General features: G+C 42.1%; 2 protein-coding genes and 1 pseudogene across 4 annotated transcripts; 2 read left to right on the forward strand and 1 right to left on the reverse strand.

Annotated features, from left to right (window-relative positions):
* Positions 1-5,651: 5,651 nt before the first annotated feature.
* On the reverse strand, positions 5,652-102,104 carry BORCS5 (BLOC-1 related complex subunit 5). Of its 2 annotated transcripts, XM_065887471.1 has the most exons (4): positions 101,690-102,104; positions 98,964-99,107; positions 37,851-38,008; positions 5,652-6,330 (listed from the first exon to the last, which is right to left on the reverse strand). In XM_065887471.1, the coding sequence occupies exons 1-4, from the start codon at positions 101,745-101,747 to the stop codon at positions 6,100-6,102; spliced, it is 591 nt and encodes a 196-aa protein (XP_065743543.1). In that variant the 5' UTR covers positions 101,748-102,104; the 3' UTR covers positions 5,652-6,099. The 2 variants fall into 2 exon arrangements, with proteins under 2 accessions (XP_065743543.1, XP_065743544.1); XM_065887472.1 differs by lacking the exon at positions 98,964-99,107 and having other exon boundaries at positions 6,100-6,330; positions 101,690-101,747.
* Positions 102,105-111,270: 9,166 nt separating this feature from the next.
* Positions 111,271-111,859, forward strand: LOC136131076 (large ribosomal subunit protein uL5 pseudogene; annotated as a pseudogene). Its single transcript, XR_010656350.1, has one exon. The product of XR_010656350.1 is annotated as a large ribosomal subunit protein uL5 pseudogene (transcript).
* Positions 111,860-119,617: 7,758 nt separating this feature from the next.
* MANSC1 (MANSC domain containing 1) lies at positions 119,618-132,157 on the forward strand. Its single transcript, XM_065888028.1, has 3 exons — positions 119,618-119,840; positions 122,771-122,911; positions 131,286-132,157. The coding sequence occupies exons 1-3, from the start codon at positions 119,618-119,620 to the stop codon at positions 132,155-132,157; spliced, it is 1,236 nt and encodes a 411-aa protein (XP_065744100.1).
* The last annotated feature ends 12,022 nt before the right edge of the window (positions 132,158-144,179 follow it).

The following is a 144,179-nucleotide window of genomic DNA, read 5'->3' on the forward strand; positions in this document are numbered from 1 at the left end:
TTCAGTGCAAGCAGGTGGGATAGTGGCGATAAGAAGAATCACAGGTGACATCATTTAAGTTGGTTGCGAAAGGCTTCTGAGTTGAAGTCAGATGTAAGGAAATTTAAAAACGAGAAGGATTGGACTGGCTGAGTGAAGACCAGAAGAGCTGTCTTGACTAGGACCTTACCAAAAAATGGAGGTGGGCGTGGGATAAAGGAAGAGAGGGCATATGGCATAAATCTGCCTCGAGCTGGGAGGTGGCAGGAGGGAGCAGGTGTCTCAGTGAGAGGCTTTGGGTGGGAAGCTGTGGATGTTGGAAGGCCCGAAAGTCAAGCCAGTTACTACTTAAACGCAGACAGATCTGAGGGCCTCCTGGGGACCACCAGCCGCAGCAGGCTGGTGTCAAAGGACTAGTTTGGGTCTGACATGATCAGACCAGGGCTCAGGCTAAGGGGAGACGGGGAAGGTACAGACACTGGGACAAGTGAACAAGACCTTGTTATCCTCAGAACCTTCTCTGTCATTTTGTCTTAGATACTCCCGTCTGGTGGTTTTCGCTTTCTGACACTAAGCAGATATGTTTTAGGTCTAGTAAACAAAATTTAGGTCTAGGTGCTTTTCTCTGAATATAACTCTTCCGCCTCTATCAGTGAAAGAGGGAAGCAAGGTATTTCTTGCATTCTGTGGGGCCCATTCATCCTTGTACAGCAAAATTATACTTGGTTATATCTTTACAATGTTGCAAAATCAACTGGAGAATGACACCACCATCTTGGAAGATGTTTACGAGTCAATCATATTGTTGCAGTTTATGTGCATATAGATGTCAAACTGGGTTTATGTAAAAACAAATTTCATTCCTTTGGTTCTAGCTAACACACCAGAGTCAGTTGGAAATGCTTTCCCATAGGACATGCAGAATGTTACCTTGTTAGGAGGGTGTCATAGGCAAACAGGATAACTGGGAGAGGGTGGCCTGGGTTCTCTGGTCAGGGGAAGTATGACAGTTTCAAAGACTGAATTAAAAATACTTGGTTCACAGAAGCTTTTAGCATAAATCATGCTTCACTATATAGAACAGGTAGCAGTAGGAATATGCCTTGATTGGTGAAGAAAATTAATCAAATCGTCAGTAAATTCTATCATGTCCTATGTTGACACTGATGACCCTGAACAAATTCCTAAGAGCAATGGACACATACACGCAGCTCACATGAGATACCGCTCGTACTAATAAGCAACTAGATTTAGTTGCCAAAAAAGTTTTAATGTTATGGTTTGAAGCATGTGGGTAAGTTATCTGGTTACCCTTTCCCTCTGTAGCCACAACATTTGAATGGAAGGTACATGCCTCGTGTGTATGCAAGAAATTCAGTGTTACTTATTATAAACCAACAAACAACAATGACATCTCTGAGGCACTGTGTAGCTCTTAACAAAGGAATGAAAGTCAGGGTAGGGGAAAGAGAAGCAAAATTACTTCTCTCACAATTCAGAAAAAACATACACCTAAAAATTCCACAAGAAGAAAACATTTCCCTTCCCTCCATGCTGCCGTTCAATCTTTAGTATCAACATGTTAAGTAACTTCCGACTGAACACTACATATCTGGGTTTAGCTGAGGTGTAAACAAAACAGGAAGACAAAATTTTCAATTACTCTAGGATTTTAATACATGTTTGTTCACAGCTCTCATTACTGAAGATTCCTTGTTTTCCTCGGGATTTGCTAGGGGAAATGCCAAAGCTAAATAAGTACTACAAATAAACCCGAAAGAGTAAGTGGCACATGTAGTTCCCCAGGGCCATTAGTTTACGTAGCCTTGGAAACAGCATGTCTATAATACCTATAATGTACCTTTTTCACACGTTGGAGGAGAAAGCAAAGAAATCAGCCAGAGAATACTTTACCAAAGACAAACCAACCAAACCAATTTCTTGAGTGCACTTAGAATGTGGAGTCCTTAAAAACTCATTCCATCGAATATTCACTCTGGCAGAGAACGTAAGTTACTAAGAATGATAAAACTTTGAGGGAAATAAAGATGTGAAATCTATAAACTCATTATAAAGCTGCCCATGAAATCTATCACTTGCTCTTAACCCCACAATTTATTTATTGTAAACTTATATGCACATAATACAAGGGGTGAAGGCCTTTCTACTGATCTTCCACTTCAACTAGTGAAACAAGGAGGCTGCAGTAGAGCGGCCTGTTGGAGGGGGTTCATAACTAGAGGTGAACAGACTGACAAAACAGGTCCTTAAAGGAAGTGAGCCACTTGACACCTGTCTAATTCATAGTTAAGAAAAAGAAAGAAAGAAGCTCTCCCTTGGCAACTCAGAAATTAAAGTCACTACAAGACCCAGGGCCACTGCTCAGACACAACAGGCCAAGACGCTCCTCACTGCTTCTTGAGGGTGATGTATCAGAACCGCAGATGTGGGATCTAAGAGCTGGAAGGGGCATGAGACCCCACCCAGACCACCTCGTGCTCTAGCGGGGGTGGAAACTTCCAGCCAGGGCTCTCTGACAACCCCAGGCAGCCTCCCCATCCCTGAAACATCCGAGAGCGTCCAGCTAGGTCACTGGTCATTAACCAACAGAGATCCAGCATCACTGTCTCCTGAAACAGTAAACCCCTCAGATTCCCAGAATCCATTGGAAAAAGTAAAATATTGAGGAGGGAAAAGTAAAATGTTACCAGTCAGGGTTCAATCAGAGAAGAACCACCAGGAATGATGTAGAATAAGGAGGCTGTTCAAGAGACTCACCTTAAGCAGTTAATTAAGGGAGCTGCTAAGAGTCCCCGCTGTGCTGTTTCTTCTTCACCAGGAGTCGCTGGGCAGGTGGTCCAGAAAACAGCTGGATGTGCAGTGGGGGATGGATGGGCAGTGGCGGAGAGCCAAGACACCTGAAGCCTGCAAGCAACAAGCTGGAACCACATCTGTCTCCCACCAGAACCCACGCTGGCTCTTCCCTTCTCTAAGCCCTCATCCTCCCTGCTGCAGAAGACCTAAGGAGAAGTTAGTACTCATACCTGGCCCAGGATCTGGAAAAGCTGAAGGCAGAGTTCTGTGGGGCCGAACGGAGGAGCTGCTGCCCACACACCAAAAGTGCAACAGGGCCTGACTGACAGCGACGCCATCAAATACACGTGGATGTTGCTTCACTTCCACTGACAAGTCTCATGCAAATCTCTCTTGTGGCCAACCCTAACCAAAAAGGAACAGGGAAGGGAATTCCAGGAAACGTAACTCGACTTAGCCAAAGTTGATAACGTTGCAAAACCACCACATACCACAAATATTAAATTAACTAGAATTATTTCAAAACACATCAGATTTGCCTATTGTTCTTCTCTGCTTCTACCCAGGAATAAGCAGTCTATCTACTTTGGACCCAAATCTAAGTTAATATACCATGTGTTGTCTAGTGTCTTTGTAAGAAGGAAAAGAACTGGATGGAGCGCTGGCTGGCAGAGGAGTTCTGCGCGCTGTGCGAGGCCACCTTTCTGCCACGTCCAGACCATCAGCTGCTGCAACACAGTTGAGAAAGCTCTGTCCTCGCAGGCTCAGTCTGCATGTCACTTTGTTAAGTGCTTTTATTTGTAAATTGTATTAAGTGCAGTAAGGATAATGCAACGTGATCTCTGAGCTATTTTGACAGCTTGTAGACAACCGGCCTTTCCTTCTTTGAAAGCTACAAGCATGTCTCTGTGTTCAGAGCCAGGTTCTGTATACTCCAGGAACTCAAAAAAAGACAATGATGATTGAGAGCTGAAAAATGCCACTTTCTGTCAGTCTAGGGGAAGGGACTATGAGAATGCCTTTTATTATTCAACTTTTCTGCCAGTTTGAAGTTAAAAAAAAAAAAGTGAAGTTAGGAAAAAATAGTAATTAGAGTAGGTGGGTACCTAGTCTAGCCACATCAGATATTAAAATGTATTGTGAAATTATAATATTAAAACAGTGTGTGGGCTTCTCTGGTGGCGCAGTGGTTGAGAGTCCGCCTGCCGATGCAGGGGACACGGGTTCGTGCCCCGGTCCGGGAAGATCCCACATGCCGTGGAGCGGCTGGGCCCGTGAGCCATGGCCGCTGAGCCTGCGCGTCCGGAGCCTGTGCTCCACAATGGGAGAGGCCACAACAGTGAGAGGCCCGCATACCGCAAAAAACAAACAAACAAAAAAACAGTGTGAAAAAACGAACAAAACCCAGCATGAAACAGTATGGACAGAAAGATCAATGGATCTGAATACAGTCCAGAACCAGATCCTCGATTACATGGAAATTTAATACATGAAAGGAGCACTGAACACGGTGGGGTGGGGGTGGGGGAATGCATTATTCAATAAATGTGGCTGCCTTCCCCTCCGTGACATTTCCTAGAATAACCTTAGCTATTTGACAGGTTTTAAAATTACAGAACATCTTTCTTGATTGTACTCTAATGAAATGCTCTAGGAATGGTTTAAAGCCCCACTAAAATCCTGACCACCAAAGGCATTATAAAGATGAGCTTCTTTCACCAGAGTGGCCCAACAAACTCTAAAGGTCTAGCTCCCCACTCCCAGGCTCAGTGCTTCCAATCCCTCCCTGGCTCCCTCAGACGCCTTTATCTCCTCTGGCTGGATGTCTCTACCCGCCTTCCTTCCTGATGGGTAAAGAAGCAGTTCCAGAAGGTTGCCCTCTGAAGGAGGCAGATGCTGCCTTGGCCTCTTCCCCTGGCTCTGGTTTCCAGGTTGTCTTTCCAGTTCACAGGGAATGAGCCATCTTGATACTTTTTGGTCCTTAGAAAATGCTAGAAGCTATTGATTTTTTCCCTGTGTCTAAACTTTTTAAATTATTTTTTCCATTTAGCTTGGAATGTTCATATTTCTGCTGTCATCCAGCTGTTTTATGCCCTACATTTTATCCCGGGTTCTAAGAACCTTACAAGAGAGTGTTCAATCAAAATTCGAGGTTAGAATCAGATGAAGTTTAACTGAGAGATGCTAAACTAAGTGGGATCGATTTTAACCTTACAAATATACCTAAGGCTGTTTGGACACAAAAAACACCCTCTGAGGCTTGGAGGAATCTAGGGAGCCCCGTGGGCCTCAGTGACCTCCCTATATCCCCGGCTCCTGGTCTCCGTTTGCCGGCCTGGATCTGTTCGTACGTTCCACTTCTTTGCTTCTGCGATCTCTTCTTCCATTAGAACGTTTATGATGTGCAACAAGTACTGCACCGAGTACTTTTGTGGTTACTCAAATTGCTTCATTTCCTAATCTCCCATAGAAATTCAGCAGCACTTGGAGTTTTTCCTCTTCAGCCTTTTTTGTATCCCCGGCACAATGCCTGGCCCATCCAGTGGGCTCCGTGGACGCCTGCTGGGTGAGCGCTCTCCGCTCTGCTCCACGAGTCTGCAAAGCTAGTAAAAGCAAATGTGGACTAAAACCTGCCTCAAAAACTGGAGTCCTGCCAGCGCTGATGTAATAAGAAGAAACCTAAACTGTATCTGCATCAAGGAAACCAGCTATCAGTGGGAGATGAACCCGACCAGGCTGTGGAAAGGGAGTCTTCAGTTTCCGATGACGACACAGGAGGGGCACCCTTAGCCGACACAGCAGCAGTGCCAGGCCAGATAAAGACTTGCTACGATGGAAACACAACGCACACACCTGGATTAAATTAGTTCTTTATGTTTACAACCCACAAGACAGCCTACTGAGAAAAATTTCACGGAGGCGTCAAGGACACAGAGCTTCTTAAAATATTTCTCCCCTTCTCTTCATATTTTCAGTCTGCAAGCTAGACTAGATAATATACACTGTCAATTAAAAAAAAACTACGCAAAATAAAAATAAGTCCCAAGGCAGAGTTCTGTAAAGAATCCCTAATGTTGAAACATTGCAACTTCGGTGACCACTGAGAGTAGGTTTGCTGGCTTTGCAGAGGGAGAGCGCGTCAAGGGAAGGGCTGGGGCATCGCAGTCTCCAGGGCGGCTGGACTGCTTCCCGTGCCCTCAGGGAGCGTCAACACCCCCAGTGGCCTTCGGTCACCTCCGACGCCTTTGGTTCCAGGCGTCCCGGGGCCCTGGCGGTCCCCCGACCGCAGCTGGTAGGGGGAGGCAGCTACAGCCTGAGCTCGCGGTCGGGCTTCATGCTGAAGGGCTCCAGGCGCTCGGCCTCGGGCAGCAGGCTGTTAAGCCGCTCCAGCAGCGGCACTGTCTGGTCGATGCCCATCTGGATACGGCGCAGGATGGCCGACATCTCGTTGACCTTCTGGATCTGCTCGGCGTATTTGGCGTATCTTTTCTGGCGCTCCTGCATGAAGCTAAAGAGGGTTTCTACAGACAGATCCATCTGCAGGAGGGAGAGAAGTGAGACACATTCAACCCACAGGAAACAAGTCCCGTCACAAGGCTGGGGGATGGGCACGAGGTGCGGAGCCCACGGGCCACGTGGGGGGGCGACCAGCTTTGCAGGAAGCGGAATCGCTGGGCATAAAAACCTTCCAGGACACGGCCTGACCGGCTGCTGCCCCAGAACCCTCTGCAGAGGGAGACTGGGATGACGGCCTCCAGCTCTGCCTTCTGGGAACGTGAGCCATCTAGTCCTTGTTGAGACCCTAGGATTTCTAGCTCTTTCTCTCTATAGGAAAGAATCCTGGGCTCAGAAATCAGGCAGACCAAGGTTTGACTCCGGCTCTGCCACTTGAGCTGCTAATATGTATGCTTTCTGTCTCAGGTCTTTCATCTGCAAAAATCAGGGAACGGATGGCAGACTTGCAAGGTTGCTGTGAGGACGAAATGAGATGACGACGTGCTCAGGACTCGGCTTTGTCCTCCCTCCTCCCTGGAGGCTGCAGACCGCAGTCACTCCGGGAGAGCTGCCTGGAGGGGGTGGCACTCCCCGCCAGGACCACAGATGCCAACCAAGTCAAGTCTATATACCATGCGGGGCAGACGGAGGACTGCTTCGGGCACCCTCCCCCGAGTCAAGCAAACTGGAGGCTCTGGGCTCCCCTTCTGTGGCCTCTTTTCCTCCCCTGGCGAGGTTCTTTGGTACCTATCATCTGGATGAGAACCGGAGGAGGAGGGAACCACCAGCGTGTCGGATGCCCACACCCCTCCTCTGCATGGACCCGCATCCACTCCCTCCCCAGTTGTTTCCTTCCGCAACCAGGGAGGAGACAGTCACACCCCAAGACTCATGCTTCTGTCCCAAAGCTCAAATGGCACCTCAACCCTTCCTTCTTGTACTCCCAGGAGCACGGCCCTTCCCAACCCCGGCACCCAGCCAAGCACTGGCCCTCAACGCGAGTTACCGCAGAGGCTCCGAAAACGGCGTGATAAAGACAAAAACAAAACAAACACTCTAACATATAAGAGACCCAAGCCAGGGCACCCCCCGAAAACAAAATAACCAATTCTATTTTGACGTTGTGCGTGTGGGGAGAGAGGGACGGTGCTGAGGAGCAGGGCGTTTGTTACAGGAACTCAGGGCTTATTTTTGTCCGTTGGTTCTCCCGTCACTTGTTTTGAAATGCCGAGGGGACAACGAAAGACAGCTGGTGAAGGGCTGGGGTGCGCAGGGAGGAAAATAATCCATCTGAATGGGAAGCTCCAGACAAGGTGGAAACAGTTTCTACCTTCAGAGGGCTCTCTGCAAGCCTGTTCAGGCACTCAGCACTTTGGAGGTGGTGAGGCAGGAAACGATCGTCTTCCTCACAGTCGGCGCCAGCCTTCTCAGGATGGCAATTCAGTCCAGCACCTAGGAACACTCCGCCCTCTGCGAGACTGTGGGAGCCAGCTGGGACCCACTCGTGGGCCAGCACAGCCCATGGAACAGCCTGCACCAGAATTCAGAACCTTCTCGCGTCATCACGTTTCGCTTGGCGGCGGCACTCCCGGCCCCCAGCCCCGGACTCTACCAGACTAGACAGACTCCCGAGTCAGAGTTTATCTGAAATGGCCTCCAAGGCTCTACCTTATCGTGCCTAAGGCCCTTGACAATCAACCCATCCCCTCCCCTACGGCCGGACTGACACCTGATTAGACAGCTTTTACAACCATCTTAGCAAGGTTCTTGTTCAATGGCATACACTTCCTTACACACTTCCACATCCAGCTGAGGCCACGTTTAATGTGTCCAGAGCTTCTGTCCGAAGCCATGTCATGCTGAATGCTTAGGTGAGCACACTGAATTCAAGCACGCTGTTCAAACATGTTTAGAGCATGTCTTCCAAGAGTCAATTCCATGACAGTCCCAGAGGGAAAAAACCACAGAAGAGGAAACTCAGGGTTGAGCGACCTCCAAGATCTCACAGTGACAGAACCAAGACTAAAACCCAGATTTCCTCAGTCCAGCATCTTCCTTTTACTGTATTTAATTGAGAGAGTGTACCATTAGGGGCACACGAGATTTTAGTTGGTACATGGCATGGCATTAAAGAGCATCAAATCACGTGATGGAAAAGTTATTGCCTTTTAAATCTTTTCCCATTCTTTCTGATTGCTGCAAGTAAAGTCTCAACTTGATGCAGCTAAGACTTTAATACCTGGAAGAGTGTAATAAAACGGGCAACGCCTGCTTCTCATGCCCCGCCCTTTGCTCAGACAATACCGCTCCTGACCCCTACCCCTACCTAAGGATGTGCCCGTGAACCCCAGGTACGCACTTACTCCAGCATTTCTGACGTGACTTTAGGCAATGTCAGCATCTAATGCAATTCTGAATCTTACCGTTTTGACAATCGGGAACATATTCACCTTCCCTGTTTCTATTTTGGCATGCAGACTCTAACAAGGAAGCATAAATACAACATACAGAGTCAACAGACATTTATCGAGTACTACCGTGTGCCATGCAAAGTCCTAGCGATATAGACATTAAGAACCAAAACTATTTACACCCACGGCTTACCGTGTACATTAACATGACTTTTCTTTTCCACTCTCTTTGTTAACATGACTTTACTATTCCAGGAAACTCAGGCCCAGAAGGAGGAATGTTGCAAATAACTTTGTTTCAGGAACTTCCAGAGGAGCCATTTAAATGAAAAAACTATTAGATTTTCCAATAGACAGAGAATGACTATTTATTCCCCGTGACTCTTGCCTCAAAACCCTGGCCTTGCTGTGACCACATGTCTAAGTACTAGTCAGCGGCATGTATAGGAGGAAGTCTCTCACGGAGCTTCCGGGCGCCTTCCTAAAGGTTAGCTGGCATGCTCCTTCTCTCCTCCTTTGGCCCTTCCCTCCCTCTGCTGCTGCTGAAATGCAGGTGCAGCCCCCATGGACCACGAGAATAACTAAGCTCATAATCTGTGCGTCGGCAGAGCAGTGAACTAGAAGAAGTCTGGGTCCATGAGGCTTTTTCCCCATGAGAGTCGTACCAGGTGTAGGAGAGAACAACAAATTTCCATTTTGACTGTATGGCCCAGGAAACTCTGTTCAATACTCTGTAATGACCTATATGGAAAAAGAACCTAAAAAAGAGTGAATATATGTATATGTATAACTGATTCACTTTGCTGTACAGCAGAAACACAACACTGTAAATCAACTAGACTCCAATAAAAATTAATTTAAAAGAAACAAACAAGGTAGAGACTTCCCCTGGTGGAGCAGTGGTTAAGACTCCACACTCCCAATGCAGGGAGCCTGGGTTCAATCCCTGGTCAGGGAACTAGATCCCACATTCATGCTGCAACTAAGAGTTCGCATGCCTCAACTAAGGAGCCCGTGAGCCTCAATTAAGAAGCCTGCCTGCCAGAACTAAGACCTGGTGCAACCAACTAACTAAATAAATAAATAAATATTTTTTTTAAAAAAAGGTAAAAAAAAAATTTCCATTCTGTATAAGCCACCATAATTCTGGGTCTCTGTAACACCAGTTCGATTTAATCTTACACTGATAGAATGAATGTGATAAAGTCCCTGCCCTAAGGAACTCACTGTTGACTCTTAAACTCATACTTCAAACCTTGCTCCACATATTCATATACTGTCTCTGGTGGCAGTACCTTTCAAAGGGCAGGTGAAAAAGGAGGTGAGATTATTTGTGGGTGTAAGTGCAGGCTTTACTATGACATTAGACATCTATAGAAGGGGCTCAAAGTCGTTCTAAATACCTTATGTGTATGGGGCATCCTATTTGCCCACCTGGTCGGTCAAGTGCCAGCAATGGATCCAAAATATTAGCAAATCAAATCCAGAAATATACAAAAAGGATAGTATATCATTACCAAGTGGGGTTTATCTCAAGGATGTAAGCTTTTTCAGCATCTGAAAACCAAAGTAATTTGTCACTTCAATATAATAAATGTTAAAAATCATATAATCATTTCAACCGACACAGAAAAAGCATTCGACAAATTATGAAAATTTCAGCAAATTAGGAACAGAAGGAAACTTCTTCAGTCTGATAAAGGGCATCTGTGAAAACCCAACAGCTAACATCACAGCTAGTGGTGAAAGACACTTTTCTCCCTAAGATCAGGAATAAGGCAGGATGCCCATTCTCGCCACTTCTATTCAAAGTTGTACTAGAGGTCCTAGCCACTGCAATAAGTCAACCAAAGGAAATAAAAGGCACAGGAACTGGAGAGGAATAAATAAAAGGGTCTTAATCTGCAGATGACATGGTGTACCTAGAAAATCTTAAGGAAGCTTAGAACCAAAAACTAATAAAACCATCAAGTGAATTTAGCAGGGTTGCAAGATACATGGTCAACATATAAATATCAATTGTATTTCTATACATTTGCAATGAACTGGACAGTGGAATAAAAAATACAAAATTTACAACTGCATCAACATAAAAAACTTAGAGAAAATGTCACAAAATATGTATAAGACCTACACACTGATATTACAAAACCCTGCAATGAAAAATTAAAGGAGATCTCGAAAATGGAGAGGTATACCATGTTCATGGATTGGAAGATTCAACATCATTAAGATGTCAGTTCTTGCCAAATCGATTTATAGATTCATTTGCAATCTGAATCAAAATTCTAGATGGCTTTTTTTGGTAGGGATTTGACGAGCTGATTCTAAGTAAACAGAATTGTCAAAAGAATTTTGAAAAAGAACAAAGTCTGAAGACTTATAGTAATTCTTTCAAGACTTAATTTAAAGCTACAGGGTGGAGTCAAGATGGTGGTGTGGGAAGATGCAGAGTTAGCATCTCCCCACAACTAGGGCGCCTGTCAGCTGCTGGTGAGGGACTCTGAGGCCCAGGGGATAGGAGGAACCTCAAAGTGAACCGGTAGGATATAGAGGGACTGAGGAGGGAGGAGAAGTGGAGGCCAGATAGGATCAGTGACCCTGAGACCAGGGAGATCAGGAGAGGCAGGCAGGAGAGGCCCTCCTAGACTGCAGGAGCAGGAGAAGAGAGCAGGGCATTTGCCTCACTCACTCAAGCCCAGGAAGCCTTCTAGGCTCCCAGGTGAGATGTCCTGCCTTCTGAGACCAGGGGTGGGGGGGCACGCCTGGGCCCCTTCTGTTCCTTGAGCCTAAGCACCACCCCCCACAGCCCCCAGGGCCTTTTCCAGCCCTGTGGGTCCTGAGCACTGGCCCCACCCACCACCCAAACCTCACCCTTGCTTAGACCCCACCCTCCAGAGCCAAGTTCTTCCCTGCTCCCTTTTTTTTCCCCTCCTCCTCTTTTGTTTTACTATTGTGGTACTGATGTACCTTCTGGTTGTTGATTCCTCTATATTTTTATTTTTATTTTCTTCCTAATATATCTGTTTGTTTCCTAGTCTGATTTTATTTTTCACTTTGTTATTGTTCTTTTTTTCTTTTCTGCCACCCCAGGCATCACGAGCCCAGGGTCGGGGGGAAGCTCCTGCGGTGGGAGCTCCGAGTCCGAACCACTGGACTGACAGAGAACCTCAGAGCCCAGGGAATACTCATCAGAGTGAGGTCTCACAGAGTTCCTCATCTCAGCACCAAGACCCAGCTCTACCCAAGAGCCAATAAACTCCAGTGTTGGAAGCCTCAGGCCAAACAACCAATAAGACAGGAACACAATCCCACTCTCACAGATGAAGGAGCAAGGTAAAAAACCTACAGGACCAAATAAATGAAGAGGAAATAGGCAATCTACCTGAAAAAGAATTCAGAGTAATGATAGTAAAGGTGATCCAGAATCTTGGAAATAGAATGGAGGCACAGACTGAGAAAATATAAGAAATGTTTACCAAAGATCTAGAAGAACTAAAGAACAAACAAACAGAGATGAACAACATGATAGCTGAAATGAAAAATACACTAGAAGGAATCAATAACAGAATAACTGAGGCAGAAGAATAAGTAAGTGAGCTGGAAGACAGAATGGTGGAAGTAACTGCCGAGGAGCAGAATAAAGAAAAAGAATGAAAAGAATTGAAGACAATCTCAGAGACCTCTGGGACAACACTAAATGCACCAACATTCTAATTATAGGGGTCCCAGAAGAAGGAGAGCAAAAGAAAGGGTCTGAGAAAATACTTGAAGAGATTAGAGTTGAAAACTTCCCTAACACGGGAAAGGAAATAGTCACCCAAGTCCAGGAAACACAGAGAGTCCCATACAGGATAAACCCTAGGAAAAACACACCAAGACACATATTAATCCAACAAAGAAAAATTAAATTCAAAGAAAAATTATTAAAAGCAGCAAGGGAAAAACAAAAAATAACATACAAAGGAATCCCCATAAGGTTATCAGCTGATTTTTCAGTGGAAACTCTGCAGGCCAGAAGGGAGTGGCAGGATATACTTAAAGTGATGAAAGAGAAAAACCTACAACCAAGACTACTCTACCCAGCAAGGATCTCATTCAGATTTGATGGAGAAGTCAAAAGCTTTTCAGACAAACAAAAGCTAAGAGAATTCAGCACCACCAAACCTGCTTTACAACAAATGCTAAAGAAACTTCTCTAAGCGGGAAACACAAGAGAAGAAAAAGACCCACAAAAACAAACCCAAAACAATTAAGTAAATGGTAATAGGAACATACATATCAATAATAACCTTGAATGCAAATGGATTAAATGCTCCAACCAAAAGACACAGACTGACTGAATGGATACAAAAACAAGACCCATATATATGCTGTCTACAAGAGACCCACTTCAGACCTAGGGACACATACAGACTGAAAGTGAAGGGTTGGAAAAAGATATTCCATGCAAATGGAAATCAGAAGAAAGTTGAAGTAGCAATAATCATATCAGATAAAATAGACTTTAAAATAAAGACTGTTAGAAGAGATAAGGAGGGACACTACATAATGATCAAAGGATCAATCCAAGAAGAAAATATAACAATTATAAATGTTTATGCACCCAACATAGGAGCACCTCAATACATAAGGCAAATGCTAACAGCCATGAAAGGAGAAATCGACAGTAACACAGTAACAGTATGGGACTTTAACACACCACTTACACCAATGGACAGATCATCCAAACAGAAAATAATAAGGAAACACAAGCTTTAAATGACACAATAGACCAGATAGATCTAAGTGATATTTACAGAACATTCCACCCAAAAGTGGCAGAATACATTCTTCTCAAGTGCACATGGAACATTCTCCAGGATAGATCACATCTTGGGTCAAAAATCAAGCCTCGGAAAATTTAAGAAAATTGAAATCGTATCAAGCATCTTTTCTGACCACAATTACAGGAAAAAAAACTAAAAAGCACAAATACATGGAGCCTAAACAGTGTGCTACGAAATAGCCAAGAGATCACTGAAGAAATCAAAGAAGAAATTAAAAAATACAGAGAAACAAATGACAATGAAAACACGACGACCCAAAACCTATGGGATGCAGCAAAAGCAGTTCTAACAGGGAAGTTTAGAGCAATACAATCTCACCTCAAGAAACAAGAAAAATCTCAAATACACAATCTAACCCTACACTTAAAACAAGTAGAGAAAGAAGAACAAAGAAAACCCAAAGTCAGTAGAAGGAAAGAAATAATAAATATCAAAGCAGAAATAAATGAAATAGAAATGAAAAACACAATAGCAAAGATCTATAAAATTAAAACCTGGTTCTTTGAGAAAATAAACAAAATTGATAAACCCTTAGCCAGACTCAGCAAGAAAAAAACGGGAAAGGACACAAATCAATAAATTTAGATATGAAAAAGGAGAAATCACGACTGACACTGCAGAAATACAAAGGATTATAAGAGACTACTACAAACAGCTATATGCCAATAAAATGGACAACCATGAAGAAATGGACAAATTCTTGGAAAGGTACAATTTTCCAAGAGTGAACCAGGAAGAATTAGAAAATATAAACAGACCTATCACAAACAATGAAATTGAAACCATAATTAAAAATCTTCCAACAAACAAAAGCCCAGGACCAGATGGCTTCACAGGCGAATTCTATCAAACATATAGAGAAGAGCTAATACCAATCCTTCTCAAACTCTTCCAAAAACTTGCAGAGGGAGAAACATGCCCAAATTCATTCTATGAAGCCACCATCACCCTGATACCCAAACCACAAAAAGATACCACAAAAAAAGAAAATTATAGACCAATAAATATCACTGATGAACATATATGCAAAAATCCTGAACAAGATATGCAAACAGAATCCAACAGCACATTAAAAGGATCATACACCATGATCAAGTGGGATTTATCTCAGGGATGCCAGGATTCTTCCATATATGCAAATCAATCAATATGATGCACCACATTAAGAAATCAAGGAATAAAAACCATATGATCATCTCAATAGATGCGGGAAAAGCTTTTGACAAAATTCAACACCGATTTATGATAAAAATCTCCAGAAAATGGGCATAGAGGGAACCTACCTCAACATAATAAAGGCCATATATGACAAACCCACAGCAAGCATCATACTCAATGGTGAAAAACTGAAAGCATTTCCACTAAGATCAGGAAGAAGACAAGGTTGTCCACTCCAGCTGCTCTAATTCAACACAGTTTTGGAAGACCCAGCCACAGCAATCAGAGAAGAAAAGGAAATAAAGGAATACAAATTGGAAAAGAAGACGTAAAACTGTCACTGTTTGCCAATGACATGATTCTATACATAGAAAATCCTAAAGATGCCACCAGAAAACTACTAGAACTTATCAATGAATTTGGTAAGGTTGCAGGATACAAAATTAATGCACAGAAATCTCTGGCATTCCTATACACCAACAACAAAAAATCAGAAAAAGAAATTAAGGAAACACTCCCATTTACCATTGCAACAAAAAGAATAAAATGCCTAGGAATAAACCTGCCTAAAAAGGTGAAAGACTTGTACTCAGAAAACTATAAAACACTGATGAAAGAAATCAAAGATGACATAAACAGATGGAGAAATATACCATGTTCTTGGATTGGAAGAATCAATATTGTGAAAATGACTATACTACCCAAAGCAATCTACAGATTCAATGCAATCCCTAATAAACTACCAATGGCATTCTTCACAGAATTAAAACAATAAAATTTACAATTCATATGGAAACACAAAAGACCCCAAATAGCCAAAGCAATCTTGAGAAAGAAAAGTTGAGTTGGAGGAATCAAGGCTCCCGGACTTCAAACTATACCAGAAAGCTACAGTAATCAAGAACAGTACGGTACTGGCACAAAAACAGGAATATAGATCAATGGTACAGCACAGAAAGCCCAGCGATAAACCCGCACACATATGGGCACCTAATTTAGGACAAAGGAGGCAAGAACATACAATGGAGAAAAGACAGCCTCTTCAATAAGTGGTGCTGGGAAAACTGGACAGCTACATGTAGAAGAATGAAATTAGAACACTCCCTAACACCATACACAAAAATAAACTCAAAATGGATTAAAGACTTAAGTGTAAGACCAGACACTATAAAACTCTTAGAGGAAAACATAGGAAAAACATTCTTTGACATAAACCACAGCAAGATCTTTTTTGACCCAGCTCCTACAGTAACGGAAATAAAAACAAAAATAAACAAATGGGACTTAATTAATCTTAAAATCTTTTGCATAGCAAAGGAAACCATAAACAAGACAGAAAGACAACCCTCAGAATGGGAGAAAATATTTGCAAATGATACAACAGACAAAGGATTAATCTCCAAAATATACAAAGAGCTCATGGAGCTCAATATCAAAAAAAACAATCCAGTTAAAAAATGGGCGGAAGATCTAAATAGACATTTCACCAAGGAAGACATACAGGTGGCCAAGAGGCATATGGAAAGATGCTCAACATCACTAATTATTAGAGAAATGCAAATCAAAACTACAATGAGGTATCACCTCACAGTGGTCAGAATGGCCATTATCAAAAAAGCTAGAAACAATAAATGCTAGAAAGGGTGTGGTGAAAGGGAACCCTCCCGCACTGTTGATGGGGATGTAAATTGATACAACCACTATGGAAAACAGTAAGGAGGTTCCTTAAAAAACTAAAAATAGAACTACCATACGACCCAGCAATCCCACTACTGGGCATATACCCTGAGAAAACCATAATTCAAAAAGAGGCATGTACCACAATGTTCACTGCAGTGCTATTTACAATAGCCAAGATGTGGAACCAACCTAAACGTCCATTGACAGAGGAATGGATAAAGAAGATGTGACACATATATACAATGTAATATCACTCATCCATAAAAAGAAGTGAAATTGAGTTACTTGTAGTGAGGTGGATGGACATAGAGTCTGTCATATAGAGTGAAGTAAGTCAGAAAGAGAAAAACAAATACTGTATGCTAACGCATATATATGGAATCTAAAAAAGAAAAAAATTGGTACTGATGAACCTAGTTGCAGGGTAGGAATAAAGAGGTAGACATAGAGAACGGACTTGATGACATGGGGTGGGAGGGCGAAGTGAGAGCAGCATCGACATGTATACACTACCGAATGTAAAATAGTTGGCTGGTGGGAAGCAGCAGCACAGCACAGGGAGATCGGCTCGGTGCTTTGCGCTGACTAGTGGGGTGGGATAGAGAAGATGGGAGGGAGGCTCAAGAAGGAGGGGATACGGGGACATGTGTGTGCATATGGCTGATTCGCTTTGTTGTGCTACAGAAACTAACACAATATTGTGAAGCAATTACACTCCAATAATTATACTCCAATTATATACTCCAATTATTAAACAATTATGAAACAACAAAGGATTAATCTCCTTAATCATACTCCAATTATATACTCCAATTATAAAACAATTATGAAACAACAAAGGATTAATCTCCTTAATTATACTCCAATTATGTACTCCAATTATATACTCCAATTATAAAACAATTATGAAACAACAAAGGATTAATTTCCTTAATTATACTCCAATTATATACTCCAATTATACTCCAAAAAAAGCTATAGTAATCAGGATTGGCACAGAGACATAAATAGATCAATGAAACTGAACAGAGTGTAGAAACAGATCTAAACATACATGGGTCAATTGATTTTTTTTTTTTACAAAGTTTTCAAGGTAATTTAATGGGGAAAAGAAAGTTTTTCAACAATTTTTGGAAGAACCCAATAAAACCTGAACCCCTACACCTCACCCCATACACAAAAATTAGCATGAAATGGATCACAGACCTAAACATAGAAGCTAAAACTATACAACTTTTAGAAGAAAAACCTTTGCTACCTTGCGGTAGGCAAAGATTTCTTAAACAGGTCCAAAAAACATTAACCATAAAACAAAAAATGGTTAAATTGATCTTCATCAAAATTTAAAACTTCTCCTTGAAAGATACCATTAAGAAAACGATAAGGCAAGCCACAGACTAAGAGAAGAAATATTATCTATTGATCAACATCTGATAATAGACATATTCAGAATATATAAAGACCTCTTACAACTCAATATTAAGAAAAAAATCCAAATTTGGGATCTTTTCAGGAGAACTGACCTGGGCCTCTGTCTCAAAACCTTCATTGAGTTTCTTTTAAAAATCTGCTTTTGGGCTTCCCTGGTGGCACAGTGGTTGAGAGTCTGCCTGCCGATGCAGGGGACATGGGTTCGTGCCCTGGTCCGGGAAGATCCCACATGCCGTGGAGCGGCTGGGCCCGTGAGCCATGGCCGTTGAGCCTGCGCATCCGGAGCCTGTGCTCCGCAAAGGGAGAGGCCACAACAGTGAGAGGACTGCGTACCGCAAAAAAAAAAAAAAAAAATCTGCTTTTGAGATCCTTAAAAGGAGGATTTAGATCCCTTCCAGGAAAGTGAGCCTCCAACTGATAAGCTGAATATCAACTAAATTTATTAAAAAGAAAAGGAGGGGAGAGGAGGCCAGTGAAGAGCCACTGGAAACGGGCTGGGAGCCTACAGAAAAGTCCTGCCAGAGATGAGCTTGAAGTGGGATCTGGTCCTCTTGGGACAAAAGGTCCAAGGAAGTAAAAGAGTAAAACTTGCTTGAAGATTGAACCCACGGGCACTGTTAAGTTGGACTACAGACCAGGAAAAAGGGAATAGCTAGATGTTAACCAGACAATAGTCTCCCCAGAACTCATTTGAGGAAGGCCCGACACGGTGGGGAAGGGAAGACATTCTGGTCAATTTTCACATCACTTTGAGGACTCTGGAGGCTTCAGGTCCATGACCAAGCTTATCCTGGATGCCATCCCTGTCTCTGGATAGTTACTGCTACCAGACGAGAAGTGGCTATTCATGACACCAACGTCCATGAGGTTGCGCACTTCACCTCAGGAGGGACCTGCTTCATGGACGCTCCCGTCCTGGCTGAGCTGCGGTGGCAGAAAAGGACTCAGTGGTTTTCAGACCCACTGGCTTAAATTCTCAATAGTTCACCTCCCAAGGTTTCACCAGAGCTTTCACCTCAGGTGTGAGGTGCCCATCCAGAGCCTGGGAATAATCTGTTTACACATTGGAGGCACCCTGAGCTGGAGGTGAGCGACTCAGGATCCCTCTGAGAGGGGAGGGCTTCTCTCAGAAGGGGAGGGGGCTTCGACAGAAACAACGAAATCAACCAAGAATTATTGTGAGGCTTGAGTCACCAAGCTTTACGGATGACTATACGCAGCTCGCAGGTGAAGACAGCAGTGTCTGTCAGACAGAACTGGGTCCAAGTCTTCGTTGTGCATATGATTACCTTTGTAACCTTGAACCAATTACTGAACCTCATTGAGCTTCAGTTTCTTCACCCTTCAACTGGGGATATTGATTGGTCTTATCTCACGGGATTAAATGTGAGGAATAAATGAGATAAAGAACAGCCCCAGATAAACAGAGCTCCAGGGAAGTCAAGTGGTTAGGACTCTGCCCTTCCATTGCAGGAGACACAGGTTCCATCCCTGGTTGAGGAACTAAGATCCTACAAGCTGCATAGCATGGCCAAAAAAAAAAAAAAAAACCACCAAAAAACAAAACCAAAAAAACCCCCAGAGCTCAATAAATTATAAAATATATGTGAACTGAAAGAGAAACTGTGTCTAGAAACCTCTTTTACATGAAAAATGGAAAGGAAGATTAAGTAAATAAGGGCAGAAAAAATGACATTTGAAGATACCCAAACAGGCACATGTATCTCTGTTGTAAAGGCAGGGAGCTATTGCTATGCCTCATCCCTGTTACACTATCTTCAAGGCTTATGCAATCACTCAGAGGACAATCTACCATTGTGTTTTTTGCTGACATGTTTTATTTTTGTTCTGAACTTCTGCTACTGAAAATCTTACAAAAGAGTCACATTACTCACCCCAAAGTTCCCTTACAGAAACATTTCACACTACTTAATAACTGAAATCATTATTTACCTACAAGTCCTTCCATGTGTTTTTGAGTTATATGTTCAGCCATGAGAATGAGTTACTATTACCACTGTTTGCTGCTACCCAACATAGTAAAATTTTAAAATACCCATGTACTTGCAGATATATATATTTTTTTCAAAAATACTTTGAAAACAAGCAGAAGAGCTTTAATAAATGATATCTTCTCCAACAAGAGTACACGGCTTCAAAAATTATTTTTAAAAATTCCCTGGGGACGTTCCTGGTGGCGCAGTGGATAAAACTCCATGCTCCCAATGCAGGGGGCCCGGGTTCGATCCGTCGGTAGGGAACTACATCCCACATGCGTGCTGCAACTAAGGGTTCGTATGCCACAACTAAGGAGCCCGCCTGCCGCAACTAAGACCCAGTGCAACCAAATAAATAAATAAATATTAAAAATACAAAATTCCTGATAGAATAAGCTTTGATGCTGGTTTGGGACAGGTGGGTTGTCCTATGAAAGACGTCTAAATGCTTGATGTAACTTCCTTTTCAAAGTAAAGGTAACCTTGTCAAAGTAGGGATACATACTACAAGGGCTTATAGTTTTAAGTTAGAAAAAAGATGTGTGAACAACAGTAAGAGCTTCAGAAAGAAGACTGTACATCTTCTAAATTCTAAAATCTTAAGTTGTAGATACGTTCAAGGTGGTCAAAAGCAAATTTAACTTTTTCACAGATCAAAAGAAAATGAATAGGTAAATTGTGTTTCATAGTTAACAAAACTCAAGTCTGTACGATCAACAGACTGTTGCTCTTCCTCTCCCTCAGTAACTTAAGGTTTTTAGAAATGTTAAAAACAAAAACCACTGCTTAAGGACTTAATTGAGACTACATTTTAAAAAGTTACTCATCTTTCCCACCCTTTAAATGTTCAGCTCTTAATGTTAACTTAAGCCTCAAGGTCAATTTTTATTTGGTCTCAAACAGTTCACTTTCTCTGCACTCATTCTACATTTAAATTACAGTTTCCCAAGGAGGTCAATTTAGGAACATGGGGGTTGGGAGGTGGAGGTCACGATGGGCTGAGGCCAGCAAACCAAGGGCTGCTATCTTCTCAAACTCCAAATGCAGGGCTTCCCTGGTGGTGCAGTGGTCTGTCAATGCAGGGGACACGGGTTCGAGCCCTGGTCTGGGAAGATCCCACATGCCAAGGAGCAACTAAGCCCACACGCCGCAACTACTGAGCCTGCGCTCTAGAGCCCGTGAGCCACGAGTACTGAAGCCTGTGTGTCTAGAGCCCATGCTCCACAACAAGAGAAGCCACCAAAATAAGAAGCCCGCGCATCGCAACAAAGAGTAGCCCCCGCTCGCCACAACTAGAGAAAGATCGAACGCAGTAATGAAGACCCAAGGCAGCCAAAAAAAAAACAAAAACAAAAACAAAAACAAAAACCCCTCCAAACCCAGCCCCAGCTTTGTACTTTCGATGGATATCCTTCTGTGCCCCCAAATGTAATGAATACACAGTGATGCACAATTCTGCTTTTATTGTAATTTTTTTCTAGCTAGAGGGGCTAAATGGAAAATTGAGAATTCATTCTGTTTTACAGCTCTCCAAAAATGAATTTTCAGGTCAATAACAATCTATGGGGACGTGGCCATGCCTCTAATGTCTTTTTGGAGATGGGTATATCACTGATTTTTAGCAATGTAGGCTCACCCCCCCCCATCCTTGACATGGCTAATAATTCACTAACATAAAAAGATAGAAGTCAGAAGGCTTGAATTTAAATCCTACTAGTTATGTGACCTTGGACACATCACAAACTGAGTCTGAGCTTCTACTTTTTAAAAATGGGAATAATAATACCCGTCCGTCTGTCCATCCATCCAATTTTACAGTAACGTTATAAAGATTACAAATGAGATGATATATATAAGAGTGATCTAAAAACAGATCAGAGGTATAAAAATGTAATGTTATGTGATTATAAAAAATTCCACTGAATGGCCAAATATGCTTGGAGATTTGTTTTTCATAGTACTGACATAAAACTAAGAAATTCTCCAATTACATGATCACATTCAAAAGAAACTGCTTCAATGTTTTATAAAGAGCTTCACCCTTTCATGTGTTCTGAGTCTCAGAACCACCAATTCTCCTGATTAGAGAGCAGTTAGCAGTTAGTACTCTATAAATTAGTACTGTCCCAAGGGCAAAATCTGGTGTTGCAAATAGAGCTTGAAATTCTCCAAAGAAGATGTAAAAATGGCCACTGGACACATGAAAAGGGATTCAACATCTTTAGTCATTAGGAAAATGAAAACCTAAACCACAAAGAGCTACTACTTTACGCTCACTAGTATGGCTGAAATAAAAAGCCAGGCAATAACAAGTGTTGCTGAAGATGTGGAGAAACTGGAAGCCTCGTGCACTGCTACTGGGAACATAAATGGTGCAGCACTTGGGAAAACAGTTTAGTTTTGCCAAAAATTAAACACAGAGTTACCATATGACCCAGCAATCTCACTCTTAGATATATACTCAAGAGAACAGAAACATATGTTCACACAAAAACTTGTAAGCAGAGACTTCCCTGGTGGTCCAGTGGGTGGGACTCCACGCTCCCAATGCAGGCAGCCCGGGTTCGATCCCTGGTCAGGGAACTAGAGCCTGCAGGCCGCAAGGAAAATCTGTGTTTTCTGGCTTTCTGACCTTCCTCCAGATGACCATCCCCGCAGAGGATTAGGAGCTCTCTGTGGGAACCTTCTCCCGGGTGCCTCTCTCTTGCACAATGGACAAACAATGGGCAGATGTTTTCAAAAATTATGCCATAGGCTAAATGACACCAATTACCACATACTGGACATTTTGAAGTGACTCTGTTTCTGAAGGCAACAGTTTACAATGACAGCTTATAAGAGTAAACGCTTGCCATTTATTCTCATATCACACCCTTGATCTGTAAGTCAGACAAGAAGAGAAATCCCTCTCTGGCAAACCTCAGTCTACACGGTCTACCAGAAACAAAAACTGAAATCCATACTAGTGGGACTGTTTCTTTTAGCAATCTATGTATATCATACTAGGATGACCAGGAAGGTAGAACACAGTATATAATACTTAGTAATTCCCTAGATATTTTAATTAATGTAATAAAATAATGTATAACAGTTACAACTACTATTCACTGAGTATCAATTAAATGTCAGGCATTATACTATGTACTACACATACATTATCTTTATTCCTCGCAATAGGCCTACAGGGAAAATTCCCTTCTCCTACTAGAGCTGCAGAATCAGGGAGTCAGAGATCATAAAAATGTGTCCAGGGTAACACAGCTTGTACTAGCAGTGAAGCCAGAATTCAAACCCATGCTTTTTATCCTAATCTTCGCCTATCTTTTCTACAGAGCTCATTAACTCAAATATCAATTCATTTCAATTAAATATACACCATGTTGGGCAATGTTTTCAGGACCTTTTTGAAATTCTTGACAGATGAATTTAAATGGCAAGTTTTAAAGTTTTCCAGTAGAATGAAAGAACACTTTTGTTTCTAATTTAACCACCATTTCTTTTTTTAATAACAAAAAGAACAAGTTTCCAGACATAATATGAACGTTCACAAAACAAAAACTAAGAGGAAACCAAAGGGAATAAACTACTTGTTAGCAGATAAACTTGAATGACATTTTCACTGGCAAAGTCTGTTTGTACACTTTGTACTCTGATTTTTCACTTGTATAAGCATTTCACAATCCTTGACTTCACAGAGGGGGCTCAGAACATGGAATTTTAGCGCTGCAGGGGTCCTTAGAGATCATTCAATCCCACCCCCCTCACTTTACAGAGGGAGGCCACCCCAGAGTGGGTCAGTCCACACAGCAGGTACTGCCAGAGCCAGAGGTGGACTCCAGATCTGCTGATTGAAGGGCCACCACACAACACTACTGCCAACTTTTCTATAGCTAGCTCTACCTCGTCAAATGAGTTCTAACTGTGTGTCACAACTGTGATCTAAAACAAAATTTCTCCAGACTTGCGGACGTAGAGAACAGACTTCCGTTGCCAAAGGGGTGGGGGAGGGATGGATTGGGAGTCTGGGGTTAGCAGATGCGAGCTAGTATACAGAGAATGGATAAACAACAAGGTCCTACTGTACAGCACAGGGAACTATATTCAATATCCTGTGATAAACCATAATGGAAAAGAATGTGAAAAAGAATGTAGGGACTTCCCTGGTGGCGCACTGGTTAAGAATCCACCTGCCAAGGCAGGGACATGGGTTCGAGCCCTGGTTGGGGAAGATCCCACATGCCGCAGAGCAACTAAGCCTGTACACCACAACTACTGAGCCTGCGCTCTACAGCCATGAGCCACAACTACTGAGCCCACGTGCCACAACTACTGAAGCCTGTGCGCCTAGAGCCCATGCTCCGCAACAAAGAGAAGCCCACGCACCGCAACGAAGAGGAGACCCTGGTCGCCACACTAGAGAAAGCCCACGCACAGCAATGAAGACCCAATGCAGCCAAAAAAAAAAAAAATATATATATATATATATATATATATGAATCACTTTGTTGTACAGCAGAAATTAACACAACACTGTAAACCAACTAAACTTCAATAAAAAAAGAAATAAATGAATAAAACAAAGTTTCTCAAGACACCATTTCTGGCCATAAGGAACACAAAAATCTATTGTGAATTGGTGTCAAAATCAAATGACAGGGACTTCCCTGGTGGCACAGTGGTTAAGAATCTGCCTGCCAATGCAGGGGACATGGGTTGTATCCCTGGTCCGGGAAGATCCCACATGCCACAGGGCAACTAAGCCCATGCGCCACAACTACTGAGCCTGTGCTCTAGAGCCCGTGCTCTAGAGCCCGTGAGCCAGATCTACTGAAGCCTGCGCGCCTAGAGCCTATGCTCCACAACAAGAGAAGCCTGCGCACTGCAATGAAGAGCAGCCCCAGCTTGCTGCAACTAGAGAAAGCCCATGCGCAGCAACGAAGACCCAATGCAGCCAAAAAATACATAAAATTAAAAATAAATTAAAAAAAAATTTTTTTTTTAAATCACATGACAGGGTCAAATCAAATGTCCCCATGTCCATCCGGAATAGGAACGTCTCAGGTGGGCCTAGACCTGCAGTTAGAAGGATGTCAGTCACAATTGTGCACAGTTTCTGTGTCCTTCTGGAATTACATAAGCCTTCTCCAGCTCCTTATTAGTCTGCCATTTCCTGTTGCGCAAGGGACAAACAATGGGCAGACTGTCGCCAGTGTTTTCATTAATTACACCACAGACTGAATGGCATTGATTACCACATAATGGACATTTTGCAGTGACCCTGTTTCCTTTGTTCAAACAATGTATCTAAATGTCTCAGTAAAGGAACACCTTCTATTTGGGCCTTCAAGAGAATGAAGAGATACTGGGATCTCAGGAGTTTGAATTGCATCACTGTGCCCCAATAATTATTTTACGACTTGTCCAACTTCCCCATGTGCCTTCTTACCCTCGGAGGCATTATGTCCAGGCAGGAAGGGAGGAAAGAAATCTCAAAACCTTTAAGCGGGTCCCAAAGCTCAAAACATAAAAGTCAGGCAGATCACACACACACACCGCCCATCCCCCCTCCCCCTGGAAAAGGGCTAGAGTGACACTGAGAGGCAGTAAAACAAGAGGAGAAAAAGATCTGGGTAAAAATCAAAACTCAAGGGCAGAAATTCCACTCCTCCCTCCCCTGGAAAACTTTCACTGCACTCTACGAAAGATATTGATACTAGTTCAGGGGCCACAGACACCCTAAAAGATCTGCCTAAAAGATCTGCTTCCCTGAGAAGTCCCTGTTCTGCTTTCTCTCTCATTAAAGCCCCCTCTCTGCAGCCCTCCCGAGTGGGAGGGGGCAGCACGAGACCACTGTCTGGCTTCCCTGATGGTGTCCCTCTGTCCACCTTCACTGCTACCATGGTCCTCCGAGATATTGGTAAAAATCCCTTTCTCGAAAAAGTGACCGATTGGGAGTGTGGGAAAGTTAGCCTCAAAGAGGCAGAGTTGGCATCTTCAAAATGTAAATGTGGGGTGATCAGGGTTATTTCCTTAAGTGTGACTGCTTCCCATTAAGGACTGCATTTGAAATATAAAAGTATGCTGTGAAACCACGGAGGGAATATTGTAAAGGAATATGGTGTTAGGGAAAGAGGACATTAGGTACAAACAAGGAGAGGAGCTGGGAAGTAAAAAGCCTTTGGATAAAGAAGTAAAGGAAAAAGAACAGTAGAAAAAGCATGGGCTCTGGAGTCTTACATGTGGGTTTCAGATCTGGATTTGAGTCTCAGGCTCTACCATTTAATAACCATGTGACCTTAAATGGTTTTCCTTTCAGGTCTCTGAACCTTGGTTTCTGTAACTGTCAGAAGTAGATGATAATGTATATGAAATGCCTATTCTAGACCTGGCCCATGGCAAACATGTAGAAAAATGACAGCAGTCTTACTGTTACCACTCTTACTTCTACATTAGGAGAGAAGCGGCAGGAACCATGGTAACAGACGGAGTGGGTGGATGTGAATAAAATCTGGGAGCCCCATCAGTAACCTGGATTCCCCTTCCCAATGTCCAGGATTAAAGGGAAATAAATCTAAGTTTGTATGACCTAAGCCACACATTCAAGATTTTAAAACCTGAGCTAAAGTGACTACTAAACAATGTAAAACTGGGTTAATGAGGCGTCCTATAATTCCCTCCTTTACGCACCCAAACTATCCATGAATATAACCCCTTTTTTGACTCAGAGTAGAGAACAGACTTCGGAGGTGGTGTGGAGGTAGGTATTTTACAGCTAGAATCCTGTACCCTATGCCTGAGGAAAGAATCAGAGATACCAGGAAGAGACGACAATGACGCTGATGACGGAGACAAGACTAACATAATCATCTGGTAGATCTCAGGGTACGCCAGAGGCCACGCTCTTCAACACTGTGCCGGGTGGCCTCTCCTGACATGTGTGCACCTGGCCTAGAGTCCTGAGGCCTGTGTCACTAACCCATGCAGACAGCTGAAGTGACAACTCCACTTCCCCACCCAGATTTACCAGGCGAACACGTCCTGGGCACGAGGAGAGGAATGAGGCAGGAGACCCCTCTGACCAGGTGAGAGCAAGAGTGCAATTGGACAGGCTGTTGGCATACCCAGATGGGAATGGAGATGCACCAGGCGGAGATGGAGGGTGGGCAGAGTCCAGCAGTAGGGAGCACACGGGGGGTGTGGGGCGGGAGACGCCTAAAGTGGGTGGATTCTGCGGAACACAACTATGACGATTACAAGATGACAAGGCAGGTACGTGCTGACAGAGAGTCTCGGTATCAGCAAGGGAGAAAGAGAAAATGGCTGATAAAAGAGAGTGAAATAAAGCCGTCTGCAGCAACATGAATGGACCTGGAGATCATCGTACTAAGTGAAGTAAGTCAGACAGAGAAAGACAGATATCATGTGCTATCACTTATATGTGGAATCTAAACAAACGATACAAATGAACTGACTGACAAATCAGAAACAGACTCACAGACACAGAAAACAAACTCACGGGTACCAAAGGGGAAAGGGGGGAGGGATAAATTAGGAGTTTGCAATTAACATACACACACTACTACATATAAAATAGATAACCAACAAGGACCTACTGTATAGCACAGGGAACTATACTGAATATTCTGCAATAACCTATAAGGGAAAAGAATCTGAAAAAGTGTGTGTGTGTGTGTGTGTGTGTGTGTGTGTGTGTGTATACCTGAATCACCCTGCTGTACTCCTAAAACTAACAAAACATTGTAAATCAACTATACTTTAATAAAAAGAAAATGGCTGAGGTGCGCTAGAATGCAGGAAGAAGTCACGTCTAAACTATACTGTCATTGTGCCACGAATGCTCACGCTTCTACAATAACATCTTGCAATCACTCCATTGTCGGTCTTGCTGCATTTGAAAGAAACGACTTCTACCCCCTAAAAGAACCCTTTATTACACAGCCCCTCAGAGTCCTGCAGAAGACTCACACCTTCACTGTCCCATTTGCTCTGGGCTGCAGGTTGGCTACCGCCTTGACTTTCTGCAAGAGCAGCTCTAGTAATTGTTTCACATGACCTTAGACAGACGACATGCTCTCTACTCATGTGCAGAACGAGCCCTGGGGAGTGAGGCCAGGACGGCATCTAAAATCTCACGATACCAGGACTTCCCTGGTGGTCCAGTGGGTAAGACTCCGTGCTCCCAGTGCAGAGGGCCCAGTTTTGATAGCTGGTCAGGGAACTAGATCCTACATGCATGCTGCAACTAAGAGTCTGCATGCCACAACTAAGAAGTCTGCATGCCGCAACTAAGAGGTCCGCATGCCACAACTAAAGATCCCTCATGCCTCAACGAAGATCCCGCATGCCACAACTAAGACCCAGCGCAGCCTAAATAAATAAATATTTAAAAAAATAAATAAATAAAATAAAATCTCACGATACCAAAGTACAGTCTGTCAACGTGGGTGGAAAAAAGTTAATTGTTGCCTCACGCTCTAAGGACACTTCCTAGAGAAATCCTTTGGGAATCCTTGAGGCCTGAAAGAATGAGAGATGTTTTTAAAAGGAGTATCGTGGCTCTGTAAGTGTCCTCCCAAGTAACAACAGAGAGAGCAAATGAGCCTCTGGTTCAGAACATCCAGATAAGTGTGACAAGGAACAGACTGTTAATAATGGATAGAATCTTGGGTGCTGTGATTGTTATTCGTCAAAAGATTTTTGATAAATTTTAGGTATAGACAGAGTTTTGAGGAAGAGTCTCCTGGCTTGCTCTGTACTTGTTTATTATCTGTCTATTTCCCCAGTGGAATTTAAGGCCTATGAGGAAGGGATTCTGTCTGTTTTGTTCAGTGATATATCCTTAGCACCTAGAGCAGAGCCTGGCCCACAGCTGAATGAGTTCATAAATGAAGTGGACATGTAGAGGCACATGTTCTGAAAGGCATATTCTTATCTCAGTGAGTCAAAAAGCTGCAGCCAAGGAGACAGAACCCTAATATGGCTCATATATTGTGAGAAAAAGAGAACAGAATTATTCCAAGTTGGAAAAAAATGCATGTCCAAGACAGAGGTTTGTAAAATACAGGAAAACAGAACGAACTAGTCTAAAAACAAATACCACTGGTCATCTCATCACTCAAGGGCAACCACAGCTAATTGTCATATTTCCTTCTAATCTTTTTAAAAGAGATACTTAACATATTTGAAATCATGTTAACTATATAATTTTGTGTACTAGCTTTTTCACTTAGTGTTAATGGCTTAAGTGTTTGCTTAATATCACTTGGTTTTTACTGACAGCAGGACCTAAATCAAGTGAAACCTACCATGGGACCTTGGGACCTTGCACCAACCCCTGTGAATCTCAAAGTTGACCTAAAGATGCATTTTAGGAACATAAGTTCACAGATGACACAGATGTTCAAAATGTAGCTCAAAATTTAGTACAACCCTGGGCACACCTATAGACAACATTTCCCAGCCTCCTCTGGAGTTAGCTGTGGCCACGTGACTGAGTTCTAGCCAAAGTGATGTGTGACATCTATAGGTTTGGTCCCGGAGAACCTCCCATCTATGCTACTCCATTCTCTTTCCCCTTCTGCCAACTGGATGCTATCAGCAATGTGGTCTCTGCATATGACAGAGCCACAAAATGGGAGAAGCCTTGAATCCCTAAACTCAGTGGAGGAATCACCCGCTAACCAGAAACATCCACCCTGAACATGAGCAAGAAATGAACTTTGCTCGCATTTGAGCTATTACACATTTTTTAGTCTATTTATAGCTGCAATCTAGCCCACTCGTAGCTAATAAAACTCTCACAACCTGTACTTTCTCTAGTGGAATGAGAAAGCTTATCAGTCACTATGACAAAGATATGGACAGAACTGAAGAATATATTAAGCTGTTCATTTAACGAGCATCTATTACATGTCTACTATGTGCCAGGCATTCTTCTAAGCATTACAGCAACATTCAAATGTGCTAAAATTCCTTGTTTTTCTTCACTGAAAGACACACAGGATAGGGAATCTCTTTTCCCGGCCCTACTTCTAGTTCTATAACCACGTGCCCTTAATACTGCTCACCTACTGGCTTACAGACTGCAGTTCGGCTGAAGGGGCCTCTAACATGGCCTACCCTCGCAGGCTGGAAAGGAGCCGGGGGAGGGAGTGGGACAGGGGCTCAAGTACCTGGCACATGCAGCCAGTACTGGGAAAGCTGGCAGAGCCAGCTGTCCAGGGGCATGTCTAGGGCAGGTGGGAAATGGGGCTGCTGTTCACACATGTTTCATGTCCGTATCCAGAACGTGAATGGAGGTAAATCTCAGGGCAGTCGAAAAATTGGGTTTTGCTTATGCCTCGCCAAAAAATACAAGCCTACGTTTCCAACAGGCAAGTAATAAACTCGACTGGGCCCTCCTCCAGGATTTCTGCCTTGTGGCAGGACAGCGCTGGTGCAAGTGTGGGCCCAGGTCCGAGGAAACGCTGTACAGCATAGCATACCTTACAGCCAGACAAACTAGAATGAGTCCAGTCCCCCATCTGGAGTTCCTGCCACTCAAGGGACCAGCTGTACTTCTTACCAAAAAGAAAGGCTGCCCAAAGGACAAGAAGGGGGGACAACTCTGTGTTCTAAGGGCTCAACTTGAAATTCACACCAGAGTAATTTGTAAGATAGAAAGGAAACCCCGAATGTTCCTGAAATGCCTTGCCCTCAGTATCTCGGCAAAAAGAAGCCCAACAGCTCAATGTTCTTGTTCAAACTTTGTAGTTTTAAACACTCCCAACCCATTTTACAATGTGAAGTCAAGCAAGCAGTGACCAATGCCAGGGTATGTTTAAAAGCAGTAACAGGAGTCTAACAACATTGTCATTTAAAGGAGATTCGGTTCAAGGTGGCAGGCGGGGTAACAGCCTCACCTGGCCAACGGCTCACGAACCTGGCTTTTCACTGAAGGGGCTCAGAGTGAATGCTAACGTCAGTTCAAACACTGACTCTCTGTGCAAACTGTGAGAAACTCATTTAACCTTGGTCAGCCTCTCCCCCAGCCCCATGGGAGGAAACACGGTACAGGAAGTCAGGTCAAATACTTGGAAAATGGCTCCAGCTGGGTCTTAAACATTACAGTTTTGTCCACTGAAAGAAATCCCTGCCCAGCTCTGTGTGCAGGCCCATGAACGGTAGCTCACTCCTTCCAACACTAGTTGAGAGCCTAACGCATGAAAAAGGAAGAAAAACGCAATGCTAAGACTCCACGAACGTAGAACATAAGTAGTATGGTAGAGTAGATAACAGGACAGCAATCAGGAAGATTCGTCTTCTATCGTCTTAGTCATTAACTAGGAGAAAAACCTTGGACAAATTCCAAATAAACTCAGGAACCCTTGTTTTCTTCATTTGTGCCATGAAAGGGCTGAATTAGAGAAACCTGAGGGTGTCTTTATATAATCCCAGGAAATCACGTGGCTTCCTAAGGACTGCAACTCTTATGTGTCCATCTGAACTTCCAATTCAATGTTTCACACTGGTTAATGCTACGACAGCATGCTATCAACACACCTAACAATGAAACACACAGGCTACCAGAATCACTCACGAATTTAGTCTCAAGGCCTTTAAGCAAGCAACTGTAATAAAATTAACCTAACGGCCTCATCTTAGTTAGGAAGGTATTCTAAACCATGACTATATTTACCCATTGATAGCAACCAGAGTAAGGATGAAACGAGACCCAGGTCAGCAACCAGAGCCAGTCCAGACGTATCAACGATGTCTTCCTCGGGCTGTGTGTTTGCCACCTGTCTCCTGCCCCCGCGCTGGTGAAAAGCCCGCACGTTTGAAAGATGCACGTTCTTTTCTCCTTTACCTTTCAGTTACCCAGATTTCAATGGCAGATGTGACCTAAAACTGAAAGTGTCTGCCTGCCAACTTGAATCCTTAACTAGAAATGACGAGCTATCACAGGAACGCTAAGAGGCAAGGCAGCCACAGCCCAGAAGCCGAGGACTCACCACGTGCTGCCGTCCAGTTCACATTTCTCACCATCCACGGTCCCCAGGCACCACTTTGCTCTTCACAAAGCAGAATAAACAGCTAAATTAACTACAAAAAAGCCAGAAAGCACATATCTGTGGCATGAAAGAAATCACGCAGGGCCTGCAACCTGGGCTATAAATGATGGGTCTTGCCTCCATTTAGTTCTTCGTGATACTCAGGTTGTTGAGAGTAGAGCTTAAAATGAGCCAATATTTAGGCTGCTACTGGTATCAAGAAACTTCACACGGGCCAATTCACAGCAATAAGGTTACGCTTTTCCCTATCAGTCATTATTTTTTGTTGTTGTTATTTTTTTCTATTAGTCATCATTTTTATTTAAAACAATAACGAGCGCTAACACCATAGCGTTTACTACATGGCAGACATGGTCCCGTACTTTACATAGAGTAACTCATTTAACCCTCACGAGAACCTTTCTGCAGTACACTAGTATTCTTATCTCCATGTGACAGAAGAGGAAGCTGAACCTTAGAAGAATCAAGTAACTTGCTCAAGGTCACACAGCTAGAGGCAGTGCCAGGGTCTGAACTCAGGCAGTGAGGCTCTGGCGCTCATACTCAGAACCACTATGCAGAACTGCCCACAAAATCAAGGTCCAAGTTCTCCCACCTCAGCTGAGCCTTCAATGGCTCTGGTACCGACAACTGTACTATTACCCAACACTCACGCTCAACAAATGGCCTCCCCTCTCCTTCAGAGAGAATACACAGGCTCCTCAGGCATGACTGGTCTGTGGCAGGCATCCTCTTAAAAACCTGCCTAGGGCTTCCCTGTTCTCTCAAAACAAATGCCCTCAGGGCTCTAAGTCCCCCCGCTCCTGCTGCCTCAGAGACCTCACTCTCAGAATCCCCTTTCTATCCTTCACCCTCTATCTCTTCTCTTCCATCTCTTCCCCTCAACCCGGAAGCACATTCAAATATACCACCTGCAAAAAACACCCCAAACCTCCTTTGATCTTCATCCACTTTTTTAAAAATTAATTAATTAATTTTTATTTTTGGCTGCCTTGGGTCTTTGTTGCTGTACACAGGCTTTCTCTAGGTGCAGAGAGTGGGAGCTACTCTTCGTTGCACTGAGAAGGCTTCTCATTGCGGTGGCTTCTCTTGTTGCGGAGCACAGGCTCTTGGCACATAGAATTCAGTAGCTGTGGCTCGCAGGCTCAGTAGTTGTGGCTCACAGGCTCAGTAGTTGTGGCTCATGGGCTCTAGAGCACAGGCTCAGTAGTTGTGGCGCACGGGCTTAGTTGCTCCACGGCATGTGGGATCTTCCTGGACCAGGGCCCAAACCCGTGTCCCCTGCACTGGCAGGCAGATTCCTAACCACTGTGCTACCAGGGAAGTCCCAATGTTCATCCACATTTTTTTTTTTTTTTTTTTTTTTTGCGTTACGAGGGCCTCTCACTGTTGTGGCCTCTCCTGTTGCGGAGCACAGGCTCTGGACGCGCAGGCTCAGCGGCCATGGCTCATGGGCCCAGCCGCTCCACGGCATGTGGGATCTTCCCAGACCGGGGCACGAACCCATGTCCCCGCATCCGCAGGCGGACTCTCAACCACTGCGCCACCAGGGAAGCCCTTCATCCACTTTTTAATTCTATAGTTTCAGCCTCTATCTTCCTCTGTGACCACGGATTAATTGCTTACTTTCTCTAACAGGCTTCGATTTCTGCATCTGTGTGTCATGAGGGTCCTGGACCAGAAGGTCTCTGAGGTCCTTCCAGCTCCGACATCTGTGGCTCTTAATGGAGAAATTTCTTGGAACGAACTTAGCTTCCACTGTCCCCGAAGCCCCAAACTTAATTTTCTTCCGAGACTCCCAGCTGTTCCTGCAGCCAGCAGCGCTCTCCGCTTTCTCTCCATTTGTTTTCCAAATCCCGGTTGTCCTTGTACGACGTGGCTTCAGCCTCACCCGCTATATCCCAGGATATCCTGATCTTTAACTCTCCTAGGACTTCAGCTGTGAACCACAACTGAGCACTCTCCATTGATGGCACTGTATCCTTCACCTTACTGTTCTGTGTACCTTCATGCCCTCGCCCAGACTAAGCTCTCAGCAAGCAGGGACCAGTCACGTTTCTGTGTAACCCTTAAAGGACCTCACACTAAGTTGGTCAGCAGTAGTTGCTCAGCCATGCTGGCTGGTTGGCCGGGGGTCATCCTGAAGCCACTGAGGAAACTAGTGGTCCGTGTACAAGACTCTGGTGTGAAGGAAGACCACCCCTACCTTCCACGCCTCTCTTACACAGAAATTTGTAAAACATCAACTTTTTATTCAAAAGCATCATCCAAATTTAGCAATAGGGAAGCTCAGCTAACTCCTTGATTTTCTTCTCTCCGAATCAGAAACTGTTACAGCCACGTTTCCCTTTGATCCAAATGTAAGTGATCGCAAGTGCTGCAGCTTTCTGCGCCTCTGTTTGACCCGGGTTCTACTTCCACTAACACACATTCTCCACGGTTATTAAGTTCCCTGACTTTTCAACACATACAGCATTATGTTACTTCCTCACACTTGCAACTCAACTTCCAGGAAACATCTGGAATAATATCAGAGAGTTGGTATTTGATCAAAACTACATCCTCTGCTTTATTCACTTGGAAGTGACTAATTTCAACCCTTAGGTTTGAAGTTGAGCGCACATGGCTGTGTATGTTTCAGGAGTTTGCACCAACAGAGAAGACAGGTCGTCAGTGAAGAATCTACAGCAGTGTTCACCTCCTCGGCCCTAAGAGAACTACCAAGGTACTGCTCATACCGGGAGTGCTGTTCTCTGTTTGGTAACAATCCTGGGTCACTACTGATGGCTCAAAGTGAATCCCAAGCTTCCTCAAGCAGAATTTTAAACTCAGTTTAAAATTTTGTTTTCAGGGCTTCCCTGGTGGTGCAGTGGTTGAGAGTCCGCCTGCCGATGCAGGGGACACGGGTTCGTGCCCCGGTTCGGGAAGATCCCACATGCCGCGGAGTGGCTGGGCCCGTGAGCCATGGCCGCTGAGCCTGCGCGTCCGGAGCCTGTGCTCCGCAACGGGAGAGGCCCGAGCGGTGAGAGGCCCGTGTACCGCAAAAAAAAAAAAAAAAAAACAACCATTTTGTTTTCAATGAATGTGCCACAGCACTGGTGCTCAACCCTGGTCACACGTGAGAATCCTCGAGAGCAGTGGTCCCCAACCTTTTTGGCACCAGGGACCGGTTTCGTGGAAGACAATTTTTCCATGGACCCGTGGTGGGGTGGTTATGTTTCAGGCCGTAATGCGAGCGATGGGGAGCGATGCGGAGTAGGCAGAGGAAGCTTCGCTCGCTTTCCTGCCGCTCATCTCCTGCTGTGAGGCCCCATTCCCAACAGGGGCCCGGGGGTCGGCGACCCCTGATCTAGAGCACGTTCATGAACACCAATCAATGCCCAGCTTCCTTCCCACCAACCCAGCCTTCCAAGATTTCCATTTAATTGCTATGGAGTGAGAGCTACACATCAGTATTTTCTTCAAGGCATCTCAGCTATACTGAATGAATTAAGGTAATCTTTTAGGTACGATAAGGGCACTCTGGCTGTGTTTTTGAAAAGGAGTCTGTCATTAGCGGAAAAACTGGTGAAATTCAAATAAGGTCTCTGCTTAGTTAATGGTATTGTACCAATGTTAATTTCCTGGTTTTGTCTTTGGGCTAAGGTTTTGTAAGAGGCTCACTTTAGAGGAAGCTGTGTGAGAAGCATACAGGAACTCTCTGAATTATGTTTGTGACTTTTCTCTAAGTCTAAGAGTAATTCAAATTAAAAAGGTTTTTAAAGGAGTCCTTTATTTTTAAAGATGCATACTTAAGTACTCATGAATGAAATGATATGCCTGAGATTTCCTCCAACACAAACCAGTTAGGAAGATGGCAGGGAGGGAGTCGGGGTGTGGATGAAACAGGAGTCTTCACAAGCTGATATCTGTAGTAGCTGGGCAATGAGGACAGGAAGGGTATCTGTCTACTTCAGTGTGTGTGTAAAATTTTCCATCATATATATTGGAGGAAAAAACTCCCAGGTGATTCTAACACTCATTCAGGGCCAAAAAAACACTGCTCTGGAGTCCTGAAAATGTGGTATAATGAGCTCTGTCTGGTACTTTCAGCTACAAAATACTTTACCCAGCTCCTTGGCAATGAATCAGTCACTTAATCTTTCTGTACCACACTTTCCTAACTATGAAATGACAGGAATGGAGTAGAGGACCTTTCAAAAAGAAGACAGGAAGCATTAAAAAGCTGATTTATTCTAAAATCTTATGAAAGTTAATATCGTAATTAATTTCTAGCACAGTCAAAAATGATAAGGTCTTACATCCACAAAAGCATTTTCCCAAAGGATGCTCTCAAAAACACTATTTCTATAAGATGTTAATAGATGTTACCTAAGATACGGGTTCTGAAATCAAATAAGTTTGAAAAGTGTTGATTTTCTTTACTGTAAGATTCCTAAATAAGATAACATGCATTGTGACTTTCCAAGGGTGGTTATGAAATATGCAAAAAGTCTGACCTTCTTTACATGGAACTAGTTTTATGGAACTTATTTTGGAAAACAATGCTCTAGACCAGTGGTTCCCAAATCCCAGGTAACGGAGAATGGCATTAGTATCATTTGGTAAGTTTATTAAAATAATGATTCCTAGACCTACTGGAGGAGAGGAGAATTCAGTATTCAAAGAAACAAAATCCAGTAATAATAATTCATATAATCCAATGCATAGTCACGTTTGGGACTTAAGCTCTTTAGATCATACCGTAGTAAAATAAATATAGTATCTGAAAGGCCACATAGACGCCAACCAAAATAAAAGGTCATATTTAATTGTTTTCCATATAAAAGTATTTAGTCCATGAGAGAAGCATACATGCATACAACGTTTTATGAAAGGTAAGTAGTAAAATACTGGAGGTGTTGACAAATTTAAATCTATCAGTATAACTAATGACTACTTAGTTATAGACATACTACATCCTTGAGATTACAAACTGATCATTAATTGCAGTGATTCTCCACCCTTTCCTTGTGTAGTTCCTCATGTCCACCTTCTCCTGCCAGAGTCAATGATCAGGACTATTTTGTTAAACTCCAGGCAGTGCCATTCACATAAGTCGTTTCTCCACGATGCAGCTCCTGACCTTTTCTTTTTATGACATTACTTCAAAGTAACAGAACAGAAATCCCTTCTTGACTGAAAACTTTGGAAAACGTATTTACTTATACCTTGGTGCTCCCAGAGCTGTGCCATGCAGTGGCCTAATCAGTGATATATTTAAATGCTTAAAAGGGTACCTACTTTCTGTTATTCATAATTACTCAACATGTGTACCACACTCTTTCATTTACTAAGTACTTTCACATGAATTATCTTGTGTCTTTCCTCACAAAAACCCTGTGGGTTAAGTAGGCATAATTGTTTCTATCCAACCAATAAGAATCACCGAGTTTTTCCTGCTAACACAGTGAAAAATATAATTGAGGGAGATGTCAGGGCTCCTGCTCTCAAAGAACTGATACCCGACTGGAAAACAAAATATAAATTACACGCAGGAAAAGGTTGAAATCAATTAATGTCAGCCAAAGCAAATCAGTATGGCAGGACTTCACATATACTAATAACAGTTAACACTTACTAGGCAATTTAATATTCACTCAACCCTGTGGGTCGATTACTACGGTTAGACCCATTTTTCAGATGAGGAAAACTGAGACCAAGAGAAGTGAAGTAACTTTCCCAAGCAAATAAGTGGTGAACCAGGATTCAAACTCCAGATTAGTCTACTCCATGGACCACTCTTTTCCACCATCACATTCCACTGCTGGGAAAGACAATTTTCTCAAAGCAATGGGGACAGATGTCAAGACATTTAGATAGAAAATGACTATTTCCCAGAAAGTTGGGATCATTGGCTCTACACCCCAGGAGAAAAGGACTCAGGAGTCACAGGGAGGCACAAGATTGAGTCAGCCATGATATTTTCTCACAATAAGTTACCTCTTTGATTCGTTTGACCAAAGCGTTCTGATCAAAAGCAACAGCCTCTGCACACTGACGGAGGTGATCCTGATAACGGAGGCAGAGCTGCAGCACCTGCTGAGAATCCAACTTCTCCAGTCTGGTGTTTGTTGGAGAAGTCTGGCCACTCAACAGCCCTTGGAAGCAAAAAAAGAATAAAACCAAATGAGATGGAAATTACTAATAAGCTTGTGAATAAAGTAGCTTAATAACAAGTTCACTGAAGGCAGGGTAAGAGGCTTAAATTTAATCTTGCATCTTTTGTCATATACCTGTGACAATCACAGCAGCTACCATTTATGGAGCATCTTATGTGCCAAGCACTTGGCACAGTGCCTCCTGTGCATCACTTTTCATATAATCGCTCAGGAAAGTAAATTATTATTAGCCCCGTTTTATAGGCGAGAAACCCAAGATGCCGCGAGTCACATAGTAAGTCACATGATAAGTGATTTCTCCAAGACAGAGCACCTGACCTTACGGCACCACTTTAAAGCATCAGGAGTATAAACCCCCTCTTGACTGAAAAATCTGGAAGATGTACCTACTTAATTCCTTTAACTAATTAAAATGGTTGTCTGAGAAACAGAAAGAATGTATATATATATATATATGGAAACTGTTAGAAGGAGATGCAAAAAGGAAAACATTTAAAAGGTGAACAGGATGTCCACTAACACACCATAAGCCTCAACCTTTACATTTTCTTTCAACATCAGTTTGGTTGTGTAACTATTAAATTCCCTTAAATTTGAACAGGACGTTATATTTTCAAAGCCTTTCACACAGAATTATCTTCCCTTCCTTTAAGGTGTGTAGAACCGGATGAAATACCGGTTCTTCAAAAGATGAAATACCAATGAAAGAGGCTAAATGACGTGCTCAGGGTCACACAGCAAAGTCCTGACTAGAACTCAAGCCTCCTGACTTCTGGTCAAGTGCTTACTGTCACCCTGAAGGTTCACAAACTTTCTGGTGTCAGGACCCCTTTACCCTCTCAGAAATTACTGAAGACCCCCAAAGAGCACTTGTGTATGTAGTTTAAATCAATATTCATCTGTTAAAAATTAAAACAGAAAATTCTTGAATATTTATTAAGTCGTTTTAAAAATTAATAATCCCATTACATGTTAACATAAATAACATATTTTAAAGAAAATAACTCTACTCCCCAAAACAAAAAAGTGAGAAGAGTGGCACTCGTTTACATTTTTGTAAGTCTTTTAAATGTCTTGGCTTCATAGAAAACAGCTGGATTCTCAGACTTGCTTCTGCATTTAATCTGTTGCTATTTCACATCATGTAGCCTCTGAAAAACTCCACTTTACACTTGTAGGAGAGTGAGAGTAATTAGTAAATGTCTAAGTATTACTGTGAAAATAGTTCTGACTTCAGAGAATCCCTAGCAGGGCCCTGGGGCTCTCAGGCACTCCCCACCCCGCTGAGAGCAGTACCCTCACACCAGAGCCAATGGCACAACACAGGTCCTCCGAAATAAACACGACAGCACATGCACTGCACACCATCAGGATGAACTCGCCCACATCAAAGTCTGTCTTGGGATGCCTTCCCCAATCCTCCACTAATCTGTTCACCATTTCTAAAATTTTGTCATTTCAGGGGCTTCCCTGGTGGCGCAGTGGTTAAGAATCCGCCTGCCAGTGCAGGGGACACGGGTTCGAGCCCTGGTCCAGGAAGATCCCACATGCCGCAGAGCAACTAAGCCTGTGCACCACAACTACTGAGCCTGTGCTCTGGAGCCCATGAGCCACAACTACTGAGCCCATGTGCCACAACTACTGAAGCCCACGCGCCTAGAGCCCGTGCTCCACAACAAGAGAAGCCACCGCAATGAGAAGCCCGCGTACCACAACGAAGAGTAGCCCCTGCTTGCCGCAAGTAGAGAAAGCCTGCGTGCAGCAACGAAGACCCAATGCAGCCAAAAATAAACAAATAAATTTATTAAAAATAAAAGAAAGGTATATAGAATATATTGTGTATGGAGTGTGCTACCACCGTGTAAAAATTGGGGAGGGGTACAAGTAAATAAAAACATATATTCATATTTACTTGCATTGTCATAAAGAAACTCTGGAATGACTCCAAGAACGAGACGGTTGGAGAACAAGGATAGGGAAGGAGAATTTCAGAGTATACTTTTAACATTTTTAAAACCATATGAATGTATTTCCCTTTCTAAAATGTTCACATAAATAAAGTCATTTTAACAAAAAGCAGCCCAGGTCCTTCTCATCTATCAGTGATGTCCTCTTGGGTGTTCTCTCCCCTTCCCCACCCCAAGTATCCCCAACTCTGTCCGTCAAAACCAGTTCCCTATCTTTCATGCTCACCAGGGCCTATATGGCTGGATGTACCTTCAAACAGTATCTTCTCCAAGGTGATTAAAAGCCTAACAACCTGTGAGCTGCTGGAGAACAGGGACCATGTTTTACTTTTTATCCTGTGCATTACAGCACCTGGTACATAAAAGGTTCTCCAACTAGGCTAAGAGGATGCAGTTCTGTTGCTGGAATTCCAAGGGAAGAGTGAGCTGAGGGAGACTTTGGGAGGAAAAAAGGCTTCTCGGGGTCCCTACTCTGTCTTCTCCACATATACTTCGGAGTGAGGCGTGGTCTCAGTCCGCATCTGCTCCTCCCAGGTGAGTGAGGAAGATTTCCAGAGGCTGCACTGAAGAGCGGCAAGGCGGAAAGCTCCAGGGCCAGCCCAGGTCACCAGAGGCCTGAAGCAGAGGGCCCCAAACCCAGCGTTAGCCCTCAAACCAAAACCCTGACTCTTCCTCTTAAAAAAAAAAAGGTGGGGGAAGTGGGGGGAAAGTTGCCAAGTCTAGAAGGCACACTACGGTGTTCAAATCAAGCTGCCCAGCCAACTCCAAAGTCAAAGAAATTACACTTCCAATCACCCTTTTAAAGCACAATTGCACCCTCCTCCAAATCACCTAAAAACAAAGCCCAGGTACGGGGGTCTATCATCAGAATGTGCTCCTTAGACTCACAGGAATCTCTGAAAATCTGCCACAAATCCTGCTCTAGAACACAGAAGGAGCAAGACAGAGAGAAAAAGACGGGCCACTTTTTCTACTCCTGAAGCTACAGAGCTATGGCAAGACAGGCCAATCCCACAGGCAACGAGTACAAAGTTTTCCCATCACTCTCAAGTGTCAGGAACCCGTCTCCCCCATTTTGATGACTGACCCACTCCTATATCTTCTGATTAAAGGAATAGGGAGGACAGAAAGCTGGGTAAATTTAGAGGTGGTAATTATTTTCACTTTCAGAAGACCACATGCTGCCAGGCCCCCGAATTGTTTTTATTCTGAATGCACATTAAATTTTTTTTTTTTTTAATTGTAGATGCTTTAAATGAGGCGTGTACTCTCCTGCTCTCTCAACCCCTATCTGAACATGGACAGCCAGCTTCACTCATTCCCATTCCCGGCCCGGCCTCTGAGGGCCTCTAGGCTTACATCTCGGTTTCAATTCTTACTTACCAACTCTACTAATAACCTAAACCCTTAGCTTAGGTAAGAGAATGAACCCTATATCCCCTTGAAATTATCTTTTGTATAGTTTTATAAATGGCCTTTATGGTTAAGTTTTTTTTTTCTTTTTTTACATTTTATTACATAAATTTTCAAACATACAGAAAAGAAAAAAATATATACCCAGATACCATCTAGAATCAGCAACTGACATTTTATCATATCTACTTCGTCTTTGTTTTTTTCTTTTTCTGAGCAATATGAAAAAAATTAGAGATCATGACACTTCATCCCTAATACTCCGTTCTTCTACATATCTATGGTTAGTTTTTCATGTTAAAGTTTCTAAATTACGTCTTCTTTATTGCGCTAGGGAACAGGGCCATTACCCTCCGTTTTCTAATTCTTCTTTAGCTTAAAACAGTGATGCATACAAGGTAGATGTTTATTGAGTTAAAAACATGATTTAATAGATTCCATATTTGCAAATGGTAAATACTGGAGACATTTCCTAAGACCTTGTTGAAACCACTTTGTTTATACAGGAATGGAGAGTGGGCTCTAGGGAATGGGTGAGGACCAAGCCTGAATATTACACAGACCCAGCAAATTGCCATCTGTACCTAGCTCTTTGTGTAAAGTGTTGAGTGGAAAAATCATCAGGTTAGAAATTTGGAAAATTTTTTGCTGAGCCATCTTTTTCTTTCTGAAATGTCAGGTAGGAAAAAAAAAAAGTTTTTCTCAAGTATTGTACAGAGCCATATGGGTATTAACCTCTGCTATTATCAAACTGAATTCCTCAACTTTCAGACGCTTAGCTGCTTCCAGGACTGGAAATGAGTACTGTGAGTAATGGGCTCACATCTGGATAACAGTGTAACAAGCTCCATTTCCTCCTACAGAATCCAGAAAGCAGAATGTATGTAACTTTGACAAAAGTTACTGTGAAGGTACTATTAGGCAACAGATAATTAAAAAAGAAATCTCCCCCCAAACTAATAAGGGATTTTTGACTCTGCTGGTCACGGTATATTTCAAAGTCAAAAGCACATAAACCATGTGTATTATTTACCTAATATGAACTCTAGTTCTCAAAGGCAGTCTCTCACCTTCCCTTAAAGAAAGGGAAAAGTCTAAAAACACCTGACCCACTTGGACAGGACCTTATGATGTGTGTTAGTGATCAATTCCTTTGGGGTATTCAGAAAAAGGGTGCCCTCCATGACTGGTTCCCTTAGGAACTTTTATCTCCATTCAGTCACCTCAGAGGCACACCAATCTCACCCAGGAGAAGCAGCCACCCAGAACGGCTACCATCATTGTTTTGGTTAATCTATGTGGCAGAAGAGACTGCAAGTATAGACAGCCCTAGAATAACAGCCAACCTATCACAATGTTTGGTGTGGAGAGAAACAATGCTCCCAGGATCTCCCTCCTAACGGTTTCCAATACTTACCAGAGGGCCAAGAAAGAAGACCTTTCTCACTGAGGTAGTGCTAAAGACTGAATGTCTGTGTCCTCCCCAGAATTCATATGCTGAAACCTAATGTGATAGTATAAGGAGGCAGGGCCTTTGCGAGGTGATCAGGTCATGAGGGTAGAGCCATCATGAATTGCATCAGTGTCCTTATAAAAGAAACCCCAGAGGGTTCAATTGGCCTGTCCACCATGTAGGACACAGCAAAAAGACTGCTGTCTGTGAATCAGGAAGTGGTCCCTCACCAGACACTGAATCTATCTGCCAGCGCCTTGATCTTGGACTTCCTAGCCTCCACAACTGTGAGAAATAAATTTCCGTTGTTTGAAGACATCCAATCTGTGGTATTTTGTTACAGAAGCCCAAATGGACTAAGACAGGGAACATGGGAAAATGTGATTTGAGCCCCATTATTATTTGAGCTGTGTGAATTTGGACAATTTACCTTATACCTCTGAGCCTCAGTTTTCTCGTGTAAAACTGGGATAATAATCACCTCCCTTTTAGGGCTTGCCTAGCATACAGGATCCTGATAAATATGTGTTCCCTTTCATCTTGCCTTTCTTAAGACTCAGGAGGTAAAGGAGCACTCAGGCTGGGAGGGAATCTACGGTAGGTTACAGAAAGCATTTCATCCCTCTAGGTTCAGGCACACATTGGCCCATGGTCAACGGCCCTGGTTTATGGTACCAAAGAAACAAGAACAGCGGATGTCAACAACCAAAAGTAGATACAGCTTTTACAAAAATGATCGGTAATCACAAATGAGACACCTCACTATCCTCAAGGAATCCTATCCACCGTTATGAACTTAGCTTTTTAAAATCTCCTCCCAAAGAGTTAAGCAAAAGGTTCAACTCATCATCTTCCTTCAGTAGTTCCCAGGTTCAAAGCCTTGCTTTCCTGTTGAACTTTCAGGCCAGGGAAGAGAGGCAGCATGACATAATGAAAAAAAGTACAAGCTCTGGAGTCAAATAGACCTGGGAATTTGAATCCAGGGATTGCCATTTACCACTTGTGTCATGTGAGGGTAGTCACTTAACTTCCCTGAACTCAAACCCTTCATCAATAAATTAAATACCATGCACGTTAAAGGAGTACTGTGAGAATTATATCAAGTTATGCCTGGCAGAGTATCTGGCACAGAGGAGGTACTCAATTCATGTTAATTTTCTCAATGTCCCCAGGTCCCCAACTACCAACTCTTGCCACGATCAAATAAGCGGGGTTTCAAATCTGGCTATATGACTGGCCAACCCTACCATATATGAATATTTGCTAGCACCTCCTTCTATATACCAGCACTGTAGAAAATAATAAAGAAGCGATCCTACACCTCAAGCAGATTACTAGAAGAAGCGGGAGTTAAATACAAAGAACGCAGATATAAATAGGGACTGAAATGAAATAGAACAACAGAAGCCCAATTCAAAAATGGGCAAAGGACTTAAGTAGACATTTCTCCAAAGATGCAAAGAAGTCAACAAACACCTTAAAGATGCTCAACATCACTAATCCTTAGGGGAATGCAAAAAAAAACACAAAAGAAACACACACCACGAGATACCACTTTTAACCAATAAAGTGGCTATTACCCAAATAGAAAATAATAAGTACTGGTGAAGATGTGGCAAAACTGAAACCTTTATGCATTGCTGGTGAGAATGTAAAGTGGCGCACCCACTGTGGAAGGCAATATGGTAGTTCCTTTAAAAACTAAACACAGAGAGCATTCAGGGAAAATGGTAGAATGGGAAGCGCCAGGAATCTGTCTCCTCACCTAAACAACAACTGCACAGGCAGAATCTGTCTGATGTTAGCTACTATACTTTGGAGCTCTGTAGTCTATAGAAGGCTTCAACTTCCAGGGGAAGGCCTGGATGGTAAACTGTGGTTAATTTCGTCACTTTCAGCTCTTAGCACTGCAGCACCTATCCGTCCCCCAACCCCTGTGGCAGGCAGCTGTGAGCAACTTACACACAGCTTTCAGGAGCCAGGGTGGGCAAAAAGGACCCTATCCTTCCAACATCAGGGGTCTGTATTCTGACCACTGACTGGTTCTTCTGATCACAATGGTACAGACACCGAGGCAGTGGCCACTGTTGTTGCACAGCCTCCATTATTGCAGGCCCCTCGCTCTCCAGCTGAAGTGACTTCCAGGGGACTTAAAGGACTGGTACTTTTTTTCTTCCCTTTCATTTTTCTCTTTTTCCCCTCTTGAAGCTAGACATTGAACATGAGAACGTTCAAAAGCAGCCACATATTTGGGGGAAATGAGAAAGTCACTGTGCATGCCCAGGAAAGGTACAGGCTCAGAAAAGATCTGGGAAGCCTTAATCCTCAGCAGAGAGATAGCCTACAACAATCAAACAAAAGCAGAAAACAAAAACAAAAGCCAGTAAACCCTGGAGAAGAAGAAGCTGATTTCTGGAGTTACCTCACTGTTAAATTCAATGTCCAGTTTTCAACAAAAAATCACAAAGCCCACAAGAAACAGAAAAGCATTCCAAGGTACTGTCCCAAACAACAGAAACAGAAAAGGATCTGATGGCAGATCTACTACACAAAGATTTTTAAACTGTCTTAAAGATGCTCAAAGTATTAAAGTCAAGAATAATGAGGTATAAACAAAATGGAGATATCTCAAGAGATAGAAAACCGAAAAAGAAAGAAACAAAAAATCTTGGAGCTGAAAACTATAACTGAAATGAAAATTTCACTAGAGGGATTCAAAGGCAGATTTGAGCAGGCAAAAGAATCAGTGAACTAGAAGTAGGACAATGGAAATTGCCAAGTCTGAGGAACGGAAAGAAATAAGATTGAAGAAAAGTAAAAAGAACCTAAGGGACCTGTGGGACACCATCAAGCAGAACAACAAACATACTGCAGGAGTCCCAAAACGACTTTTCTCTTGAAAAAGGCAGAGAAAATATTTGAAGAAATATTGGCTAAAAACTTCCCAAATTTGATGAAAGGCATGAATATATATATCCAAGAAGCCCAACGAACGCTAAGTAGGATGAACTTATAATGTGTCCATACCAGGACACATTATAGAAGGTCCACAACTTATGATGGTTCAACTTGATTTTTTGACTTTATGGTGGTGCAGAAGCAATACACATTCAGTAGAAACCATATTTTGAACTTTGATCTTTTCTCAGGCTAGTGATATTCAGTATGATACTCTCTCAAGATGCTGGGCACCAGCAGTGAGCCACAGCTCCAAGTCAGTCATGTGATCAAAATGGTATACTTACATCCATTCTGTACCCATACAGCCATTCTGTTTTTCACTTTCAGAAAAGTATTCAATAAATTACATGAAATATTCAACACTTTATTATAAAATAGGCTTTGGGTTAGACGACTTTGCCCAACTGTAGGCTAATGTAAGTGTTCTGAGCATGTTAAGGTATGCTAGGCTAAGCTATGGTATTTGGTAGGTTGGGTGTATTAAATGAATTTGTGATATTTTCAACTTACGCTAGGTTTATAGGAAAATAACCCCATTATAAATTGAGTAAGATCTGTATAATCAAACTGTCAAAAGTCAAAGACAAAGAGAGAATTTTGAAAGCAGCAAGGGAAAAGCAACTCATTCCATTCAAGGAATCCTCTATAAGATTAACAGCAGACTTCTGAACAGAAAGTTCACAGGCTAGAAGGCAGTGGGCTGATATATTTAAAGTGCTTTTATATTCAAAACTGTCAACCAAGAATCCTATTTGCAGCAAAGATATCTTTCAAAAGTGAGGGAGAAATTAAGATATTCCCAGATAAACAAAAGCTGAGGGAATTCATTACCACTAGACCTTCCCTGCAAGAAATGCTAAAAGAAGTCCTGCAGGTTGAAATGAAAGGATACTAAACAGTAACTTGGAACTATATGAATAAATAAATATCTCAGTAAAGGTAAATACACAGAAAATTATAAAAGCTAGCATTATTATAACAATGGTATGAAACTCCACTTTGTTTCCTACATGATTTAAGAGACATATTTTTTTTTTTAATTATTAGTTTATGTTTTGGGGAAATGTATAAAGATGTAATTTTGTGACATCTACAACTGAAAGGAGTGAAGATGGAGTTGTAAAGGAGCAGAGTTTTTATGGTACTGAAGTTAATCTGATATAAATTCAATATAGAGTGTTATTATTTTAGTATGTTAAATATAATCCCCATAGTAACAACAAATATAATAGTTACAGAATATACAAAAGAAAGTAAGAAAGGAATTTTAAGATTTCACTACAAAAAAGTCAACTAAACACAAAATAAGACAGTAATGCAGGAAATGAGGGACAAAAAGCTATTAGGCATAAAAGAAAACAGAGCAAAATGACAGAAGTCCCTCCTCATCACTAATTACTTTAAATGTAAATGGAATAAACTCTCAAATCTAGAGACAGAGATTGGCATTATGGATTTAAAAAACAAAGGATAATCCAACCATATGCTATCTACAAAAGACTCACTTTACATCAAAAGACACAAATAGGTTGAAAGAGAAAGGATGATAAAAGACATTCCAGGCATATAGTAACAAAAAGAGAGCAAGGGTAGTCATACTAATTCAGACAAAATATACTTTAAATCAAAAAAGTTTATAAGAGACAAAGAAGGACATTATATATTAATAAAAGGTTCAATACAGCAAAATACATAACAATTGTAAACATTTATGCACCTAATAACAGACCATCGAAATACATTAAGCAAAAACTGACAGAATTAAAGTGAGAAATAGACAGTTCTGCAATAATAGTTGGATATATCAATACCCCATTCTCAATAATGGATAGAACAATCAGACAAAAGATAAGAAAACAGAGGACCTGAACAACACAGTAAGTTACTTACATCTAATATATACAGAACACTCTACCCAACAACAATAGAACACACATTCTTTTCAAGTACACATGGGACATATCCCAGGACAGACTTACAAGTTACAGATATCATACCAAGTATTTTCTCTAATCACAGCAGGATGAAGTTAGAAATCAATAACAGAAGGAAAACTGAAAAATTCAAACTTGTGGAAATTAAACACTCTTAAACAACCAATGGATCAAAGAAGAAATCACAAGGGAAAATTTAAAATACTTAGAGACAAAGAAACCAAAAACATAGTATACCAAAATTTAAGGGACGCAGCAAAGCAGTGTTAAGGGGGACATTTATAGCTACAAAAGCTTACATTAAAAAGGAAAAAAGATATCAAGTCAACAACCTAACATTACAACTTAAGGAACTAGAATAATAAGAATATAGAAAACCTTAAAGATTAAAAAACAATTTTAGAACTAATATCTGAATTTAGTAAGGTAGAAGGATACAAACTCAACACACAAGGGCTTCCCTGGTGGTGCAGTGGTTAGGAATCCGCCTGCCAATTCAGGGGACACAGGTTCGAGCCCTGGTCCAGGAAGATCCCACATGCTGCAGAGCAACTAAGCCCGTGTGCCACAGCTACTGAGCCTTCACTCTAGAGCCCTCGAGCCACAATTACTGAGCCTACGTGCCACAACTACTTAAGTCCGTGCACCTAGAGCCTGTGCTCCTCAACAAGAGAAGCCACCTCAATGAGAAGCGTGTGCACCACAACGAAGAGCAGCCCCGCTCACTCCAACTAGAGAAAGCCAGTGCACAGCAACCAAGACCCAACACAGCCAAAAATAAGTAAAATAAATTTTAAAAACCCAAAATGTTAAAAAAAAGGTCAACACACAAAAATCAGTTGCATTTCTATACACTAACAATGAACAATCCAAAAAAGATATTAAGAAAACAATTACATTTACAGAAGTATCAAAAAGAATAAAATACTTAGGAATTAACCAAGGAGATGAAAGACTTGTACAATGAACACTCCAAAACACTGCTGAAAGAAGTTGAAGACATAACTAAATGGAAAGACAACTCATCTTTCATGAACTGAAAGACATAATATTATTAAGATATCAATACTACCCAAAGTGATCTACAGATTCAATGCAATGCCTACCAAAATTCCAACATTTTTTTTTTCTTGCAGTATGCGGGCCTCTCACTGTCTGGCCTCTCGCGCTGCAGAGCACAGGCTCTGGACGCACAGGCTCAGCAGCCATGGCTCACGGGCCCAGCCGCTCCGTGGCATGTGGGATCTTTCCGGACCGGGGCACGAACCCGTGCCCCCTGCATCGGCAGGCGGACTCTCAACCACTGCGCTACCAGGGAAGTCCCAACATTTTTTGCAGAAATAGAAAACCACATCCTAAAATTCATATGGAATCTCAAAGAAACCTCAGTAGTCAATCCTGAAAAAGGAGAGCACAGTTGGAAAACTCATACTTTGTCATTTCAAAACTTACTACAAAGCTACGGTAATCAAAACAATGTGCTACTGGCATAAACACAGACATACAGATCAACGGAACAGAAGAGAGAGCCCAGAAACAAACCCTCACATATATGGTCAAATGATTTCCTACAAGGGTGTCAAGACCATTCAATGGGGAAAGAACAGTTTTTTCAAGAAATGGTGTTGAGAAAATTGGATATCCACACACAAAAGAATGAAGTTGAACTCTTATCTAACATCACATACAAAAATTAACTCAAAATGGGTCAGAGACCTAAACTATAGAACTCTTTGAAGAAAACAAATGGCAGATGCTTCACGACATTTGATTTGACAATGATTTCTTGTATATGACACTAAAGATACAAGCAACAAGAGAAAAAAAAATAGACAAACTGGACTTCATGATAATTAAAAAATTTTATGCATCAAACGGCACTATCAACAGAGTAAAAAGACAGCCAAAGGGTTAATATTCAGAATACATTTTTAAAAATCCTAAAACTCAACATAAAAACCAAATAACTTGATTCAAAAATGGTCAAAAGACTTGAATAGATATTTCTCCAAAGAAGATACACAAATAGCCAATAAACACATGAAACAATGCTCAAAATCACTAATCATATGGGAAATGCAAATCACAACTGCAGTAAGATACTACCTCACACTCATTAGGACGGCTACTGTCAAAAAAGCAGAAAACAACAAGTGTTGGTGAGAATGTGGAGAAATTGGAACCCATGTGCACTGCTGATGGGAATGTAAAATGGTACGGTCACTGTAGAAAACAGCATGGTAGTTCCTCAAAAAATTAAACATAGAATTACCATACGATTACCAGCAATTCCACTTCCAGGTATATAACCAAAAGAAGTGAAAGCAGGGTCCCAAAGTGATATTTGTACACTCATGTTCATGGTAGCATTGTTCATGAGAGTTAAGAAGTGGAAGCAAACCAAGCATCCACCAGTGGATGAATGGATAAGCAGAATGTGGTATATACATACAATTATTACATTATTCAGCCTAAAAAGGAAGGAAATTCTGACATACGCTACAACATGGACGAAACCTGAGAACATTACGCTAAGTGAAATAAGCCAGACGCAAAAGGGAAAATATTGTATGATTCCACTTACATGAGGTACAAAGAACAGTCAAATTCATAGAGAAAGAAAGTAGAATAACGGTTGCCAGGGGCTGAGGGGAAGAGAAAATAAGAAGTTACTATTTAATGGGTACAGAATTTCAATTTCGGATGATGGAAAAGTTCTAGAGATGGACAGTGGTGATGTTGCACAAAAATGTGAACGGACTTAATGCCACTGAGTTTCAGGCTCAAAAAGGGTTAAGATGGTAAATTTTGTTATGTATGTTTTACACAACAAAAAAAAGTCAAGTAGATTGAGTTTAATTTTTGCTAAACAAAAATATTTCACAATACCCCTCTAATAAAGTGGTCAAAAAATGTGTGGCCAATAGGGAACAAAAGAAAAAATATAAACCAAGGATATAAAAAAGGATATACCAATATGTATATACCAATATTTACATTTATATATACCAATTTATATATACCAATATTTACATATACCAATATAAAAAAGGATAAACCAAGGGGAAAAAAATAAGTCTCATTTCCTTCTCTGAAAACTGAGTTGAACCATGTTTTCTTCCAAGTCTACACTTTGAAAATTCCATGTTTCTATGAGGAGAGAGACAAAGTAATATTCTAGACTGCTATACCATGTGTGCTTCTTTTATTCTTTTTCTTTTTTTTTTTTTTTACAAAGACTGATTTAGAATTATTTGCAGAAAGGAACATATTCAAGTTCAGAAGACCCTTACTCTGAGTATGCAAATAAAAGAAATGCAGTCTAGGGACTTCCCTGGCGGTCCAGTGGTTAAGAATTTGCACTTCCACTGCAGGGGGCACAGGTTCAATCCCTGGTTGGGGGACTAAGACCCTGCATGCCACATGGTGCGTCTCAAAAAAAAAAAAGCAGTCTACTACAAACATACGTAGTTTGGATGCCACAACCTTTCAGCACGTCTCACTGAATGAACGCAGAAAGCCCACTCTGTCTCACTTGTCTGGAAGAAGGACTGCCAGCCTGTAAAAATGAGGCACCTGGGTCCTCCCTGAAACTTGGTAGCTAGGATTCACCACGCCCAGGTGTTCTCCACTTGCTGAAACTTCAATACCCCAAAACTGCAGCTTTCCAGACAAAGTAAGGATGGTTGTTTGCATCACCAAAGGCTTCTTCCCCTGCTAAAAGAGTTTGCTTTAAGGAACGAAGTGGTCTTTTAAAAATTGGCATTTAACATATGATTCTACTTATAGTAGTTTGAAGACTGTGTACACAGCTTCTTAGAAATACAGGCTCTGCAAGGCACACTAAGACCGACTCTAAACGAGGAGAGGCTATCTTTTTAGAGCCAACAGCAAGCACATTGGAAACCTGAATTTTTTTTTTTTTAGGTTTTCAGAAAGATGAATCACAGATTCACTTTCCACAAAAACAAATGAAGTACTAAGGAAAGGATGCAACAAAAAAGCCATCTGAAATATTAATACCGGACTTCCTTGCTCAGAGGGGTTGCCCTTCTTGTAGGTGCTAACTCATGGCTTCCTTGAAGGATTACATACCCTGTCCCGTGGATAATGAGACACACAGGATTGTCTACAATGAAGAAAACACCCTGATCATATGGAAAGCTCTCATTTATTAGTAGCTTAAAATGCTGAGGCAATACTGTTCATTTATAACAGCTAATTTCTAAGCACAAGATGGATTTTTAGGAAAAAAAGCTGATTTTTCTACACGTGAAGTCTACTAATAAGGAAAACTATCTTGATTTCTACTCAGCTTATATACAATTAACAGGAAATAAAGAGTATTTTTTCTATAAACAGAGAGACTTAAGACCCAGGGAGCTGGCAATAAAGCAAAGTGTCACATACGAGAACCCAGTCACCTATTATACCAAAGCTGAAGAACCAAGAGCCTCTTTTTTCCCACCTGCCCTGCAGCCAGAACACAAGGTCGTAACAGAAGTTCCACCAATCTATACACATGCCCCAGCCTCTAAATAGGGAGCAAATGTTGCAAAATAGGGGCCTTCCAAGAGGTACATTCTCTGGTGACAGCAGTTTCTGGAGAACCAGTGCTTCTGAGGAAGCAACAGAAGCAGAACCAGTGGCAAAGTTCAGTCTTTACGGCCAGCTAGCACCGTTTGTGGCACAAGGCATGTCAACTGCTTGGTCATGACAGCAAGCAGTGACCTCAGTGGGTGAGTTCCGTGGCCTGATTTTGGCCATTATGCTTGGGTAGGTTGTCCAAAACCTGATTCTAGAGCTCTTCTGAAGATCCTGTAAACTAGCCATTGTCCTTTCAGTAAGTTCTTTCTTGGCTTAAATCAGCCAGAAAATCTGACTGATACACTTAACCTCGATTTCTCTATCAGGGGTAAAACTACATACCTTGAAGGTAGCTGAGAGGATTAAACAAGATATGTTAAAGCCCTTTGTAAACAATAAGCCATATATTATTATCATTTACTAAAATTTAACTACATGTCAGGTTCTAGATGAAGCATTAAATTTTGAGAAAAACTACAGCTAACATTAATGATGGCACTCTCTTAGCCAAGCACTGTGCTGAATATGTTATACGTTTTACCTTACTTGTCAGGACAACCTTAGGAGACAGATTTTAGTTTCGCCTATACTAAGTAAGTAAATAGTAATAATAATCATGACAACAAATCACAGTGATGGAATTAACGAAGAAATACTGTAAATTAATGATTTCTGGTGACAGAAATATTACTGTAATTTAAGGGAGATAATACAGTAGCCAAACCAAGAATTGGAGTTGCCAATTCTTGAAATTCTAGGGTCCAAAACTTGGCAACTTATTTAAAATAACATTTTCCTCTTAATTTATGCTTAAGACAGTTCTGCTTAGTTGAGACTTAAGTACACTTTGGAATCAAAATGTTTTCAGCAGCAACATAGCTCATTTATGACAATCTTACTCTTCAGGGCTGGATCTCTGGAATACGCTTGGTGGAAGGTTCATTTTTGGCAGTTACCATAGCATCCTTTTTGTGTATTATTATTGACCATCTTGCTTTCTCGCAGTTACCTGGTAAGGTCCTTGAGGAAGGAATCATGTATTTTTGTCTCTGAAATTCAGACCCAAGGCACATGCCTTACAGACGTATACAAAGTAGTTCTCCATATATGTCTGCTGTTTCATATACTGAATGCTCATATTTGGATGAGTTCTGCAAACACACAATTAGTGCCCCCTTGGGCCTTGGCTAAAGCTCCCTAATCCTGAAGGCTCGAGTGCTCAGCCACCCCATTCCATTTCCTTCAAGCAAAGTTCCGATTTAAATGTATTTCTCACCAGAGCAAGAGACACACATTCTGTTCATATCTCTCCAAAGAACTGAACTCATTCCTGTCTCTAAAGTAAACTTATGTCACCCGTATTGAAAGATATAGGCTCTTCTTGTGCAAGTAGTAAATGAGGCCTTAATCTATAAATCACTTGACTGCAGTCTTTTGAAAATTCGGCAAAGGCAGTGCTATGGAACTACTGCTAAAAGTGATACCAAAGGTCAACAAAACCAAGGATTAAACTTTGTTCTTTTCCCCTAGCAACTACCTAAACACACACACAGTATATCCCGTCATCACTAAGTCAAAGCTTGATTGATCTAGTGTAATTAAATCATATACTCAGCAAGTCCCCTCTTTGGTCCTCTGACCCTTGGTCTCAAGTTCACTGAGATAACGTATCTGGATCCCAATGTGACATAAACGCAAGATTCACAGGGCTGACAGATCGGGTTTCCACATTCCAAGCCCATCGAGCATGTGTGCCACTGCCTCTGTCGTAGAAGATACCCAAGTTATAAAAATTCAACCTTTCCCCACTATTGCTAAAGCACACAGCTGCGAAAACATCCTTCTTTATGGGACATATCAGTTGATAATATTCAGAAAGAAAAAATTATGTATTTGTTACTCTTTTCTCACCCTGTGCTTCAGTTTCCCCAGAGACAGGAAGGAGCCCCATAGGGTGCCAGGGAGAGATGGGAAGGAAATCCTTGGTGTGTCCAAACCAAGCAGAGAGGGGCTGGGATTACCAAAGAGAAGCAAGCAGAAGCAATATACTGCCAACCATCTTACCACACTACCAATATATTAACTGAGTAACCCAAACATATGCACATTTTTTAACAGAAGTACATTTGATTTTATGATTTTATATTATGAAATTAATATAAATAAGTGAGGAGAACAGACTTGCAAACTGGCTAAATATATAGGTTTTAGAATTAGACTGTGTTTAAACCCGGCTCTACCTTTAATAGCTGTGTGACAGGAAAAGTCTAATTTAAACTTCTCTGAGCCTCAGCATCCTCGCCTGCCAAATGAGGGAAATGCCTACCCTAAGAGGTTATTCAGGATTTAAAGAAGGTAATATATATAACACCTTTGGGGGGAAAAAAAAAAAGAGAGAGACACACACAGAAAGAAATAATGATAAAATGAGTAGTACCTATAGGCACTTTGGAACTTTTCTGTCTATCAAGTATAAAGATATGTGGAAGGTTTTTCTAGCCTACCTATGTTCACATCTATAATTTTCACTACAAAGACAAGATAAAACTAAATTATACCTTGGAAGGAAACAAAGACAAAAAGCAGGTCAAACATATGTTTGCTTTCATGTTAATTATAGTAGAAGCTAACAAATACATAAAGGTGAAGTATTTCCAGCATTATTTTTAGGGAGCTTTTCAATTAAAAAAATGGTAAGTGAAAGTTATAAAAACTCAAATTTGGGCTTAAGGGACAGAACCACACTCAACTAATCAAAGCTGTCCAATAAAGGAGCAGACTGCCTTTTATCACAATAACCTGTTTGGGATTAGATATTTAGCAAGTCAAGCCTGTAAGTCTACTTCAGTGAGTCTACAAAATACACTCAATTTGGGGACTCTGCACGAAGTAGAAGATTGGATGATAAAATTTTAAAAGTCCCTTCCAATTCTAAAGTTCTATAATCCTTTTTTTTTTTGCAGTACGCGGGCCTCTCACTGTTGTGGCCTCTCCCGTTGCGGAGCACAGGCTCGGGACGCGCAGGCTCAGCGGCCACGGCTCACGGGCCCAGCCGCTCCACGGCATGTGGGATCTTCCTGGACCGGGGCACGAACCCATGTCCCCTGCATCGACAGGCGGACTCTCAACCACTGCGCCACCAGGGAAGCCCTAAAATTCTATAATCCTTGAACACTACAATGTACAAGCAACTCTCTGGTGTCCATGGTAGAGTGAAGTTCACCTCTAATATCATCCCTAATAAGAGAAGGGTGTCCAAATTCAATTAAAGGACAGATTTGCCACTCCACTCAAATATGAAAGAAGCTAAATTAATGGATCTCATGACCCCCGAACCATGTTCTATTTTCCTCTCTTGACTGCTTTTTCCTTCTCCCTGGATGCCTTTCTTACAATCTCTTCAAACTAATTCCACACATATTTACTGACCTTTTCTAGAACTCTATCCCAAAGAAACAAACTGAAACTCATAAGAAGATTTATATACGAAGATTGTTTATTGCAGTACTAAAATAATATCAAAGCTGTCCTCTAAGGGGAGAATGATTAAATTATAACATTTATACGAAGAAATGTTATGCAGCTATTAAATTTGAGTTTTAAAATAATACTCAAAGGCTTCCCTGGTGGCGCAGTGGTTGAGAGTCCACCTGCTGATGCAGGGGACACGGGTTCGTGCCCTGGTCCGGGAAGATCCCACATGCCGCGGGCCCGTGAACCATGGCCGCTGAGCCATGGTTCAGCAGCTAGGCCCGTGAACCATGGCCGCTGAGCCTGCGCGTCCGGAGCCTGTGCTCTGCAACGGGAGAGGCCACAACAGTGAGAGGCCCGCGTACCGCAAAAAAATAATAATAATAAATAAATAAATAAAATAATAGTCAATGACAGGAAATGCCACAATATAATCTTAAGTGAGATTGTGATATAAAATGACAAATTTAGCATGATTCTAATTGGAGAGTAAATGTATATCATATATATGTTTACACTAGAAGTAAATACATAGTAAAATGTTCACAGTGGCTATGTATAGGTGGTGGAATTTTTAATTTTCTTTTTTGTAACTCTTTTCCAAATTATCCAAAATAATCACATATTCACTTTGCGATCATAAAAAAGAAACATTAATTTCTAAAAATAAATATGAGCCCAAAACCCCTAATAGTTATCTTGGTTCTATAACTCTGAAAGTGAAAATAATTCCTTTAAAAGGAGGAAGCCTGATATAAAAAAATAAGTATGCATCTGACCCTATGTTTGAGGTGGTTGCTAAGCACAGTGTTGTCTTTAAACTAATCAGTAAACAAGGAACAGCTGGGAGGATATCTAGTGTGATTGAGGATGTGGAACAGGAACTCTCATACATAGCTAGTAAGGATATAAATCAGCACAATCACTTTGAAGAGTCATTTGACTATATCTAGTAAAGCTGAAAATACATGTGCCCTACTAGACAGCAAGTTACTCCTAGCTACATACCCTCCAGAAAACTCTCACACATGTGCACAAGGAGATGTGTACAAGGTGCCCTCTGCAAAACTGTTTAATAGTGAAAAAATATGAAACAACTCCAACATTAACAGGACAATGGATAAACGAACTGTGAAATATTCATACAATGGAATACTGCACAGCAGTGAAAAAATGAGGCATATATCAACATGGATAAATCTCAAAAATATAAACCAAAAAAAAGAAAAGCAAGTTATAAAAGTATATGAAGTAAACATCTAGTAGAATGCAATTCATATAAAGACAAAACACATAAAAGAATACATTAGATATTGTTTAGAGACACATAAACATGTAGGAAAAAGTAAAGCCATGAGGGACTTCCCTGCTGGTCCAGTGGCTAAGGCTCTGCGCTCCCAATGTAAGGGGCCCAGGTTCAATCCCTGGTCAGGGAACTAGATCCCACGTGCCACAACTAAAGTTCCCATATGCAGAAACTAAAAGATCCCACACTCATCGACAAAGATCCCGCGTACCACAACTAAGACCCTGTGCAAGCAAATAAATAAAGAAATAAATATTAAAAAAGAAAAAAAGGTGAAGCCGTAAAAAAAATGCATGGGCATGATGAACACCAGTCAGATCAATGATTCCATTCAGAGATGAAGGGAGAAGGAATATTAGGGAAGGGTGGTGGTGGGGGGGGGGGGACTTAATTTTATTTGAAATATTTTCCTGCTGGGGGCAAAAAAAAAAAGATCGCAAGCAAATATGGCAAAATACTAAAGTTGGACAAAGTTGGTAAGTGAAGACTCAGGTGTTTGCTATTCTTGCTACATGCTATTTCAAATGAAGAAAGAAATTTTAGGTAGCAGCTGGCAATCCCTATTGAGGGCAAGGTTCTCTATCCACAGCAATAACTCTTAAACTCTTTTGGGTGTGAAAACTAATAAAGGGAAGCCTCACTAAAATGGAGTTGGGAGGCCAGAAGAGGGAGTTCTCATTCAGTAACACGATGTCAATTACAGGAAGAATTGTCTATTTCAGATCCCAACAGAAAAATCACCAACAGAAAAGAATCATCTGATCCCAACAGAAGAATCACGAACACAAAAGAATCATCTATTACAGGACCCAACAGGAAAAGGTGTACATTGCATCTCCTACAAGAAATTGACTACCCCAGCAAGGCAGCCAGTGAGAAATCATCATCACCCTGTACTTTCACTTTTCTCCAATGGCCTTTCCTTCAAAACAACCCCTCCCAACTTCCTCCTTTTTCTCTATAACATAACATTCCACACCTTTATTTATTGGACTTGCTTATGGTTTTTGCAGTGGCTTGCTTATCCTGAATTGCAATTCTCTAGTATTCCTGAATAAACCCATTTTTGCTGGTAAAATAACTGACTTTTATCTTTTAATAAATAAATAAATTTATTTATTTATTTTTGGCTGTGTTGAGTCTTCGTTGCTGTGTGCAGGCTTCTCACTGCGGTGGCTTCTCGTTATGGAGCATGGGCTCTAGGTGCGCAGGCTTCAGTAGTTGTGGCTCACAGGCTCTACAGTGCAGGCTCAGTAGTTGTGGCGCATGGGCTTAGTTGCTCCATGGCATGTGGGATCTTCCCGGACCAGGGCTCGAACCCATGTCGCATGCATTGGCAAGCAGATTCTTAACCACTGCACCACCAGGGAAGTCCGACTTTTATTTTTAAGGTCAACGTTACTTGGTGTCAGAAGTGGGATCCAGAGACGAACCCTCCCCACCCCAACAACTCTCTGAGGCTGGTGAGCAAACAGGTGTTGGTAACCACTGAGCCAAATGGGCCCACTGCTTTCTGACCAACCCTGGAGTTTCAGGGCAAGTCTCTCCTGGATTTTGAGCTCTGCTCTCTTTGCATTTTGAGTTCTCTGGGCTTTATTAGGGATCTGTTTAAAGGCTTTGTCCTTTCTGAGACTACTTGCTTGGCTTTTATCTCAATTCCTTTTGGAACTGGGCTGTTCCTATTGGAACTGGGCTGGATTTTGGTCTGATTCCTTTTGGAACCAGGTGGTTCCTATTAGAATTGCACTGGCCTTTGATCCAATTCCTCTGGGAACCAGACTGTTCCTATTGAAACAGGTGTTTAGGAATTTTTCTTTTTGCTCCAGAGAAAAACCTCTAAGAAATGGGATCCCAGTCATCAAAATGTTTTGAGGGTGCCTCCTCTTCTGGGACCCCAGCCAGTTTTATGTTTAAAAACTGAGGTCCCTCCTCATGCCCATTTCTAACCAAATGGAACAAGTTAACCCAAAAGTAATTGAGAACAATGATGACCATTATAGGGAACTTTCGTACTCCCCAAAATTACTTTTCTTAAAACAGAATTGGACAGCCATGGCTCTAAAATTGTTAAAACTGAATGAGATGCCTATTTTGACTGGTATTTTGAGGCTTCCAAATGCTATCAAGAGTCTAAAATTATCTCTTTGCAAAATACAATTTATAAATTAACTGAGGCAAACAAACAACTAAAAAAGGAAAAAAGTCTTCTGAGGTCTCTTTCCCCTGCCCCATTTTGACTCCCACCTCCAGTGCCATCATCCACCCCCTTCCACACCACTGCCACCTCCTCTACACCCTCAGTTTCCCATTCTAATGCTCTCACTATACTTCCCCCTTTCCCTGAACCTCTCCCCAGCCCCTTCCCCTCTGAACCTATCAGAACCTGCCCCTTTAAAGGTAACTCTTCTGAGAATCCAAATAAACCCCAAACTTCTTATGTTTCCTGGAGTAAGGCCAAATTGCGAGTCATAGTTAAAAGAGTTTCCTAAAGTAACCAAAGACCCCACAGGTTTGCTGAAGAATTTAACATAGTTATTCAAATTCCCTAACCTGGTTTCTCAGATTTATATTAGTTAGTCCACATGCTTGTTGATGAGGGTCAAACATGGGATGAAACTTGCCTGATGGGAACATTCTGAACAGAATTAAGAAAAACAAACCCCTAACTTGACAAAATGCTGAAAACCTCCACCAAGCAATAACAGCACCTTTTCCTAAGCCTACTGACTGGAACAAAATTCAGGCTTGCACACAAAAATCTGATGAACCTGTTCATGACTATTATAATCGACTTCAGACTGTTTTCAAAGAAAATTCCAGTCTTCCTTCTGATGTTGAATCCACTCAGGTAGCCTTTAACTCTATGTTTATTAATGAGCTGAACTGGGATCTTTCTCGTTTACTTAAAAGCACCAGGGTGGAATGGAAAACTATGTCCACTCTAGATTTAGTTAATCTGGCAAACCAGCTTGCTCGCATGCTACATGAACCACCTAAAAGAAATATCACTAAAATTCTTAATTTGGGGGAATTCCCTGGCGGTCCAGTGGTTAGGACTCTGAGCTCTCACTGCCAAGGGCCTGTGTTCAATCCCTGGTCAGGGAACTAAGATCCCACAAGCCTCGAGGTGTGAAAGAAAAAAAAAAAATCTTAATTTTCAACTCGGGCAAATGAGGGCCCTTGAACCAAGCCAACCCCTTCCCTACCCCCACACACACCCACCCCGGTTTCTGCTATTATTGCAAAGAGCCAGGATATTGGAAAAAAGATTGTTGCAAACTTAAGTGTTCCAGGCTCCCATCCCTCTAGCCAGTCTTTCCAATGTTCTCCTAATTCCCAGTGATGGGGTTCCAAGGAACTACATGGGCTCTATCTAATCCTCCCTCTTAATCGACTCAGAGAAAACACTCTCTAGATTGGGAATGAATCTCTCGCTGTCCTTAATGACACCAGAGCTACACCCTTGGTGCTCAACCCCACTGCTGTAAAGCAGCCCCTGCCTTGGAGTACTAAAACAGTTCAAATAGTAGGGGTCTCTAATAAACCTCAACAGGTTCCTGTCTCTGAACCTACTCCCTTTAAGAGATACATACCCTTTTCTCCTTAGTTCCTCTACCCCTACCTATTCATTTATTAGGCTGAGACTTCTTAGAAAAGTAGCATGCTGAAATTACTTTCGCCCAAAAGGGGGAAATAATTCTAGAATTTGACAGTAGCAGTCAAAACAGCCAACCAAGTGAATTAAGTGACCCTTTGACATCTTTTATTTGCTCCGTTTCTCATGGCACTATAGCTGAATCTGGGGACACAGATCAACTGTCCCTACTGGATCAGCTACTATCCTCCTTGTGGGCAAAATCTTCAACTGATATTGGCAGAATTCACAGTTCACCTCCTATCAAGTTTCAAAGAGATCCCTCAAAATCTTGCCCAAGTATTAATCAATATCCTATAAATAAAGAAGCTCTTCAATGTGTCAAGCCCATAATAGAGGATGACAAGGCCCAGGGCCACAATAGTACTAGTCTCTGTAACACTCCTACTTTACCTGTGAGAAAACCCAATGGCCAAGGATGGAGGTTTGTCCAGAACTTACGAGCAATAAACAACATGGTTATCCCCTGACACCTTGTTGCTCTTATCCTGAACACAATACTGACATTCATTCCCATTGAAAGCAAATTTTTCACTGTAATCGATTTACACAGTGCATTCTTGAGTACTCCAGTTGATAAGCCTAGCCAATACCTTTTTGCTTTCACTTGGGAAGAAAGGCAATACACATGGTTATGCCCCAGGATTTCAAAGAAAGTCCCTCTTACTTTTCACAAATCTTGAAAGCTGATTTGGATGATATAAAGTTTTTTGCAGGCTCAACTTTGTTACAATATGTAGATTATTTGCTTCTCTGCTCCCCTTCTCAAACCTCTTCACGAGAAGATGGCATCCACCTGTTAAAACTTTTGGCCTTGAGGGGACATAAAGTCTCCAAAGAAAAATTACAGTTTGCTCAAACTCAGTTTCAATATTTAAGTCACGGGACCTCAGAACAAGGACTACATTTGGTTCCAGGGTTAGTCGAGTGCTCTAATAGCACTATTAAGACTCAACGGGCAAAATCTGTAGAGACGCTCCAAATACCTTGGCCAAAAGCATTGCTACTGGTCCTTCCAAATTTCAGGTCCACACCTTTGGAACTCATAAGCTCTCACCGTGTGATACAATCACAGGACATCCAAGGCACCTGGCCCCTGCCTCTTTTGATCTGGGTCTGATAAAAGGAGATATACTTCAATATCGCAAAGGTTTAACTGCTTCTATTAAAAATAACCATCTCTGGTGGAGCAATCTTTTCACAGCATGCTCTCAGGAGATGAAGACCATAAACATCACACCTTGTAACCTGGAGATTTTGTCTACTGGCAAAGATACCTCCAGAAAGACTCTCTTCAACCTTGCTGGAAAGGCAAGGTCCAGTCAGCGTCTGGTGCTTTCTTTAAGATGTGTCACGTGAATTCAAGGCAGCACAAAGGCTGGTTAGCAGTACCTGATAGGGGCTTTTAGGGATATGTGAAGTTGGCCATCAGGTTGCCCCCCATTCCCAAGGCTGCATAGAATTTTGGGAAGAGGGAGGCAGGTGGTGTCACATACCCCACACAATCTGCAGTATTACCCACTGGTGCTTGGAAATCCTAACGAAAATGATTTTGTGTTGAGTTTGCTATTACTGGGTTTTAGGGACTTCTTGACTCATACTTGCTGCAGCCCTCTATTAAGCCAAAACAGCTACAGGGGCCATTCTTCCCTGAAAATGAGTCAAGGCAGTTACACAACCCTCCACAGGGATCCGAGCACACAAGGCTCGGAGGGAGCGTGGGAGGAGCCCGGGAAACATCTCTCCCCTTCATCAGTTCGAGTTCCAACTCAGATACCTCCTGACAAAACAAACATGGCTTTTATATCATAGTAATGCTTTTGTAACAAGCAACTCATTCTCCTATTCCTTCTCCAGCTTACTTTTTCCCTGTAATCCTTTACCCTTTGCCCGAAATCCCCCCTCCCTCCCCACCATGTTGTACTATTTGTATGGAAAAAAAAAAAAATTTCGGAGTTGCTTCTTGCCAAGTGTGACATCAACTCATTCTTATTTAGTGATGTCCAGCAAGAACTCGCTCTCACAAAACGTTTGCTTGTTTTGAAGCAACAAGATTACTAACTGCATTTTGTTTTCCCTGTCACTTGTTTTTGATGCATTAGGTATCTTCTGAAACAAATGACCTAACACCTCGTTTCTATGACCTGAGGCACTATACCTGTATACAGAGATCTTTTCAAATGGCTTCAGGAAGACAAAGTATCGCCTCTGTTACTAAGAAGGCAAAAGATAACATAAGGTAACCTGATCATTTTAATCTCCCTGAAAACGATACCTCTGCTTTCAGTAACAAGAAAGAACTATCAATATTAAAGAAAATGTAAGCCCCAGAAGTCTATTCTAGGTAAAGAATTTTTGTTACTTAGGGGAAGAAAAGAAGAAGAAAAATGGGTGATCTTTAAAATAGTAAGACAGATGTATTACACTACTTCCTGCTCAACATCGCTCTGGCAAAGCACTACTTAATGCAGAATTTTGAAAAGCCAACAATTTTATTCTACACATAAAATAAGCTACAATTCAGAATTATTTTCAGTTAGTTTGCTGGAAAAATTGGTGCTGGTATTCGTAATATGTGTCCAACTATGATGGAACTACTGAGCTATGTCAGGTACTAATCCTCCCTCATGAAGTCTTCTTTAAAACCCTTTCCATTCCATCCCTCTGTTAATTAAAAGGCACAACTGGAAACAATATGATTCCCTCCTTCTCCTTCCTTCAGGGAATATTAGCAGCTAACCTCACTTAATTATCAGAATGGAGAAGCGAATTCCCAATGCGGATGGGTCCCGGCACAAGTGCCAATTCTGTCGCATTCCAGTACTTGCTGACTAGGATGGTGCTGAGGAGCCTAATCCACACACAACACGTGTGGTGATGTTCACATTTTCCTGGTTCATTGTCCAGGATATCAAGGCATTAGTTCCAAAGCACTCACACATACTTTCAGAGGAGTCGCTCATAGCTCAGAAGTCTAGGTAGACAGCTAGCTCTGTTTGGGGCGGTTCCAAAGCCCTCAGAGATACCAGGTTGAAAATAAAACAGGAGAGGAACAGGAAAGCATTTACCTTCCCGGAGAACTGCAACTATTTAACAAAAACAAGTGCAAAAAGTCTATAAAGAAAAAGAAAATCATAGGTTTGTGCTATGTGTGTGTGCGCATGTGAAGTCAGCCTGAAAAAAAAAAAAAACAAAGGAAAAGGCCTTGAAAGTTGTAATTATAGAAAATTGCTCAGGTGACTTCATCCCACCCACATGCTTTTCATTTTCAAAAAGTATGACGAGTGCTTTTCAAGTTAGTGCTCCGGAAAGGCTGCAGCTGTTCGGCACAGATTTCAATGCTCGGTGAAGAACATTATTTTATCAACATAAAGGTTAATGGCTTCTAAATAAGGGTAGCAATTTCCAACCTGAGTACTGTAAATTCATATTAGCTTTCACTCTGTTTGAAGATACAGACCCAGAAGGGTGAACTGGTCCCTGGCATGAAGAGTAAAATAATAACACAAAGAGTCATAATCCCCCCAACTCCCACCCAAGATTTTTAGCTTGCTCTTTATAAAACATCCCATCTGTGTTTACACACATCAGCACGGAGGCATTTGCCATGACTGTAATACTGCATTCAATGGACCCACAGCAAATCAAGTCAGGAAAACAGAGCAAACTTTGAAAGACACCTGCCCCTCTCATTCCCTCCTGTACTCCTCACCCCACCCCATCCCAGCACCACCTTCTTAAGTGTTCTCCTCCGGGATCAGAGGGGGTGTTATAATGGTTCTCAGCCAGGGAACATTCTGTGTGCAGCACCGAAATGACTCCTACTAGCTGTGGTTTTGCAGGGCCAATTAAAAAATCTAATTTCCCTCCCCAATTCTGCCGTCATTCTGCTCTCCCAAGCAAGCGACCCTATAGCTGTTTTCCCTTTATTTCCTACACCTAGTCTGTCAAGTCCTGTCATTGCTTCCTTGAAAATGTCTCTCAAATTTGTTCTTCCTTCCACTGTCCCCACCACCCCAGTCCAGACTTTCATCAGCTCATCAAAACTAAAAAAATACAACAGTCTCCTAACTGGTGTGTTCATTTCTGGCTACTGTCATACCAACCTTCCAAAAAACACAGCTCTCAACCTGTCAACACCCTGCTCCCTATTGTAACAAACATAAAACTCTGGGATTTCCGTGGAGGTCCAGTGGTTAAGACTTCGCCTTCCAATGCAAGGGGTGCAGGTTTGCTCCCTGGTCAGGGAACTAAGATCCCACATGGCTCGCGGCCAAAGAGCCAAAATGTAAAACAGAATTGATATTGTAACAAATTCAATAGAGACTTTAAAATTGGTCCACATCAAAAAACTCTTTAAAACAAACAAATAAACATAAAACTCCAGGTGCTTCTTACAGCATCACCTCGAAATACCTTCCCCTGGCTTTCAAGGGCACCTATGATCTGGCCACTGTTTAACTTTCTGACCTTACTTCTTACTGCTCCTCAAGATGCATGCACCTTTCTCTTTGGTCAAGCGGTTCTCTCATGGTCTCCACCCCAGCTCCCTAAGAGCAACTGTTGCAGGCCCACTGTACTCATGCTATCCTCCCACGCAGGAATTCCTCCCTCCACCCCTCCCAGCCCAAGCCAACACATCCCACCAAAATCCTGCCTGTTCTTTCACAGCTCAATTAATAACCCCTCTGCATGGCTGTTTCCTATGACTATGGTCCACCTCGCTCAGGGTGATCAGGAGAACTGGGTCTTTGGAATATGACACACCCGAGTTCAAACCTCTGTGGAAACTGAACAAGTTGTCTAATTTCTCTTTCTCATAGCTCAGCCTTCTTACCTACAAAATGAGGATGACGTTAATATCTCCTTCATAAGACTGTTTTGCAGATGAAAAAAAAAAGACTCCTCATGGATAGCAACTAGTATAGCTGGGTACATGGTAAACAGGTCAACAAATGGTAGGTATTATAACATCATATGATATTATATGAGCGCTGTACTTCTAAGAGTCTAGGCTTTAAGTCAATCATGATGTTTTGTTTTGTCTACTAGGTTGTAAAACTACCCAGGAGCAAAAATCATGTCACATCCAATTGCATCTCACTTATTTAATAATTTCAACTCCCTAAAAAGCCAAGAAACAAGGAAAAACAAATAAAATGGCTTACAGGTCACCCAAATAGTTATTATAAATTCCATACACTAATGCCTATGTATTTTATTAACAGGAAGCCCTTCAGACGGCCCCTAAGGGCCTATTGATTTTTATTCTCGTCTCCAAGCCGACAGTAGCAATTAGGAGGTGGCTGCTATTTGTGATCAGCAAGGGTGACAACAGAAAAACTATAAAAAGTAAACATACATACCTGACCTGCACAAAACTGTAAACAAAATCAAGTCTAGCAACCAAAGCTTCTGTTCTAATTGGGGTATTTAGCATGTATTGTTTCAGAGATAAAGTAGCCCTAATGGTAAAAAATACAGAGAGGAACATACAAAGTTAAAATGATGGTGGTCTAAGTCCAATGATCATAATTGTTAAAGTGAGAAAAACGTTTTGCATGATTAAAGCAATTATTTTTTGAATCCCCACTATGTACCAAATACATATTACACATAAGCCATGCTGCTCAAATAAATTAATCCGCCTACTAGCCCCCTACCCTAAGGTAGATATTAAACGGGGCTCAGAGAGGTTAAATGACTTGCCCAAGATCATATGGCCCATGTGTGACATTTTCCATTCCTGAACTAACTCCAAAGTCTGCGTTCTTTTCCCATCATGCCACACTGCCCCTGCACACTCTTGTGAATTGCAAGAACTGATTCTAAGTTATGAAAGAGGGTCCTTTCAGTTCTGCTTAAACATATCTAGAAATGGAACAGTTCATTACTTTGCAAGACAGCTTTGTGGTTATGAGCACAGGCTTTTGAGACCAGCCAAATCTAGGTTATGAACAGCCGTTTCGCTACTTCCTAGCTGCACGACATTCAACAAATCTACTTCTCTGAGCAACAGTTTCCTTACCTATAAAATGGGACTAAAACGTACCCATGTGACAAGGTTGCTGTGAGGATTAAACGTGAGAGGCTGCCTGCAAAGTGCTTAGCTCGCTGCCTGACATATTGCAACTGCTCAACAAATATTACCATTAAAGTGATTACTATAGAAAGTTCTTTATATCAAACCAAACTCTACCTCCCAATAACTTCTCCCCATTGACCCCAGTTCTTATCACTGGGACGTCACAAAGGTAGATCTAATGCTATCTCCATTCAGCAGCCATTTAATATTAGAAGAGAGAGTACAGCAACTATACTTCAAGAAAAGATTTTTAAGTCATTAAAAAAATTAAATTTAATTTAAAAAAATACTAGGAGAGATGTGTTCCCCTAAGTCATCTCTTCTCCAGCCTAAAAACTCTTATCTGCTTCAAGACTTCTTTACATGACATGGTTTCCAAACAACGACCTTCTGGTCATTTATTCAGGATACACCCTAGTTTATAAATACCTTCTTCAACATGACACCCAGAACGCTCTTGCAGGTACAGAGGGACCAGTGCCTGAGACTACTGCTTCCAGTTCCGATCCTGCTGTCACTAAAAACCCCCAGTGAACTGCTGCTGAGCCAGTTTTCCCACACCCTGTCCTTACGTAACTGACTGTTTTTAATCTAAATGCAGGACTTGACATTTATCGCTTTTAAATGTTACTGTGGTTTCAGCCCATCTTTCAAGTCTGTTGAGATCATTTTGAACCCTGGATCTGTCATGCATCATGTTAGACACTCCTCCTAACATTTTATCATCTGCAAATTTGATTAATATGCCTCTACCTCTTTACTTAAAGTCAATCAACAAATCTTTAATGAGTTATAAAGTGTATCCAGGATCCTTTGGTTGGTTGGAGCTAAGTAATTGATACAATGTTGAATAAGAAGTCAAGGTCATAACTCTGTGGCATCTTACTGGTGACCTTCTTTCGTGCTTACCTTTAAAATATTTAGTTTGCAAAAGACAAGGCTGATGAAGGCACAACGGTCTAGGTTTTAAAAGGCAGCAAGCTCTGCAGGTACAGACTTGGCACCAATGGATGGCATGTTACAGTGATGCACATTTTGGAATTACCTTCCCTCTTTCGATGGCCCCCATCTTCCCTCATGTCTTCCCATTTTCATGAAAGTACTTTTTTCTACATCTAAGCTTCTGGCACCTCTTCTGTTCTCCACAATTCACTAAAGACGGCAGGCTCAGTAATTTCATCTACAAGTTCTTTCAGTTCCCTGGACTGGAGGGGTGTGGAGGCAGTGGAGGGATAGAGCAGGGGTGACGAGACAAGCACCAGAAAACAATGCATTGTGATCAGCTAATGGTACCTACAATGTCTTCCTCCCATCCGGGGTTTTAGCTACTCCTTTGTTTTATCATTTCCAGTTTATTATCTTTCTTCTCAACAGAAAATATGGAAGCAAAAGATACATAGCTCTGCTGTGTCATACATTAATATGACCTCAGCTGGCACAAGAAGCTGCCTATATCTGCTTCCAGCTGCTTTTGCTCTGAACATAACTTTCTGTATTTCTGTTTATCCTTCATGTCCCTCACCTCAGAAGCCTCTGTTCATCCTAACTTTTGTATATCCTCACCCTATTCATCCTAGTTCCTGTATCACTCTTGTATACGTCTTTGGTCACATTTGCTTCTTTCTACATTTAGGACACAGCTTTAAAAATTAGGGCACTGGGCTTCCCTGGTGGCGCAGTGGTTGAGAGTCCGCCTGCCGATGCAGGGGACGCGGGTTCGTGCCCCGGTCCGGGAAGATCCCACATGCCGCGAAGCGGCTGGGCCCGTGAGCCATGGCTGCTGAGCCTGCACGTCCGGAGGCTGTGCTCCGCAACGGGAGAGGCCACAACAGTGAGAGGCCCGAGTACCACACACACACAAAAAAAATTAGAGCGTTTTGGAATGTTCTCTGCCCAGCCACAGCGATCACTTCAAATATCTTACCTTCTTCTTTCTTGTCATCATGATTTGTGTAAAGATGTATCATATCAATTTAGAGAAAGTAAAAAAAGATGATAGAGGTGGTTTGAGGCAAACTGACATTCTAGTGGGGTGATCTATAAGAAAGTAAGTTCTACAAGAGCAAAGAATTTATATTTTGCTAGAGGCTCACCTAGAACAGGGCCTAGAGTTCAGAGTAGCCTCTCCAATATTTGCTGAACAAATGAACAATCAAAATCTCAAAGGATGGGATTTCCCTGGTGGTGCAGTGGTTAAGAATCCACCTGCCAATGCAGGGGACATGGGTTCAAGCCCTGGTCCGGGAAGATCCCACATGCCGCAGAGCAACTAAGCCCGTGCACCACAACTACTGAGCCTGTGCTCTAGAGCCCGCGAGCCACGACTACAAAGCCCATGTGCCACAACTACCGAAGCCCATGCATCTAGAGCCCATGCTCAGCAACGAGAAGCCAACGCAATGAGAAGCCTGCGCACCACAACGAAGAGTAGCCCCTGCTCGCCGCAACTAGAGAAAGCCTGCGTGCAGCAATGAAGACCCCACGCAGCCAAAAATAAATAATTAATTTAAAAAGAATCTCAAAGGATGGTCAGATTTGAGCAGGCCACGATGGAGAAGACAGCCTTCAGATAGAACAGCATGAGCAAAGGCTTGGAGGTGGTAAAGCAAAGGAAGCAGTCCAATTTGGTCTAGAGCTCAAGACACATGCAAGCAGTAGTTGATGGGATATAGTGACTTCTTGAGATCTTCACGTGAAGCTCAGGAGCTCAGACCTGAATCTGACAGGCAGTATGGGGCAACCCAACACTCTAGGCAGGAATCACACAACTTGAGTTAGCCTTAAGAAAGATTCTGGCAGAAGTGTGCCTAATTAATTAGAAAGAATTAAAAATGTTCATTTAAAATGTATCTATATGGGCCTAGGCAAAAAAAACCTGGCTAGGGATAGTTAGTATCTTTCTGCATACTTTCTCTTTGAACCCATAACATTCGTCTCAGCAGCCTGTGTCCTGTCCCCATGCTGGAAGCAGTTAAGAGTCAATGAATGTCTCCAAAGCAAAAGTAGGGATAAAACAAGGCCAAAATAAAGAGGCCCCAGAACTGCAGCTTCTTGCCAGGATTTACTGCAAGTCAGAGGAGGGCTGGCTTCAACTTGCTAAAAGAATGGCTTAATTGTCTAACCAAAGGGAGTTATTTTATGCTCATATCTGGGAACATTTTTTTCATTTCCATCTCACACTTTCAATGTGTGGGGCTGCCTTGATATTGTGTTCCCAACTCTTCTAGTATATTGGCAGGAAGTGGAAAGAACAGCAGAAAGATAAAGCCCATCTGGCCACAATGTTAATGTTAGCCTTCCTCTGGTCCTCCGACCAGACTTCCAAATGACTCTTACCTTTTCTTATATGCGCCCTCTATGAGTCTGGTTTCCTTTCCGTAATTACTCATGCCTTGTCCTATTTTTCCTTATTGCATTACTGTGGAACACTGCCTGTTACAGTGGTTTTATTAATATGCTTATCTACTACTGCTCAAAAACCACATCCAAAGAAAACAGTGGATGTCATGATGGAATTTATTTTAACTTCTTTAGTTACAGATATATTTCTTTTGCTTTTGAATATTAACTATCCCTGGCTAGCAGTTCCTCTTTGTTGATTTCATGCAAACTAAATTAGCATCAGCCATGACACTACTAGCCTATTTAGGTTTGGGGCAGGTCTTAAAATAGGATTTTTTTTCTCCCATCAATGGTATGATTTTTACCTCTCTGGTGACTCCCACTATATGTTTGGAAAGTGTGGTCCACAATGTGGTTTAAAGTCTCAGGAAAAACACCTCAACATTTTAAATAAGTACTGTAATTAATAATATACACAGGGTTACACATAGGATATCATAATAAATACTCCATCAACGACATATATAATAAAACATGGTGCTAATAAAAAGATACCAAAATAAGTCTCAATACATGTTAACAATATTGAACATTACCTCTCACTAATGACATATAAGATGGCAATCTCCTTATTCCAAAGAACACTAAACAGAAATTAGAAAATTTTTAAAAATATCCTAAACAGATGGCAAGAGTTCTGTGTCTGTTGACTGTAACATGGCCTGAGCTCTTCTCTGGCTCTCTGATCTGGGTCCTATCAAGCATTTTTCAATGACTGGAATGAGGACAAAGTATGTTAATCATGGGGGCCCAAAAAGAGCCTCAAGAAGTTAGAGACACAGGCCACATTGACACCAAACTATAGATGATTGCAAAGTCTTGCACTGAAGGTCCAAAAAACTCTCTGGAGAAATACAGAATGAGGGAGGTGTGGCTTAACATCAGCACATGTGAAAAGGACTTTAGGTTTTAGATGATTCAATATGACTCAAATGCATGTGGCTGCCAAAAACGCAACTTCAAACTTGGGCCGTCTTAAAAGAAATACAGCATAAAGAGCAAGGCAGAAGATCCAGCTCACACGTGGGATACTCTGATTAGTGCTAGGGGTCACACTTTAAAAGGGCCAAAACAGAGTATGTTTGGGTTTCAGTTCAGAGGGCTGAGAGGGGCAAAATCATTTTATACAAGGAACTGCAATTGTTTTGTCTACAGAAGAGCCTGTTCCACAATTTTTAAATGTGCACACATGACTTTTATGATCAGATGAAAAGACATTTCCATTCTGGATAAAAAATTATGTAAATAGGGGCTTCCCTGGTGGCGCAGTGGTTGAGAGTCCGCCTGCCGATGCAGGGGACGCGGGTTTGTGCCCCGGTCCGGGAAGATCCCACATGCCGCAGAGCGGCTGGGCCCGTGAGCCATGGCCGCTGAGCCTGCCCGTCCGGAGCCTGTGCTCTGCAACGGGAGAGGCCGCAACAGTGAGAGGCCCATGTACCGAAAAAAAAAAAAAAAAATGTAAATAATGCCCGGTGTTAAAGAGGATACTATGAAACTAACATGTTCAGCCACTGCTGGTTTTACTATAAATTGGTTTATTAAATCTCTTGGAAAACACTCCTGCCATACATTGTGACAGCTGTGAAACTGCTATTTTAGTGGCTTTATAGGCAAACTATGGTAGATTCATAAAATGGAATATTGCTCAACAACAAAAAGGAACAAACTACTGATATAACCAGATGGATGAATCTCAGAAGCATTATTATTAAGTGAAAGAAGCCAGACTCAAAAGGCTACATAGCATGTGATTCCATTTAAACAATATTCTGGAAAAGGCGAAACTACAGTAACAGATCAACGGTAGTCAGAGGTTGTGGTGAAGGGTGAAACTGACAGCAAAGTGACACAGGAGTTTGGGACAATGATAAAGATTTTTATCTCTTGATTGTTAGGGTTGTTACACAACTGTACAGATATATCAACACTCACAGAACTGTATATTAAGATGGGTAAATTTTACTGAATTTAAATTACATCTTAATTTTTAAGAAAAAAAAAAAGAGAAAAAAAGAGAAAATCTTGAAGGCAGCCAGAAAAAAGAAATACATTACATACAGAGGAATGATAAGAATTATCTTTTAAAAATTAAGCATAAAGACTTTTTCAGACCAAACAAAAATTGAAAGAATACATTTCCAAGAGATCCATACTACAAGAAATGCTAAAGGAAGTTCTTCAGGCAAAAGGAACATGATATCAAACAGAAACTTGGATCAATATGAAGAAATGAAGATCTCCAGAAATGGCTGAAATGAAGGTAAATATGAACTACCTTTTTTCTTAATTTTAATAGCTCTCAATGATTGTCTAAAGCAGGGGGTCAGTAAAGTATGGCACAAGGGCTAAATCGCACCCACTTCCTGTTTTTGTAAGTAAAGTTATACTGGAACACAGTAACACCCATTCTTTTATGTATTGTCTATGGCTGCTTTCATGACAGAGTTGAGTAGTTGAGACAAAGACCAGATGGCCTACAACGCCTAAAATACTTACTATCAGGCCCTTTACAGAAAAAGTTTGCCACCCTGATCTAAAACAAAAATAGCAATGTATTGTGGGTTTATAGCATATGTAAAAGAAAAATATACAACAACAATAGCACAAAATATGAAGAGGAAACTGAAGTATAAATACCTTCCTGTGATAAAAACTCTATACTATATGTGAAGTGGTGATTAATTAAAGACTTGCATTATAAACCCTAAGGCAACCACACAAAAAGTTTTTAACATTTAAATGATATGCCAACAGGGGAGATAAAAATTGGATCATAACAAGATTTGATTAATGCTAAAGTAGACAGAAAAAAGAGGGAGAAAAGACTGAAGAACAGATGGAATAAACAGAAAATGGCAAAAAGGTGGAAGAGTTTAAGCCAACAGTGCTGAAATTACATCGAATGTAAGAAGGCTAAAGATACTGTTTAAAAGACAGAGATTTTTCAACATGAATAAAAAAGCAAGATTCAACTGTATTCTGGTTACAAGAAATCCACTTTAAATATAAACACAGAGTTAGATTAACAGCAAATGAATGAGCCAGGTATGACTTCTTACTATAGCTAAATGAGGTGATCAACAAATCCTCTCCATAAAAAGCAACTATAAAGCTGGACAAATTTTTTAAAAAACAAGCACTTTGAAGCTTCAGAAATCAACCAAAGGCATACAATAATCTAAAAAGCATTTATGCCTAAAATACAGATGAACTTGGATAAGAACAGTGGCAATCTGCGGCATTCTAACCTGGGGCTTCTCCTACCACTCCTGCCTCAGTTGAAGCAGATGTTGTGCCAGAATGGGGCAGGCTGTGAGAATAAGCAACTTTTCTGTTGCAGTAGAAAGAGGTTCACATGATTTTGAGCAGTGGGTAACATCCATGCCCAGCGACAGTGCCGGTGGAATGACTATCTCAGAGATGGCAGGTGTCAAGGGCTAAAAGCTCTACTAGCGCAGGGCTGTGGTCATGGCTGGGGAAAGTTTATTACTGGCTGAGGCTGCATGCATTTACAGCAAAGGCCCGAGAAGGTCCAGCCAGTCACATACTCCTGGCTGAAAGTGAGGCTGTGCACATGCCAAGAGGAGAGGTGAAAGGACCCAGTGGAATTCAAAAGATGGGAGAGACTGGAAAATGGCTTGAACTTTGAATGTGCTACTTACCCACACGCAGATCCACTGAGAGATGACAAAAACCTTACTGGATCAGGGTGGTTAAATATAATCCCTGTTCAATCACTGGCTGACTAATAAGCCATGGAAACATAAGGACAACCCCTGGGAAAGCAGACTTAAAAATAAAATAAGTTTAAAAAGGAGCAGAGACATCAATGGCCACAAATCACAGGGAAGAGAGATTTTACAGGTTTAGCAAGCATGTTACTAAGCAACGAAACAATGAACAAACGAAAAGTAACAATAGGATATGCTAATTAGCTTGAATGTGGTGATTGTTTCACAATGAATATGTATATCAAATCAAACTGTGCACTTTAAACATATACAATATTTAATTGTCAAATACTCCAAAAATCTTGAGATCAGAATCCAGAGCTACTGTAATATTTTATCAAAAATGTCCAGTTCTCACAAAAAATTACAAGACAGAAGAAACAGGGAAGTGTGACTCACACTCAAGAAAAGAAGCAGCCAATAAAAACTGTCTCTGAGTATCCCAGATACTGGTTATAGCAGACAAATATTTCAAAGAAGTTACTATACCTAAGTTCACAAAACTAAAGGAAATTAAAGAAAAAAAAGTATAGCAACAATGAATATGCAAACAGAAACTGCCCATAAGGAGACAGAAATCCTGGAGTTGAAAAGTACGATAGCTGAAATTAAAAATTCCCTAGAGCAGTTCAACAACTGTTTTGAGATGGCAGGAGAAAGAATCAGTGAACCTGAAAACAGAAATTATCCAATCTTAGTAACAGAGAAAGAAGATTGAAGAAAGATGAACAGAGCTTCAGAGATATGTGCAACAACATCAAGCATACGAACACATACACAATGGAAATCCCAAAAGGAGAGGAGAGAGGAGGTTACCAAATTTGATAAAAATATTAATCCACACATTCAAGAAGCTTAATAAACTCAATGTAGGACAAATACAAAGAGATCAACACATAGCTACATAACAAACTGTTGTAAGCCAGAGTCAAAGAGCAAGAGAAAAGTGACTTATCTGAAACAATGGGGGCTAGAAGAGAGTTGAATGACATACACAGAGTACTGGGGGAAAAAATTTCTGTCAATTTTTTGTTTTTAATGATAAGAAATTTAAATTTAAGGCTTGCAAAAGATGCTACTGTGATTGACTTACTTGGATCACTTCTTGAATTAAATAGGCCAAGAAGCATTAAAAATGAGCCATACCTACCCATGCTAACTTATTCAACAGTGAATCCTCTGTGCTACCGGAAGAGCAAATGTGGATGAGGGGCAAATACAGATGAATTTGGAGCTATTATACAAAAATCAAAACAAAACCCCCAAATTTAATGAGGCAGAATTTTTGTCAACCAGCAAATTTATCTTTCAAAAATGAAAATAAAATAAAGACATTCCCAGATAAACAAAAACAGAAAATTCATTGGTAGTAGACCTATATTACAAGAAATACCCAAGGAACTCTCTTTAGGGTGAAAAAAAAAAATGACAACAGTTGGTGACTTGAAGCCACAAGAAATGAGGAACACCAAAAATAGTAAATGTGTGGCTTAATATAAAAGACTCCATAAATACGCTTTTACTCATTTATTCTCCTAACTTCCTTGAAAGATGTAAACATTTTAAAAGTAATAAATATGACAGTGCATTTTGGGGTTCATAATATACATAAAGATATATTTATGCTTTAATATGTTATATCATAGATAGATATTATATATAATAGCAGAAAGGAGAAATAAAGAATGGAGCTATACTGGAGCAAAGCTTATATATTTTACCAGAATTAATTTAGTATTAATCTGAAGTAGAGTCTGATTAACTAAGATACATATTGTAATCCCTAGAGCAACCACTAAGAAAACAACTCCAAGAAATATACAGTTTAAAAAAACATCAACAGAAGAGTTAAAATACTAGTACACTAAAAATACTTATTTAATAGAAAAGAAGGCAGTCAAGGAGGAAACAAAGGGACAAAATAGACAAGAATAGAATGTACAGAAAAGAAATGGCAAAAAGGCAAATGAAAGTCCAAAAGGCAAAGAGTGTTAGACTAGATAAAACAGCAAGATCCAACTACATGCTTTCTATAAGAGACACACCTTAGATTCAAAGACACAAATGAGTTGAAAGTAAGAGGATGAAAAAAGATATATACCACAGAGAGAGTATACTATAAGAGAATGTGGCTATATTAATACTGGATAAAATAGGTTTTAAGGGCTTCCCTGGTGGCACAGTGGTTAAGAATACACCTGCTAATGCAGGGGACACGGGTTCAAGTCCTGGTCTGGGAAGATTCCACATCCCGTGGAGCAACTAAGCCCATGCACCACAGCTACTGAGCCTGCGCTCTAGAGCCCACAAGTCACAACTACTGAGCCCGGACACCAAAACTATTGAAGCCTGAGCACCTAGAGCCCATGCTCCACAATAAGAGAAGCCACTGCAATGAGAAGCCAGCACACCGCAACAAAGAGTAGCCCCCACTCGCCGCAACTAGAGAAAGCCTGCATGCAGCAACGAAGACCCAAAGCAACCAAAACAAAAACAGGCTTTAAGACAAAAAGTATTATTAGAGAAAAAGAACATTTCATAATGATAGAGTGACTACATCAGTAAGATATAATTATAAATGTATTCACACCTAACAGTGTAGCCTCAAAACAAATGAAGGCGAAACTGACAGAATTCGAAGGAGCAATAGACAATCCAACAATAACATGTTTAATTTAGTACCTTACTCTCAATAATGGATAAAACTAAACAGAAAATCAATAAGTTTATAGAAGACTTGAACACAATCAACCAACTTGACATAACTTCAGCCAATGACTGCAGAGGACACACTCTTTAGAAGTGCACATGGTTTACACCTTTCACAAAAATTAACTCAAAATGGATCAAAGACCTAGATGTAAAACACAAAACTATAAATCTCCTAGACAATAACAAGAGAAATTCTAGGTTTTGTTGTGTTTAGTGATGACTAAAGCAGTGCTCAGAGGAAACTTTATGGCTTTTAAATGCCTATTTCAGAAAAAAAGAAAGATGGCGAATCAATAAACTAAACTTGTACCTCAACAAACTAGAAAGAGAAGTGCAAATGAAATCCAAACCAAGCAGAAGAAAAGAAAATAATACAGATTAGAGCAGAAAGCAATTAAAAACAGGAAAACAACAGAGAAAATCAATAACATAAGAATTAGTTCACTGAAGAGATCAACAAAACTGACAAATCTGTAGCCAGAATGACCAAGGAAAAAGGAAAAAAGGCTCAAATGATCAAAATCAGGAAGGGAAGAGGAACATCACTATTGACCTTATAGAAATTTAGAGGATTAAAAGGGATTAAGAAAAGCTTTATGCCAATAAATTAGATAAGTGAAATAAATTCCTAGAAAGACAAGAATTACTAAAACTTACTCAAGAAGAAATAGAAATCTTAATAGACCTATACCAAGGAAAGAAAATCTCAGGCCCAGTGGCTTCACTGTGAATTATACCAAATATTTAAAGATAAAACAATACCAATCCTTCACAAACTCTTACAGAAAAGAAAGGAGAAAATACTTCCCAACTGATTTCATGAATCCAGTATGCCCTCATACCAAAGAAATCACAACAGGGAAAAAAAAGAAAAAGAAAAAAAACTACAAACTAATCCCTTATTTATGATCGGTCATAAAGGTCTGATGTCCAGATATGTGCATGCAGACTTTCCTTTTATCCTAAACATTTAAAGTACAGGAGCATAAATATTTTAAAGTATGCTTTATTGATAATTTAAAATTTTTTCCAAGGTTATAAGTAAATATAAAATTCTTGCACTGATTTTAGAACTTAATTACACCCAACACCTCTACAAACATGAGATGTTCCTCCACTGTTGTTCTGGCCCACAGGTAATCTGAGTAAAGATGATGAAATATATAGAAAGGCTCATAGGTAGAATGCTGTAAGAAATCCTTTCTTATTAAAATACAGTGTATGGGTTGATGGCAAAGCCCTGGGAAGCCTCATTAGATTACTGTGAACATCCTGAAAAGGGGGCTGAGGGTATTAAATTACAGTTTGAAGAGCCAAAATTCAAGTGGCCTTAAAGGCCAAGACACTGGGAAATTTTATGTATTAGCTACAATGTCTAGAGGTGTTAAAATGGACTGAGGGTCTTCAGAAGTTCTACTCCCTTGGCTTCAAGGGAACTCACTCTTGCCTTAAGCCATCCTAGTAGTTGTCCATCCTAAAGATTCTACAAGGTAGGAGATTGTAAAACTTTTCTTCTAACATCTGACCTCAGCAGAACATCCAGTTCAAATATGGAACTGCAACCTTTTCTAAGCCATTACTATATTTTTAAACTTTTAATTTTTAAAATAACTTTAAGAAAAACTGTATGAAGTATAGGATTCCTATATGCCCTTCACCAGCTTCCCCTAAGATTAACATAGTATACAACCATAGTACAATGATCAAAACCAGGAAATTAACATTGGTACAATGCAGTCAACTAAACTACACACCTTACTCAAATTCCCCCTTTTTTTTTTTTTTTGCTATTGTCCTTTTCTGTTCTAGGATCCATTTCAGGACTCCACATTACAGGTCTCCTTAGTCTCCTCAGATCTATGACAATTCTTCAGTCACTCCTTGTCCTTCATGACTTTGACTCTTATGAAGAACAGTAGGCAGTTACTTTGTAGAATGACTCTAACATTTTTTCTGATTTAATAATATTACTATTAACAAGGATCATTTACTGAGGGTTTACTAAGTACTGAGCCCTCTATCTAGATAATCTCTTTTAAAATAGAAATGTTTTTAATAGACTTTAGAAGAATTTTAAAATCAAAGAGTAATCATCTCCAACTCACCCTTCTTCAAGTGCTAGTATTTTGTAAATTACAAAGCATTACCAAACAGATTATTATTCCCCCACTCCAATATCCTTTATTGTCCCCCCTAAAACATACTAAGTCCAACATTAAGCCTTAAATTCAGAGCCCTTGAGTTGTTAATCCTTCTGAATCTTTACTGCCCACATTTTCCTACCCTTGAACCTTGGACATTGCTTTCTTCATTTGTACCTGCCCTCCCTTTTCATCTCTAAATACCCTTTCTTGAAGACACCTTTAATCACTGCCCCTAGCTCCCAAGAGCTACTGACCCTCTGGAATCCCACAGAATTTAACAACTGCAGTACTCATTCGGTACATACACACTACCCTGAGCTGTGGGCATATGTTTTTGTAGATTGTCTCCCAAATGAGACTTTTTTGAGAGGAGAACTTGTGGACTTTTTTCCCTCTGACATCTCCTATACTACCCTAATGCTTAATCACATTTACTGAATACCTACAAGTGCCAAGCTTTGTGGTAGCCCCTGAGAAATTAGAGATAATTAAGACACAATCCCAATTATTCAGAAATCTTTTATGTGATAAACATTTGAGCACAGTGATACACTGAAAACAGAGTTTCTCTTCAAAAAATTAAGGTCACTGCAAGTTTCCTGTGGTAGTAAATTTTTTCTTTTTCTGTCCTGATAAACACTAAAATAACTAATTATAGATTACTAATGTGTCATAGAACATGTATATTTTCCAGCCAGCTTGTGCTTGAAGCAAGCTGTGACCTGGTTTTATGAGAAATCCAGATGGTACAGAGTAAACTTAATTAACCAAAGGCTTTTGCAAATATTGCCACAAGTTGTAACAAGTTTCAACCAGCTTACCAACTGTTTTAGTCTAGTGACATCTAGTGGCCAAAGGGTTAAAAACCGCACTGCTATAAATTAAACTACATTAAAGGGAGGCCATCTTATGAAAACAAGTGGCAAAACATGAGAAAGAACTATGGTATTTACTAGCATTAGAAGATGTTTTACTGTCTCTTTGGCCTATATAACTGTTAACCCCTCTCACTGGGGTTTATCATTTTTTCCTTCTCCTGTAGCTGGTAAACATGAATCTTGATATAAGATTTACTGAAATAAAACGTACTAATATTTTAATTATAAGTGAGACAAAAGCCCTCAATTAAAAAGACTGAATGAAGAACCAAGTAACCCCCAATGGCGGTATGTCTGATCCAAAAATCTGGCAAATCGAAACTGCATTTTTGTTTCCATATATTTGTTTACTGATACTTCCACAGGTCAGTAAACTTTTGTTAATGATTTTCATCTGCTCATATAATGCAAATAATTATCTATCGAAACTTGTTCTTTAAAATATCACTTTGAATTTCATTGGCTTTTTGTGAAACTGGATTTTGGTGGGAAACACACTTAAACATTATCAAAAACCTGTGACTTTTAACATTCTTCTACAAATAATGAATTCCCAATGAGTCTAAAATTTAATGTATAGGCATTAACTGTGAATCATAGTTTTAATAACTGAGTTCATCCCAAAATAGTAGAAACCTAATAACATATTCCAAGATACACTTTTGATAACCATATTTCTTTAAAAAATTTTTTAGAATCATTTAGTTGAATGATCTAACAGTTCTGTAATTTCAGGTAAGATTCAAGTTCATAAACTTCTGGCTCGATATTTTCCAAAGTGTGGTCCGTGAACCCATTTCAGAATCACCTGGAATGCTAGTTCAACATACAGATGATACCTTACAAATGAACCTACTGAATCAGACTCTCTGAGTTTGGGGCCCTATAATCAGCTTTATTACGCATAATAAGGTTTTGGAAATAATTACTATCAAGACCACAAATGTAAATTCTTCTAAGTTGTTCTAATTCTAGTCAACCTTTCCTGCCTCTTTCAGACAGAATAAGCTGCTCCACCCTTCAGGTTCTCTGATGGATTACACTTTATTTACAGCACTTACCATACTGGGTCACAATTTATCTGTTAACAATATAGTTTCCCTCACTAGGCTGTGAGCTCTCTTCATGGGAAGGAGTAATGTGTTTTGCTTTTGTGTCTCTAGCCTAACAATATCAGATGAAGAGCGCGAGCTTAATGAATTTGGTTAAATGAATGAATATATGAAATATCACAGTTCTAAAAGAAGCATGTGGCTTCCACTTGTGCTCACAGTGACAAATATTATGTGGTACCAATTCCAAAAACGATTGCATTAGCATCAAATTAATGTCTAATAATCAGTTCAGTTTGGGGGGCTGGGGGAAAGGGAATTTTTTACGTTGTGAGAATACCTTTAAAACACTGGCTTTCCTAAATAAACATTTCAGTCTCAAATGCTAGTGTGTTTTTTCGTTGTTTTTTAAAAAATTATTTTGAATTTTATTTATTTTTTTATACTGCAGGTCCTTATTAGTCATCAATTTTATACACATCAGTGTATACATGTCAATCCCAATCGCCCAGTTCAGCACACCACCATCCCCACCCCACCACGGTTTTCCCCCCTTGGTGTCCATACGTTTGGTCTCTACATCTGTGTCTCAATTTCTGCCCTGCAAACTGGTTCATCTGTACCACTTTTCTAGGTTCCACATATATGTTAATATACGATATTTGTTTTTCTCTTTCTGACTTACTTCACTCTGTAAGACAGTCTCTAGATCCATCCACGTCTCAACAAATGACCCAATTTCGTTCCTTTTTATGGCTGAGTAATATTCCATTGTATATATGTACCACATCTTCTTTATCCATTCATCTGTCAATGGGCAGTTAGGTTGCTTCCATGACCTGGCTATTGTAAATAGTGCTGCAATGAACATTGGGGTGCATGTGTCTTTTTGAATTATGGTTTTCGCTGGGAACATGCCCAGTAGTGGGATTGCTGGGTCATATGGTAGTTCTATTTTTGATTTTTTAAGGAACCTCCATGTTGTTCTTCAAAGTGGCTGCATCAATTTACATTCCCACCAACAGTGCAACAGGGTTCCCTTTTCCCCACACCCTCTCCAGCATTTGTTGTTTGTAGATTTTCTGATGATGCCCATTCTAACTGGTGTAAGGTGATACCTCGTTGTAGTTTTGATTTGCATTTCTCTAATACTTAGTGATGTTGAGCAGCTTTTCATGTGCTTCTTGGCCATCTGTATGTCTTCTTTGGAGAAATGTCTATTTAGGTCTTCTGCCCATTTTTAGATTGGATTGTTTGTTTTCTTAATATTGAGCTGCATGAGCTGTTTATATATTTTGGAGATTAATCCTTTGTCTGTTGATTCGTTTGCAAATATTTTCTCCCGTTCTGAGGGTTGTCTTTTTGTCTTGTTTACGGTTTCCTTTGCCGTGCAAAAGCTGTGACGTTTCACTACGTCCCATCTTCGTATTTTTGTTTTTATTTTCATTACTCTAGGAGGTGGATCAAAAAGGATCCTGCTGTGATTTATGTCAAAGACTGTTCTTCCTATGTTTTCCTCTAAGAGTTTTATAGTGTCCGATCTTACATTTTTAGGTCTCTAATCCATTTTGAGTTTATTTTTGTGTATGGTGTTAGGGAGTGTTCTAATTTCATTCTTTTACATGTAGCTGTCCAGTTTTCCCAGCACCACTTACTGAAGAGAATGTCTTTTCTCCATTGTATATCCTTGCCTCCTTTGTCATAGATCAGTTGACCATAGGTGCGTGGGTTTATCTCTGGGCTTTCCATCTTGTTTCATTGATCTATGTTTCTGTTTTTGTGCCAGTACCATATTGTCTTGATTACTGTAGCTTTGTAGTATAGTCTGAAGTCAGGGAGTCTGATTCCTCCAGCTCCGTTTTTTCCCCTCAGGACTGCTTTGGCTATTTGGGGTCTTTTGTGTCTCCATACAAACTTTAAGAATTTTTTTTCTAGTTCTGCAAAAAATACCATTGGTAATTTGATTAGGGATTGCATTGAATCTGTAGATTGCTTTGGGTGGTATAGTCATTTTCACAATATTGATTCTTCCAATCCAAGAACATGGTATAGCTCTCCATCTGCTGGTATCATCATTAATTTCTTTCATCAGTGTCATAGTTTTCTGCATATAGGCCTTTTGTCTCCCTAAGTAGGTTTATTCCTAGGTATTTTATTCTTTTTGTTGCAGTGGTAAATGCAAGTGTTTCCTTAATTCCTCTTTCAGATTTTTCATCATTTCTGTGCATTAATTTTGTATCCTGCAACTTTACCAAATTCATTGATTAGCTCTAGTAGTTTTCTGGTGGTATCTTTAGGATTCTCTGTGTATAGTATCATGTCATCTGCAAACAGTGACAGTTTTACTTCTTCTTTTCCAATTTGTATTACTTTTATTTCTTTTTCTTCTCTGATTGCCAAGGCTAGGACTTCCAAAACTATGTTGAATAATAGTGGTGAGAGTGGACATCTTGTCTAGTTCCTGATCTTAGAGGAAATGCTTTCAGTTTTTCACCATTGAGAATGACGTTTGTTGTATATGGCCTTTATTATGTTGAGGTAGGTTCCCTCTATGCCCACTTTCTGGAGAGTTTTTAACATAAATAGGTGTTGACTTTTGTCAAAAGCTTTTTCTGCATCTATTGAGATGATCATATGGTTTTTATTCAGTTTAATATGGTGTATCACACTGATTGATTTATGTATACTGAAGAATCCTTGCATCCCTGGGATAAATACCACTTGATCATGGTGCATGATCCTTTTAATGTGTTGTTGGATTCTGTTTGCTAGTATTTTGTTGAGGATTTTTGCATCTATATTCATCAGTGATATTGGTCTGTAATTTTCTTTTTTTGTCGTATCTTTGCCTGGTTTTGGTATCAGGGTAATGGTGGCCTCATAGAATGAGTTTGGGAGTGTTCCTTCCTCCACAATTTTTTGGAAGAGTTTGAGAAGGACGGCTATTGGCTCTCCTCTAAATGTTTGATAGAATTCACCTGTGAAGCCATCTGGTCCTGGACTTTTGTTTGTTGGAAGATTTTTAATTAGTTTCAATATCATTCCTTGTGATTGGTCTGTTCATATTTTCTATTTCTTCCTGGTTCAGTCTTGGGAGGTTATACCTTTCTAAGAATTTGTCCATTTCTTCCAGGTTGTCCATTTTATTGGCATAGAGTTGCTTGTGTAGTCTCTTAGGATGCTTTGTATTTCTGTGGTGTCTGTTGTAACTTCTCCTTTTTCATTTATAATTTTATTGATTTGAGTCCTCTCCCTCCTTTTCTTGATGAGTCTGGCTAATGGTTTATCAATTTTGTTTATCTTCTCAAAGAACCAAATTTTACTTTTATTGATCTTTGCTACTGTTTTCTTTGTTTCTATTTCATTTATTTCTGCTCTGATCTTTATGATTTCTTTCCTTCTGCTAACTTTGGGTTTTGTTTGTTCTTCTTTCTCTAGTTCCTTTAGGTGTAAGGTTAGATTGTTTGAGATTTTTCTTGTTTCTTGAGGTAGGCTTGTATAGCTATAAACTTCCCTCTTAGAACTGCTTTTGCTGCATCCCATTTGTTTTGGATTGTTGTGTTTTTGTTGTCATTTGTCTCTAGGTGTTTTGTGATTTCCTCTTCGATTTCTTCAGTGATCTCTTGGCTATTAAGTAGTGTATTGTTTAGCCTTCATGTGTTTGTGTTATTTAAGTTTTTTTCCCCTGTAATTCATTTCTAATCTCACAGCGTTGTGGTCAGAAAAGATACTTGATATGATTTCAATTTTCTTAAATTTACTGAGGCTTGATTTGTGACCCAAGATGTGATCTATCTTGGAGGATGTTCCATGTGCACTTGAGAAGAAAGTGTAATCTGCTGTTTTCGCATGGAATGTCCTACAAATATCAATTAAATCTATCTGGTCTATTGTGTCATTTAAAGCTTCTGTTTCCTTATTTATTTTCATTTTGGATAATCTGTCCATTGGTGTAAGTGAGGTGTTAAAGTCCCCCACTATTATTGCGTTAGTATCGATTTCCTCTTTTAGAGCTGTTAGCAGTTGCCTTATGTATTGAGGTGCTCCTATGTTGGGTGTATACATATTTATAATTATTATATCTTCTTCTTGGATTGACCCCTTGATCATTATGTAGTGTCCTTCCTTGTCTCTTGTAACATTCTTTATTTTAAAGTCTATTTTATCTGATATGAGTATTGCTACTCCACCTTTCTTTTGATTTCCATTGGCATGGAATATCTTTTTCATCCCCTCACTTTCAGTCTGTATGTGTCCCTAGGTCTGAAGTGGGTCTCTTGTAGACAGCATATATATGGGTCTTGTTTTTGTATCCATTCAGCAAGCCTGTGTGTTTTGGTTGGAGCATTTAATCCACTCACATTTAAGGTAATTATCGATATGTATGTTCCTATGACCATTAATTGTTTTGGGTTTGTTTTTGTAGGTCCTTTTCTTCCCTTTTGTTTCCCACTTAGAGAAGTTCCTTTAGCATTTGTTCTAGAGCTGGTTTGGTGGTGCTGAATTCTCTTAGCTTTTACTTGTCTGTAAAGCTTTTGATTTCTCCATCAAATCTGAATGAGATCCCTGCCGGGTAGAGTAATCTTGGTTGTAGGTTCTTCCCTTTCATCACTTTAAGTATATCATGCCACTCCCTCCTGGCTTGTAGAGTCTCTGCTGAGAAATCAGCTGTTAACCTTATGGGAGGTTCCCTTGTACGTTATTTGTCATTTTTCCCTTGCTGCTTTCAATAATTTTTCTTTGTCTTTAATTTTTGCCAATTTGATTACTATGTGTCTCGGTGTGTTTCTCCTTGGGTTTATCCTGTATGGGACTCTCTGTGCTTCCTGGACTTGGGTGGCTATTTCCTTTCCCATGTTAGGGAAGTTTTCGACTATAATCTCTTCAAATATTTTCTCAGGTCCTTTCTCTCTCTCCTCTCCTTCTGGGACCCCTATAACGTGAATGTTGTTGAGTTTAATGTTGTCCCAGAGGTCTCTTAGGCTGTCTTCATTTCTTTTCATTCTTTTTTCTTTATTCTGTTCCACAGCAGTGAATTCCACCATACTGTCTTCCAGGTCACTTATCCGTTCTTCTGCCTCAGTTTTTCTGCTATTGATTCCTTCTAGTGTAGTTTTCATTTCAGTTATTGTATTGTTCATCTCTGTTTTTTTGTTCTTTAATTCTTCTAGGCCTTTGTTAAACATTTCTTGCATCTTCTCGATCTTTGCCTCCATTCTTTTCCCGAGGTCCTGGATCATCTTCACTATTATTCTGAATTATTTTTCTGGAAGGTTGCCTATCTCCACTTCATTTAATTGTTTTTCTGGGGTTTTATCTTGTTCCTTCATCTGGTACATAGCCCTCTGCCTTTTCATCTTGTCTATCTTTCTGTGAGTGTGGTTTTTGTTCTACAGGCTGCAGGACTGTTGTTCTTCTTCCTTCTGCTGTCTGCCCTCTGGTGGATGAGGCTATCTAAGAGGCTTGTGCAAGTTTCCTGATGGAAGGGACTGGTGGTGGGTCGCTAGTGTGTTTTAAAATAGAAGAATTTTTATATGCGAATTTTGGAAAAGTAAAAAAATTGAAAACGACTAACAAAATTTTATACTATTCAGCCTTAGGCTGTTTCTAGGCTATCACTTAGCAGAAACTGCTGACAAACCAGAACCTTAAAAGGAAATATACACTGTACATCCTTTACTGTTATATTCCAGGGGTAAAAGGCTAGCTCATGCAGGAAATGATATTGTTTAGAAAGATATATCCTTGGGTTCTAGCTAAAGAAAACCATGTATATTTTATTTAAAGTCATAATATAACACAAATTGAAAGTTTAGAGAAACAGAAAAAAATGAATAATCAGTACATAAACTATCTGATAATTAATTATTCCAGTAAGTTGATATTTAATATGGCTTGAAACTAAAATCAGAATTTAACCTGCATACATTTGGGTAACCTGCATACATTGACTAAGAACAGAAAATTAAAGCAGTACATCCCAGCTGTAATTCTGGTCAAGAATTCTCTTGGCAACTTTTATCTTTTTATTTATATGGAAGATTTTAAACTATGAACACTCCCCCGACCCTGTCTTCTCAATGTGGCTACCTTCCATTCATCCCTGAAAACCCAGCTCAAATATTTCTTCCACTGTGAAGCCTATCTCAAATCCCCAGGTCAAATTAATGGTTCTCTCCTCCATGCCTACCTAGTCTTTTGGGCATCTGGCCAGTATTACACATACTATATTACTACGAGTTATTTACCTGTCTAAATCACGCACAAAACTATAAGCTCCCAAAGGGCAAAAACGGTGTCTTATATTCTTATGTAACTCTGCTACCTGGAGCACCACCAGGACCTGGGCAGGAGTTTACCAATATTTTGCAGAAATGAATGCCCAATGTAGTTATCAAAAGCTGCTGTCATGAGGCACAAAAGTAAAATGAAGAAGTGGTAACTGAGAGAAGAATATGGATTAAAAAGCATCTTTGGGGGAGGATTTCCACTTCTGCCCATGAAATATTATCTGCTGTTATGCCTGACAGTCATAAACAGCTAGAAAACCAGGCAAAATATATGAAACACTCTTTTCAGATATTGTGCAGCAGGCAGTGCAGGACTTTGAGCCCCACAAGAAGGAAAACAAGTGAGTTCTATCATTTCCCCAGCTTACTGCTGAAAGGCAGGTCTCAGGATGCAGACCAGGGAGGCACAGTGGCCTCGGAGTTGAAGAGAGAGTGGAGTTTGCAGAGACTAAGGTGTCTAGAACTTGCACGACAGAGGATGGGAGGGAAGGGCGTTCCACACGCACACTGTGGAAATCACACAGGGCACTCTTGAACCCTTGCACAGTAACTTGTGAATTTATGAGCCGAAATTCCACAAGTCTGGAGAAAGAACCAGGAAAGCAGTAAGCCAAACAATTTCTGAAACTCACATAAGGCTAAGGGCAGTTCATGTTCCCACCAGCCAGAGTGGAAAAACCTCATAATATATGGGGCAATGGGTAGCATGCTCAGAAGGGTATTGCCTTAGTAGGGAGGTTTAATTAAATCAGATGTAAGACTGCTCTGGATGAGCCCTAACCAAACTCAAAAGCAAGCCTAGAACTGATTACAAGTAACTTAACCTTCTGCCAGAACCAAGTCCAATCTCCTTTAAAGGAATCAAACAAAATCCAGCACCCCAAAACATAAAATATACAATCTTTGGCATACAGTAAAAATCTTCCAGGCATCGGGGCTTCCCTGGTGGCGCAGTGGTTGAGAATCTGCCTGCTAATGCAGGGGACACGGGTTCGAGCCCTGGTCTGGGAGGATCCCACATGCCATGGAGCAACTAGGCCCGTGAGCCACAACTACTGAGCCTGCGCGTCTGGCGCCTGTGCTCCGCAACAAGAGAGGCCGCGATAGTGAGAGGCCCACGCACCGCAATGAAGAGTGGCCCCCGCTTGCCACAACTAGAGAAAGCCCTCGCACAGAAACGAAGACCCAACACAGCAAAAATAAATTAATTAATTAATAAACTCCTACCCCCCCCCAAAAAAAAAAAACTTCCAGGCATGAAAAAAGCAGGAAAATGTGACTTGAGAAAGCTCATTCAATTAAAAAAAAAAAAACAGATCCAGAAATGATGGACTAGCAGACAAGAGTTAAAAGAGTTATTATAAATATACTCTATATGTTCAAAAAGTGGAGGAGAACATAAGCATGATAAAGCAAAGAAATGACTTTTTTTTAAAAAAGAGGGGAATGGATATCTAAAGCTGAAAAACACAGTTATTTGAAATTAAAAATACAAGGGTTGGGGGAAGAGATAGCTAGAGAGTTTTGGATTGGCATGTACACTGCTATATTTTAAATGGATAACCAGCAAGGACCTACCGTATAACACAGGGAACTCTGTTCAATATTATGTAACAACCTAAATGGGAAAAGAATTTGAAAAACAACAGATACACCTACATGTATAACTGAATCACTTTGCTGTACACCTGAGACTATCACATTGTTCATCAACTATACTCCAACATAAAATAAAAAGTTTAAAACAATGCATTGGATGGGATTAATGGCAGCATAGACATGACAGAAAAAAAAAGACCACTCAACCTGGAAACATAGCATTAAAAATTACCCAAAGTAGGACAGAAAGGAAAAAGACAGAAAGGAAAAAAAAATCCAAAAGGTGCATCAATGACCTGTGAGAAAATACCACATGGTCGAACATAGAAACTGGGAAGGGAGGGGCAGAAAAATACTGGAAGAAATAATGGCCAAGGTATTTGATAATAACTATAACCCTATAGATCAAAGAACATATGGTGCACATAAGTGTGAACTCATCCTTTTCAATATACATAGGTTAAATTTAAAAATAAATACAGGTATAAATGTGTGAGTTTGTATATATAAATATACACACATATATATATATATTCCTTGCTAAACACACCAAGAGGGTCTGGGAGTGGTTTCTAAACATCACCCTCCACTAAAAGAACCGGGGCTCCTGGAGAAATGCTTGATTCTAGGGCTGAGGCCAGGGAAGAACAAGGTAAGTCTGGAACGTTATATTGTGCCATAAAATAAAAATACGTTCAAAGAATAATGAGAATACGTCAAAAGGACACAGGAAGCTGAATTGATGGTATTCCAACTAGCCAAATATGGAGCATTTTGCAATTAAAAATAAACAGTCGGGGTTTCCCTGGTGGCGCAGTGGTTGAGAGTCTGCCTGCCAAGGCAGGGGACACGGGTTCGTGCCCTGGTCCAGGAAGATCCTACATGCCGCAGAGAGGCTGGGCCCATGAGCCATGGCCGCTGAGCCTGCGCATCCAGAGCCTGTGCTCCGCAACGTGAGAGGCCACAACAGTGAGAGGCCCGCGTACCGCAAAAACAAAACAAAACAAAAAAAACAGTCGCTCCTTGGTGTCCATGAGGGGAATGATTCCAGGATCCCCGTGGATACCAAAGTCCCTGGATGCTCAAGTCCTTTATATAAAATGTATTCGCATATAACCTACGCACATCCTCCCGTATACTTTAAATCATCTCTAGATTACTTATAATATCTAATACAATGCAAATACTATGTAAATTGATGTAAATGATATGTAAATAGTTGCTAGCGCTCAGCAAATTCACGTTTTGTTTTTTGGAACTTTCTGGATTTTTTTCCTACTTTCAATCCGCCCTTGGGTGAATCTGTGGATGCAGAACCCACTGATATGGAGGGCCAAATATAATGACTTTAACAGATCACAACTCATTGAATAAAATAGGAAGTCGCTGTTCCACACTGACTTAAACAAATAAATGAATAAAAACTGGGGATAAGAGAAAGGTCTTCCTTACAGTAAAATGCAAACTAATAAATGTAGAAGGAATGATAAACTTAGAAAAATCACTGTTTGGTAACCATCACTGTATAATTAATTCAAGCAAGAAATATCAATGGCTATTATGACTGGTGAAAGAAAGTGTGCTGAAAAACAAGATTACATAAAGTCTCACAATATCTCCTCAAAAATATAGTAGTTACCAAAAAAGAAAAAAAAAGAAAAAACTTTATAACAAAACTGGGCAAAACTGACATTTTTATATAAATAAAAATAAAGAATTTGTTCCCAGCTGACCTGCCCTACGAGAAATGCTACAAGAAGTTCTTCAGACTAAGAATAAATGACATCAAATGGAAACGTGAATCCATAGGAAGAGATTAAGAATTCCAGAAATGATAAACATGGGAGTAAACATTCAACATATAGTTTTTTCTTCCCTTAATTTCTTTAGAAGATATATGATTCTTTAATAAAAGACACAGACACACCTCCTCTGAGATTTCATGGAAAGAAACAAGAATGGATGCAGGCACAGAGATTTGCTGGAGTGCGGAACAAAGTGAGGCTGCTCTCGCAAACGTTCTCCATTGGTTTCGAGTGACCATTCTCCTAGTGCGTCCCCCTCTTCTGAGTAAGACTCACACTTTGCCAGTTAACGGCCACGTTTAAAAGGTTAACTGAAGCGCTATGATGCATACAAATAAACCTACAAGGTAATCGGGAATGAATTATCAACTTTTCAAAGATGGTATCTGGGGGAAAATACACCCTGAGGATCAACCCTGGGTCTGGAGGTCACCGCTCAGCGGTTCAGAGAAGACTGTGGCTCTGATTAAGACCCACCCCCTCATCCCCTCCTTTGCCACTCCACTTTCCAATGCAGAGGTAAGGCCTGACAGCGGGCACACGCAGATGTCTGATAAATGCCAGGACCTTCTTCGCTTATATTATTTGTCTGGCTGATAGGTGGGTTGGTGAGAAAGATGTGAATTAACTGGTCATTTGAAATCCAGCTCCCTCATGTTCTTCACATCCACCTTTTCCATGGATTCATTCTTTCCCGGCTTCAACCTCCAACGCTAATTCTCAATGTTCCATGTGATTTGAGAGCCTTCACTGCCGTTTTGTGAGATTTTCCTCCACCAAGGAAAGTCCCAGGCTCTTTTTAATTGTCAAAATCTCCTTCACATGCATCATGGTTCTTTTTTTTAAGCTACATTGATAATTTATTAATAGCTACTATACATTTGTATACATTTCCTCCTGGTGTGTATGTTCATCACAAAAACCAAATTACTGGGCTTCCTTGGTGGCGCAGTGGTTGAGAATCCGCCTACCAATGCAGGGGACACGGGTTCGAGCCCTGGTCCGGGAAGATCCCACATGCCGCGGAGCAACTAAGCTCGTGCGCCACAAATACTGAGCCTGCGCTCTAGAGTCCGTGAGCCACAACTACTGAGCCCGCATGCCACAACTACTGAACCCGCACGCCTAGAGCCCGTGCTCCCAACAAGAGAAGCCCGCGCACTGCAACAAAGAGTAGCCCCCACTCACCGCAACTAGAGAAAGCCCGCGCACAGCAACGAAGACCCAATGCAACCAAAAATAAATAAATAAATATATATGTTTAAAAAAAAAAACCAACCAAATTACTGTATATAATAGAAGCTGCCCGTTAATCACAGAAGAAGAAGAAATTTTGCTATTGCTTGAAAGGTAGTCCCATGACGTTAGTGTTTTATCCTTTATATCTTCAGAGACACATATACCTAGAATATAATCAGTATTGGTCATTGGAAGCCTTGAGGCATCTTCCTCCAGCAGTGCTGGAAAAACACTGGTAACGTTTTTGGTACTAAGTCCTTCTTTTTCAATATCTCTAAATAGGCAATAGGATTTTTTCTTATCACAATTCTTTTAACAATTGCCATATTATAATTATCTAGATATCAGTTTATACAGTATTAGTTACAATTTCAGTTTATACAGTATTAGTTACAATTTCAGTTAAGACTTTGGAAACAAGAGGCATATTTACACATCCTCTGCCAGGATGAAGTACTCCAATCTGTCAGTCAGTCATTAATTCAAGAAACAGTCTGTAGTGGACACTTGTGACTTCTCCCACAGTCGCAATTCCTGCCTAACAGTCCTCAGTTTCCATGCTAGGAGCCATATGGTTCCAGAAAACTTTACTGTACTTTAGTGGTGAAGTATGTGAGCTAGACTAAGCCAATTAGGTAGCCTGTCACCTAGGCATATGACCATGTGACCCACGCCTGACTAATGAGAATCTCTTTTGCTACAGAGTGTGCATTATGTGGATAAAAGACCTGGAACTCCTGTAGCCATTTTGCTTTCAGGTAGAAAACTAGTCAAAGGATGGAACCAATACATGAAGGATGACAGAGTGAAAAGGCAGAGAAAATTACAGAAAAGTAAAATGAGACCCTGACATGATAAACCTCTGGATCAAACAGCACCTAAACCTGAACTACCTGTGGGATTACAACTGCTTCACAGCCGTGCAACTGTGCAGTCCCACAGGGCCCCGTTCTCAAAAGGGGTCCTCCACATTTGGTTCAGTGCCCTTGTGCTGCCTTCTGAAATTCTTAATAATTTTATCTTAGGACCTGTGTCTCTAAGTGAAGTCCTATGGAACAATGGAGCGGGTCTATAAGCAAAGAAAATATACGTGGCAATAACTAGCACGTGTGGGGCAGTCCAGGACTCTTGGGACTCTGTAAAACCCAGTCAGGACCTGGATACAGATCTGCAGAAGCAGCAGCCAGGGCAGCAGTGGCTGTGACCCAGCAGAGAGGAGGGGCTCCTGCTCTCTGAGGGCAGTGCATGGGGACTGGCTTTCTTGTCTCTGCACCCATCCCACTGGCATCTGCACAAATGTTACCTCTGGGAACTGTCAGAACTGTCAACAGCAAACTACAATAAAAGAACATACTTGGACATATGCAGCACATTCTTAACAACCAAGCACAGAACTCCCAACAGAGCTGCTTAGTATCACTGAGGCTTTTACACTGTGTATGTCTGATCTCCCTTGTTGGTAACAAAGACAGTCCCCTCCTTAGGCAGCAATACAATCTTTTTTTTTTAAATTATGTAAATAATTTATTTATTTTTGGCTGTGTTGGGTCTTCGTTGCCGCACGCGGGCTTTCTCTAGTTGCAGCGGGCGGGGGTTACTCTTCATTGCAGTGCGTGGGATTCTCATCATGGTGGCTTCTCTTTTTGCGGAGCGGGCTTCAGTACTTGTGGCTCGTGGGCTCAGTAGTTGTGGCTCACGGGCTCTAGAGCGCAGGCTCAGTAGTTGTGGCACATGGGCTTAGTCTCTCCTTGCCACGTGGGATCTTCCTGGACCAGGGCTCGAACCTGTGTCGCCTGCATTGGCAGGTGGATTCTTAACCACTGCGCCACCAGGGAAGTCTTATAATCTTATGTCTTGTTGTATCCAGGGTCAGTAACAAAAATGATCAGTCAGTTGCAAAGAAAGTCATATATGTACGCACCACCATGTCCTCTCATGCGTGCACATATATTCATTGCCAGGAGTGAAAAGAATAATTATTTTATAACTTTTATATATAAAACATCAATATTGCATTTCACTTGTATTTCATTTCTATAGAATGACATGAGAGTGGGATTAATTAAAAAATATGAATGGTTGAATTTTAAGTAAGAAATCTATAGGGTTTGTTTAACCTCTGGGAATCTAATTTGCATCAAATCTACATTTTGCTTTTGTGCTCTGTCATGGCCATTTAGTGCTACCTTCTAATTTTTTAATTTCTCATTTTCCCTTAAGTGTGTTACATTTCCAAGTAAGTTGGTACTTCAGAGACTGCTATGAAAAAAAGAAATTCTTTTGGCTTAAAATAAAAGAGGAACTTTACTAATGTAATGTTATTTGGCATTCGTATGGAGCATAAACTATACCCTGGGATAGTCACCCAAAAGGGTTAAGACCAGAGAAAGAATCTGCTTGCTTATTAAAAATGCATACATTACCTCAGTCATAGGAATAGCCCCAAACTCGCCCAGCCACTGCCTCTGCAGATCACCCACCAGCATTAGCATTACATCATATGACATTATGGAACAATCGTGAACTCTGTGTAGTACTTGAATGTATTGTTTTGAAAGAATACACTGTCATTAACTGGAATAAAAGCTTTCTGAAATCAGACCTGGGGGGTAGCCCTCACTGTGTGGCCCTTTTACTTCTTTGAGAAACAGCCTCATCCTGAAAGCAGTAAAGGGGGAAAGAGATTAGAGCATAAAGGCAACAGAGATGAGTGATCCCTGCCCAGGCCAGCAAGCAGATGCAGGGCTTTAAATTACCGGGCAGAACAATGTCAAAGCAGGAGGCTCTGTAACAAACGCGGCACCTGAAAATCCAAGCCAGCTCACACCCATCACCCTATTTCCCATTACAGCCTCATGATTTTTACCATGGGCTTCGCTAGAATTGGAAACTGAGTCTTTCTTTTTTAAATCAAAGTATAATTGACTTACCATACTATATTCGTTTCAGGTGTACAACATAGTGATTCGATATTTTTATACATCACGAAAAGATCATCATGATAAATCTAGTTACCAGCTGTCACCATAGAAAGTTATTACAATATTACCGATTATACTCCTGATGCTGTACCTTACATCCCTATGATTTATCTATTTTAAAACTGGAAGTTTATACCTCTTAATCTCCCTCGCCTATTTCCCTCATCTGCAACTCCCCTCTCCTCTGGCAACCACAAGTTTGTTCTCTGTATCTATGAGTCTGAAACTGACTCTTATTCTATGTACAAATAGTTAAAACTCGATGTCCTGATGTCATCTGGAGAGGGGCTATCATTTATAGCCATGTGACTCTAGGCAATGAACTGAAGCTCTCTGAGCCTCAATGTTTTAATGTAGAAAATGGAAAGAATAATAGGTATGCAGAGCACGGGAGGTGAGGATTAGCTACTATTACTATCATGATTATACTTACCACTTCCACCCAGTTGTCCCCTTTGCCTACCTTTTCTAATCACTGTCCAAGATGTTTCTTCTTCACAAGTAAAACGCGAGCATCAACTTAAATGCTCACTGGCTTATTTTGTGCCCTGCAATCTGGCCACTGCCCCTTGTTACCATTTCTATTTTCACATCACTCTCCTCAGGTGATTTCTCTACCCTCTTTAGCCAAATTCTAGGACTCCTCTTAACTAGACGCTGCTTCTCACGAGCCTTCCTCTCTCCTGCACCTATTCTCAACATACTCAACAACCAAGGTTCAGAGAGGTGAAAAACAAAGTCAGGGCAACACAGCCAGTTGGTAGCCAAGTCACAATTAAAATGCAGGTAGGGGCTTCCCTGGTGGCGCAGTGGTTGGGAGTCCGCCTGCCAATGCAGGGGACACGGGTTCGTGCCCCCGTCCGGGAGGATCCCACGTGCCGCGGAGCGGCTGGGCCCGTGAGCCATGGCCGCTGAGCCTGTGCATCAGGAGCCTGCGCTCTGCAGCGGGAGAGGCCACAACGGTGAGAGGCCCACGTACCGCCGAAAAAATAAAAAAAAAATAAAAAAAAAAAAAAAAAAAAAAAAAAAAAAAAAAAAATAAAATGCAGGTAGTAGAACCCTTGTAAACTGTTGGTGGGAGTATAAATTGGTGCAGCCACTGTGAAAAACAGTACGGAGTTTCCTTAAAAAACTAAAAATAGTACTACCATATGATCCAGCAATCCCACTCCTGTGCATACATCCAGAAAAAACAAAAACACTAATTTGAAAAGATACGTGCACCGTTCATAATAGCACTATTTACAATAGCCAAGATATGGATGCAACCCAAGTGCCCATCAACAGATTACTGGATTAAGATGTGGTAATATAGGGCTTCCCTGGTGGCGCAGTGGTTGAGAGTCCACCTGCCGATGCAGGGGACACGGGTTTGTGCCCCGGTCCGGGAAGATCCCACATGCCACAGAGCGGCTGGGCCCGTGAGCCATGGCCGCTGAACCTGTGCATCTGGAGGCTGTGCTCCGCAACGGGAGAGGCCACAACAGTGAGAGGCCCGCGTACCGCAAAAAAAAAAAAAAAAAAAAAAAAAAAACAGATGTGGTAATATATATACAATGGAATATGACTCAGTCTTAGAAAAGAATGAAATACTGCCATCTGCAGCAATGTGGATGGACCTGGAGAATATTATGCTTAGTGATATAAGTCAGACAGAGAAAAAGACAAATACTATATGATATCATGTATATGCAGAATCTAAAAAATAATACAAATGAAGGTATATGCAAAAGAGAAACAGAGTCACAGATATAGAAAACAAATCTGAGGTTACCAAAGGGGAGAGAAAAGGGGTAGGAACAAATCAGAGGTATGGGAGTAACAGATACAAACTACTAAATATATCAATAAAATAGATAAGCAACAAGAATATACTGCATAGCACAGGGAATTAAACCCATTATCTCAGAATAACCTACAATGAAATATAATCTGCAAAATACTGAATCACTATGCTATACACCTGAAGCTACACAATACTGTAAATCAAATACGCTTCAATCAAAAATAAATAAAATCCAGGTAGTAATGCAAGCAAGTCCAGCTGTGTCGCGTTAACTGCACCCCACTAATAATTCACTCTTGGGGTTCCCAGTGACGATTTTAAATCTGAGGTTAGCTTCCCTTAACACCAAACCTTCTCCCAGATGTTTCCCCTACGAGTCAACTTATCATAAAATATGAATTATTTCAAATGCTTAAAGAAGAAACACTAATTCCAGAAAATTATTAAATACATCTCAAAGTTCTGGGGTTGTTTTTTTAGTTTTTAGTTTTTGTTTGTTTTCAGCATTTCCCAGAAGTGGGGACAAAACTAGATCTCGCAGGCCTCACCCAGGACTAGACGACTTTGGGAGGAAAGAGGACATAGTTAACAGGAAGTAGAGGCTGTGACTGTGACTGTGAGCGATACATGCGACTCCAGAAGGGATGGAGGACAGAATACAAGTGTCCGCCTCTAAGTTTCTAAAGATAAAGGTGTGTGTTTTAAATCTGATTGCACAAGGATATATGAAAATGGAAATTTCATTAATGTTGGCTTCTTTGGAGAATCACATTATTCCTCAAAATAACAGAAACTAATGAGAAGATGGGTAACAGGATGTAATGTGTTGTTTTGCATAAGAATCAGAAGAGTTTACCAGTGTCTAACACTGAGGCCTCTGGGGGAAGATTGAAAACTTGTATTTCCTCATCTGTAAAGCAGATGAAGTACTGGGAAGAATGAGAAGTATATGGATCATCTATAAAGCACCATTTGGTTTTATTTTTGTTTTTTAAGTACAGTGTGGAATAGTTTAACTAGTACAGGATTTGACATCAGTGATAAAGGTTCAAGTTCAACCTCTAGCTGCCAGCTGTCTAATCTGGCACAAATCATTCAAACATATTTAATGATGTAAGAACTAAAGGGATAATATGTATGTGCGTGTAGGGGAGGGAACCTTTTAATACAAATAGCTCTATAAATGTAAGATGTTTCATATTATACTGTACCAGGTTAAGTAAACCAGGGTAGGTCAACTAAATCATTTACATTTCCTAATCTTTTGTGGTGAGAGGGGGACAGAGTGATTCTTACAGCAGAAACCCCATTCAGTTAATAAAAAATCACTGCCACTACTTAATAAAGATATGAAAATAATAAAATAATGCATGTATTAATAACAAGTTAATAAAATATAAAATTATCAAATGAATAATAAAATTCATATTAAAAGGTAACTACCTCAATATATGCTAATCATATATTAAGAGGGATGACGGTTTGTACACATTCTCTCCTTTCAAACACGAACTCCCTGTCAAACAAAACAGTTGCCAGGATTAATTATAAGTGTATCAGTAATCATGGAGATTTTCTCTATGGAGGTAAACTAGTCAACCCATAGTCCAGATCACAAATAAGAATGAAAATCTTTTTGGGGAAATACGACAGGTAAGCCAACTTCATCATCATTCATTCATTCATTTACTCAGTCCCTACTTTACACCAGGCTCTATTCCAAGTGCTGAGGATTCAACAGTGAACAAAACATGTAAAGTTCCTACCATCATGGAGCTTTACATTCTAGCAGGGAAATACAGACAGTGAACAAATAAGTAAACTATGCAGTAAGTCAAGGGTGATTATGTACTCCAGAGAAAAACAGGCAGGGAAAAGGGCTGCAATTCTAAATACAGCCGTCAAGGAAGGCTTCACCAAGAAAATGCCACTTAAGCAAAGACCTAAAGGAGATGCATAAGGCACAGAGATATCAGGGGAGAATGGTGAATCAGGCACACCTTTCCAGCAAGTCCAGATAAGATAAAATGCAATCCCTGGAAATAATTTCTATCCTCTTAAATGTATTGAGGCTTGCTTGGGTCCTAGTATGTGATCTATCCTAGAGAATGTTCTGTGTGCACTTGAAAAGAATGTGTATTCTGTTTTTTTGGATGTAGTGTCCTGTATGTATCAATTAAGTCCAACTGTTCTATTGTGTCATTTAGGATCTCTGTTGCCTTAATGATTTTCTGTCTGGAAGATCTGCCTATAGATGTCAGAATAGGCAGTATAGATGCTACTATAGTCAATGTCTTGTAATAACCTCTGATAGAAAAGAATCTGAAAAAGAATGTGTGTGTGTGTGTGTGTGTGTGTGTGTGTGTGTGTGTATACACACATATATATAAAACCAAATCACTTTGCTGTACACCTGAAACTAACACAATATTGTAAATCAACTATACTTCAATAAATTTTTTTTAAGAAATGCAAGCCCTTACCTTTCAAAAGTGGCTGGAAGGTTGGAATCTCTTGCAACTTGATGACATCGGGATCATTGCTGACATTCCGTGAGGCCTGGGAGCCCTGAGCTACAACCACAATATCATCCATCTTGGCTCTATGCTTAGCTGGAGAAGGGGCCACTGAAAATAAAGTTACACCGCTCAGGAATTGCATCTTATTTAGCGACCTCCATCTCACCAAAGCTGTTTTCACTGTAGTCATTAAAAAGGATAATTTTTACACAAAAGATGCTAACCGCAGTTATCCTGCAGTCGGGGCTGGGTAGGGGAGATGAATTACAGAGGACTTCTATTTCCCACGGTATTAAAAAAAAACCTTCAAACTTTATAGGACCATATACCATCTATGAGGCTGCTTTTGTAATTAAAAGTTTATTATTCAAAACACAAAATAATAACCAGATTGTTTTTAATTTTTACTTCTTTGATCCTCCTGACGTTTGTCCCTATTTCCCAATGAGGAAATAAGCATACAAAATTTAGCTGTGGCTTGCCCAAAGTCACCAGTGCTAGAAACAGAGTTAAGAAGGGAATTGGAGGTAAATGGATTGTTGGTGTACATGACCCATCCCAGTGATGCTGGGGTTGCAAAGCTGTGTAGCCACCCTATCACAGTAAGCCCAGCATGATGAATAGATCCCAGTCACAGGAAAAAAATCCTGGTTAACACAAGATGATGGCACCAGCCCCCTCACCCTTAAAGTCACAGGGCAGAAAGAACCGGCAGGTCCACTGTAGGCTGAGGCAAAATAAAGAAACTTGAAGGACTGCTAAAGAGGCAGGTCAATTTCAGGTACCCAGGAGAATGTAATCCACTTAGAGGGAAGTGATTTCAAACTATCAAGGACTCCCCAGACCAAGACATCCTCTGCTCCCAAACATCTTCTGGTTGGGGCAAGAGGGAATCTTTATTGTTTTACACTCTAGAAGGTAGTATTTGCAGGCTCATCATAATCAGGTCTCAAAGGTTGATCCAGGTATGCCATAGGACTGCCCTGCCTCCTGGAGGCTAATGTCTCTTAAGGCTTGGCATTGACTCTTAAAATCTCAGCTACTTTCATTGCTCTTCAAGAAGTCTCTCTTCGCCTCTTTTGGTAATTTACCTAATGTTTTACAAATCCCAAGCCCGAAATCTTTCCTAGTACAAATTCAGTGATTCCTCCTTCCCCAGATACCAGAGGAAAACAGAGTTTACTAGATTCTAGCTAGTCTCTACTACTTGTCTGTGAAATGGGGCTACTGTGAGGATTAAACATGAACACGTGTGAAGCACTTAGCACAGGGAACCAGGTAAATTCTAACCTATGCTATTCGGTAATATTGGTTAGTATGCTCTAGTACTGGTTAGAGCCCATGCTGTTGGTTAGTAGGTGAGCAAGCCTATTAAAAAGATGACACGCGGGCTTCCCTGGTGGTAAAGTGGTTGGGAATCCACCTGCCGATGCGGGGGACGCGGGTTCGTGCCCCGGTCCGGGAGGATCCCGCGTGCCGCGGAGCAGCCGGGCCCATGGGCCGTGGCCGCTGGGCCTGCGCGTCCAGAGCCTGTGCTCCGCGGTGGGAGAGGCCGCAGCGGTGAGAGGCCCGCGTACCGCAAAAACAAACAAAAAACAAAAAAAAAGATGACACGCTTCTCACAAAATATGCTTCTGGCCTGACACAGAGGCAAGAAGGTAAGGGGTAACAATTATTACTATATTTGTTACAACAGATACTACATTCTGGATCTTTCAAATAAATAAGAATGAACGTAGCAGTAGATGCTGCTCACCGTTAAAAGCTATCTCAATCTAGCCCACAGAAGGGTAGACTGAACTAGCCTTGAAGGTTACATTTCAGTGTGGAATACCCATAGATCTGCTAGCTTCTACATTTCTGAACTACATATCCTCCTACCAAGATCAGAGCAGTCCATGACCAGGGCTCTTTTTAGGCCCCAGATATAAGCCAATTTGGATTAGCAACTCCAGAGCTTATCTGGGACAGTCCCAGTGGTCCTAGAGTTTGGTGGGTAACAACAAAAAAGGAGCAAATGAGCCTCAATTAAGCATCAGCTGTTCTGAGTGCTCATTATGCTACAGGAACAATAATCCTCCCCTCCCATATCAAACTCGGAGAGAGATCTAAACAACATGGGCGGGGGAAGAAGAGGGAAAAACACCAGCCCCTGCCTTCCTAGCCAACTTCTATATTAGAAAGGGAGCCGACACACCTTCCGATGGGAAGATGCAGTTTCTGGACTCGCTCTCACCCAAGGGTTCACAGCGATTGTTCACCTGCCACACATTCCTTCTGAAAAAGAATCTCTAGAACCCATTTTTAAGAAGGAATCTGTTCTTTCAGGTCCTATGACCCATCCACTGCGCGACCCAAATCTCACTGTCAGTCATGAATACTAAAGCCAAATATTAATTAGGTCCTCCTTCAAAGAGTAGGCTGCAGCTGAGAGGAACAGCTGTTCTGAAAATAATGGGCTCGGGCGCCCACGCTGGCTTAGCTTGCAATCACAGGTACCGGCTTCCGTCAGGGGAATCAAGGCTAGGGCAGATGGTAATTTTTTTTCTTTTTCTTTTTTAAGAAAAAAGCATGGTGAGGGCTTTCTGTGCGTTCCTGTCCGCCGGTCCCAGTCCCCAGCAGGCTGGAAGGCAGCCCGCCCCGCAAGCAAACAGGGCTGGCTGGAGAAGGGTGGAGATCAGGGCACCGACCTGAGGAGTTCAGATCGTTGGGCCGGCTCTCGGCCTCGGAGCTCTGCTCACTGCCCATGGTGCAGGCAGCGGTGGCAGCGGAGGAACGGCGGAACGGGCGGCGACCGCTCGGGCGGCGGGGCGACAGGGAAGGGGCCGGGGACCGGGATGCGGAGGCTACACAGGCTGCGCTGTGGGGATGGCGCGCCCAGCCCAGGCGGGGGCGCGGGCGGCGGGGAACGGGGAGGCCCTATTCGAGGAAGGACGTGCAAGGAGGTGCGGCGGAGCTATACCCTGCACGCCCGCCTTATTTAGGGAAACCCAAGCCAGGGAGGCGGGGAAACGCCGGGCACCCGCCGCGCCTGCGGCAGGCGGGCGGCACCACTTTCACTCACTCGCTCGCTCGGGCGCCTCACGCTCGTTCCTTCTCGGACGCGGATTGGCAGCGCCGGCAGCGCGCAGCCGTCAGTTCCGGGTTAGAAGGCCCACCCCCCCCCCCCCATCCCCACCCCGCCACCGCCCCGGGCCCGAGGGAGGGCGGGGAAACTCGCGCCGGCGACTCCCGGGGCGCAGCCTTAAAGGGCCCGATCACCTCAACGCCAGAACCGCCCCAAAGGGTTACCCGTTTCCTGTTGTAATGTTGCGCGTCACCTTTAAGTATCATCCACACACTAGGCACTTTATCCCCATCGTTAAAACTTTATTAATAGGCTTTTGGGGAGTTTGTTTTGTCTTTGTGTGTAGTTTTTTTGGTATTTATTTTTGGGTTCTTTTAATTGACATAATATTGTATGAGTTTCAGGTGTACAACATAATGATACGATATTTGTAATATATTGCAAAAAATTTAACCCTGTTTAACAGATGGGGAAAGAGAGGTGCTAGATAGATTTAGGATTGGAATTCACAACTGCCTGGATGCCAAGCTCCTGTTTCAGTTCCCAAAGCTGGAAGTTTGGCAGTGGAAGACCGTACAAAAAATACTAGATGGTGAAAGAAGGAGCTGGAAATGAGAGAAAAATGAGTAGAAAATGCTGATTCATGTGTTAGGGCGTTTGTGCATCTTCAAAGGAAAGTGGATGCCCCAAGTCTAGTCACTTTCTGGCCACCTTGACAATTATCCGCAAGGCATTCTGAAACGAGCAAAGGCAAGAAAGAAGTACTACAGGTAACGCAATACAGAAACTTCCAGCTTTGGCAGGTCAAGGACTTACACCTAGCAATGCATTCCCACCAAGGAGATGGGTGGCTCTGGGGTTCTCAGAACTTTGCAACTCATTTTATATTGTTTGTTTCACAAAATTTCCAGCAAATGCCCTGAGAGTGTCAAATTGATGAAATGATTTTCAAGTCTCTTCTACTCTACCATATCACACACATTTCTCCTGTTTTCACTCATTTGATTTTCACAACAACCCTGACGCCCATAAACAGGTAACATCCTCATGGTTAGGTAAGTGGTGAAAGTAGGATTTAGGACTCTGGTTACGAATCTCATGCTCTTTCCTCTGCTCACCATTACCATACAGTCGTCCCTGGGTATCTGCAGTCCCTGGGTATCCACGGGGGATTGGTTCCAGGACCTCCAGCAGATACCAAAATCCATGGATCCGCAAATCCCTTACAGTTGGCCTCTCTGATTTCGAAGGGTAGGAACACTTGGGTATGGAGGGCCCACTGTACCTTGAGAAAAGTGCAAAGGAATGTAAATTCAGTATTTTGTGGGAATGGAAGATAGAACTAAAAACTGCCTGAGAGATCAAAAGAGTCTCCTAAAAGACTATAGTCTTGAAGTTTACATAAACCACCAGGCTGATGGGCCTGGGAAGGCCTTACTAAGCAATGTGCCCACTCCCTCTTGGGGCTCTCTCTCAAGACATTCCCTCTTTGGGGATGGGTGAGAGAAGAAGTAAAAGTGGGAAGAGTAAGTCATGTTCTGACTCTTGTTCCCTCTCTTCCACACCAAAGTATATTTATCTTGTGTTCCATACCCTAATCTGTACTGATGTGATGGTGGTTTTTATGCTTCCCTTACGATAAACGTTTCATTCTAAAAGGATTATTCTGTCCATCAACTGATGAATAGATAAATATATCACCCCATTCTCTACTGGCCAGCAAGGTCTCTGCTGAGAAATCTGCTGACAACTCTATGTATGAGAGATTTTGTTTTTCTTGATGCTTTTAAAATTCACTCTTTGTTTCTGATTTTAGACAATTTTATAATTTGTCTTGGAAAATAATGTTTTGGATTGAGATTTTGGGGTGAGCTATTAGCTTCATGAGGTTGTATGTCCAAGTCTCTCCCCAGGTTTGGAAAGTTCTCAGCTATAATTTCTTCAAATAAGCTTTTTACCCTATTGCTTGCTCTTCTCCTTCTGAGACTCCAGTGATACGTACATCGTCTCTCTTGTGGTGTCCTATAAGTCCCATAGGTTTTCTTCATTCCTTTTCTTTTCTTTTCTTTTAATTAATTAATTTATTTTTGGCTCTATTGGATCTTTGTTGTTGGGCACAGGCTTTCTCCAGTTGCAGCGAGCAGGGGCTCCTCTTCGTTGTGGTGCACGGGCTTCTCATTGCACTAGCTTCTCTTGTTGTGGAGCACGGGCTGTAGGCACGCGGGCTTCAGTAGTTGTGGCTTTCAGGCTCTAGAGCGCAGGCTCAGTAGTTGTGGCTCACAGGCTTCGTTGCTCCCTGGCATGTGGGATCTTCCTGGACCAGGGCTCGAACCCGTGTCCCCTGCATTGGCAGGCGGATTCTTAACCCCTGCACTACCAGGGAAGTCCTCTTCATTCCTTTTCATTCTTTTTTTTTTTTTTTGCTCCTCTGTTTGGGTAATTTCAATTGATCTAGTGGCCTTCTAGATCACTGATTCCTTCTGCTTGGTCAAACCTGCCATTGAAGCTCCCTGTTGAATTCTTCAGTTCAGTCATATTCTTCTGCTTCAAAATTATTGTTTGGTTCTTTTTTTATGTGTTCTGTCTCTTCACTGAACTCATTTTGTTCTTGTGTTGTTTTCCTGATAGCGCTAGATTGTTTGTGTTCTTTTCTAGCTCTCTGAACACCTTTAGAACAATTATTTTGAATTCTTTATCGGGCAATTCTTGGATCTCCATTTCTTTGGGGCCAGTTACTGGAGGCTTACTGTATTCCTTTGGTGGACTCATGGCTCCCTGATTCTTCATGATCTCTGTAACCTTGCATAAGTGCCTGCTCATTTGAAGAAGCAGTCACCTCCTCCAGGCTTTACGAGCTGACTTTGGTAAAGGAAGATTTTCACTTGCGGGTGGGGACGTGCTGGAACATGCTGTGACTCCAAGTCTAGTGGTGCAGGACGCCAAGTGCAGGGTTCAGGGTTACATGATATCTTTTAGCTCAGGCCATTGGAATCCACAGTGTGGATTCAACAACTGTGGCCCTTGGCAAGCACTTCAGTGTGTTTATAGTGGCTCTAAGGGCTGTTGGGGTCCTCAGCAGCCCCTCCAGATCCAGTGGCTAGAGACCAGACAGGTAGCAGTGGTTGCTGATGCAGTAGTGATGCACACACTCAGCTGCCGGTGCCTATAGAGAAGCAGGACCTGGTTGCCAACACACATAGCGGTGGGGGACTGGGCGGGCAGAAAGGGTCAGTGCCAACTGAATGCTCACTGGCACCTGCAGGGGTCCTGGCTGTTGGCTAGCACTCCTTTAGCTGCCAGGTCTCACCGTGGGTTCATGGCAGTGGAGGCCAGTGACAGGGGTCTGGCCAGGGGCGTGCAGGTGCACGTCTGGAGGGACTGGCTGCAGGTGAGCACAGTGGTACAGGCCAGTGACAGAAGGGCCTGATCTGGGCCCACAGGCAGCTGCGGGGGCCCTGGCTGTTGGCACGCCCTTCTGTGGCTGCACAGTTTGCCCCAGGCACGTGCACTGCGCTGGAGGCCAGTGACGGACATCAGGTGGTCGGCATGCCAGGTCGCAGCTGGAAGGGCTAGCCCAGATTGTGCACGTGATGGCGGAGTTCAACCAGAGGGTCCAGACTGGCATCGTGCATTCATGCAACCACAGAGGCCTGGGCTGGCTGCCAGTGTTGTTCCAGACTCCAGGGGAGGATAGGGGCAGGGGAGGGAGCAGAGAGGGACGCAGGCGGCTGTCATCAGTGGGTGTGAATACCTGTAGGGTGAAATCTATGGGGGGTGGGGTCTGAGGTAGCTGTGCTGGTCATTGGTTTCTTCAGTGGTGAAAGCTGCTGGGTTGGTTTGCAGAGCAGGTCACTGGAACCATGATCTCTTCTGCTGCATAACTGCTGTTAGAAGTTCCTGCTTTTCTTCCTTGTTCCTAGTCATCTCTATACGTCTTAGCTTTGCAGGTCTGGGTGGGGTGAAACCAAACGTGGACCATCGTGCGGTGCCCTGAAAGGCTGGAGAAGCTGGGTCCTCGCCCCGCTCCTTCTTTCTAGCAAGGGGAGCTCTTTCTTGCTGGCAAATTCCCTCTTGGTGCTGAGCAGTGCTGGTTAGGGGGATGGGATGATGTGGGCAAAATGAAGCTACCTTCCTTCTTTCCTTGTGTAGTTATTCTCAAGTTTTTTGTTCTGCTGGGCTGCTGTAGTTTCTTAAGTGGACTCCAGAGCTCTCCCAGACCTGTTTTTGTTTGTAGATAGCTGTCTAACTGTTCGTCTTTGTTGGGGGACAGAGGCTGGGGCCTCCTATGTTGCCATTTGTTTTCAATGAATGGATAAATAAAACGTGGTATATCTGTATCGTAGGGTATTATTTGGCAGGGGAAAAAAGGGGAACGAAGTACTAATACATGCTGCAACATGGATAAACCTTGAAAACATTATGTTATGTGAAACAAGCCCATCACAAAAGACCACGGATTGTAGATTCCATTTACATGAAATGTCCACAAGGGGCACTATAGAGACAAAAATAAGTAAGTGGTTGTCTAAGGCTGAAAAGGAGGGCGGGTGCGGAGGCGATATGGGGAGTGACTGTTAATGGGTGTGGGGATTTCTTTCTGGGAGTGTTGAAAATGTTCTAAAATTTATTGTGGTGGGAATTCCCTGGTGGTCCAGTAGTTAGGACTCCGTTCTTCCACTGCAGGAGGCACGGGTTCGATCCCTGGTCAGGGAACTAAGATCCCACATGACCCGTGGTGCAGCCAATGGAAAAAAAAGAAAAGAAAAGAAAAGAAAGCTAAAATTTATTGTGATCATGGTTGCACAACTCTGTGAATATATTAAAAATCACTGAATTGCCCACTTCAGGCGAATTGTATAGTATGTGAACTATACCTCAATAAAGCTGTCACTCAGAAAAAGGATATTGGAAGATAAAATGCCTTCATTCATTGACTCAGAATTTATTGGGAGCCTATAATTTGCCAGGCACTTGCTAGACACTAGGGAAGAAAGATCCAGCAAGACTCAGTCTCCCTATCCTTAGGAAGCGTACAGTCCGGTGGCAAGAAAATTAAATGGACATTTTTTTTTTTCTGGCCACAGGTTGCAGGATCTTAGTTCCCCAACCAGGGATCAAACCTGTGTCCCCTGCAGTGGAAACTCGGAGCCTTAACCACTGGACTGCCTGGGAAGTCCCTAAATGGGCGTTTATAACACAAGATTCTGCTGGAGAAGGAAGGTAGCTTCATTTTGTCCACACTGTCCCACCCCCACCAGCCAGCACTACTCAGCACAAAGAGGGAACTTGCCAGCAAGAAAGAATTCCCCTTGCAATGATACAAATGAACTGATTTACGAAACAGAAATAGAGTCACAGATGTAGAAAACAAACGTATGGTTACCAAGGGGAAAGGGGGGGGGAGGGATAGATTGGGAGATTGGGATTGACATATACACACTATTATATATAAAATAGATAGCTAATAAGGACCTACTGTATAGCCCAGGGAACTCTACTCAGTACTCTTTAATGGCCTATAGGGGAAAAGAATCTAAAAAAGAGTGGATCTATGAATATGTATAACTGATTCACTTTGCTGTACAGCAGAAACTAACACAACATTGTAAATCAACTATATTCCAATAAAAGTTAATTAAAAAGAAAGAGTTCCCCTTGCTAGAAAGAAGGAGTGGGGTGAGGACCCAGCTTCCCCAGCCTTTCAGGGCACCGCTGGAGGGGCTTTAGAGGTAGGATACATTTGAGATTGATGCCTGTAGCACCCCTAAAATCACTTCCACATGAATAACAACCTATGTGGCTTATATACACAGTAAGTAAGAATTAAATAGCCTTTTCATGTTTATAAAGCACTTTCATATATACTGTCCCCGTATGACCTGCCTACAAAGTCGTTAACACTTTCCTAATTTTACATAGAGGTTAAGGGGTTTACTCCTGATCACACAGCTAATAAGTGGTAAAACCAGGATTCAAGTTTTCTAAAACTCATTATGCCTCTGTCTACTCCAGACTAGCTCCTCCTCCTGTGTCTTTATTTTACCGGGCACCCCATCCACCTGGTCTCCCAAGCCAGAAACGTGGTTAGCCTCACCACCATATCCAACCCACCACCACGTCTGGAGAGCCTCTCTCCTTAATTTCTGTCTTGTCTCCGTGCACAGTTCAGGGCCTCCTCACTTCTCTCATTCCTTGGAGAACAGAAGCCTCTGGCCTCACCTCCTTCAATGCATCCTTCATGTGGCTGGCATGGAGAATTTTCTAGAATGTTAATCAGGTCTCTGAACCTTTCACTGCCCTGCTAAAAACCTTCAATAATTCCCCATGGCTTCAAGATAAAGTTTAAAATTTAGCATATGAGAACATTCTTGCTCTGACCCCAGCCTCTCTCTACGCCCCCCCCCCTTTTTTTTTTTTGGCTGCATGGCATTCGGGATCTTAGTTCCCAGACCAAGGATTAAACCCGCAACCCTGCAGTGGAAGCGCTGATTCTTAACCACTGACTGCCAGGGAAGTCCATATCCCTTTTTATACCGGCAAAGTTCATGCCAGTCAGGATGAAATTCCCTGAAAAGTCCTGTTTTCTCTGTCTGGAATATTCAGCTTTTCTCTCTCCATCTAGTTAACTGAACTTCACCCTTCAAGATTTATCTTATGGTTGGAAACTTACGTCCACACAAAACCCTGCACACAGGTGTTTATAGCAGCTTTATTCATAACTGCCAAAACTTGGAAGCCACCAAAGTATCCTTCGGTGGATGTATAAACAAACTCTGGACCAGACAATGGAAAATGAAAAGACATGGAGGAACCTCAAATGCATATTACAAAGTGAAAGAAGCCCATCTGAAAAGGCTGCATACTGTAGGATTCCAAGTACATGACATTCTGGAAAAGACAAAACTATGGAGATAGTAAAAAGACCCATGTTTGCCAGGGTTTGGGGTAGGGGAGAGGGATGCCTAGGCTGAACATAGAGGATGTGGAGGGCAGTGAAAATACTCTGTATGATACTATAATGGTGGATACCTATCGTTATGCATTTGTCCAAGCCCATGAAACGTACTCAACTACGGACTTTGGGTGATTTTTTTTTTTTTTTTTTATATTATTTATTTATTTATTTATTTTTGGCTGTTTTGGGTCTTCGTTTCTGTGCGTGGGCTTTCTCTAGTTGCGGCGAGCAGGGGCCACTCTTCATCGCGGTGCGCGGGCCTCTCACTGTTGAGACCTCTCTTGTTGCAGAGCACAAGCTCCAGACGCGCAGGCTCAGTAGTTGTGGCTCACGGGCTCAGCGGCATGTGGGATCTTCCCAGACCAGGGCTCGAACCCGTGTCCCCTGCATTGGCAGGCGGATTCTCAACCACTGCGCCACCAGGGAAGCCCTTTGGGTGATTTTGATGGGTCAATATAGGTTCACCAGTTGTAACAAATATACCTCTCTTATGTGGGATGTTGATAATGAGGAAGCTGTGCATGAGTGGGGGCAGGGACATATGGGAAATCTCTGTACCCCCTTCTCAATTTTGCTGTGAACTTAAAGGTGCTCTAAAAAAACCTTAAAAAAAATTTGAACCTATGCACCTCCTCCCAGAAGTGCAGATTAGATGTCCCCTTTGTGAGCTTCCTTAGTTAGCATCTTCTATTATAACATGTAGTCTTTACACAATCATTGATTTACCTGTGTGTCTTTCCCACTGAACAATAAGCATCTTGAAGATAGATTTATAACCAAGCAGGACCCTATGGGGCCTTCCCAGGACAGACCCTGCGTTATATCCTCTGCTGTAGCTCAGATATAGCTATATTAGAAGAGGATTTAGAATCTCTCCCAGATATAGTATTGATACGGACCAGGGTTCTTGGGCTTCCCCAATCAGTAGAAATTGACTAGAGGCCAAACAAGAAATTCAGGCAAGGCTTTACTGGGGCCCCTGCTGCAGCGGGAGGGAGCGAGAACAAGCTGTTTCCTTATATGGGGTCGGAGGGGTGGCTCAGGTGTTTTGCCCACCCCTTAGGTGGTGTTGAGTGCAGGGGTCAGGCTCAGTACCCTGCTTTTCTCCCAACACTCTGCTTTTGGCTCCCCGCTCTTCAGAACTGGCTTTTGAGTTTTTTGGTCTTCTGTATCTTTTTGTCCATAATTTGCCCCAACTCATGTACGCAGTTATTTTTAGTCCCATATAGTTTCTTTGTATTCTGTTGCTTGAGGGGAGGTTTGTCCAGGTGCAAGCACTACAGCAAAGGTTCCCTGGTGCCAGCTGGTCTCAGTATCTCACGCATATTTCATGAGTTTTTCAGAGGCTAAAAACCACCACCACATGGAAGAAATTAACTATTTGATGATAATGAGCAAGTAGCCCCCAGACCTTCTGGCACCTAAGGATTCATAACGTGAACTGCCCTGTTACCTCACCATCAACCAATCAGAGAATTATGCATGAGCTGATCCCACACGCTGGGACGCTCCATCACCTGGCCTTTAAAAAGGCTTTGCTGAAACGTTTCGGGGAGTTCCGGAGTTTTTTGGGCACTAGCCGCCCGTTCTCCTAGCGTGGCCCTGCAATAAACCTTTCTCTGCTCCAAACTCCAAACTCTTGACATTTTAGTTTGTTTGGCTTCACTGTGCGTAGGGCACGTGAACTTGTGTTCAATAACAGATTCGTGTCTGATCAGTCTTTAATTTCCCATGCAGAGGCTTAACGCATATTTTCTGAATAAAATACTTTTAAAAATCTGCCTCCACATAAATGGTACTTCTAAGTATTAGAAAAGGATTTAGAATCTCTTCGGCAACAAGGGGACAATGGATATAATTTCTAATTTAAACTCCTAGTTCATATAAATAGAAATTTTTTTCTTTTTTTTTGTTTTTGTTTTTGCGGTACGCGGGCCTCTCACTGTCGTGGCCTCTCCCGTTGCGGAGCACAGGCTCCGGACGCGCAGGCTCAGTGGCCATGGCTCACGGGCCCAGCCGCTCCGCGGCATGTGTGATCTTCCCGGATCGGGGCATGAACCCGTGTCCCCTGAATCGGCAGGCGGACTCTCAACCACTGCGCCACCAGGGAAGCCCGAAAATTTTTCTTTAATCATTATTTTCATCAGTGTCCTCTGTTCACTGTCATAACTGAAAAAATATATTACTTCAACCATAACCGGGTTCATTGTATCAAAACACTGCATCTGACTCTCGTCCTGTTTCCCATCATGGTTCAGGATCAAGGTGAAAAGGAGAAGCCCATGCGGGAACTTCGCATCTGCAAGCTCTGCCTCAACCTCTGTGTCGGGGGGAGAGTGGAGACAGACTTACGAGGCAGCCAAGGTGCTGGAGCAGCCCACAGGCCAGACCCCTGTGTTCTCCAAAGCTAGATACACTGTCAGATCCTTTGGCATCAGGAGAAATTAAAAAAGATTGCCATCCACTGCACAGTTTGTGAGGCCAAACGCAGAAGAAATCCTGGAGGAAGGTCTAAAGGTGCGAGAGTGTGAAGTAAGAAAAAATAACTTCTCAGGTACTGGAAACTTTGGGTTTGGGATCCGAGAACACAACGATCTGGGGATCAAATATGACCCAAGCATTGGCATCTATGGCCTAAACTTCTACGTGGTGCTGGGTAGGCCAGGTTTCAGCATCACAGACAAGAAGCTCAGAACAGGCTGCATTGGGGCCAAACACCTAACCAGCAAAGGGGAGGCCATGTGCTGCTTTCAGCAGAAGTGTGATGGGATCATCCTTCCTGGCAAATAAATTCCCGTTTCAATCCAAAGTCCAATAAAAAGTGTTCAGTGAAATGTAAAAAACAAATGACAAACAAAAAAACACCAAAAGAAAAAAAAAAAAACTAAAAAATCCAAACCTTGAATCTGAAGTTCCTAAGTGGGGAGAGGTCTACTTAGCTCCTAGCATGGACCACCTATGAAAGGAGATTCAAAGATTGTGACCTCTCTATACCCTGGACCTTCCTGTATATCATCTACAGATAAGATGTACTGAGCACCTCAGTCTCTGGTTGCATCAGGAAAATTACTCCAATGGGAATTCACACTGGAGTTTACTCTGGTCACTCTTCAAAACAAACCAACTAGTAGAGTTAGTTTCACACAATGGACCATTGTTCACAGGCATCTCTGGCAACGTATGCCTCCAGTAGCTACTGGCTAAGACCACAGCTGTTGGTTCTCAGGCCTAGAATAATCATCTCCAGCTGCATGGGGCCTTAGTTTTGAAAGCTCTTTCTCACCGGCCAAGGTAGAGATACAGTGAAAGGTTAGAACACTTGGCAAGCTGTGTCAGTGGTTTAGTAACGTTGCACTTGTTCACCTGTATATGAGGCTGGGGGGAGCAAGCACTAATTTAGAAACACACTTGTAAAACCCACGCAATCAACAAACATATTTTTGTTAAATATTTACTATATACCTATTACATACCAGGTACTATGCTAAATATCAGGGATAAAATTTTAATAATAGACACCATTGTTTTCATCATTATTACCCATACCTGTTAAAAATAAATCATGCAGAATCCCAATGCCTTCCTGGAGTCTTAACTTGCACATTTAATTCAAGAATTGCCAACCTATTTAAGGACCCGCCGTGCCTTGGACGATTGAAATAGGATTCTCTTAACTATGCCCCTGATAGAAGGCACTGTAAACTTTTTTTATTTTATTTTATTTATTTATTTTTGGCTGTGTTGGGACTTCGTTGCTGCACGTGGGCTTTCTCTAGTTGCGGCAAGCGGGGGCTACCCTTTGTTGCTGTGCGCTGGCTGCTCGTTGCGGTGGCTTCTCTTGTTGTGGAGCACAGGTTCTGGGCACGCAGGCTTCAGTAGTTGTGGCTTAGCGGGCTCTAGAGCACAGGCTCAGTAGTTGTGGCTCACGGGCTTAGTTGCTCCGAGGCATGTGGGATCTTCGAGGCATGTGGGATCTTCCCGGACCAGGGCTCAAACCCGTGTCCCCTGCATTGGCAGATGGATTCTTAACCACTGAGCCACCAGGGAAGCCCAGGCACTATAAACTCTTGAACGTGAAGAAACTGTGATCAGTGGTTGCCTCTGGGGAGGAGAACTAGATTGGGACACAGGGGTGAGAGGCAGGGTTTTCATTGTACAGGCATATCTGGGAGATAGCAGGGTTCAGTTCCAGATAAAGCAAATATTGCAATAAAGTCACACAAATTTTTTGGTTTTCCAGTGCATATAAAAGTTATGCTTGGGCTTCCCCGGTGGCGCAGTGGTTGGGAGTCCGCCTGCCGATGCAGGGGACACGGGTTCGTGCCCCGGTCCGGGAAGATCCCGCATGCCGCGGAGCGGCTGGGCCCGTGAGCCATGGCCGCTGAGCCTGTGCGTCCGGAGCCTGTGTTCCGCAACGGGAGAGGCCACAACAGTGAGAGGCCTAGCGTGACGCAAAAAAAAAAAAAAAAAAAGTTATGCTTACACTGTTCTGTAGTCTATTAAGTGTGCAATAGCATTACGTCTAAAAAACAAAGTACATACCTTAATGTTAAAATATTGCTAAAAAATGCTAGCTATCATCCTAACCTTTAGCAAGTCATAGTAGTAACATCAAAGATCATTGATCACAAATCACCATCATAATAAATATAATAATAATGAAAAAACGAGCAAATGCTGTTGGAGACATGGCACCGAGGTAGGAGATAGATGGGCTCTAGGCTAGACATTTACAACTGACATCCTGTTCACACTTCCGGGGGTGAGAAGGAGATGGGCTCCAGGCTGGACATTCATTACCAACCCCCTGTTTACATTTCCTGAAGCAAGAGAGAAATGGGCTCCAGGACTACATATTTATGAACCGGACTCCTGTCTATATTTCGAGATCTGCACCTCGATGTAAAAACCAGCAACAGAAATAGAGTAAATAACCGGACATTGGACATTTTTATGGCAGTGACAGAGTGGGACTAAACCCTGTTAAAAGATCAAGAGGTCATACATCTCCCATCCTTGGGGCAAGGGAAACATTGCACATGCACAGAAAGGCTCCTTGGGGGTCAAAAAGGAGGGGGCGCCACCCCATAATATGTGATGCTAAGGCCGTCCCACAGGCTTCTGGGCTGTAATCTAGCTTGGAAAAAGTTGCGCATGCGTGTTGGGGAGGGTCTTAGGGCAGGGCAGGTGGAAAAAGAAACCAGATAATTGTTCAAAGGTAAACAAAGACCTGCAAGAACTGCCCTGTATAAATGACCTAACAGCCTCTTTCTTGTGCTCCTCCGCACTAGGGAGGGCGCCTCCATCCTTTCTCTCCGGCTGTGCATCTCTGCCTTGCTTCTACCTCAACTAAACAAATGTTTCTGTCTGCTCTCCCACTTGTTGTGCTGTGTCCCCAATAATAAGCTTTGTACCTGTTTTTACAGTTTTTGCCTCCATGAGAAATGCATTTTTCACTGGGGCAAGAGCCAGGGGATGTGGTGGCTGGGATTCCTGGTTTTCATCCAGGCTGCCCAGGTTCAATTCCTGGGCAGGGAATTAAGATCTCGCTTCATGCCACCACTCACTGCCGCCCCTCCGAAATCAGCACCAATAGACTTGCTCCAGGCAGGATTGCCACAAACCTTAAATTTGTTGGAAAAAAAACAAAAAAAAGCAGTCTCTGCTAAGTGCAAACGGAGGTATGCCTGTACAGTGTACATTTGTGTACTGTTTGACTTTCATCGTGGGTATTTGCCTGTTCTCTGGTCTCCAGGAAACGAGAAGGCGCAGCTGCAGACCCTCAGGCACCCACGAGGGTGGCGCCCCCGCCCTGGCAGCGCGCACAGCGGCTATGCGGGCCGGGGGTGGGTGAGTGGGGAGCCTGGGGACCCGGGAAGGGGCTCCCGGCTCTCCCCGGTGCCCAGGGGGCCTGCTCCAGGTTGCCGGGAAGCAGCTCCGCGTTGCAGGGCGGGAACGTGCCCTTCCACCTCTGGCAAACTTTCGGCCGCCGCAACGGAAGCAGGAACTCGTGAATCGCAAACCCAGGGCTGGCTGGGCGGGAGCTGCGAAGCCTGCTGGGCGTCCTCACCGAGCCCTTCGCGGATCCGCCGCTGCTTCCCCGAGCGCGCTGGGCTGCCCTGCACCGGGAGGGCAGCAGGGCCCGGTCCTCCGGTCTCCAGGTAAAGGCTCTCCATCCTCCCCTCCAGCCCCCGCGGGCAGTATCGCCACCTGCGGGGGCAGCGGCGTCCGCCGCCCTTTCCCGGGGCGAGCGTCCTCCGCCCCTCCGGGAGCTCGGAGAACTGGCTGAGCCGGATGCCGGTGGCCCCCGTATCCCGGAGAGGGTCTTTAGGCAAGTCAGCAGCAGGGTTAGAAGAATGGTTTAGTGAGCCACGCACCTTTCCTCAAAGGGCAGATTTCCCTTTTTTTTTTTGTATGATTTGTATCCTGTATTTATCGAACCCGCTAATTGTCTAATACTCTGTAGAGTGTGTGTTTATACAGTTATAAACACCTCGATAAATTAAGTTAGATTATGCTGTGAGAAAAATGATTTCCAATATTTGATTGATTGCCGGTACGATCCGGTAACTCTAGTCAGCAGGCATGAAAGCACAGGTGCATCGTCTCCTTCCCACCTGTATCCTTTTCCCACTCTATTTCAACAGGATTCAACTTCACTTTGAACCTTTTTTTTTTTTATTTGTAAGCTTGTTTTGATCTCTTTATTGTGGTAAAATAGACATACTGTAACAAAATGTATTATTTTGATCATTTTAAGTGTACAATTTAGTGGCATTAAGTGCGTTCACATTATTGGGTAACCATCACTACTGTCCATTTTCAGGACATTTTTGGCATCCCAGATAGGAAAGCTCTGTACCCATTAAACAGTAACTCCCCATTCCCTCCTCCACCAACCTCTAGTAACTTCAATTCTACTTTTTATCTCTGTGAATTTGCCTATTCTAGATACTTTATATAAGTGCAATCATACGATATTTGTTCTCTTGTATCCAGTTTATATCACTTAGCATAATGATTTCAAGATTGTACCATGTATGAGAATTTCATTCCTTTTTGTAGCTGAATAATATTCCATTTTATGTATTTGCCATGTTTTAAAAATCTATTCATCTTTGGACCTTTAAGGCCTAAATAATAATGTATTAGAAGAACTAATTTACCTAATAATTGTTTGGTATCATTAATGAGATAAGCTCTTTAGTATTGCTTGTGATCCAGGATGCTGGTACTGAAAGCACAGCTCCTCCCCTACATCCCCTGGCACAGTTCAGGTTTCTTTGCAGCAGGTTGAGGAGAGATTCTTAGAATCCATTCAAAGTGAAGTGTTGGCCTGGTTTTTCTTTTTTTGTTCCTGATTTGTTTTCTCCAGTGACTTGTAAAGTGTGGCAGCCTAAAAAGTAACTACTTGTGCCAGGATTCTTAACCTGGGGAGTCCATGGACAGTATTCAGAACGTCTGTGAACTTGGGTGGAAAAGTTTATTTTGCTAACCTCTAAATGTAGTGTAGTATCTCCTTTAAGAGGCATGTAGGCAAAAGCCACAGTGGTATTAGTGGTAGGGTAGCTCTGATTTGCCACCGGTAGAAATCATAGATATTTCCATGTCATGTTACTTACTGTATATATCTCAAAATCATTACATTCAACACTACTTCAAAATTATGGCAATGATTAGACCTACCGTCTGTTATTTATCACACGGTTGTTCTTATTTTAACTGAAAATGGAGGTAATGGAATCTAGCTTATAGGATTCTTGTAAGGATTAAATGACGTAATATATGTAAAGTGCTCGGCATAGAGAACCATAAATGTTATTTTCATTTTACTGTTTCAGAAAGTTGGACATAACAGTTAGCAAGGAAGGTATAGACTGGTGCTGTATTACCATATACTGTTTTTTTTAAAAACTGTTTTGATTTTTTTTTTTTTTTTTACTGACCAAAGTCTACCTATTTATATTAGGACGCACTCTTATGTCTACAGCTCTATAGGTTTTGACAAATGTAATGGCATATACATCATTACAGCATCATATAGAATAGCTTCACTGTCCTAAAAATCCCCTGTGCTCCACCTATTCAGCCCTTCCCTTTCCTCCAGACAACCACTGACGTTTTACTGTCGATGTGGTTTTGCCTTTTCCAGAATGTCCTAGAGTTGGAATCACCTTTCACACCGGCTTCTTTCACTTAGCAATATGCAATTAAGGTTACTCTTTCTGTGGCTTGATAGCTCATTTCTTTTTACTGCTGAAAAATATTCTATTGTGTGGATATATCAGTTTGTTTATCCCTTCACCTATTGAGGGACATCTTAGTTGCTTCCAGTTTTTTGGCAATTATGAATAAAGTGCTATAAATATTTGTATGCAGGTTTTTGTCAGGATTTAGTATTGTCAGTTTTTTGGATTTTAGCCATTCTGATAGGTGTGTAGTGGCATCTCATTGTTGTTTTAATTTGCAATTTCCTAATGACAATGATATTGAGCACCTTTTCGTATGCTTCTTTGGTGAGGTGTCCAGGTCTTTTGCTCCTTTAAATTGGATTGTTTGTTTTCTTTTTGGTAAGTTTTAAGAGTTCTTTGTATATTTTAGCTACCAGTTATTTATCAAATATGTGTTTTGCAAATACCTTCTCCCAGTCTGTGGCTTGGTTTTTCATTCTCTTAACAGTGTCTTGCACAGAGCAGAAGTTTTTAATTTTAATGGAATCCAACCTGTCAATTTTTTCTTTCATGGATTGTGCTTTTGGTGTTGTTATCTAGAAACTCACCTGAGGTCACAGAGACTTTATTCTATGTTACATAGGAGTTTTATAGTTGTGCATTTTACATTTAGGTCTATGATCCATTATGAGTTAATTTTTGTGAAAGATGTAAGGTCAGCGTCTAGATTTTTTTTGCATGTGGTTGTCCAGTTGTCCAGCACCATTTTTGAGAAGAATATCCATTCTCCATTGAATTGCCATTGCTCCTTTGTCAAAGATAAGTTGGCTGTATTTGTGTGGGTCTATTTCTGGGCTCCTTATTCTGTTCCATTGATCTATTTGTCTGTTCTTTTGTCAGTACTACATTGTCTTGATTAGCCGTGATTTCTGGTAAGTATTGAAGTCAGGTAGTGTCAGTCCTCCACCTTTGTTCTTCTTCAGTATTGTGTTGACTATTCTGGGCCTTTTTGCATTTCCATGTAAACTTTAAAATGGGTTTGTTGAGGGCTTCCCTGGTGGTGCAGTGGTTGAGAGTCCGCCTGCCAATGTAGGGGACACGGGTTCGTGCCCCGGTCCGGGAGGATCCCACGTGCCGCGGGGCGGCTGCGCCCGTGAGCCATGGCCGCTGAGCCTGCGCGTCCGGAGCCTGTGCTCCGCGGCGGGAGAGGCCACAGCAGTGAGAGGCCCGCGTACCGCCAAAAAAAAAAAAAAATTGGTTTGTTGAGGTCTATAAAATAACTTGCTGAGATTTTGATCGGAATTGCATTAAATCTGTAGATCAAGTTGGGAAGAACTGCCATCTTAGCAATATTGAGTAGTCCTATTGAGGAACACGGAATATCTCTCCATTTATTTAGATCTTCTTTGATATCTTTCATCAGAGTCTTATAGGCACATTTAAAAAACTTTTCAGTAATTATATTTCAATATAACTATCTTCCTTTGTAATCCTGTATATTTCATTTTATACATTTAACAGCATGTCTTTTATATATTTTAAAACATGTCAGAAGAGAGCCTAAGTAAGCATCACCAGAGTACCAAAGGGTTCATAACCAAAAAAAAAAATTAAAGAAGCGGTAATTCTGATCTAGGCTATCATTTAGTGAACAATTTGTATTCTGGAAATGAGGATATTTTCTGGTATAGCCTTGCCAGTTTCACATTTTTTTTTCTGGAAGAACCAGCTCACCAATGGAGTTGGCATTATATGTATTATGACTTTTGTGTTTTTAGGGACGTCAGAAAGAACACTTGCCCCTACAGTTTCCTTCAACTGAGCCAGAATATTCCCCCTGTTGATGGGCTAATTCCTAGAAGGACAATGTATGTAATTTTCTTAGCGCATTGCCTACCACTCAGTAGGTCATTTAAAAATGCTAATTGTTATTACTGAGAAAGAACATACATCCAAAGCGATGATCACTGCTTCATCAATGACCAATGACCACAGAGTTTGTGTCCTTTCCCCTCCTGCTTAGGAGAGGCAAGAAGAGGAAGGATTCTAAAACTGAAAAGCAGACGACCTCTTCTTTCATAGATACTTGTCAGATTTTAAGCATTGATGGGAGAGTGTATGTGTGTGTGCTTCCTAGCTTTCTGCCAAGTTTTTAATGAAAGGTTGTCTCAAATCTCTTCAAAGTGAAACAGATAAAAAATACTTGTTTATTCCTGTCCTTCTGTGAATTGTGAGTTGTTTACATTGACTTGAAGGAAATGAAATGTATCTTCTCTAGGTTTGTTCAAAGAAACAAAACTCATTGATGATTGTCTATTTTTGTGCTAGAGAGAAATTCGTCATCTGTCCAATCTTCTTGAAGCAAACTCAGGCCAGAAGGAGAGTTATCTGACCTTTGGAGACCAAGACTAACCTGAAATTTAAAATGTTGTTCCGGGAGGGATGGAGCTTGACTCACACTCGTGTAATAATTTGTTTCCTGACACTAAGGCTGTCCACCAGTCAGAACTGCCCCATCAAGAGTCTAGAAGATATGGTCATTGACATCCAGTCATCCCTTTCCAAGGGAATCAGAGGCAATGAGCCCATACACACATTAACTCAAGAAGACTGCGTTAATTCTTGCTGCTCAACAAAAAGCATATCAGGTAAGTAATAATGCCTTGGCAACTCTTTATTCCATGTGTTTTGTGATGTAACTAGCTGGTTGATGAGGCTGAATGGTTTGTACTGGTGATTCTCAATGGGGTAGAAAAGTGGTGGCAAAATCACTAGGGAATATTCCATGGTGTGCTCTCCCCTCCCCTAAGCTGAGCCAAAGTTACTGATGAGTGTATATATATCACTCAGATATGTGGGTAGAAAAAGGGTTGAAAACCACTGGTGTTGTGTTCTAACAGGCATCTGGGATATTGAAAACAGAAGTCCTACTTAAATGCTTGGCTTCCATCATCATGGAATATTGGAATACAGTGTGATATTAGAAAGAACGTTTAAACAGAAAGGGAGTTGAGACAAAAAATAAAATTCTAAAGTCATCCCAGAGGAGAATCAGCATTTGAGTTTTAAGTAGAAGCACAAAATTTCCGTTTTATCTCCCTTCCCTGGAGCTGGTGGCACAGGTGAGTCAGGAAGCCACTGGCCACTAATTGCAGCTTCTAGGAATCTAAGAGGCATGGGAAGGGGTTTAGAATGACCCATTCCATGACACAGAAGGAAACTGAGCCCCGCAGGTTTGAACCATGCCCTTGCATATTTCAGGCTCCAAACCTATGACCTGAAAACAGAAGTATATATCTAATAAACAAACAAAAAAAAAAAACACATAAGTTTATTGAGCACCTAATGCCTTGGTACGTGCTGGAGATAAAACAGTGAATAAGATGGAAAAGACCTTGTCATCAAGGACCCTAGAAGAACTAGTGAACACTGGGCTCGAGATCCTTACTTGATTTATCAGCTGACCAAATCACATGTTTTCTCTTAGATCTTTATTTCCATTTCATTCTATAACGATTGTGGTGTAATAAGATAAATACACATTCCCTGGCACAGAGGTCCTAAAACCCTGGGCATTTTCTGAGCATAGGAGCTTCTTCTGTTATTCATAATGAGCCCCATTCAATCATACCTGAGCTTATGCTCACAAGGTGACTCTTGGTGGAATCCTCGAGCGCCAGAGGACCAAGCTTTGCTTAGAAGCTTGGAACTTTCAGTCTCCTCCACCCACCTCCGGGTAGGGGGAAAGGGGGTGGAGATTGAATTCAGTCGCCAGTGGCCAATGACTTAATCAATTATGTCTGCGTAATAAAACTGCCATGAAAGCCCCTAAACAATGGGTTCAGGGAGCTTCCAAGTTGGTAAACACATCCATGTGCCAGGAGGCACCCCAACTCCACAGGGACGGTGGCTCTTGCACTTGGGACCCTTCCAGACCTCGCCCTATGTACCTCTTCATCGGGCTGTTCATTTGTATCCTTTGTAATAAACTATAACGGTAAGTATTGCATTTTCCTGAGTTCTGCGAGTCATTCTAGCAAGTTATGGAACCTGGGGTGGGGGGGGGGTGATAGCCAAGTTTGCCGTATGTGTGAGTGACCTGGGGACCTGATACTGTGACTGGCCTCTGAGTGGGGACAGTTTGATGGGACTGAGCCCTAGACCGGTGGGGTCTGACACTCACTCCAGGCAGTTAATATTAGAATCGAATTGAATTGTAAGACACCCCGTTGGTGTTAGAGAATCAGAGAACTAGAGAATTTGGGTAGAAATGACACCAGGTATTTGCTGTCATGAGGAAACAAATACTCAATGATCTTCTCAAATTGAGCTGTGTGCTTTTGGACACTCTTCATAGAGAAGTAATTTATGGAAGTCATAGAGGTCTCATTTAAATTTCTAGTTTTTCTCTAAATGTTGATATCAACATATATGTGGAATAGAAGCATCACCTGCAGATAGGACTGAATGCCATGTGGGCGTATCCTGGCAACATAGGAAACCTTGCATTTCTCTTCAGTTCCGTGATAGGTGTTTAGTAAGAAATGAGGGTTTGTGGCTTTATTCTACAAGCAAAAGTACTGTTACTGCTTTACTGTAAACAGAGGTACTTGTGGGTCTCAGTTAATGGATCTCAGGCTTTTCCCTCTTTTACCGAGTGTTGGTTTTTGACCGTTTAGGGTTCCAAAAAAGCACTTTGATAATTTGCCTATAGCCACAGACTCTAGAAAAATACCCACAAATACAAAGGACACAAAATTTTGTGTACAACTTGGACCCTATGGACCCTCCCCTTTACCTAAGTGCCCCCCAAAATGGTTTGTAGAATTATCACATCGTGGGGAAAGGAAAAGCCAAAGTAACCAGAGTACCCTTCTTGTTACCTGGCTAATGGAGACATGATAGGATAAAACCCCTGCAGAAACGAACTCAGTCTTATTTCCCACTGGGAGAGTCAAGGGTGATCCCTGACCGCTGCCTGATTGGGAGACAAACAAAAATGATAAGAGCAGAAATTTGAAGAACCCAAAGAAGAATGGTACTGATAAAAGTAAAAAATAGACTTGGCATTCCATATGCTGTGCAGCTCCATCGTGGAAGGAGGCATGTATAAGGCTGCATTTACTGACCCTCCCTGCCCACCACCCTCCCCTCGCCCCACACCAAGAAAACCAGACTGATGGCTTCGTAGGCGTCTAAGATGCCTTCAGGATGCAAGACGTACCTACAGTCATTAGGGTTAGATCCATTTCCTAAGGTCGGACTCAGTAGTGAGTTGTAGACTCAGTATTTCTATGTATGTTTTGATAAATATTTTAGCAAACGGAAGGCTTCTCTCTAAAGAATGAAATGTACTATTGAACATGTTTTGCCAAAATTACCATCATTCTGATTTTTAAACCCAGGGTCTTTAAAAATTGCTTTCAGTGCCTACACTAAGGAAAAGGAAATGACTCAGCGGCCAGCAGGCAGTGAACAAAGGGTTTTGTGTTGGCCACTAGAATAAATGTTTTCCTGCTCACCGTATTCTCTGGAAGATCCTATTTCAGAATAATGCTTATGAAACCTTTCATTGCAGGGGACAAAGCATGTAACTTGATGATCTTCGACACTCGAAAAACAACTAAACTACCCAACTGCTACCTGTTCTTCTGTCCCAGTGAGGAAGCCTGTCCCCTGAAACCAGCAAAGGGACTTATGAGTTACAGGATAATCAGAGGTAATAAAAACATTGTTCTTTGTCTTCTGTGATTGGAATTATGTAAGGATATAATTCATGTAAAAGGTTTTCTGCAAGAGTTTAAGAACTGCCAAAAGGGATCACAAGTATAGAGACACATCAGAAAATATCTCATGATTTAAAATTCCGTTGATTCAACCAAACATCTGCTTTTTTCCAGTTAAAGTATTTAATACCTATGAATGATAGTATTTTGTTTTGTTTTTGTTTTTACCTTCTTAAGGTAAAAGGCACACAGATCTTTCATGTAAACATTTTGAAACACGTCTTTAGAACTGTGTTAGCAACACTGGAATAAGTCTACAGGTCTCCAGGGGTGACTATTTTGAAAGGGTTAAGACGATGTAAATACAGTATATAAAATTCCGGTACATTTGTCATTAGATTCCAATTATTTTGTAATCACATTCTCTGAAATCAAACTCACTGGATTTTATTATCCAGACCTGGAAGGAAGCTCATTTCAGAAGTTTTTGAGGGAAGCTCATTTCAGAAGTTTTTGAGGGGCTTCCCTGGTGGCACAGTGGTTGAGGGTCCGCCTGCCGATGCAGGGGACACGGGTTCGTGCCCCGGTCTGGGAAGATCCCACATGCCATGGAGCGGCTGGGCCCGTGAGCCATGGCCGCTGAGCCTGCGTGTCCAGAGCCTGTGCTCCGCAACGGGAGAGGCCACAATGGTGAGAGGCCCGCGTACTGCAAAAAAAAAAAAAAAAAAAAAAAAAGTTTTTGAGAAAAAGCTACATGCCAAATTCTGTGCAAGGCATTGGAAATAGAGTCTCCACATTTGGAAATGACATATTTGCTCAGAATACAGAAAATAAACAAGTAAAAATTATTTGGATATGCCTTGGTGAGATTTTGGCTTGTTAATATTTCAGGATGAAATGCTTTCAAGTATGAAGTTTACTTTTATTTCAGTTTTATAAAGTTTTTGTCCTTACACCCTTAGGTATTAATAATATTCCCTGCATTTATTCAGTAAGAAACAAATTTTATTTAGCATCTTCTATGTGCCAAGCACTTTTTACGCCTTAAGGATAGAAAGATACGACACTAAACATGAAAAACAAGGTTCTCATTTATGGAACTAATATTTTAGGAGAGAGAGACAATAACCTTAATAAATAAATAATCCAGAAAAATAGTCACCATGGACATAGAGAACAGACTTGTGGTTGCCCATGGGTAGGGGGTTGGGGAGGAATGGAATGTGGGAAGATGGGGTTAGCAGATGTAAGCTTTTATATATGGAATGGATAAACAACAAGGTCCTAGTGCATAGCACAGGGAACTATATTCAGTATCCTATGAAAGGGCTTCCCTGGTGGCGCCGTGGTTAAGAATCTGCCTGCCGATGCAGGGGACACAGATTCGAGCCCTGGTCCGGGAAGATCCCACATACCGCAGAGCAACTAAGCCCGTGCGCCACAACTACTGAGCCCGCGCGCCTAGAGCCCGTGCTCCGCAACAAGAGAAGCCACTGCAATGAGGAGCCCGCGCACCGCAACGGAGAGTAGCCCCCGCTCGCTGCAACTAGAGGAAGTCGGCATGCAGCAACGAAGACCCACTGCAGCCAAAAAAAAAAAAAAATCCTGTGAAAAACCGTAATGGAAAAGAATATAAAAGAAAGAATGTAGGACTTCCCTGGTGGTGCAGTGGTTAAGAATCCGCCTGCCAATGCAGGGGACACGGGTTCGAGCCCTGCTCGGGCAGGATCCCACATGCTGCGGAGCAACTAAGCCCCTGCGCCACAACTGCTGAGCCTGCGCTCTAGATCCCGTGAGCCACAATTACTGAGCCTCCGTGCTGCAACTACTGAAGTCTGTGCGCCTAGAGCCCATGCTCCGCAACAAGAAGCCGCTGCAATGAGAAGCCTGCGCACCACAGTGAAGAGTAGCCCCCCCTTGCCGCAACTAGAGAAAGCCCGCGCACAGCAACGAAGACCCAATGCAGCCAAAAATAAGCAAATTAAATAAATTTATTTTTTTAAAAAGGTGGTTACCCTTAACAAAAAAAGTATATATATAAACTGAATCACTTTGCCGTACAGCAGAAATTAACACAGCATTGTAAATCAACTATACTTCAATTTAAAAAATTAAAAAAATAACAGTGATCATAATAAAATGAAACATGGCCTTTATATAAGAATATATTTTCAAAGCAGAGAAAATTAAAACAAAATTCCCATTTAAAAAAGTAGTCATAAGAGCTATGCAGATAATTGAGCTAAGACAGCACAATAGATAATCACAGAGGGACTTCCCTGGCGGTCCAGTGGTTAAGGCTCCTCGCTTCCATTGCAGGGGATGCAGATTCGATCCCTGTTCGGGGAACTAGGATCCTGCATGCCACACAGCACAGCCAAAAAAAAAAAAAAATAGTCACTGAGTGGACCGGCTGGATTAGGCGCTCAGGGGAAGCGTCTGTGAAGACGTAACCCCTAAGCTGAGATCTGAAGACGGGGGAGCCGGATGTGAGAAGATTGTAGAAAGACCTTCCAGGCAGAGGAAACAGGCTATTCTAATATCCTAAGGCAGAATGGTTTGGGAGTGTTCGTTCAAACACTCCAGTCTCAGCAGCTGACTCACAGTGAACCTTGGAAGGAGTGATATGCAAGAAGGAAGGCAAGTGGGGCCATCCCGTCAAGCTCTGTAGGGGTAGGGAGTTTTTATTTTCGGTGCATGACGGAAAGCCATTGGAAGGTTTTCAGCAGGCATGTATAACGAGCTGTTTTAAAGGTGATTTCTCAAAGCTCACTGTGACCACTCTATTGGGAATGGACAATGGCGCAGCAGCAAGAGGGCATGTGGGAAGACTGGGTAGGAGGCTGGGACGAGATCTGAGTGAAAGGCCGTGGCCTTGGGGACCAGGGAGACAGTGGAAGAGATGGAGGGAAGTAAACATACGAGCCATTTCAGCGATAGCATTGACAGGGCTTGCTGGTGGTGTGGATGTGGGGAATGAGGAAGAGCGAAGAGTGAAACTGAGTCCTAGTCCTGGGCTCGAGTGTCTGGGTGGGTGGTGGTACCGTCTACTGAGCTGGGGAAGTGGATTTGCGGTTGGGAGGGAGAGTGCAGTCAGGGTTCTCTGGGGAATGATGTTCCCCGGGGCATCCGGACACTGACTCTGCTTTGTCCCCTGAGTGCGGCTGTGTCCCCTGAGTGAGGCTGTGTCTGAGTTTCGTTCATGAAGCAGGAAAAACTGATGTGTCAAACATTCCCTTAAACAGGAGCGTAAAGCACAGATTGCTTGTGTAAATTCTTCCTACATAGTGGTAGAAGCCCAAGTCTAAAAAGATTGGCAGATAAGGTACAAAGTTTCACTTTTGCCTGATGAAAAATTCTGGACGTGGTTGATGGTGAGGGTTGCACAAACTCAATGCCACGGAACTATACTCTTAAAAATGGGTTAAAGTGGTACATTGTATGTAGTATATTTTACCACAGTTGTTAAAAAGAATAATTTTTTAAAAAGACTACAACACAGAACAAATTAAGCCCCTCAGAGCAGCCAGGATCTTACCTTGGGTGGAAAGTATCTTGTCTCCCTGCCCCTTCTGGGCTTCACACTGGCCAGGGCAGTTGCCCCTGACTGTTCGCCTCCTTTACATCTATATATAACCTTGGCTAAAAACACCGGGACCTACAGTGTTGTGCGGTTATGGCTTCTTGCTTCTCCTCTTTTTTTTTTTTTTTTTTTGCGGTATGTGGATCTCTCACTGTTGCGGCCTCTCCTGTTGCGGAGCACAGGCTCCGGATGCGCAGGCTCAGCGGCCATGGCTCACGGGTCCAGCCACTCCGCGGTATGTGGGATCTTCCCGGACCGGGGCACGAACCTGTGTCCCCTGCATCGGCAGGCGGACTCTCAACCACTGCACCACCAGGGAAGCCTGTCCTCTTTTTTTTTTTTCACCACCTGGAACATGGCAGAACCTGTTGGACACCCAGGGGTGGTATCCAGCAGCCTGAGTTTCCAGTGAGGTCAGGGCTCAAGACGCTAATTGGAATGTTTATTTTTCTCCTTCAAGAGCTCCCATCAGGTGGAAGTTGGACCATCACATCTGCCTCTCTGATCCCTTCTCACTGCCTCTTCTTCATTGTGTCCTTTCTTCCACTGTCAGTGTGTATTCCCTATGTCTATCAGCTATTTCACAATTAAAGCAGAATATTAAAGAAATTATAGGTAATTGAATCTAGTCATTCGACTTCCATAAAAATCTATACCAAAGAAAAAGCTGTTGTTGTGAAACTGTTTATCACGTAATTAGTTTAAAAAGTGAAAACAGCACTTTTTGATTAGTTTAAAGGAAATTAGTTTAAAAGTTTCTACAGCTTAAATGTCCAAATGCTATGGAATGGTTGGATATAAAGTATAATGGATCCACCTGAGGGAATACAATGCAGATGTTAAAAAATAAGTTTGAGATGTAGAAATAAAATGTCACCTAAATTTCAGGTGAAAAACACCCAGTTTTTAAATTACATGAAAAAAAATTTAATTTTAAGGTGTGCATAAATGTTAATAGTGGCCGGGACATGATAGAAATTATCGTTGAATTTGTTTTATAACTTTCATAATACTTCTGTCATGTTACTGACTTTATAATGCATGCATAAAGAGGGAGTATGTGGTAAAGATTCCATTTTCTCCAGTGGAAGTGGGAGAAAAGTGAACTTGGCTTGTGCCTAAACCTTTTAAGGGCAAGTGTGAAGGTAGTGACTGAAGTGGAATTAGAATCGAACAATTCCTGTGTCAGCCACCAGGGGGCACCATCAGCCCAGAGCCGGTGGCTACCTAGGGGCAAAGTGGCACCAACCCCGGACTTGGTGTGCAACAGGCTGTCTGTATCTACAGATGTTTACAAATTGTGTTTGTAATTCTATTTATGAATCTGCCCATGTTGATGGATTGAGATTGCCCCATAAAAATAAATATCTGCCTCCTGGTCAGAGTGAAATTCAGTAGATATAAGTTTGGTGGTTTGTTTTCAGATGAACTCTATTTCCTGTAACTGACTAATATTTACAGACTGAAAGTTTGAAAGATAACAGTGTGCTCTGTTCATTCTGTAAAACCATTGCAGCTTGGCATTATTTAATGTTTGTTTTTTGGAGCTTGGTGGTCTGTCATTCCTCCAAGGACTAGAATAGGGGAATTCAGAAATAGAATACATTGAAAGTCTATTTGCTCAGCTGGTTGCCAAGTTAATAGTCAGTCCCTAAATTTTTTTATCTAGTGAAGTCACTTGACAATGAAAGTCAAAAGAGCGGTTGAGGACACATTTCCCAGCTCCTTCTATAGCTCATGGCTAAGTGACTGAGAGAAAACACCACACCCCAAAGGCAAACATCAGTGGGTGAGGTGAATGGAGCAGGTGTGGAGAATCCCTGTGTGGTTCTAGGATCTTTGCCAATAGATGAGTCTTATCAAGAAATGGGAATAGCCCTAGCTTTGCTTTATTTATGACCTTGTATTCTTTTTTTTTTTTTTTTTAAATATTTATTTATTTATCTTTGGCTGCATTGGGTCTTCGTTGCTGTGCGCGGGCTTTCTCTATTTGCAGCAAGCGGGGGCTACTCTTCGTTGCAGTGGCTTCTCTTGTTGTGGAGCACGGGCTCTAGGCGTGCAGGCTTCAGTAGTTATGGCACGTGGGCTCAGTAATTGTGGCTCTCCCGGCTCTAGAGTGCAGACTCAGTAGTTGTGGTGCACGGGCTTAGTTGCTCCGCGGCATGTGGGATCTTCCCGGACCAGGGATCGAACCCATATCCCCTGCATTGGAAGGCGGATTCTTAACCACTGTGCCACCAGGGAAGCCCGACCTTGTATTCTTGAGAAAGAAAACAGCTGTTTGGTCATTCTTGTCAACGGCCTTATTTTAAGCTTTGAGTTCACACATATCACAGAGCATTTATTTTGCCTTCTTTTTAAACTTTAAAATGAAATATGATGAGTCCTGCTCTTTTTTAAAATATCTGACACGACCTAAAAATACAGGTGCTGTTTATCTCGTGGTGATACTATGCCTATGAATGTGATATCACCTGCAGCAGAAACTCTTTTCTTCAGCATTGTTGGAGGAATTTCAGGCATCCAAATTCTATTTTAGAGTGTCCTAGAGCAGGTATCCACAAACTTTTTCTGTCGAGGGCCAAATAATAAGTATTTTAGGCTTTTCAGGCAAGTCTGTTAGACTTAGTGGGCCATATGCAATCTGTCGGACCTCCTCACTTCTGTCCTTGTAGTAGAAGCAGCCATAGACAATATGTAAACAAATGGGCATGCTTGTATGCCAATAAAACTTTGTTTATGGACACTGAAATGTGAATTTCATATAATTTTCACGTGTTACAAAATATTATCCTTCTGGATTTTTTTCAATCATTTAAGAATGTAGAAAACATTCTTAGCTCGCAAGCCATATGAAGATAAGTGGCCATGATTTGCTGACCCCTGTCCTAGACGGATTACTAAGTGACAGTTCTAAAGGACCTCTGAGTAGTGAGAAGCTTAGAGAGTAGTCAAAGATGTCACAAATCTGAAGTTGCCTCTGGATCTATTTGTTAGCAGAGCGGAGAGTGAGGTCTAGTTTAGAAACTGGTACTGAGGGGAGTTGAAATAGAAGACGGAAAAGAGAAGAGGGGAGAATCACCGTTACTTCCTTCCTTGTGTTTCTGCCGTTCTAATTTAAGTGAAATGATAAGCCAAGTAGCAGAGTGATACAGAGCAATTCAAGGGGTCCTTCTCTGTCCCGGATTGCTTTAACCAGCCTTTTCAGTTCGAGCTGTGATAAACGGCATGTGTGACGAAGAGCAAAACTCTAAACTTTCTCACACAGGAGGAGGATCTGAGGCTGGTTCCTCCTCAGCAGGAGTTGGGACTCTGTGATTTTCTGCTCTTTATGCTAGCCACGTGGCCATAGTGATTTCAAATACTGGTCCATGGTCCTCAGAACCTAAGATGTTGGCTCTAAAATGTTGATCTTCAAGGGTCAAAAGAAAATCTCTCAGATCGTCTTCCTCCCCTGAGTCCAGTGCTGAAAGCTGGTTGGGTTTTTTTGTTTTTTTTTTAAATATTTATTTATTGGGACTTCCCTGGCGGTCCAGTGGTTAAGAATCCACCTTCCATGGGCTTCCCTGGTGGCACAGTGGTTGAGAGTCCGCCTGCCGATGCGGGGGACACAAGTTCGTGCCCCGGTCCGGGAGGATCCCACATGCCGCGGAGCAGCTGGGCCCGTGAGCCATGGCCGCTGAGCCTGCGCGTCCGGAGCCTGTGCTCCGCAACGGGAGAGGCCACGACAGTGAGAGGCCCGCGTACCGCAAAAAAATAAATAAATAAATGAAGAATCCACCTTCCAATGCAGGGGATGCGGGTTCGATCCTCGGTCAGGGAACTAAGATCCCACGTGCTGCGGGGCTCTAGAGCCCCCGTGCCACAACTACCGAGCCCGCGTGCCACAGCTACTGAGCCCATGCGCTCTCGAGCCCATGCGCCGCAGCTAGAAAGAAGCCTGTGTGCCACAGCGAAAGATTCCACATGCCGCAAGGAAGATCCCGCGTGCCACAACGAAGACCTGATGCAACCAAATAAATAAATAACTATTAAAAATATAAAAATGCAGGCTCTTAGTTGCGGCGTGCAGGATCTAGTTCCCTGGGCCCCCTGCATTGGGAGCATGCAGTCTTAACTGCTGGACCACCAGGGAAGTCCCTGAAACCCATTTTTTTAATTGAAAAACGTCATCAGCTTTGTGCTGCCGCCTTGGCTTCAGGGACCCTCCAGCTTCCTCCTCCTCCTCCTCGTGGAAGGCAAGTCACTGGGATTTTGTCTCCTCCCCTCATTGTCCCGTGGGCTACCCCGTCCCCACCGTGATATCTCCCCTAGGGATTGCTTGCTTCCCAGTTGTCACTGCAGTCCCAGCTGGCACGGCTTGTGCCTCACACCAGCGTTTTCTCTGCCAGTCCTCTTCCTACCGCATCATCCCAGCCCAGCTGCCTTCCCCGGCCTTGGCCCCTGAAGGGTCCCCATCTTCCTAAACCTCTTGCTGCCCATGCTGAGCTCCTCTTAGCATCTCTGCTGGTCCCCTCCCACCTCTTCCTTCATTTGCCCGATGCTCCTCCACGCATTTCTCTTCTCCTCTGGGCCAACACTCTAGAAATAAACCACAGCATCTGGGGGAGAGGCAGGGTCATCAGGATCTGATTTAGCAATTCGTATTTTTCCATTTTGCACCACGAAATGTCAAGAATCAACAGTTTGAGGTCTTATTGAACAAGCTGATAACGTTTGTACTCGTTAACCTCCCTTCGCATGGAAATACGGAAGTCTTTTTTAAATTTTCTTTCCGTCTTCAGATTTTCCATCTTTGGCGGGAACTGATTTGCCAAGCCAGGAGGTAGCCCAGGAAGAGTCTCTGTTCCTCAGCAGGTCTTCACACACCATCACTCCCACGCCCCCTCCTCCCACCGGTGATTCAGAGCCCACGGTCTTATGGAGAGATTCATTTTCTCAGAAGTTTGGATCCTCAGATCACGTGGAGAAACTACTCAAGATTGACCTGGCGAGTCCACGGTGGACTGTTGATAAAGAAAATGACCACTCTCAGAAGTCACCGTCTTCCTCAGAGCAAACGGTAGCTCATCTGCTGCCTGAAAATGTGACAGTGTTCCCCAGTCCGGTGGCAGTTACCGCTCTGCCCGCCATCCTGGCCTCTCCAAAGCCTGCATCGCTCCCTGCCGCCAACGCTGCAGGGATACCTTCTGTGACTCCTCAGCCTCAGGGGGCCACCTCTGCCCCACCTGTAGCCGCGGTCACTAACACGACCACAACTGAGGTTCCGACTTCCATCTTTAGGGCATCGACACACTCGAAAGGCCCACCAGACACGGCGCCCTTTAGAGACGTTTCCAGCTTGACTTGGAACACAGAGGCTGCCCGGGACCCTGCTCCGTTTCCTTTGTCAAATGTGAATTCTCCCACTACAAATACAACAGCTTCCCAGGAAGATGGGAAGGCCAGCTCTGGTGGGCCCTCCCTGAGCGGTGCTCCAGAAAGGCAGCAGGGCCTCGCATTTGAACAGTGGCTCCTGGTCGGGACCGTGCTCTTTGGGGTCCTGTTCCTCGCCATAGGCCTGGGTCTCTTGGGCAGAACGCTCTTAGAATCCCTCCGCAGGAAACGTTACTCGAGGCTTGATTATTTGATCAATGGCATCTATGTTGACATCTAAGGAGGACATTAGATGCCTCTTTTTTTTTTTTCCTTGGGCTGTGGGATGTGGGATCTTAGTTCCCCGACCAGGACCAGGGATCGAACCCGTGCCCCCTACAGTGGAAGTGGGGAGCCTTAACCACTGGGATGCCAGGGAGGTCCCTAGATGTCTCTTTATTCATGTAGTTACTAATAGCCCCTATGCAGCGAGGTTCTGCTGATTTGCTCACCTTCGCGGGATTTTTCAAGTATTTTGAAGACAGGCAGAGATGCCTCCTACCGCTCTCTTTTTGCTTGTTCTGCGAAAAGAAGCGGGGGAAAGAAACAAACTGGGTGATTTGAAGGATCTGTCTCTAAAATATTAGCTGAAAACAAAGCTCTACCTAAAGCAATAAAGAATAATTGCCACATCAATTGGAAAATGACTGGCTTTTTACAAGGAAAAAGGGTTAGGACTCCTAGGCTCCAATTCATTAATATTTCTGGTTCCAGATAAAGTTGACTGTTTATGGTATTAATTCTAATGGATTTACTTTCCTTTTTATATGAATTCCAATAAAACTTATTCCAGATGTATTTCCTTCCAATTAAATATCTGAATAAATCTTTTGGTACTCAGTTAATGTTCTTTGCAAGTGACACGTCCAGCTGGATAACTTTAAATTTATTCCCACCAGCAAAATGATTAAATGATGAAAATATGTGTTCTAAGTTAAAAAGACAACCCCCCCTTATCCCATCAATGAGCAAAAGAGGTTCCTTTGGGAGAATTCCAGCAGAATATTAGCCTGCATGGAGATGATGATAAGTTCTGATAAATGGCCACATCTACTTTGGGTCTGCTCTAGTTAACTTTTTCAAAAAAACAAAAGAAAAAGTAATATAGGCATTTTCCAAACTTAAGTAAATTTAGAATGTAACAGAATTATTTATAAGTCCTTATCTAAACTTGACCAATAGTCAATTTTGGCTTTATTTGGAATAACATTGGAAATAACAGATAGCACTTAAAATTACAGGCGTACCTCATTTTATTGTCCTTCACTTTATCATGCTTCACAGATACTGCATTTTTCACAGATTTAAGGTTTATGGCAGCCCTGCCTCAAGCAGGTCTATTGGTGCCATTTTTCTACAGCATTTTCTCACTTCATGTCTCTGTGTCACATTTTGGTAATTCTTGCAGTATTTCAAACTTTTTCATTATTATATTTGTTCCGGGGATCTGTAATCAATGATCTTTGATGTTACCACTAGGAATTGCTGAAGACGCAGACGATGGTTAGCCTTTTTTAGCAATATTTTAAAATTAAGGTATATACTTCTTTTAGGCAATGCTGTTGCACTTAATACTACAGTACAGTGTAAACATGACTTTTATATGTACTGGGAAACAAAAATCTTCGTGAGACTCGCTTTCTTGTCGTATTCACTTTACTGCTGTGGTCTGGAACCGAACCCGCAATATCTCCGAGGTCTGCCTGTATTATTAAGTGATTAGCGTCCTGTAATTTTTATTGATTAGTTATTACAGTGTCCGAGAAATGTTTTGAGTAACGGGGGTTTGCCGGACAAGTTACAGTGGGGTAGCTGGGAATCCAGGAGACCGCCTGGGTCAGTTCGACATCTCATCTCTCTGGACTTCAATTTGCTTCTTTGCAAATCAAGAGGTTTGGTCCCTGGTGTCGTCAGGGTTTTTAAAGACAAAAATGGGATTCAGGTGAGAATTCATACAGTGAACGCTAGAGGGCAGTAACTGGTTAATAAGTAGAGCAACGAAGGCAAATGTAGAGGAGGCAGAAACAGGCTTTTCTCCTTTTTCCTCCTTCCCGTCCCCTCGCCTGGAACCCCTACCCCTACCCCCTGGTTTACCCTAAGCTCATAAAGCTCATTAAGAGGAAAGCTGGTCTATTGAAAATACTACTTTTCATATGTTTTCCAACTTAACAGCTTGACACAAATCTCCAAGGGGTTTACATAAGCTTTAAGTAGGTTGAATAAATAAAACCTTGACTCAGTTTAATTTAACAAGTATTTATTGAATATCCACATGTAGGCCAGAATCAGATTAGTAACTAAGTACCTTGGAATTTTAAAATTTCTCCTCCCTTTGTTAACAGAATTGGATATTGGAAATAGGGCTTTCTGTGGATGTTTATAAAGGCGTTCTTCTGGCGCTCTCCATCCACCTTGCCGTCTGCAGTCTTTCTTGCGATGGACAAATTTGATTGGGAGCCCAGATGAGAGATGCTGTGGACCCAAACTCTGGCCATGACTGTGGGGATGTGGATTGTAGGGGAACTGCTGATTTGTGGCGTCCTTCTCAAGGGGAAAGAGTAGCTCTTCTCACACAGCTCTCTGCTTATTACCCCATCACCATGGGTGAGATGCTGCATGGGGCAGTAAAAGGGGGTGAAGCCTACATCCACTTCCTTTTAAGTACCTGTAAGAGTGATTGGCCTAGCCAACCTTCTAGACAAGGTGAACTGAATTATGAACTTCCTCCTTTGGTTTGTGGGAAGGGAAGGTGACAGCCTAGAACAGGTGAGAAAACTAGGAAGGTCCCTGGGCTCAAAAATATCCTCTCTCTGTATTTCACCAACAAGTTACTCACCTGAGTTAAAAGCTATCCCTAAAAAAGCTAATGACCCCTGAAGGATGATGTCTGTGGCTCATATACGCTGGAAGAATAGTGCAATGTCCTTGTTTCTCAATTATCCCTGGCCTGAGTGAGGCAGTCTTGAAATCTTTGGCTCCCAGACTGTGATGGACACTGCAGATTCTCCATGCAACAGCCAGCCCAGCTCCACTTTTGCTTCGTTTGTTTATAGATTGGAAGTGCCAGATTCTTTCCCAGCTCCTCTTGCAGTTAGGGATGGGCCTGTGACCCAGTTCTAGCTGAAAGGAAACCAACTGGGGCTTCTAGGAAAGATTCTCCTCCTTGATAAGTGAGGGCTACACAAGGAAGAAAGGCATTTCCTGCTTGAAATGCCGGTCACGTGAGGACTTGATATTTGGGACTACTGCAGCCTTTCTGCCACCATGAGGGGAGAAATCACTAACAAGCCGAAGATGGCAGAGTGGGATATGCGAAGGATCTGGTCCTCGCACCAACCTGGAACTGCCCACTTCCAATCTTGTTCTTTGATAATAAATCTCTAATATTTGTACCACTTTTAGTCAAGTATTCCATTACTTATTAATAATGCTAGCAAACACTCACAAGGTACTTACACTGTGTGCCAGGCACCCTTTTACATAGACTAACTCATTTCATTCCTGTAACAACCTCATGAAGAATTTTTATCCTTATTTCGCAGATGAGGAAACTGAGGCACAGAAAGGTTTCACTGACTTGCTGGAGGTCACTTGCCTGAATGATCTGGCTCTAGACTTCCCACACTTACACTCTTATAATAGGACAGATAAGAAGTAACCCAAAAAAGAGGTTTTCAGTAGATCAGATATCTTCTAGATAACAGCTTTCAAATGGTATTGAACCGATTGATGGATACCGTGAGCCAGAGGCATGGAAATGAAGAGATCAGAGGTCTCATTCTGGGGCAGGCTCCTCAGCCGCTGTCATCCTGCCTTCTTGTTCGGTCACTGGCCACCTGTGCCAAAGTGAATGGTCATCCTTTAGTTGGGGCACACCCGAGTACAGAACCCATCATGTTCTTGCACCTGGATTAATAGTGTCACCAGCCACCCAGTCTCCCCTGTACTGAGCAACTTCAAAGTCATACTCTGCTTTACCCTTTCCTTCCACCTCCACAGCCAGGGTTCACCACGTGTTATCTATTCTCTTTCAATAATGCTTCTCAAAGTTTTATTTATTATAATTATTTTTTGGCTACGTCGGGTCTTGTGACGTGCAGGGTCTTCGTTGAGGCATGCGGGCTCTTCATTGTGGTGCATGGGCTTCTCTCTAGTTGTGGCGTGCGGGTTTTCTCTCTCTAGTTGTGATGCGTGGGCTCCAGGGCCTGTTGGCTCTGTAGTTTGCGGCATGTGGGCTCTCTAGTTGAGGCTCACGAGCTCAGTAGTTGTGGCATGCAGGCTTTGTTAGCCTGTGGCATGTGGGGTCTTAGTTCCCTGACCAGGGATCAAACCCGCATCCCCTGTATTGGAAGGTGGATTCTTTACCACTGGACCACCAGGGAAGTCCCTGCTTCTCAAAGTTAACCCTTCCCACTGCCACCTCCCTTTTGGTCTCCCTAACCCGTTTCTGCTTACTCTACTCCCAAGTTACACATTCACTCCGTGTGACCTCCACTCCCCTTAAAAGCACAACACACACAATACCTCATGCAGTACACCTCTGTGCCCCCCATTACCTGCAGGGGTGATCACCCCGAGTGTAGGCTAACAAGGTTCCCGTGTTCTAGCCCTGACCTAACTGTCCTCCCAGCTTCCTTCCCTCCCACAGAACCTGGGCTGCAGCTAAACACACCTTTGCACTCTTTCTCAAACGTGCCAGGCACTGTCATGAGCCATCCTATTCCCTCTGCTTGTAAATTGCCCTCCTTCACCTGGCAAGCTTCCACTCATCTTTCAAGACTCAGCTCAAACATCGCCTCCACTGCAGTCTTCCCAGGGTCTCCCAGGAGAGGTATTCTTCCTCCTGGACTTCTGGCACGGCTCTTGATTTATACCATCAGCAGGACATTTCCATGGTCTCTTTGCATGTGTCAGTTTATATATTACACCGCTGTGTTTGAGAGCAGTGCTCCTCTGATTCTCCCATACTCAGTGTGTGCCTGGCCATAGTACACTCGATAAATGATCACAAGTGAATTTTAAAACCTGTTTGTTGAAGTTCATGCCTTTCAGCAACAGGCAGTAATGTGATCAGCTGGATATGTAACAGCTTCTATATCATGAAGAGAAAATCCAGGCAAGACCCCACTTATATACATTTTTTTAGGAAAATGGAATATAATCCAGGTGCACAATGATGAAGTGTATACTCTTATTTTAATGAAGACCATGTGCTGAGGAATCAGTAGATAAGCAATTTGATTTTTTTTATTTCTCAGAAGTAGTACAGTTTACTTAGCCTATGGGAAGATGGGCTGACAGAACGGGTTTTTGTTGGTGCTCTTATATTTTTGGTTAATTTTTTAAAAATTATTTTATTCAAGTATAGTTGATTTACAATGTTGTGGAAACCACGAGTCTGTTCTCTGTGTCTATGAGTCTTTCTGTCTCATAGATAAGTTCATTTGTGTCCTATTTTAGATTTCACATATAAGCGATATCATACGGTATTTGTCTTTCTCTCTCTGACTTACCTCAGTATTATAATCTCCAGGCCCATCCATGTTGCTGCAAATGGCATCATTTCATTCATTTTTATGGCTGAGTAGTATATGTACATGTACCACATCTTCTTTATCCATTCATCTGTTGATGGACATTTAGGATGCTTCCATGTCATGGCTATTGTGATTAATGGTGCTCTGAACGTAAGGGTGTATGTATATTCTTGAATTATAGTTTTCTCCAGATATATGCCCAGGGGTGGGATTGTTAGATCATATGGCAGCTCTATTTTTAGCTTTTTAAGCAACCTCCATACTGTTTTCCATAGTGACTGCATTTTTGGTTAATGTTAAGGCAACTTTTAGAGCACTTTTATTGCCAAAATAAGGCCCAGAATCTAAGATATCTGTCCCAAAATTATGATGTTGGTTAGCAAAAGAGTCAAAACTGAAACCTCCTGATTCAATATTCTTTCCACCAAGCCATCCTACTGTGAGCAGGGCTGTGTCTCTATGGAAATAACGCATCTAATAACAGACACACCCAGACATGGGGTGGGAGGTGTTTAATTTTGAGTTTCAATCTCATTGTATATTACGTAATTTATAATATCTTTAGTAAACATTTGTTTTTCATCTGTTCTCCATGAGAGACATCCAATTTACATTTAAATATTTGAAAATGAGGACACATAGGACTGATTAAAGGCTAAATTCTGTTTCAATGACTATATGCAAATACTGTCTTTATCAAGGGCCAACAGCATGACTTTGTAACACTATATTTGTGTTCACCTTTTCATATGGACAATTTGTCTTCCCAGAAATATTGAAAGTGCCTGGAAGATCCGCACTCCGTCTTATACTTCTTTTTATCTGCTAGCATCATTTATTTTATTATTATTTTTTTTTGCAGTACGTGGGCCTCTCACTGTCGTAGCCTCTCCCGTTGCGGAGCACAGGCTCCGGACGCGCAGGCTCAGCGGCCATGGCTCACGGGCCCAGCCGCTCCGCGGCATGTGGGATCTTCCCGGACCGGGGCACGAACCCGTGTCCCCTGCATCGGCAGGCGGACTCTCAACCGCTGCGCCACCAGGGAAGCCCTAGCGTCATTTATTGTTTGCCACCTGTGGCTGGCACTCATGCCTAATTTTTTTCTCAACTAGTCCTAATTACAGTGCAGGAAGGATATGAAAGATACAGCTCAGAGCACGGAAGGTCTGGCCCAGCCTCAAACTCTGCCTCTCCGTCCTTGCTTTGTGTCTGTGACAACTCCTGCTGGCCCTGCATTGAATAGGTTATCAGTAAACGTGTTAGTTGGAACATTTTCTAGACTTCTAAACTCTAAGGTTTGGGGCCTTTGTTTCATGGGATGAAAGGAAGCCCGAACGAGCCAGGCAAGAATTATAAAAGCTAGGAATGGTGGGCCCTCGTGTGGGTGCAGCCCATGCTGCGTGTCATCCCTCCGGTTCTTCCTCTCCCCTCTCTTTCCAACACCACCCTCAGCCCCTCAGGCTCTGAGACCTGCATTCCCCTCCAGCCTCCCCTCTGCCTTCGGAGCCTTGGCTCCAGTGATAAATGGGGAGAAACACAGAATGGGCAGCCTCTGATAAGCTGCCTGTCTCCTCAGAGACTTGGCCTGTTCTCACATCACTGAAAGCTCACTCCCATCATCAGAGGAAAAAGAAAACCCTTACCAGACATCACAACACATCACACACATGTGCAGACCTTTTATGCATGTTTGTTTGTTTGTTTATTTATTTATTATTTTTGGCCGCACCTCGCAGCATGTGGGATCTCAGTTCCCCGACCAGAGATCGAACCCCTGCCCCCTGAAGTGGAAGCGCGGAGTCTTAACCACTGGACCACCAGGGAGGTCCCTTTATGCATGTTTATACATAATAACCTGGAAAAAAAAAAAACCCAAACTGAAAAAATCTGAAAGGATAATGTAAAAGAAATAGAATTTGGAGCCAGCATATAAGGTTAGAAGTGAGGGAGAGGGAGTGAGGGTGCGTAGGTGTACCCTCAGCCAGTGTCCCTCACAAATCACTAGGGGTTCCTCGCTGGGCGGACCAGGTTCAGTGGCACACAGGCCAAACGCTGCTGCCACACAGCCTGCTTTTTGAATGCCCTGGGATGGAGAGCAACAGGGGCAGCTGCATTTTTGCAGCCAGCAAGGAGCTACAGAGAATCATCCAGTCCCTCCTGTCTCTGCCTTCCAGACAGGGCTTCTTGTAACTCAAGTCAGGTTCTGTGCATCTTGGCTTTCTTCTCATCCCCTTCAGTCAGCATCACCAGCAATCTTCAGACTTGAAGCAGGGTGGAGACCAAAATCTGCTCTCTTTAAGAAAAAGGAAAGCCCTTGCCTTAGGAGGACTTTGTCTAGCGTGGGCAGGTTACACTGTCCCCACCATGTCACCCCACCCAGCCACAGTAACACAACACACTCCTGGCTGGATTTATGACCTCCCTCTCTCCCCCCTTGCCGGGGAGAGAAAAAGGCCACAGTTTTGAGAAAAACAAGTATCAAGGGTTGATGTGTGTGCCGAACTTTAAAATGCTAAATGACGGTGAAAAGTATTTTGGAAAAGAAACGATCTTCAAAACTGTGCTACATAGTAAAGTTAATGGAGCCCATATGGCGTCTACTAAAACTTAGAAAAACAAACTAAAAACAATACTTTAGCGCCTGCCAGGCTGAAATGTGATCTACTTCTTAATATTCACTCAACCCAGAGTAAAATGCTTTAAAATGGTAATGATTCCAAAGTGAAGGCCGGAGCTCCGTGGATAAACAACAGACCTCAGACAACATGGGGGTTTCTGTTCTCATCCCAGCTCCGGGCAGATCGGGCAAATGGCTTAATCTCCTGGTGCCTTCTCAATTTTCTCAGCTCTAAAATGGGGATAGCAGGACTTCACAAGGGGTTTCCAAGGCACACTAAAATGATTTTCGAGCACTTTACAAATGTTTAATAACTGATGCTTTTTTCATAATGGGGCTTTGTAACATCCTTCATTATTCATGCGGTGGTGTGGAAACAAACGCGGAGGAGTCAAACAAGCACAGAGGCTGTTTATTGGGAGCTTGCTGCAGTGAGGGCGGCAGCCACCGTCACTTGCATCGGGCAGAGACTCAGCCCCGAGAAGGGAGTGAGGAAGCTTCATAATGAAAAAAAGGGAAGGATTGGGGTGTGCCCGGGTCGGGGGTCGTTGGCATGGGGAAGGTGGAGGCGGGCTACCAAGAATCGGGGCGTCCTCTGTGGTTTGGGGGGGCATATTTGGCTTTCTCAGGTTGATCCTGGCTGGAAAGGGGCTCCTGAGTTGGAAGCCGAGTGGTCTGACTTCCCCAGCTGGTTGCGGCAGGAGCTGTGAGTCAGAGTTCTACTGTCATATATGGTTTGGCGTTGTCTGTTTGTACATTCAATCTCTCGGTGGAAAATAAAAAGGTGAGAGGGGTCTGACCACCCCAGAACAAAACTTGGCACCTGCCTGGTAGCCTAGGGAATAACTTGGACTTTTTTTACCTTTTGATCACTTTTTGAAGCGGCAGATTTAGAAGATAGACTGATGAACCAACAATTTCACTCTGCGGAATCATTGGGCACTACCGCTGGGCGAGCAATCCGGATGGACAGATGGGCACTACCGCTGGGCAAGTGGTGACTCTAATCGTCCCCGCAAAATGCCCCAGGGGCCTGAGACGAGTCACACAACCTCCCAGGGCTTCAGTTTCCTCGTGAAAAGGCGGAGAATTCCTTTCTGTGGAGTCTGTCTCATCGTTGGGTTTTGAGAATAAGTGGCTTCATGTTTGTAAAAAGAACCCTATAAAGCAGGTATTTAAAACTCTATAAAGGAGGTATTTTATAAGGCATTTTACAAGTTTGAGAGGGAAGATTGTGGCTTAAGCCTTTGAAGTTTCACCCAGTGGGCTGGAGTCTTGAAAATTTTCCATGTGTCCCATGGGGAGACAGGCTGACTCTTCCTCAGACTCCCCACCTTTCCCACCTCTGCCTCCAGGAAGGCTGCTTCGTCCTCACACCTCTGCACCTCCATCTTCCATCTTTGTGAACAGGGTCACTAGAAATGAGAATTTCTTTAGTCCCCTGCAGGAAAGTTGAATGCTTGAGTTGTACCTCTCACTGATTCACCCATTTGTCCGAAAAGAATGGGTTTCTTATTGTTATTTTTAAATGAAGTAATAAATATTTTTTAAATTTCTCATTTCTAATTTCTAATATAGTAAATATTGGTATAACCAATATAAACAAAATCTCTGTAGGTCTTCAACAATAGTTCAGAGAACAAAGGTGTCCTGAGACTAAAAACCGATTAACCACTGCTTTAGATAATCTTACCATTTGTCCCATCCAATGATTCTACATCTAGGATTCCATTCTAAGGACATAGAATTGCACGTAAAAATTAATGCAGAGCATGTTCATTGCAGCACATTGATCAGTGGAACCAGTCTAGGTCTCTGAATATGATTAGTTAAATAATTCATAGTACATTTATAAGGTAGAATATTATATAGCTAGTGAACATACTTTCAAAGAATTTTAATGATACAAATAATTTTCAACAAAGGTGCCAAGAAGATACAATGGGAAAAGGGCTGTCTCTTCAATAAGTGGTGTTGGAAAAACTGGATATCCACATGCAAAGGAATGAAATTGGATCCTCATCTTACACTGTACATGAAAATCAACACAAAATGGATTAAAGACTTAAACTTAAGACCTGAAACCATAAAACTCCTAGAAGAAAACACAGGCAGTAAACTCTTTGACGTCACTCTTAGCAATATCCTTTTAGATCTGTCTCCTCAGGCAAGGGCAACAAAAGCAAAAATAAACAAGTGGGACTACATCAAACTAAAAAGCTTTTGCACAGCAAAGGACACCATCAACAAAATGCAAAGGCAGCCTACTGAATGGGAAAATAATATTTGCAAATGATACATCCAATACGGGGTTAATATCCAAAACATTCAAAGAACTCATACGACTCAAAAAAATAAGCGATTAGACTGAAAATTGGGCAGAGAACCTGAACAGACATTTTTCCCAAGAAGATATACAGATGACCAGCGGGCACCTGAAAAGATGCTCAATATCACTAATTAGGGAAATGCAAATCAAAACTGCAAAGAGATATCAGCTCACACCAGTTAGGAAGTCTATTATCGAAAAGACAAGAGATAGATGCTGGCGGGGATGTAGAGAAAAGGGAACCCTTGTACATTGTTGGTAGGAATGTAAACTGGTACAGCCACTATGGAAACCAGTGTGGAAGTTCCTCAAAAAATTAAAAATAAAACTACCATATGATCTAGCAATTCCACTTCTGTGTTTATCCAAAGGAAATGAAATCACTGCCTTGAAGAGATATCTGTACTCCCATGTTCATTACAGCATTATTTCCAGTAGCCAAGATATGGAAACAAATGTCCATCAACAGATGGGTGGATAAAGAGGATGTGTTCTCTGTCTATCTATCTATCTATCTATCTATCTATCTATCTATCTATCTATCTATCTATCTACCTACCTATAATAAAGTATTATATAGACGTAGAAAAGAAGGAAATCCTGCTATTTGCAACAACATGGATGAAACTGGAGGATATTAGGCTTAGTGAAATAAGCCAGATAGAGAAAGACAAATACTGTACGGTATCATTTATATATGGAACCTTAAAAAAAAGGGTTGAACTCATAGAAACAGGGTAGAATGCTAGTTGCAGGAGTTCGGGGAATTGGGACAACAGGGAGATGTTGGTCAAAGGGTACAAATTTGAGGGAATTCCCTGGCAATCCAGTGGTTAGTACTCTGTGCTTCCACTGCAGGGGGCATGGGTTCAATCCCTGGTCCAGGAACTAAGATTCCTCAAGCCCGTGTCGTGTGGCCAAAAAAGAAGGAGCGGGGTACAAATTTCGGTTGTAAGATGGATACATTCTGAAGATCTAATGCACAGCACAGTGACTATAATTAATAATATTTGTACTCTTGAAATTTGCTAAGACAGTAGATCTTAAGCATTCTCACACACATACAAAAAGGTAACTGTGAAGTGATGGATGTGTAAACGAACTTGATTGTAGTAATAATTTCACAATGCATATCTATATGAAATCATCAGATTGCACTTTTTTTTTCTTTTTTTTTTTTTTTGCGGTACGCGGGCCTCTCACTGTTGTGGCCTCTCCCATTGCGGAGCACAGGCTCCGGATGCGCAGGTTCAGCGGCCATGGCTCACGGGCCCAGCCGCTCCGCGGCACGTGGGATCTTCCCGGACCGAGGCACGAACCCATGTCCCCTGCATCGGCAGGCGGACTCTCAACCACTGTGCCACCAGGGAAGCCCACATTGCACATTTTATTTTTTTTAATTAATTTATTATTTTTTTGGCTGCATTGGGTCTTCATTGCTGCGTGCGGGCTTTCTCTAGTTATGGCGAGTGGGGGCTACTCTTCATTGTGGTGCTCAGGCTTCTTACTGCGGTGGCTACTTTTTTGCAGAGCACAGGCTCTAGGTGCATCGGCTTCAGTAGTTGTGGCACACGGGCTCAGTAGTTGTGGCTCTCGGGCTCTAGAGCGCAGGCTCAGTAGTTGTGGCGCATGGGCTTAGTTGCTCTGTGGCATGTGGGGTCTTCCCGGACCAGGGCTCAAATTCATGTCCCCTGCATTGGCAGGCAGATTCTTAACCACTGCACCACCAGGGAAGTCCTACATTTTAAATATATTATAATTTTATTTGTTATATCCCTCA

The sequence above is a fragment of the Phocoena phocoena genome, chromosome 11, assembly GCF_963924675.1.
Source record: "Phocoena phocoena chromosome 11, mPhoPho1.1, whole genome shotgun sequence".
In the NCBI taxonomy this organism is placed as follows: domain Eukaryota; kingdom Metazoa; phylum Chordata; class Mammalia; order Artiodactyla; family Phocoenidae; genus Phocoena; species Phocoena phocoena.

Bases quoted from the DNA above. Each gene is read 5' to 3' on its own strand.
- BORCS5 (XM_065887471.1), bottom strand. From the start codon at position 101,747: ATGGGCAGTGAGCAGAGCTCCGAGGCCGAGAGCCGGCCCAACGATCTG. The intron at 38,009-98,963 runs GTAAGGGCTTGC...TTTGCTTCCAAG, and splicing joins CTTCCAGCCACTTTTGAAAG to GGCTGTTGAGTGGCCAGACT. The intron at 6,331-37,850 runs GTAACTTATTGT...TCCCTCCTGCAG, and splicing joins TGGTCAAACGAATCAAAGAG to ATGGATCTGTCTGTAGAAAC.
- MANSC1 (XM_065888028.1), top strand. From the start codon at position 119,618: ATGTTGTTCCGGGAGGGATGGAGCTTGACTCACACTCGTGTAATAATT. The intron at 119,841-122,770 runs GTAAGTAATAAT...CTTTCATTGCAG, and splicing joins CTCAACAAAAAGCATATCAG to GGGACAAAGCATGTAACTTG. The intron at 122,912-131,285 runs GTAATAAAAACA...TTCCGTCTTCAG, and splicing joins GAGTTACAGGATAATCAGAG to ATTTTCCATCTTTGGCGGGA.